This window comes from Zingiber officinale, chromosome 8A, assembly GCF_018446385.1.
Source record: "Zingiber officinale cultivar Zhangliang chromosome 8A, Zo_v1.1, whole genome shotgun sequence".
NCBI classification, from domain to species: Eukaryota; Viridiplantae; Streptophyta; class Magnoliopsida; order Zingiberales; family Zingiberaceae; genus Zingiber; species Zingiber officinale.
In genome coordinates this window covers 93,446,160-93,590,338 of record NC_056000.1, presented here as the reverse complement: position 1 = coordinate 93,590,338, position 144,179 = coordinate 93,446,160, and the positions used below count along the sequence as shown (strand labels likewise).

At 38.6% G+C, this 144,179-nt stretch overlaps 2 protein-coding genes, 1 long non-coding RNA gene and 2 pseudogenes across 3 annotated transcripts; 3 read left to right on the top strand and 2 right to left on the bottom strand.

The window, feature by feature from the left end:
* Window positions 1–6,748: 6,748 nt before the first annotated feature.
* LOC122011066 lies at window positions 6,749–7,663 on the bottom strand. The gene has a single exon (XM_042567506.1). It carries the CDS (start codon window positions 7,661–7,663, stop codon window positions 6,749–6,751), a length of 915 nt encoding a protein of 304 aa, XP_042423440.1.
* Window positions 7,664–8,273: 610 nt separating this feature from the next.
* On the top strand, window positions 8,274–8,345 carry LOC122013151 (annotated as a pseudogene).
* A 29,010-nt stretch (window positions 8,346–37,355) lies between these two features.
* On the bottom strand, window positions 37,356–37,467 carry LOC122013184 (annotated as a pseudogene).
* Window positions 37,468–40,704: 3,237 nt separating this feature from the next.
* On the top strand, window positions 40,705–91,382 carry LOC122009855 (polycomb group protein FIE1-like). The gene is made up of 14 exons (XM_042566166.1): window positions 40,705–40,987; window positions 41,191–41,256; window positions 41,655–41,777; window positions 42,115–42,195; window positions 42,271–42,363; window positions 42,476–42,551; window positions 42,637–42,716; window positions 42,819–42,890; window positions 90,087–90,146; window positions 90,296–90,392; window positions 90,552–90,615; window positions 90,733–90,792; window positions 90,932–91,015; window positions 91,132–91,382. The coding sequence occupies exons 1-13, from the start codon at window positions 40,811–40,813 to the stop codon at window positions 90,987–90,989; spliced, it is 1,107 nt and encodes a 368-aa protein (XP_042422100.1). The 5' UTR covers window positions 40,705–40,810; the 3' UTR covers window positions 90,990–91,015; window positions 91,132–91,382.
* Window positions 91,383–116,788: 25,406 nt separating this feature from the next.
* LOC122012251 lies at window positions 116,789–117,874 on the top strand. Its single transcript, XR_006120167.1, has 3 exons — window positions 116,789–117,497; window positions 117,574–117,677; window positions 117,814–117,874. It is a non-coding gene; the product is annotated as an uncharacterized LOC122012251 (long non-coding RNA).
* The last annotated feature ends 26,305 nt before the right edge of the window (window positions 117,875–144,179 follow it).

The window sequence follows — 144,179 nt, the reverse complement described above, 5'->3', positions numbered from 1 at the left end:
ATATGCATAAAGTACGTGACTGTGCGCTAAAACATGCGTAAATGATCATAATATTTGCGCACATCACACCCCCAAACTTGATCCTTTGCTTGTCCTCAAACGAAATGCTACAAACTATGTTTCCTGAGTCCATGCAGTGTTTCATAATCCCTAGTGCATTCGCCTAACTCTATTAGCTAGTTTCATTGATAAGCATGACTGTGGAGTAACCTAAGTATGACCTAAGCATAAGTCCTTTGTGCTCAGTGCAGTAAGTATCTCAAACTTTTCAAGTTTCAATTCTTTATTCTAATTAAGTCGTCATACAATTTGAGTTCCTAATGTTCCCGGTGATAGGCACTTACCTGCCACACACTTGATTCGTTTTCCTTAATCTACACAAGGTCTCAAAGGGTACTTCTCGGGATTAAAAGAAACATAACATTCATTTCCCCAGTAACCTAACTCGGTCTCAAAGGGGTGAATTGTTAGTTTCCACTCACGACAACTATTTTTTATCCCTTATTTCATTTTTTTTTCCTTTTAGGGGTGCTATAGATGTAGCACTTATTACATATGCAATGCATATATTGTCTTCAAGTTTGTGTCTAACTATTCAATGGTGATTACTATCAAAAGATAGCCTTCACCAAGGTTTTCCAAAAGCATTTTAAAATAATTTTCAAAACTAATATCCCGTCACATTCCTTGGGCTTAATGCACATGACTTGTACATTAGTTTTCCCAATGATGGGAAAACACATAACTATGTGTTTTGATAAACCTAAAACTCAAAAGAATGCACTAAATCAACATCTTGAGTTTTGTTCATCTTCCTAACATCTCACTTGTATCTAATGTGCACTAAAATGCATACAAGTCACCTTATAGTCCTTGTGAGCTGTGAGATTTTGGTTTTGCTCTATTCTAGGGATCATGTATATCTATCTAGGCATTTTAGAGATATTAGACATCCACCTAGGATGTCACTTGTTAATAAGTGTTGTTAAATGTCATTTATCCTTAATTACAAGGAATTAAACTTAATGCATAATTATGTTATGGCATACATCAAAAAGGAAATGATTTTCAAAAGAAAATATCCTATAACTACATGATGTATGAATGTCATGACATGGTATTTTTGGATTTTTCATAATAAAACATGAATGCAAAAATAGACATGATGTCATGGCATATGATGGGCAAACAATCATGGCAAGGTTTAGCATAAATAAAATATACCTAGATTACCTATCTAAGTATCCTTAACCACTTAGCTAACTCAAAATATACCACTTGTTTTAGCTTAAAACGTTAAACCTAGATTGCCCTAAATGCTTCAAAGAAATGTCAAAACCTAAATTGACATTTCTATTTCTCTTGATTTGTTTATGCCATTTAAAAATTAAGCATATCCTCAAATGTTGGCATATTCCATTTTTCCTCAAGAGTAATCACATAAATCAAGGCCCGGATTGCCTTAAATGTCTAAGAGAATACCAAAATCCCAACTTGGTATTTCTCTAGGTTTTCCAATTTATGCCATTTTAAGATAAAATCAATTTTTCTACCATTAGGCACATTTTACTCTTTCAAGGAGTAAATAATAATTCCATTTCATTTTCAAATGTTAACAAAAATCTTGAAAATACTCCTTGAGTGTCAATTTCCTCAAAGTTGGGTTAACTACCCTTCTAATCGGAGTTGACACTCTCTAACCCATCTATGGGGTAGAGAAGATGCTCCTAGGAACCCAACACCTATTGGTGCTCCTTGGATGCTCTAGGTACTCACTAGGGATAACTTCCCTAGATACCTTCCTAGTGACCTTGTTGGGCTTCTTAGAAGCCTTGGTCCCATTTTCTAGGTCAACTCTAGGGATAGCCTCCCTTGTGACCTTGTTGGTGACTTTCTTAGACTTCTTAGAAGTCTTAGTCAATTTGGTTGTAAAGATACTTCTAGGGATATCTTTCCTTGTATCCTTGACTTGACCTCTAGACTTAGGGCTTGTTCCATAACTATATGGCTGTGATAACTAGGCACATCCCTTTTAGCTTTGGGTTTGTATCCCAAACCTCTATGGTCATTGGATGACTTTTGTACCCCTAAACCTAGGTTATGCTCATTTTGCCCTAATAGGATATATTCCAATCTTTTTAGGGTCTTTTCTAATTTATCAAGTCTTGACCTCAAGACTTGATTTTCCCTCACTAAGTCCTTAGTATTTGATTTTTCATTTGATCCATGAGCATTTTTATTCTTGGGCTTGTATCTATTTTCCTTAGTGTTCTTGCTCAAATGTCTATCTACCTTCCTAACCTTAGGTTGGGTAGTCTTGGCATGTAGGGTCACATGCTTTTCCTTAATTCCCTCATGCTTTCTATTCTTATGGTAAATTGTATTAAAATGATAAAAATTAGAACTATCATGCTTTTTACCATAACGTAAAGGGGTAGTCTCAATAAATGTTACTTTCTTCTTTACCTTGGAGTCTCCCCCTTGACTAATGCCTCGTTGAGCCTTGACCATCTTCTTCCCCTTGGGGCATTGACTTCGGTAATGCCCTTTTTGTTGACACAAGAAGCACACAATGTGCTCCTTGCTCTTCTTTGTCCCGGGGGTGGTCTCCTTGGGCTTCTCTTTGCCCTTTTGTGTCACTTGACCCTTCTTCTTAGCCAAGTTGGGACACTTGCTCTTGTAGTGCCCACTTTCCCTACACTCAAAACATATTATATAATTTTTATTTTTAATTGAAACATTTATACCTTCTTGTGTAGGGATGGCACTTGCTCCTCCATTTGATATTTCTTGAATTTTGGAGGTGGCACCATCTTCTTTTTCTTCACTTGACCCGGATGTGGAGGCCTCTTCTTGCTCCGGGTTCATTGATCTACACTCCCCCTCAATCCTAGAGGTGGAGTCTTCATCATCTTGTACATGGAACAAGGAGTATGCTCCCTCCTTGTTCTCTTCATTGCACTCCCTTGAAGATGAAGCTTCTTCTTGGACTTCTTCTTTGGAGGTTGAGCATCTCTCAACCTCGGAGTCCTCCTCTTGGTCTTGCTCCAAAGAGTCACCCTCTCTGGATTCTTCTTGCTCTTGTATAGTGGAGGGGATCTCTTCATGAAGCTTGGCCAATTTACTCTATAATTCCTTTGCATCTTCAAATTCTTCAATTTTGCAAAGGATGGTGCTTGGCAATAAATTGACCAAAAGCTTGGTCACTTTGTCATTGGCCTCGCACCTTTGGACTTGCTCTTGGCTCCACTTGCTCCTCTTGAAAACTATGCCCTTTGAGTTTGTTGGAGTCTTGAAGCCTTCCATAAGAGCAAACCATTGCTCTATCTCCATCATAAGAAAGTTTTCGATTCTTGATTTCCAAGAATCGAAGCTCGTGGAAGTGTATGGTGGAGCCACCCTCGTGTCAAATCCGAGCCCATCTCGGAATTCCATTGTAGAAGTTGAGCTTTTGAATTTCTTTGACTTTGACAATTTTGCTTCAACTTCTTCACTCTCTAGCTCTTCTTGTTATGCTTGACCCTTCCGGCGATGATTCCGGTGAAGAGCGGCCTCGCTCTGATACCACTTGTTGGGACCGAAAAGTAGCTAGAGGGGGGTGAATAGCTCTTCGCGCTTCTCGTGTGCTTGGCGTTGCTTATTTCTTCAAGAGATGTGCAGCGGAATACAAAGAAACAAAAACAAACACGCTAACACTTGGGATTTTACTTGGTATCCACCTCACAAGAGGTGACTAGTCCAAGGATCCACACACACACACACACCTCCACTATGAAACACTCCTTTTCGGTAACTACCAAAGGCAGAGAAGCCCTACAAGACTCTCAATACAAGAAGAAAGGAAAGGGAAACAAAATACAAGCGCAAAACTTACAATGAGTACAGAAAACCCTAACCCTAGCTTCTCTTCTTGGCTTTGATCCACCTCTTGACTTGGAAAACCTCCAAGATCCTTCAAGAACTGGCGATCTAAGTTTTGAGAGCGCTGTGGAGGAGCTAGCGAGAGATCTGAGATGAAACAGTAGAGAGCTACCGAAGGAGACGCCCGCCTGCAGCTCAAATACGACGCAACGGTCGGATCCCGATCAATTCGAAAACTCCCAATCGATCGGGGAGGCTTTAGATCGATCCACAGATCGATCTAGAGCGCCTCTATGCTCTGGAAAAATGCCTGGATCGATCCACGGATCGATCCAGCGCTTATCGCGCGAACCAGCAGCGTCCCAATCAATCCACTGATCGATTGGGACCTCTGGATCGATCCACTGATCGATCCAGAGGCTCTTTGTTCGCTGGGAAAGGCCTGGATCGATCCACTGATCGATCCAGAGGCTTTCTATTCGCTGGGAAAAGCCTAGATCGATCCACTGATCGATCCAGCTTGTGGTTATTGCCCAAAACCAAGTCCCAAGCCTCTCAAACCAACATCCGGTCAACCTTGACCTGTTGGTACATCATGCCTAGAATCTGGTCATTCCCTTGACTTGCCAGAACTCCCCACCAAGTGTCTGGTCAATCCCTTTGACCCACTTGAACTTTTCTCTTCGTGCCAAGTATCCGGTCACTCCCTTGACCTACTTGGACTTCCACCAGATGTCTGGTCAACCTTGACCCATCTGGATTTCCTCGTGCCAAGTATCGAGTCAATCCTTAGACCTACTTGGACTTCCCAACACCAGATGTCCGATCATCCTTGATCCATCTGGATTTTCTCTTGCCTGGCTTCACTCACCAGGACTTTCACCTAGCTTCACTCACTAGGGTTTTCCATCTACCTAGCTTCACTCACTAGGACTTTCACCTGCCTTCACTCACCAGGATTTCCTTCTGCCTAGCTTCACTTACTAGGACTTTCCATCTGCCTAGCTTCACTCACTAGGACTTTCCATCTGCCTAACCTTCCAGTTAGAACTTCCCAGTCAGGTATCCGGTCACCCTTGACATACTTGACTCTTCTTCATCCACACTGATCAGTCCCTGATCAGAATCTCCCCACATGAACAACTGCGCCTGCATTGTCCATGTGTCTACATGTATTGTCAAACATCGAAACTATGACCAAGACTCAAACTTTGTCAACTCAGTCAACCTTGACCTAAGGGATATTGCTCCAACACTTTGTTCATCATTCTGAAAGTTATGACCCCTGCGTAGTCGTCCTCAGAAGGAAAGGAAATCTAACATCTAACGAGCTCAGAAATTCAAGAACTAGGCGGGGGTAAGTCGGTGCATGAGCGTACATTATATCATTCCAATCTAAAGCACTAATCATCCAATCTATGTCCTCCTTAATTCCTAGCACATCCATAGTAGTGGGATCTATATATTTAGTGCATAAGATTTTCCTGGTGACAAGAATATTGTATCTAGCTTTTTTCTCATGATTTCTAAAAATAATATTGAACTCGTTTTCGTTACTTTCGTCACGTGCCACCCGCTTTCCTTTGCCTTTTGAAGCAAGAGTCTTCCCTTTGCCTTTGTCGCCTCCCGGTGCGTCTCCTCCACTAGATCCACCGATTCCTCGACGAAACCTCTTCAAGGTCTACGACATGGTGCGAGGCTTTGAGGAGTTCCTTGTGGAAATGGATTTTGAGAATGGAAATAGTGAGGAGAAGGAAGGGAAAATGGGGAAGTTTCTTCTCTCTTTTCGGATTTGTGGCTTGAGGAGGTTTTAGATCTAAGTGTAGATCTAGGCAAAAATGAGCTTTAGAGGTGGGAAATCAGGGGTTGGTGAGGTATAGTGGAGAGGAGAGGATTTTTGGGAGAGGGGGAGATGGAAATAGGGTTTCTTGGAAGAGGGGACGGCGTGCACGGGTTGAGCCACGACCGTGTCTTATAGACACGGCTGAGTCAAACGGGGTGCTGCACAACCGTGCAAGGATGCACGGGTTCCTCTTCTTTCTCCCCTCGGCTGAAGTGGCGCGGCCCCTGTCTTCCTCTTCTCCGTATGAGCTGCACGGTCGTGCCAGTTGGCACGGCCAGGATCTTTCTCCTCTCTGGCAGGGCTGCACGGTCATGCCAATTGGCACGGCCCATGCCTCTCCCTTCTCTGCACAAGCCACACGGTCGTGCAGAGTTGCACAGCCCGTGGCTTTAGTCTCCACATTGGCTCCACACGGTCGTGTGAGGTCACACGGCCAGCTCCCTTAAGCTCGTAATGATTCGTTCTTTGTCATTTCGGCTCCTCCGTCGCCTCCACGTCCATGAGAAGTGCTCATGGCTAGATCGTGGAAGCTATACACATCCTAAAAATGAAGCACCCAAAATAAAACACTAGACTCAAACTCACTAGAGAAATAGAATGACAAAAAGGAATGATGACCTAAAATAAGAAAACCCTTGGGTTGCCTCCCAAGAAGCGCTTGTTTTAGGTCTTTAGCTCGACCCTGTTTCCGTTAATGCAGACTAAACCCATGGAAGGACGGCTCCCCACCTAGGGTTAATGCTCCAGCCTGCGCCTTCAGTTTCGCTAGTGCATGACAAATGTATTTCGTATTGTTTACTGGAGGAGAATTCTCATGGAAATTGCACTCCTCGACTTTGTGCATATTGATCTTGTGAGAATGTCCCTGAGGGGAGGAGTTGCATATGGAGGAATATGATAAATCGAACTCGATATTTTCTTTACCAATCTCCAAGGATAGTCTATGACTTTTTACGTCGATGAATCTGAATATGATAAATCGAACTCGATATTTTCTTTACCAATCTCCAAGGATAGCCTGTGACTTTTTACGTCGATGATGACTCAAACTGTGGCAAGGAATGGTCTTCCAAGGATAATCGGTATCTTAGGATCTTCCTCCATATCCAAAATAATAAAATCTGTGGGAACTATACACCCACCCACTTCAACTAGCACATCTTCCACTATTCCCATCGGGTATCTGCATGAGTGGTCCGCTAATTGCAGTGCCATGGTGGTTAATTTTATGTTCCGGAGGCTCAGCTTCTTGCATAAGGAGTACGGAAGTAGGCTGACGCTAGCCCCTAAGTCGCAGAAAGCTCTTGGTATGAGTTCAAGACCAATTCTGCACAGTATAGAGAAACTTACTGGATCCTGAAGCTTCTGTGGGGGATTCACCATAAGGAGGGCGCTGTAATTTTCTATTAATGCTACAGTCTCGAAGTCGCCCTTCTGCCTTCTATTAGATAATATTCCCTTTAGAAACTTTGCGAACTTCGGCGTTTGGCGCAGCGCATCTATCAATGGTACTTCTATACAGATTTCTTTGATCTTCTTTAGGAATTGGCTAAACTCTTCGTCTTTGTGGGATGCTATAAGCTTCTGAGGAAAAGGGATCGTTTGATTTTGTGGGGCAGCTTGAAGAGTTTCTTCAACCTTCTCAGTAGCCTCTTCTCCATCCCTGTTTTGAGTCTGATTAAACGGCAGGAGAGAGTGCTCTTTCTCTAAGTCAAGCTCCTTCTGAGTGGTGATTTGGGGATCTCCCATAGTACGTCTGCTCCTCAGTTCAATGCGGTTGCAATGTTCCACTGGATTTAAATATGGTTTCCCTGGGAATGTGCCCTGTGCTCTCGAGACGGACTGAGCTATCTGGTTGTCTTGCATTTTCTGGTGTTTTTCAGAGTTTTCCAGCCTCTGAGTCAATTGTTTGATCTCATTTCTCATCTCATTTTGCTCTGAGAGAGTTTCCTCAAGCATCTTCTCAATCCTGGACAGTTGTGAGGGCTGTTGTTTTTGATAGGTCTGTTGCCCAGATTGATGGCTTTGTTGCCCAGGCTGATAATTTTGATGTGTTGCTCCTTGATCCTGATTATTCCAGTATGAGAAATTGGGGTGATTCCTCCATCCAGGGTTGTATGTATTGGAGTATGAATTACTTTGCCTCTGATTTTAGCTGGTTATTGCATCACACTGCTCAAGTTGGTTCATCTGTGCCTGTATTGGTCCAAAAGGGTAAGTGTCTTGAGCGTGATCCGTACCTCCATAAGTGTCGCAAACACATGCTATTGCATTAGATGTGTTGCCTCCCATTGCATCAAATTTCTTGGTCAGAGCGTCCAGCTTCGCAAACATTAGTGTAACTGTATCTACGTCGAATTTTCCTAACGCTTTAATTGGATTCCCCGTAAAAGAGCCACTGGATCTTTTAGATGCCCATTGATGGTGGTTCTGCGCCACATTTTCTATGACCTCTTCGGCTTCATCGAGGCTTTTGTTCATCAGTGCTCCTCCTGCTGCAGAATCAAGAGATACCTTCGTGTGGTAATTTATCCCATCGTAGAAGGTGTGCAGGACCAACCATTTTTCAAGGCCATGATGGGGGCACTGTCTCAGCATATTCTTAAATCTGTCCCAAGCTTCAAATAATAATTCTGAGTCTATCTGTTTGAAGATGGCGATCAGGTTCCTCATGTGAGCGGTTTTGCTAGGTGGGTAGAACTTATCCAGAAACTTCTGCTCACACTGCTCCCAGGATGATATGCTATTTGCTGGAAGCGAGTTCAGCCACTGCTTGGCTCTGTCCTTCAAAGAAAATCCAAAGAGAAGTAGTCTGACTGATTCTGGAGGAACCCCATTTACCTTCATAGTGTCACATATCTCGTAGAACAACTCTAGGTGGTGGTTTGGGTCCTCATGTGGTTCTCCTCCGAATTGATTTTGTTGGACCATATGGATTACTGCGGGCTTGATTTTAAAGTTGTCGGCTTCAATGGGCGGTTGGGTGATGCTGGACTAAACCCCTCGTGCATACAGTGCCACGTAATCTTTCAGTAATTTGTCGACCATTTCTGAGGATTCTTTTGCTGCTTGGAATGCCTTCTGTAGATTTCTTCTCCTCCAAAAGGTCCTGTCAATCTCTGGATCAAAGGGTAGTAACTTTCCTGAAAGGTTAGCTCTACGCATACAATAATAAGATATGAAATATGATAGTGGAATAGAAAATAACAAAAGAGAAGAAATGAATGCAAAAACTAAGAAAGGAAGAGAAACCGAAAGCCTAGTCTAATCCAATATGATTTTGCTAATGTTATCGACACAGTCCCCGGCAACGGCGCCAAAAACTTGTTATGCAACCGCAAGTGCACGGTTTCGTCGTCAGAATAAAAATATCCATCCCATAAGGACTGGTTATAAGCACTAGTAATCATTCACTGAGGGTTAGCTAGACTACTAAGGGTTGTGAATAACTTAGGGAAGAAAGGTCGGGGAGAAAAATCGAGAGCGGGTTAGTCGAAGTGCCTTGGTTGTGAGGAGTTCTTGGAGGTCAGTTTTATTGTGGTGGTATTGATATGTCACGCTTTATCCTACACTCGTTGTCCTTTATCATGCAATTGTCGAAAGCTAAAGCGGCTATCCTTAAGTACCAGAGTAAAGAAGGACCCTGAGAAGTCCTGTCACGGTTTACCCCTGTCATTAGGGCACCTCGGTAAATCTTAAGGACACAACTCTAACTGGTAAGTTAAGGATAGCGGTTAAGGATTAGGTTTAGTCTCTTGCTTCCTTGAGGAGAATTTGCCTCTCCTTTCAAGGAAGTATCCTAGACGTCCATGAACGGGTTAGCCCAATCACTAGGGCCCCTCGGGTATACGATCTAGGAATAATCCCTCTACGAGATTAACAAGTTCTACGCAATCAAGCAACATGCAATTGAAACAAAGCATAAAAGATCATCCAACAAGTGTAAGTACAATATGAGTTTTACATCAAACCGAGCCACAACTACTCCCTAATCCTAGAACAAAGGATCTACTCCATAAGTATTGGAGAAATACCCAAAGGCATAACGTATATAAACATACAATCTTCAGATACGGAGAAAGAAGGAGAGAATATGCTTATCCTATGTCGACGAGTGGCCTTCGGGTCCAATCCTCTGCTTCTGAAGTCGATGCGGTGGTGGAAGATCGTTGGACGGAGATCCAAGATGACGTGGGATGGCTCCAAGATGTTTCTCCAACTGTCAGCTCGCTTCCCGACGCTCCCCTCCTGAGAAAAAGAGTTAAAACCCTTATATAGACTAGGGTTCGGTCGTGGCGGCACGGCCGTGCCAAGATGGCACGGCCGTGCCAAGATGGCACGGCCATGTTCATTTCCTCCTCTGATGGCGTTGCACTGTCATGCCAATTGCCACGGCCGTGTGGTGTCTGGCCTCGGTCCCTGCCGCACGGTCGTGCAAGGATGCACGGTCGGGCACTTCCTGGTTTCGATCTCGAGGTGGCACGGTCGTGCAGGGTTGCATTGCTGTGTGTTGAACTACCTCGGTCTCGGCCGCAGGCCGTGCAGGGATTGCACGGTTGTGCACTGTTCCCCCTCTGTCTGGTCACACGGTCGTGCCAAGAGTGCACGGCTGTGTTCTTCGGCTTGTTCCGGTGCGTTGATAATCGTTGTTTTCACTCCGAAAGTTGTCCCTGTCAACACAAAACCAAACAAAGAGCAGATATTCGAACAAAAGAGTATACATAATGAATACAAAATGAAAGAGGCAATCATGCAACGAATATATATGCATAAAGTACGTGAATGTGCGCTAAAATATGCGTAAATGATCATAATATTTGCTCACATCAATAAGGCATGTTCGGTCGGGCTCCGTAGACCGACCAAACACAAAGGCATTTAGTCTCACATGACCCTTAGTATACGGTCGCCAAGGGAAGGTCTACCAAATGATAACGTTTTTATACGCCCGATTGATTAATCTTGGCCGATAAGGTATAACCGGCCGAGTTCAATATACCAGCCTAGCATGGAAAGTAGGTTGAGCATAAAGGTCTTCAACCTTGCACGGTCCTTGGCATATTTATAATAGTAGAATCCTGGTCGGGTATAAACAACCGATCGAGTATAGAATACTGGTCGAGACAAATACAACAGAAGATATTTCTCATATATACAGAATGGGCTTATGTGACTAACCAAATGTATGTAACAAGTGAACCATGAGAATATGTGATCATATGATAGCTTGATTAATTTGGTGGTAAATAGCTTCTAGAAGTCTCCACAGGTATGCTAAACGATAAAGAAGGTACATCTGGGTAAGAAAAAAATTCCTTAAACTATTATTGCAGTTTCGGCTTACGTCATCTCTTAACAAACTTTAACAAATTGGGGTCCACCTCATGACTGTGGAGGTTAAATGAGGTGGAATAAAAGGGAGAATCCTCTCCACTGGCCAGGTACGCAAACATATGCATTACATCATAATCAAACCCTAATTTTCATCTTCTTCCAGACTGTTTTCCTTTCTTCTCGGAGGAGACTAACTTGAGTGTCGGAGGGCCTAGCCAGGGATTCCCACCCCAGTCTTAGGTCACTAACGCTTTGTTGGTTGGTCTCATTGTGCGTAGGAAGAGGACCATCCATTGGATTGCTGAGTCTTCACCGATCCACGGAGGCACTTCGTCGAAGTACATTTTTGTGAGGTATTCTTCATAGATCCGCTCTGGTTTTCTCGGGTCTATCTTTTTACATTTAGGCTCTTGTGAGGTTCGCTGTGGTTTTCTCGAATCCTCCCTTGTTCATCGACATCAGGGTCATTATTCGTCACCGCTCATCATCGCCCAGCGCTTCATCTCGTAAGCACTCAGACAGGATCAACTGATGAGAGCGAGGTTCCTTAGCCTGTGCAATAGCCCCATTGTTATCACAATAAGGGTCTATTGGGTTTGCTATACTAGAAACAACACCAATCTTTATAATGAACTTCCGGATCTAAACAGCCTCTTTGGCTGTAGCTGAAGCAACAATGTGTAAGTACCTCATAGTAGTTTTGATATGATCAACCAAGTTAAGTTAGGTCATGTTGGTATTTAACCCCTGTGTCTAAGTGTGCAGGAATGTAGGAGCACAAGAAGTCAAGCAAAAGACGCAACTAGAGAGAAGGAAGGCACGGGAGAGAGACACAGGATCGGCGTATCCGAGGGATGAGGTGCTATAGAAGAGTACATTGGCGGATGTAAAAGAGGCACACGGTGTTTCCGAGGGACGAGAAGCCGTAGTGGAGCACTACTCAAAGGTCGAAAAAGGAGTTTGGGTGTGCCCTATTTCGGATGGCCGAAATCACCCAAGCGAGCAGAGCTGGAGTGGAAGCCTGGACCAATACGAGCTAAATTGAAGCAGAAGATCGAGACCAAAAGTCAACAAAATGTTGACTTTCTTTGTCCAAGCGCCTGGACCTAGTCCGGGGCGCCCTTACTTGGTTCGAGCGCTGGAAACCCTTCTGGGCACCTGGACCAGGAATTTTATCCGAACTCAATGTGGCGCATCCCACTATGATGGGAATAAAAATTTATCCTCCTCCAGGAACCTAGAACCCTTCCAAGTGCCCCGACTAGGACTGTAAATATAACTCTGGTACCAGAAGATCAAAACAACACTTGTAATCACTTTCTTTGATTATTCTACTACTATTTGAGTGCTTTAACTGTTGTAAAAGGCTTCTCCACCCGAAGGAGATATTAGTGAGCTTTCAACTTCCTTAGATTAGAAATCCCCTTATTCCAAACCAAGTAATTTCTTTTGTGCCTCTTTTATTTCTTTAATTAATAAGTTTCTTTTTATGCAAGTATATGATTTAATTAAGTTGTAAAATTTGAGAAGGGATTTTATTTATTTTGATTGTGCAGGCTATTCACCCCCTCTAGCTAATCGTCAAGGGACCAACAAGTAGTATCAGAACTCAATAGCTTCAGTAGGACTAATCGCCAAATGAAGCACAAGAGATAGTCGGACCGAGCATCAATCCACTAAAGTTCGAGGGGGAATTTGCAAGCTGAAACAAAAAGATAGAGGTATTTTTTAAGATAGATTTCAATTTACTTTTAATTATGAAATTTTATTTTGTAGCACCTGAGGTTAAAGAAGAATACCAATGGATGAAGAAGAAGCAAGCTGATTTCATGGCAAATGGAAAAGTAGAGTTCTATCTGCTGAGCATCTTATCGCCATAAGAAGTCAATCGGATCAGAGCCTACGTATCTGCCAAGGAGCTTTGGGAGAAAATTCTGGATCTACATGAAAGAACCTCTGAGGCAAAACTCACGAGATGGGATCTTCTTAGGAACCATATCAGCAATATCAAATTAGAAGAAGGAGAAATCGTTGCACACCTTCACTCAAGAATAAAGGAACTCATTACCGGACTCACAAATCTTGGAGAAAATGTAAGCAACTGAGATTCGCTAAGGTACGCGCTTAACATATTTCCTAGGACTACTGAATGGGCATCATTAGTAGATGCTTATTATATATCTAAGGATCTATAATTAAGTACTTTAGAAGAATTATTTTCAATATTTGAAGTCCATGAAACAAGATATGTAGATCTAAAGAAGGAGACAAGGCACAACATTACCTTAAAGGCAAAAATGGACGAATGAGATTTTGAATCTTCTCTTGATGAAGAAGAAACGCCACTCATTATAAGAAAATTTAAAAAGTTATTTAAAACTAAAAAATTTAATCAAGTGTAGGGTACAAGAAGAAAAAGAAAAGTAAGATGTTACCACTACAATGAAGAAGGGCACGTGAAAAATAACTGTCCAAAATTGAAGAGCTTAGATAAGGACAAGGAAAAGAATAAGAGGCCAGCTCAAACTGACAAGTATAGAAATCTAAAGGTGACATGGGATGAAACATCGTTCGAATCAAAGATAGAATCCCTCGTGGACTTGGGCTAGTGGCAAGTCACCAAGAAGATGAAGACAAAATAAGCTCGTCCGAAATGAGCATTGAGATCATCAATGAAGGGGGAGTGACATCAGAAGAAAGCAACACTTCAGGGGGAGCTTTAGAGTACGGGATAGAGAAGGTAAGTCAGGTACGGTCTCTTCCTTTTGATAAGTTATTTTAGTTTATAAAAATATTATTAAAAAATTACTATAAGTTAGAAAAAGAAAATAAAGAGTTAAAATCAACCTTAGTTATACCTTATTAATTAGAAGATCACAACAAAATAAAAATTAAAAATAGAAATAGAATATTTGAAAATCGTGCAAGCTCACATATTCAAAAGGTTAGAAGATATAATGGCTTAAATTGACATTTTAAATACCATAAACGTCAAATTAGAAAAATATCACAGAAATATATTTCTAATAAATTTTTAATTAATCCTGTAGGAAGGAATCTATTTTTTGTTCCAAAATATGTCGCGCCCCAGGTAGTCCCTGCCAGAAAAAATTTCGACAGTATCTCCCCTGTACGGGTGACAATATGAAACTATACTACATGCCCTTAGGGCCACATATACCCCGGCCTGTTGGCGCTGGGAATTCAGTTTTGTGTAAATCGCTTGTACAAAAATTTGTACGAGCACAGAACCTTTCTTAGCAACTCACATGCTCGATCAGACATGTGTTTGATCAATCAAGTAAGTTCTTGATTGATCAAAGTGCACCTTGATCAAAGCACAAGATCGTTAGCCTCTTGTATTGGTGTTCAGAATCCATACAAAGAAAAATAAACTAATTGCGTTGCGGAATAAGAACTAGTTGTACCTTTCCTCATATGCTAAGACCTCTTGATCTTCTGCTGTATTCCTCTCCTCCTCTTGGATGTCGTATGGACGATGATCTACCAAGACAAAACACCCGAACCTCTTCTTCCTTTCCAAGCCACCTACCACCAAAGAATACAAAGCAAAAAGGGGTGCCTCCTCCTAAAAGGGAGGGTTGTTGAGTTGTAGAGAAAAACAAAACTTATCACTTATGTTTTTGTGGCACAACCTCCTCTCCTTTTATAACCTTTTGCGCCAGATAAAAAATGAGAAAAATTAACAGATTTTTTTAGAATTCTGTTGAGAAACAATCTCCCTTTTATAACTCCCCTTTTTTTCTTTTTCTTTTTTTTCTTTTATTGTGGCCGGCCCCTTGCTTGGGCACCAAGCAAGGCTTGGCCGGCCCCTTGCTTGGGTAGGAAGCAAAAACAAAACGGGTGAATGCGATGCTTTATAGAGGCTACAACAGAGATCGAGAGGAGGAATTGGTTTTGGACTCCTGATGGACTTGAGCTTCCTGTGTTCGACCCGAACACCCAACTCAAGTTCATCAATAATAACCCATGCTACTAAAGGATCATTATTGAACTACTGCACCAATCCCATATTACAATATGGACTCCTACTTATTATGAGTGTGTTAATCTCCCTGTGTTTAAGATATTGTATGTCTGTTAATTAAATGAGTTACTGACAACTCATTTAATTAACATACGACTTCAATAGTAGTACCACTCAACTTTATTATTATGTCGGACTAAATCCACCTACAGTGTTTATATGATAATCTTTATGAGCTCCTCAAGGGGACATCATCAACCTAAATAAATAGGACATAGTTTCCCTTTATAATCAACAATACATCATATAAATGGTATTTATCTCCCAACTTATTAGGCCTATTGATTTAACGAATATATCTCACCTATTGATAAGTTAAAAAAATAAATACTAAGTATATGTGTTTGTTATTATATCGAGATTAAGAGTACGCACATCCATAATAATAGAAGTTCTGTTCTTTTATATAGTCAGTATAAATCGAACAACCTCAAATGGTCTTGCTCAATACACATATAGTGTACTAGTGTAATTATATAGTCAAGATGAACTAATACCAAATTACACTACAATCGTTCCAATGGTTTGTCCCTATCCATCTTGGTTGTGAGCTACTATTTATAATTTATAAGAAACCGATAACATGATCTTCTGTGTGGCACCACACACCATGTTATCTACAATATAAATTAAATGGACAACTGCATCGACATATATATAAATATAAAATGCAGGCATTTGACTAAAGTGATTCTCATTTCAAAATATCTCAAAAATAGATGTTCATATAAAAGTTAGGCTTATAGTATACATCTCAACAATCTCCCACTTATACTAAAAGACTAAGCTGCCATATATGTTGTCATACATCTAATTCTCATCCCCTCAATATGCCCATCAAAAGCTCTCGTCGGAAGGGCCTTAGTGAAAGGATCTGCCAGGTTATCTGCTGATGAAATCTTAGAGATAACAACTTCTCCTCGCTTTACGATGTCTCGTATCAGGTGGTACTTGCACTCAATGTGTTTACTTGCCTTATGGGCTCGTGGTTCCTTCGAGTTTGCTACTGCACCACTATTATCATAATAAATTGTCATAATTTTGGGCAAACCAGGAATCACATCTAAGTCCATTAAGAAGTTTTTGAGTCATACAACTTCTTTGGCTGCCTCAGAGGCTGCCACATACTCAGCTTCTATGGTGAAGTCCAAAACATATTTCTGCTTAACACTTCTCCATGTTATGGCTCCACCTCCCAAAGTAAACACATACCCTGAGGTTAACTTACTATTGTCTCTATCTGATTGGAAGTCAGAATCCGTGTAACATACAGGGAGCAAATCATCTGCCTGGTAAACCAGCATATAATTTCTAGTCTTTTTAAGGTACTTTAATATATCCTTTACGACAGTCCAATATCCTTATCCTGGGTTACTTTGATATCTGCTAACCATACCCACGGTAAAACAGATATCCAGTCTCATACATAGCATCGCATACATTAGGCTTCCTACAGCCGAAGCATAAGGAACTGCCTTCATCTCCTCTATCTCATTTGATGTTTTTAGACACAGTTCTTTATATAAAGGTACTCCATGCCAAAAAGGTAGAAACCTTTCTTGGAGTTTTGCATGCTAAAACGAGCTAGGATAGTATCGATGTATGAACCTTGGGATAAGCACAATATCCTTTTTTTACGATCCTTTATTATTTTGATCCCAAGAATATGCTTACATTCTCCCAAGTCATTCATATCAAACTTCTTGGGCAACCATACCCTTACGTCTGACAACACTTTGACATTGTTGCCAATGAGCAAAATGTCATCTACGTATAGTATAAGAAATACCACCACGTTTCCGTCATTTTTCTTGTATATACAAGACTTATCCAGACACTGAATGAATCCATAAGACTGGATTACTTCATTAAACCGGATGTTCAAAGATCTCGAAGCTTGCTTCAGTCCATAAATGGATCGATTGAGCTTGCATACAAGATGCTCTTTGCCCTTCGCAATGAATCCCTATGGTTACTTCATATGGATGTTTTCTTCAAGACTTCCATTAAGGAAAGCTGTCTTGACATCCATTTGTCAAACCTCATAATCCATATGAGCAGCAATAGATAAAAGAATCCGGATAGACTTGAGCATGGCTACCGGCAAAAATGTTTTCTCATAATCGATTCACTCTTTCTGAGTATACCCCTTCGCAACAAGCCTCACTTTAAAGGTTTCCACCTTCCCGTCTATCCCTCTTTTCCTTTTGTAGACTCATTTACATCCAATGGCTTTTACACCATTTGGTGGTTCTACAAGCTCCCAGACTTAATTAGAGTACATCAATTATATTTCAGAGTTCATTGCACTTTGCCAAGATGCTGCATCTTTATCTTGGAGTACTTCATCATATGTCTAGGGATCGGGTTCATATTCACCAGGGATCAAATCCGAAGACTCTCCCAAAAACATGAATCTATCAGGTTGTCGAACAACCCTCCTACTACGACGAGGCACTACCTGTAATTGTGCATCATTTGTGACACGTGTTGCAGTTTCTTGTGGTATCTCATCTTGTACCATTGGTACTAAATTAGACGTATCCTCTCTTATTTCCTCAAGAATAATTTTACTCATGGGCTTGTGGTTCATTACATAATCCTCTTCTAAAAATCGGGCATTGGTGCTAACAATGACCTTCTGCCTTTGGGACTATAAAACAAACCACCTTTCGTTCCTTTCGGATAACCCACAAACAAGCAAACTTCTGTACACGATTCCAACTTATCAGCATCTCCCTTCAGCACATGTGCTGGACTACCCCAAATTCGAATGTGTCTTAGACTAGGCTTACGCCCATTCCACAATTCTGTGGGAGTAGAGGGTACTGACTTAGAATGTACCAAGTTCAGAATGTACGCCGTCATTTCCAAAGCATATCCCCAAAACGAATTTGGTAATTCTGAATAACTCATCATTGATCTAACCATTTTCATAAGAGTCATATTCCTTCGTTTCGCCACACCATTCTATTAGGGTGTATCAAGTGCAGATAATTAGGATTGAATCTCGGCCTCTGATAAGTAATTCCTAAACTCTCCTAAGAGGTACTCTCCACCATGATCTGACCATAGTGTCTTGATACTTTTACCATGACGTTTCTCCACATTAGCCTTGTACTCTTTGAACTTATCAAAGCATTCAGACTTGCAATGCATCAAGTAAATGTACTCATATCTCGAATAGTCATCTATAAAAGAGATAAAATATTCGAAATCACCTCTTGCTTGGATAGGCATAGATCCACACAAATCAGAATGAACCAATTCCAATACTTCTTTGGCTCTATACCCCTTTTCCTTAAAAGGCCTTTGGGTCATTTTTCCTTCCAAGAAAGACTCACAGGTCGAAAAGTTTTCCACTACCAATGAACTCAATGGTCCATCGGCTATTAACCTTTGAATCCTACTCAAGTTAATATGACCCAACCTTAGATGCCAAAGATATGTTTGGTTCATTTATGAAGGTTACTTTGTCTTATTAGAATTAGAAGATGTATTATTAATTTCCATTTGCTGCATCTTAGGAGTTATTGGATTAAGAGTATACAAATTGCCAATTAATGTACCAGAACAGATAACCACCATATTTTTCTTAACAACCACTTTGTCATCAAAAGAAACAGAATATCCATCCATAAATAATTTAGAAACTGAAATCATGTTCTTTCTAAAACATGGTACGTAAAGATAATTTTTCAAAATTAAAGTTTTATTCCTATCAAAAGATAAATAAACATCTCCCACTGTAATAGCCACCATTCTCGTAGCATTGCCCATGTAGACGGTGATTTCCCCTTCATGTAGTCGTCGGGTTTCCTAGAACCCCTACAATGAATTGCAGACATGATCAGTGACTCCTGTATCTACACACCAGGTATTGGTAGATAACATCGCTAAACATGTTTTAACAACTAATGAATAAGATACACCTTTATTGTTCTCTTGCCTGGCAACCTGATTCTGGTGTCCGAAGAGTTCCTTGAGATTGAGCATCATGTCATAGGCAGTGGGTAGGACCTAATGCTGATGTTGCAGCACATTTGACATAAAAGCCAAAATATAACATCGCGTCATCTCATCTGTCTTAACCCATTTCCTATGTTTGTCAATCTCCTCTTCACTAGAATCGCTATCAAGCACATTAGGATATACCTCAAAAAGTATGAACTTATATCCTTCAACAGTTAAGACAATGTCCAAGTTTTGTTTCCAATCAATATAATTGGAACTAGTAAGTTTGTTTTCTTTTAAAATAACAGCAAGAGGATTGAAAGCCATTTTGAAATCTTGAGAATCACAAAATAAAATATTTGGTCAAAACTTTATAATTTAAAATAATATTGATTCCTCGAACAATATAATTTAAATTCACCAATATCTCAAAACATCGTGAATTTCGTATGTCATAATAGTGTGGACGTATACTAATTCAAATATTTGTAAGAGAAGGTTTTACCCATTAATTTTATTATCTTGTCAACCTAACTTTATGACAAATAAAATTAATAGTTGGTTTGTCTTCGGTCACACAAATAATAGCAGTGACTCCGATGGGGAGGATACTATTAAATGCGTCTAAGTGTATACCATTACTTGATTCTTAGTCCATTAATTAGAATTGTGTCCCTTCAGATGGAGAAGATCACACAAACCTAAATAATTTCCTATAATCATCCATAGAGGAAGTTTGATCTAGTGATCCGTAAACAAGTTCATCCGATGTAGAGGAAGGCACTCAAAGCCAACGCGCAAGTTTGAATGCATCACTTACAAATCAGTAATGGAGACCGTGGAATTTATTTAAATAATTCCTCTCCCACTTAGTTATTTAAAATCAAGGAATTTTAACATGCACACACATCACACATGCACACAAGCACACAAACATAGCATATAAAAGCAATAAATATGAAAATAAATTTCCAACTATTATGACCTCATCCATCGCTGTCATCCGTATGCCACCAACCCTAGCTATTGTCAACCCTAGCCAGGTGAGGAGGAGAAAACCTAGCCTCCAGCCCTAGGGTTTATGTCGTCGTGTCTATCTTGCTTCCTTCTTCGCCACGCCTCTGGTCCTCAAGGTAGCACCACGCATAGCAAGACACAACAATAAGAAATAAAAAAAATTACATTTATCGATCCTATATTCCACGAAGGAATGTACATGTAATCTAGATCGAACAAAATGTAAAATAAACTAATACAGCTCTGACTGTATTTAATAATTACAATCATGCACACACAAAATATCATCGACATGCCAGAGGGTTTAAATCACATACAAACACAATAGGTCATAATAGTTGGAACTAGGATGCCTGTAACCACAGAGTTAATCTATTTTGCATATCCTACTATTATCCTGCCTAAATTATATATGAACTGTGCATAATTTAACCGAAAACTAAACACTCAGAGGCAAAAAACTTACTCTGATACTAATTGTTGGCACTGGGAATTCAGTTCTATGTAAATCACTTATACAAAAATTTATACGAGCACAGAACCTTTCCTAGGAATCCACATGCTTGATCAAACATGTGTTTGATCAATCAAGCAAGTTCTTGATTGATCAAAGCACACCTTGATTGAAGCATAAGATCGTTGGCCTCTTGTGTTGGTGTTCAGAATCCATATAAAGAAAAATAAACTAATTGCGCAGCGGAATAAGAACTAGTTGTACCTTTCCTCGTATGCTAGGACCTCTTGATCTTCTGCTATATTCCTCTCCTCCTCTTGGACGTCGTGTGGGCGACGATCTACCAAGACAAAACACTCGAACCTCTTCTTCCTTTCCAAGCCGCCTACCACCAAAGAATACAAAGCAAAAAAGGGGTGACTCCTCCTAAAAGGGAGGGTTGTTGAGTTGTAGAGAAAAACAAAACTTATCACTTATGTTTTTGTGGCACAACCTCCTCTCCTTTTATAACCCTTTGCACTAGATAAAAAAGGAGAAAAATTAACAGATTTTTTTAGAATTCTGTTGAGAAAAAATCTCCCTTTTATAACTCTCATTTTTTTCTTTTTCTTTTTTTTTCTTTTATTGTGGTCGGCCCCTTGCTTGGGTACCAAGCAAGGCTTGGCCCCTTGCTTGGGTACCAAGCAAGGCTTGGCTGGCCCCTTGCTTGGGTAGGAAGCAAAAACAAATTGGTGAATGCAAGGCTTTATAGAGACTACAACGGGGACTGAGAGGAGGAATTGGTTTTGACCTCCTGATGGACTTGAGCTTCTTGTGCTCGACCCGAACACCCAACTCAAGTTCATCAATAATAGCCCATACTACTAAAGGGTCATTATTGAACTACCGCACCAATCCCATATTACAATATGGGCTCCTACTTATTATGAGTGCATTAATTTCCCTGTGTTTAAGATATTGTATGTTCGTTAATTAAATGAGTTACTGACAACTCATTTAATTAACATATGACTCCAAGAGTAGTACCACTCAACTTTATTATCATGTCGGACTAAATCCACCTACAGGGTTTATATGATAATCTTTATGAGCTCCTCAAGGGGACATCATCAACCTAAATAAATAGGACACAATTTTCCTTTATAATCAACAACACACCATATAAATGGTACTATCTCTCAACTTATCGGGCATATTGATTTAACAAATAAATCTCACCCATTGATAAGTTAAAGAAATAAATACTAAGTATATGTGTTTGTTATTATATCGGGATTAAGAGTATGCACATCCATAATAATAGAGGTTCTGCTCTTTTATATAGTCAATATAAATCGAACAACCTCAAATGGTCCTGCTCAATACACACATAGTGTACTAGTGTAATTATATAGTTAAGACGAACTAATACCAAATTACACTACAACCGTTCCAATGGTTTGTCCCTATCTATCTTGGTTTTGAGCTGCCATTTATAATTTATAAAGAACCGATAACATGATTTTCTGTGTGGCACCACATGCCATGTTATCTACAATATAAATTAAATGGACAACTGCATCGACATATATATGAATATAAAATGCAGGCATTTAATCAAAATGATTCTCATTTCAAAATATCTCAAAAACAGATGTTCATACAAAAGCTAGTCTTATAGTATACATCCCAACACGGTCGGAATAATAACAATAAAAGTAAACAAGCAAACCACGCAGTTTATATATTTTAGCCTCTGGCTGACACAACCACACAGTTTATATTAACTAAAACCTACTCCACTACAACGACGAAAAACTTAAAACCACAACAGAGAGACCAATGCAACGGAAAAATAAGTGTAGTAGACCAAAATTCGATAAAAATCCTCGAGTACAATCACACATCACAAGTATATAGAAAAATACATAACAAGTAAATCAACACAAAACAAGGAACTAAGTCCATAAGCAGAAAATCATCGCGACATGAAGTGGGGATTAGCGACTGGAACCTCTTGACAGCCTCAACCTGAAATAGATATAATCAACGGGGTGAGTTCAACAGCTCAACGGGTATCGGGCTGACAAGCATAATACGAAATAATTAATAGTAATAAATATGGGTGCAGTCTCCTGGAGTAATAGAAAATGCAAAACCATAAGAAAAGGAGAAGTTGTACTCACCAGAACCTCCAATCAAAATAATAAGGTCATCAGACCAAAGGTAATATGTCCTTGTATGCATGTCAAACGTATGCATCCATCCAATATGCAACAAATAAAATGCAGCAAATAAAATACAGCAAACACAAGCAATAAATGCAATCATGCATATAATGCCAATGGCATGTCCTGGTCACCCCTGAGCAATCAGCCATCTCACACACGATGGTGAGACCGAGTGGGTAGGGCTATGACAACTGTGCACTCTGCCATCACTGCTCCTGATGAGTGACCGAGTAGACAGGATGCTGTTGGAGTACATCTATCCTCCTACCCCAAATCATAAGTGGGGGAGTTCAATGCTCTCATCTCCCTGAGATAATCCAAAAGAGGGATCCCTGACGTGCTACCATGCTACGTCACGCTACCCATGAGTGGACCAGCGGAGCACTACAGAGCAAACTGCCACACACCCTAGCTGATATACCACTAACCTATGAATGGTTGTGTGTGTAGATCCATGTAATTGGCGATGAACTCAACAATAATGGGGCTACCAATCGCACAGCATGCAATCATACAAGATGGTGCATGACACTAAGCATGCAAATCCTGACCATATCTACCGCCATAAAATATGTACAAAAACTAAATAGATCAAATAAACAGGTCTAGGTACACGAGTCAGATATGGTAAATGTCTAGTCCGGTGTATCATAAGGCATGGTATGTCACTGCCTCTATGAGCATAAATAATCATGGCAACAACAAGAGGGTATAAAACATAAATGCAGAACAGATAAAAGCATGTAACAAGTATCATGTAGTGACATACCAAAGCAAAGATAAACATAATTATTACTAGAGGCTATAACCTACTACGCATATCAACATGACATTATCAATAGAGATAAGTCAAGGTACTTGCCTCAAAAGTGGAGATCGTCTCCGAAATAGACCCCACGTCGAGATGCTCGTCTCGAATCAAAGCCCTGTAAATCAAACGTATAATTAATTAAGCCATGCTCACAGATATTCAATAGCTTAATCAAAATTCCTATTAACCAGGAAACCCTAATTTTATTCGTTGATCTCGGTTAATTAAATAAATCGGATCTAACTCGAAGCTTAGATTAGATCCAACCTTTTAACCCAAATTAACCATAACACAATGGTCAACTAGGGTTAGTTTCCTTAACCCTAATTATTCCATCATTCAGTTTAAACCTAAACCAATTCTACACATGAACAACTGACCTTATCAACCTCCTCCTTTTAACTGTAGATCGCATTGAACAATCTAACGTCGAGACACTCGTCTCGAATCGAAGTCCTGCAAATCAAAATCAACACATCTGATTATTAATCCTAATTGATCATCTGAATCATCAATTAGCCTCAATTAATCCATTCTAATAATTAGATTAATTATAGCCAAAACCCATCCCTATTACTCACCAAATACAATGGTAGTAGAAGAGATGGTCTACTACTGGATATTGTAGCTGAAGCCAACGGGTGTGGCTCTCCTCCAACCTAAAACACCTCAGATCTGTACAGCAAAGATCTAGCACAAGGAAAGAGAATTATTGTACAACATGAGGGAATTTTGGTTGTCACCAGTGAAGGAGATGAAGGAAAGTTGTGGGTGGTAGACCTAGGGCACCATAGTGTGTCTCATACATGAGGTTCACCGACTCGAAGTGGACTGACGGCAACCGTCTGGTAGTAAGGAAAGATGTCGAGGCAGTGAATCCGGTAGCCAGAAAAAAAATGAAGAGGAGGAGGTAGTGGCGCGCGTTAGCAGATTAGGCTCGGCTGGCGACCACGCGATGGAGAAGAACAAGGGTCGACGACGATCAGCGCTAGGGCAGAGAGAAGGCGGCGCCTGGTGACAAGGGTGGCGATCGGGGAGACACGAGAGGCGATCAAGTGGAGATCATGAAAGAGAGGAGAAGGGATCAGCTAGGGCATCGGTTGTGGGGGAGACGCAATGAAGAGGAAGGGTAGAGAGGAAGGGGCGCTGCGACACCAGTGACAGATCGGGAGAGGAGGAGGGGCGTCACCGGCGGGTGTGGGGAAACCGAAGGGATCAGGGAAGAGGAGAAGAGAGGAGAAGGGGAAGAGTTGGGTTCGGCGCGAAGAGAAATAGGGCATGGCGACTAAGGAAGAGGAAAATAAAAAGAAGGATTTAAAGAAATCAAACTTTTCCTCGTTTAAATGGGGTAGCTTAAACAGGCTTTCCCGTAGCCTAATATTTATCCCCTTAACCTACACCATACAGCCTTCGAAAAATTCCCAAAATTTTTTAAAAAATTCTGAAAATTTTCATTAAGGTTATTCCTCTATTTTGGTATTTTACAAAATCATATTTAGATTAATTTCTTTTTGGACTTTCAAAGAGAAAATTAAATATTTACTTTCATTAAAAGACTTTGTCTAGAAGTGGTTGTTGTTCCAATAACCAAGAAGGTCCAGTGTCTTGCCACAACCTGGAAATCAATTATTGAAATAAATATTTAATTGACTAGCTGCTAAGTATTTTGTTGCTATAAAAATACTTTCAAATAAATTATTTTGCATAAATGCTGTTAGAAATTAATTAAAAGTTAATAAAATAATCTGTAAGAAATTTTTTAATGATTAACAAAAACTATTTTTTTCCAATGTGGAAAAAATTTTATTTCTGCTAAAAATAATATCAACTTTATAAAAAAATTTATTTGCCTTATATATGTTAAATGTTTTAATTTCATTTATAAATCCAGTTTTTTTTTCAAAGTTTAATCTTTCATAATTTTCTAAATAAGAATATTTTCAGTTAGACTTTAGTTTAGATTTATTTTCAAAAACACTTTAAAGTATCTTATTTTTAATGTGATCAAAGAGAGAGAATTCGAGATTAAGTCTAGGGGAGAGTAATTAGTATAATTTTTAAATTCTTGTACTTGTAAAAAAAATTATACTAGAAAAAATTATAAATGTTATTTGTTTATAGTTTACCCTAACTTAACTTGGGTTTGCTCACATCAAAAAGGGAGAGATTGTAAGTACCCCGTGGTAATTTTGATGTGATCAACCAAGTCAAGTTAGGTCCTATTGATATTTAAGCCCTATGTCTAAGTGTGCAGGAGCTTAGGAGCACAGGAAATCGAGTGAAAGACGTAGGTAGCATGAAGAACATCACGAGAGAGAGTTGACGGGCTCGATGCAACCAAGGGGCGAGGTGCTGCGGAAGAGTGCGATGGCAGATGAGAAGGAGGCACGCGGTATTTCCGAGGGACGAGAAACTGGAGCGGAAGACTGCTCGAAGGTTAGAAAAGGGATTCAAGTGAGCCTTATTTTGGATGGCTGAAATCACCCAAGCGAGCGAAGCTAGAGCGGAAGACCCAGACCAATACAAACGGAACTGGAGTAGAAGACCGAGATCAAAAGTCAACAAAATGTTGACTTTTTTAGTTCGGGTGCCCGAACCTAGTTCGGGGAGCCAGACCTAGTCCAGGCTCCCAAATTTGGTCTGGGCGCCTAGACTCCGGGCACTCAGAACCCTTCCAAGTGCTCGGACTAGGAATTTTATCCAAACTCGGTGTGGCGCATCACATTGCGACAGAGATAAAAGTTTATCCCCTTCCAGGTGCTTAGAACCCTTCTAGGTGCCCCATCTAGGGTTATAAATACAACACTAGTCCCATAAGGTCAAAACAACACTTGTAATCGCTTTCTTTGATTGTTTTGCTACTGTTAGAGTGCTTTGACTGCTATAAGAGGCTTCTTCATCCAAAGGATATATTAGTGAGCTTTCAACTTCCTTGGATTAGAAATCCCTTGATTGCAAACCAAGTAATTTCTTTTGTGCCTCTTTTATTTCTTTAATTAATTAGTTTCTTTTTTGTAAGTGTATGATTTAATTAAGTTGTAAAGTTCAAGAAGGAATTTTGTTTGCTTTGATTTACCTAACATCAAGCCGGTCACTAAGGGACTAACATAATGTACTCGACCTCTATTGTAAAATCAGCGACTATATCTTGATTTGAAATCTTCCAACTCACAGCACTACCATTTAAGCAAAATACATACCCTTACTGTGATCTATAATCATCCTTGTCAGTTTGGAAGCTAGCATCGGTGTAACCCTTTACAGCAAGCTCTTCATCGTCTCCAAAGATCAAGAAATAATCTTGAGTTCTTTTCAAGTACTTAAGAATATTCTTGACTACTATCCAGTGACCTTCACCTGGATCTGACTGGTATCTGCTCGTCATGCTTAATGCATACGAGACATCTCGACGAGTATAAAGCATGACGTACATGATAAACCCTATAGCAGATGCATAAGGAATCTGATCCATGCGATCCCTTCTTCCTTAGAAGAGGGACACTGAGTCTTTGAAAGACTCACACCATGTGACATTGGCAAGACACCCTTCCTAGAATTCTGCATGGCAAAATGATTAAGCACCATGTCAATGTATATACTCTGACTTAGGCCAAGCAATCGTTTAGATCTATCTCTATAGATCTTAAGGCCTAAAATGTAGGCTGCTTCACCTAAGTCTTTCATTGAAAAATGATTCCCAAGTCAAGTCTTCATTGATTGAAGAGTAGGGATATCATTTCCAATGAGAAGTATATCATCTACATACAATATGAGAAAGATGGTTGTGCTCCCACTAACCCTTTTGTAGACACAGGGTTCATATTCATTCTTAATGAAATAAACTCTTTGATTGCATCATCAAATCAAAGATTCCAAGTTCTAGAAGCTTGCTTCAATCTATAAATGGATTGTTGTAACTTACACACCTTTCCAACATGCTTTGGATTGACAAAATCCTTAGGTTATATCATGTATATATTCTCGAGTAGATTTCTATTAAGAAATGTAGTTTAGGCATCCATCTACCAGATCTCATAATCATATTAAGCTGCAATAGCAAGCATGATCCGAATGGAATTCAGCATCGCAATTGGTGAAAATGTTTCATCATAGTCTATACCATAAATTTGCTTGAATCCTTTAGCCACCAATCTACGTTTATAGGTATGCATATAACCATCCATATTAGTCTTCACTTTGAAGACTCACTTACACCTAATGGGTTTGATTCCTTCAGGTGGATCAACCAAGGCCCATACTTGGTTAGTGTACATGGATTCCATCTCGAATCTCATCAGGGTCGTCTCAACCATTCTTGAGGCCCTAGGCGGAAAAAAGAATTTAATATTTTTTAAAATAAATATTAGAAACATTTACTCAACCATTCTTGGTTATAGTAAAAGGTGAAATTTGTCACCCTAACAACCCAACATGACCGACCCTACGACCATCTATGAGGAGGTAAATCGGGAAGCTATAGTTGGCCATTACAGGAAGAGCATTTTTCTTGACTTTGCCAAAATTCGACACCTTGCCCATTGTAACAATATCTACCCCGTATTAGCAACTCAACCATATCCCGAGGGCAACATTTAATTTTGTTAGTAAAATTTAAAATGTCAGTTTCATATATTACCAATGATTATTTATACAATTAGAAGCAATAACCAATTAGGCCACATACTAATAACTTTATCTTATGTCAAACCTCACTGTTTTATTATTAGTAAAATTTAAAAAATAAAAAATATTTTATGTTATCTAATTTAGAAATAGTAATAAATTATTGTAATACTATTAATATATATTTTAATTATAATTTTTTTAAAAAAAATATCAATCATTTTTAACTTTAAGGAAGGAAAGCCTCGACACAACAGTAAAATTATTATGTGACCTAGAGGAAATAGGTTCGAGTACTAGATATAGTCACTACGTATAATAGACTTTGCCTCGAAATCCCTCATTGACGAAAGCTTCGTGAATTAAACTATCTTTTTTATCAATTTTAACTTTGATAAATTATTAATAAAATTTATCTATTCAAAAATATTTAGCTAGAAAATATTGATGGTGAATTATTAAAAAAAATTGAAAGAAAAATAAAATTTAAGAAAGAAATAATACAACATTATTGAATATGTTTTTACTTTCAAAAGTATTTTTTATCAAAATATATATATATATATATATATCAATTAAGTGTAACCAATAAATTTTTTTTAGTTTATTAACCAAATTTAATTTTGATTAATAAATTAAATTTTTATCATTAACAATTTTAAAATTACTAATTAAATTTTAATAAAAAAATAAAAATAAATTACCAACTAAATCTAATTTTAGTAGTAAAAAATTAAAATTACCAATTAAATCTAACACGAGTAAAAAAATAAAAATGATCCAAATTTAATCTATAGAAAATTTTAAATTTTTTGACTAAATATAGTTTAGCTAGTAAAAAATTAAAATTACTGATAAAAATAAATCTCAACTAAAATTTATTTTAACCATAATTTTAAATATTTAATATCCATACTCATATGTTTTAAATTAATATTCATATTTAATTTATATAGGTATATATATGTAAAATTTGTGGGCCCCAATATAATAGGGGCCCTAGGCATAGGTCTTAATGGCCTATGCCTTGAGCCGACCCTGGATCTCATGGTCTCTAGCCATTTCTTAGAATCTGAGCCCTGTATAACTTCCTAATAAGAAATAGGCTCATTGAGACCAACTAGCACTATATCATCATTGTCAGACAAGAGAAAATAATATCTCTCAGGTTTACAACAAGTCCTATCAAATCTACGTAGATCTTGTTCTACTTGAACAGGTTGGTTACTACACAACTTCTTGTGGTGTAACAAAATCATGATCCACAATATCTTGTGGTACCTGTTCATTTTCTATCAAGGCATCGATGCTAGTTTGTGTATCTTGAATTTCTTCAAGATTAACTTTACTCTCACAATTTCTTCTAGGAATAAATTCCCTTTCTAGAAAGACACCAGTTCTAACAATAAACACCTTGCCTTGTGTGGGATTATAGAAGTAGTATCTCTTTATTTCCTTGGGATATCCGATAAAGTAGTACTTGTTTGATTTCGGTCCTGATTTAGCTAAGACTTGTCATCAAACATAAGCCTCACATCCCCAAATATTTATGAAAAATATCTTGGGATTCTTCCTAGTCCATATCGTATATGGTGTCTTTATGACAGCCTTAGATGGAATGCAGTTCAGTGTGAAAGTGGCTGTCTCTAGAGAATGTCCCTAAAAGGATGTAGGAAGTTCTGTTTGACTCATCATTGATTGTACCATATCTGATAAAGTATAATTTCTTCTTTCTGATTCATTATTTCATTGTGGTGTTCCAGGTGGAGTGAGTTGAGATATGATCCCACACTCAATGAGATGATCATGAAATTCTTAACTAAGGTATTCCCCACCTCGATCTGATCGAAGTATCTTAATACACTTACCAAGTTGATTTTGTACTTCATTTTTGAATTCTTTGAACTTTTCAAAAGATTCTGACTTGTGTCTCATCAGATACACATAGCTGTATCTACTGATATCATCAGTGAAAGTAATGAAGCAATCATAGCCTCCTCTAGTTGCTATTCTGAAAGGGCTGCATGCATTAGTATGTATGAGTCCTAATAATTCATTAGCTCTTTCACTATGTCTACTAAAAGGAGTCTTAGTCATCTTGCCTTGAAGACAAGATTCATATGTCTCATATGATTCAAAATTAAATTAGTCCAAGAATCCATCCTTATGGAGTTGTGATATGCGACTCTCATTTATGTGACCCAAGCAACAATGCCAGAGATATGTTTAGTTCAAATCGTTAGACTTGAACCGTTTGGTATTTATATTATAGATTGGATTTTCAAAGTCTAGAACATAGAGTTCATTCACAAAACAACATTTGTCCTTTATTATAAATAGGAATTCTCTCTTGTCTAAACAAGAAATAGAGATAATATTCTTTATTAAGGCGGACACATAACAACACTCTTCTAGTTTTTAAACAAGTCTGGTGGCCAAAAATAAGGAATATGTTCCTATAGCGACAGCAGCAACTCTTGCACTATTACCTACACGTAGGTCCACTTCGCCCTTTGTCAATGTTCTACTATTTCTCATCCCCTACACATTAGTACAAATGTGAGATGCACACCCAGTTTCTAATACCCATGAAGAAGAAATAGATAGATTGACTTCTATAATATTTATACTTGAGGTAGAAGTCTCACTTCTCTTTCTTTTCACTTCATATATCTACAACTTGTAGTTCCTCTTCCAATGTCCGGTCTCACCACAGTGGAAGCAGGTTCCTTTCTTATCAACCCCACCTTTGGGTTTCAATGCATGAGTCTTGCTCTTTCCTTTGGGTTGGGGTCTGACCCTTACCTTTGGGCTTCCATTTGCCTTCGCCCTTTAGTACCAACAAAATGGTGCTAGGCTTTACCTTCTTAAGGTTGAGTTCAACAGTTCTCAACATGCTTAACATCTCAGGTAATAGCTTGTCAATTTCATTCATGTAGTTCATGACCAATTGACTATAGCTTTCAGGCAATGACTGTAGAATAAGGTCAGCGGTCAATTCTTAGCCTAGTGAAAATTCTAATCTTTATAGGTCTCTAAATACCCGATCATTTTGAGCACATAAGGCCCTATGGGACTTCCTTCTTTCATTTTGCATTGAAATAGAGCCTTAAAGATCTCAAATCTCTCATGCCTTGCTTATCCTTGATATAGTTGTCTAAGGTGTTCAACCATATCATAAGCATCCATGTTCTTATGTTGCTTCTGAAGCTCAGAGATCATGATGTATAAGACATGATACATCTAATGTATCATCTTGGTGCTTTTTATAACCATCCTTATTAGCTCTAGTGGTAGTGGCGGGGGTGTTTCAGGATGGTCTTCTTTACGTCGTGCAATTTTCTTTCTTGCTTGAGAACTATTCTCAGGTTTCTGTATCAGTCTAGGAAATTAGTTTCATTGAGCTTGTCCTTATCAAGAATAGATCGCAGGGAGAGAGTATTCGACATATTTGATGACATGGTGATCTACTATAATAAAATATAAAAATAAGTATCATATTTAGATCATTTAATTAGGTGTTTAATTAAATGATTTTCCCATTGAATTTGTAAAGCTTTGGTAGGAGTAAGTCATGGATGTGGTTTTATCCACACTACTAGCTCCAAGTCTAATCATGATGACATTCATGGGGGATAAGATCCATATTATGCCTCATCTTGAGTTAGCTTTGGCTAATCGCCCAAGACTTAGTATAATATAGTTAGGGAGCATTCACCAATTACATCATATGTGATAGATCGAATGGGTGCGATAGAGGGGGGGTGAATATCGCTTTCTTTAAAACTTTTCTTTTTCTTTTAAATCAGGATCATGCAGCGGAAAGTAAAAAGGGAGACGGGTTTATTTCCTTCATTCGGAGCCTAGCTCGACTCCTACTCGAAGGCCCGCGGTCCTTGACCGCACCGATGGACAATCACTATAACCCTTCTTTCCAAAACCTTCGGAAAGAAGCAGATCGTACAGATATAAGAAGTATAAGATAGTAACAACCCTACTATCTTATTTAATTTTAAGTGCAATACAAAAAATTATACCGACAATAGTATGCATAGGCTGTAGCTTGGTCGGTACTTCCGGACGGAGTGACTTGCTGAGCTGATGAAGATGTGTAACACAATCTGTACACGAAGAAGAGCTTTTGAGATAACCAAAAGTCTTATCTGGCCGTAGACTTTGAGCCTCCTTTTATAGGTGTACTGGACGTTCGGTCGACCGATCCCACTGTTCGGTCGACTGAACTCGCTCCCTTCCTTCCCGGTTAGAGTCTGACGTTGACTCGATCTTTTGCATTTACTGATCATAAAGGGTTCGGTCGACCGATCCAACTTTTCGATCAACTGAACAGCTTCCTTCCCTGTTCGTCGTGATTTGCCGAGATCAACAGTTAATGCACCATTAATGCTGATTGGTTCGGTCGACTGATCCCTATGTTCAATCGACCGATCCGCTTCTTTTACTGTGCTGCTGATCGGTGCTGATGAACTGGTGCTGAGTCATCATGGTCCGGTCGACCGATCATATTGTTCGGTCAACCGATAATGTTTGATCGGACTCTGATCTCTTTTGACCTGATCTGAATACTGTATTGATTTTACCTTGTTCGGTCGACCGATCCAGCGGTTCGGTCGACCAATCTAGTCAGACCTACAAAACAGTGTTAGGCAATAAACCTGCAAAACAGATGTTAACATAACAATAATAATAATGCATGAGTAATATAAAAGACAATAGAACTGTCTCGATCTCAACTTGGAAACCTTCCCGGTTTCTTCAGTTGGATCAACGACCTAAGGTTGTTCCCTATAGGAATCGGACCTTACTGTCGCTCCTCCAGTTGTTTACCTCAACCTACCTGCCAAACTTAGATCTCCAAATCTAATTTGGACTTTTCACTTAGCTTTGATCGGCCCGCCAGGACTTTCTCCTTGATTTTCGGTCCTCTAGACCTCTCGATCGTACCGCCAAGCTTTGGGTCCCCTCGACCCACTTGGACTTGCACTTAGGTTCCACGATCTGCTAAGATTTCTCCTGTTTAGCCTCCAACTAGGTCTTTCTGGTTGAGTAAACAGTCTGCACACTTAGTCAACTTGTTAGATCACAACAAGACTTAACTTGAACCTTTGACAAAATCAAAACTTAGGTTTGATTCTGGTGCAACTTGCACCAACAATATATAACTCTTGTATTATTGGGTGAACAAGACTATTTGTTCATTTGCCCATATTTATGAAATCCACATTATAACTCATCTTGAGTTAGCTTTGACTAATCGTCCAAGACTAGTATAATTTGAATTTCATCATATGAGATATGCCTCTAAATTCTCAATCTAATTGAGATAACTTAGTTAAGTCACATCCAAAGTTTAGTAATCGGGCATCACAATTATCCTATCATACTTTACCAAGATAAATCTAGTCACTTTACTTTGGCAAAACCTGACTATAATTGATTGAGGTACAAGTGAGTACCAAACTTTTGTTGGCATATTTAAAAGAGACCTAATTATGATTAAACTACACATGCATCACATACAATCATAGCATATCATGGCATGCATCACCATATATGCTAAATTAAATGTGACATGGCTATGGCCCATCAACTATGATCTTCTCAAGCTAATGAGAAGAGAGAAAGGTCAACTTAGGTCAAAGCAGTTTCTCCAAGTGCTTCCTTGGTTGTCATGTGTTGTTGTCCTTCTCCCTTTTTCACCATCGTTCAGTAGACTAGTTCTTCTCCAATTTGTACATTACAAAATCTAAAGAAACTTGAGTTACATTTGAGAGTAGTCTAAATTTATAATAAGAATGAAAAAGTAGAGGCACGACACGCAGGCCGTATTATTAATTACAACATACACATCCAATTACATCGAGGTTAAGGGTCATAATCATGCACCATATCATATAATATTCACAATATATTATGACATAAAATTTACTATGATTTAAACAACTAATTAAGAGTCACAACGCCACAGTGGTCCCGCTAGCCTATTAGCGAGCAGGGGTCAAGGGGGCAGTGCCCCCGAAGCAAAATTCTTTTGCATACTCATTGTATGAATTGCTGCCATGCTCGAGACCCTGCTTCCCATAAAACCTTAGGCCAAGAGCTTGGCCTAAATCTTACTCATAATTATGTAAATCATAGTAAACATATCATGCAATTTCTATATCACATATAAAATCTAACTACAAGTTAGTATATGCTTTCGCAAGAGGAACTATAGCACTAAATATGTAGAAAGCGTAGCATAAAAATAAGTTCCTTTCTTAAAGATTCATGCGAAAAAAAACCATATACTAAGCATTTGTTAAAGGGAGTTATACCTTTGGTGCATGAACACGAACTCCCGACAGCTAGGATCTCAACGTGATTAAACGTCTGCGCCTCTTTCGGTATCCACACAAACAAGCCTTTTGTCCATCTCATAAACTCAAGAAGTGGAGAAGAAAACCCACCTAAGGTTGTGCTAGCAACCACATTAGAAGGTTCCGACCAAGAGAGAGAAGAGAGGAAGAAGAAGAGCAAGAATAAAATTCTCATCATGAAAACGAATCTAAAAACCCCTTTTGTACTCATTCATGAAATTACCTTAATGTCAATTGTCTTAATTGACATTAATATTTGTCTTCATCCAATGAATCCAATACATGAGCAATTTAAAATTGACTACTCTTCATCCTATTCATGATCAATTCTAAATTGAACACTCTTCATCCTTCATGAATTCAAATGCATCAAATCAATCGATGAGTCTACATTATTAATCATCAATCCAAATTGACTCAATAAGTCTAATTCAAATTGGACTCAATCTAATAGTTGGATCCAATTGAGTCTAACTCAATTAGTCCAATTTGAATTAGACTTAATCCAATGATCTATCATATAAACTGATGTGCGTAGATTGTATACGCTTGTTTAACATGTTTTGACGCACATTATTATATTTTACGCATGCTTTATCTATGCATTTCCATACTCCTTGCTTATTTTTAGCATATTTACTCTTCTTTGTTCGGAGATCTGTTCTTGTGTGTTTTTCTATCTACAGGAGTCAAATTTGGAGAAGAAATGAACAAACGAAGGAAAACGACACCAACTATGAGTGCCACACGACTATGCAAAAGGAAAATGGCCTTGGCCGTGTGGAGCTGATAGGGTCGTGTAGCTTCAGCAGAGGAGGAGAACGACATGGCCGTGTGAGAGCCACACGACCGTGTCACTTTTGAAGCCAACCAGAACACGACCGTGTAGATTTACATGGTCGTGCAACCTTTCCAGAGACAGAGACTGGCTAGGCCGTGTGGATCTACACAACCGTGCAAGCTAGCCAAGACAAGGCATGACACGACCGTGTGAGAGTCATACGGTCGTATTACCCTAGTTGAGAAGGAAGTAGGCAAGGTCGTGTGAGATTCACACGGCCATGCCACGGGCCGTGTGGCGCCCAAACATCCTCTTATATATAAAGGGTTTTCTCCTCTTTGAAAGGGGGAGGCTCTCCCTTTGGGGAGATCCAATTCTTGAGGCTTTCTTCCACATCTTGTCGGTGATCAAGAGACGTTTCCATCAGATTCGACTCTGGTAGCAAGGATTAGTTCCAAAATCACTCATCGTCTTTAGATAAGCATTTCTTTTCTATCATATTGAATTGGATCGAAATATTTACGATCTTCTTGTCTTCGGTTCTTTTCTTTTATATCATAGAGTAAATCTCCTTGTTCTAGGATGGAGGGAGTATTTATGATATAAATTGATGTAAGATTTCAAGGATTTGTCATCTTCTTGTTTCAATGACATTGTTATGTTTTGTATCAACTCAATCTTGAATGGATTGTTGTGTTTTGAATCTAATTACCATTCTTGATTGATTGTTTGTGTTTCTTGTGAAATCTTGTAGAATAATTCTCTAGATTGTATGACCGAGGGACGTCGTGACAGGGTTGCCCCGTTAACGGACATTTAGGGGATTATCTTAAAGGGTGAAGCAAGAATCTACAAAGAAGTGGGATAGATAGATGAATTGAATTCTATATCTTGATGTAAATTGATTAGTGATGTGTTTCTATGTTGTATGACTGAGGGGCGTCGTGACAGGGCTGCCCTGCTAACGAACTTCATAGGAGTCATAACTATTTGATTGCTTTAGGTGTAGATAAGAGTCCCTTGACTGGTGTTTTCTACAGGAAATAACCGGTGACTTCTTACAAATATATTGCAATTGAGGATAAGGATTGGTAGATCGTATTACATTGATGAGTATCACAAAGAAATCAAAACTCCTAGAACCTTCATTAAACCTAGTTTTCTGCATTTATCTTTTATTTCTGTTTTTTAATTGGTACTTAGGTCATATAATTCTTTGATCGATTGTTTAGCTAATTCGCTTTGACACATCTTTAGTGGTTATAACCAGTCCCTATGGATTCGATATTCTTTTATTACTGACGACGTAAACGTACACTTACGGTGTGTAACAAGTTTTTGGCGTCGTTGCCAGGGACTGCGTCTATAATATTGGAGATTATCATTTGAGTTAGACTAAACTTTTCTTTTCTATTCTTTTCTTACATCTAACTTGTAACTAGTTTTCTAATTCTGTTTTGAAATTTTTCTTTGCATTCTTTATTCTTTCTGTTTGTGAACCAAATTCTTTACATTTCTTTATTCTTTTCTTTGTGAATCAAATTCTTTAATCTTGTTCTTGTATATGAAGATCTAACATTGCAGGAGATTTACTTACTCTTGATCTTAAAATTGATAGAACCTTTCATAGAAGGAAAATCTCGCAAAGACAACAAGAAGAACAAGAAGATCCAAAAATGGCAAATAAACCACTTAAGGATTATGCAACACCTTATGCCAGAGGGTTCCATCAAGCATTATAAGACCCTCTATTAAAGCTAATAATTTTGAGATCAAGCCTGCGATAATAAATATGGTTCAACGAAATCAGTTTTATGGAGGGTCGCATGAAGATCCTAATCAACACTTAGAGGATTTCTATGAAATATGTGGTACCATGAAAATGAATGGTGTACCTTTTGAAGTAGTGAGACTATTATTGTTTGGGTTTTCTCTACGGGACGGAGTTAAACAATGGATGGATTCTTTACCTCCAAATAGCATTACCACTTAGAAGCAATGTGAATAGCAATTCTTAGACAAGTTCTATCCTCCAAGTAAGACAGCTCATATGAGAAATCTTATTGCAAACTTTAGACAATCTGACTTAGAATCTTTATTTGAAGCATGTGATAGATACAATAATATGCTCAAATAATGTCCACATCATGACCAAGAAGTCCTAGTGTCTCGCCACAGTTTGGAAGTCAATTATTAAAATATATATTTAATTGATTTTACTTTAAATTTTTGTTAGAATAATTTATTTAGGTCTGATCATTAAAATTTGTTTAAGTTATTTTTTAAAAACTTTAATCTAAATAATCTGTTGAAATTTTTTTCGTTAGAAAATTTTTATGAACTAATTATCAAAATGTAAACTTTTTGTTTTTGCCTAAAATGTAACTTTTTGTGAAATTTTGATTTAAACAATCTGTTGAAATTTTTTTTCTATTAGAAAATTTTTATGAACTAATTATGAAAATGTAAACTTTTTATTTTACCTAAAAGTCAATAATTAAAGGAGTTTTTTTTTTAAATCAAAGTTTTTAAAACTTAATCTTTCATATTTTTTTTTTATTTATCCCTTAGACTTTAAAGTTAGTTTTCTAAAGTAATTTTAAAAGTACCCCATTTTTAATGTGAATAAAAGGGGGAGTAGTAAAGATTAAGTATAAGAGGAGGGTAGTTAGTATAAATTTTTTTCTACCTGCAAAATTTGTTACTTACAAAAATTATAATTGTTATTTGTTTATGGTTTACCTTAACTTAACTTGGGTTTGCTCACATCAAAAAGGAGGAGATTGTAAGTACCCCAAGGTGGTTTTGATGTGATCAACCAAGTCAGGTTAGGTCATGTTGGTATTTAACTCCTGTGTCTAAGCGTGTAGGAACTTAGGAGCACAGGAAGTCGAGCGAAAGACGCAGCTAACGAGAATGATGACACAGAAGAGAGTTGACGGGCTCGGTGCGTTTGAGAGACGAGGTGCTACAAAAGAGTACACGGGTGGATGAGAACGAGGCGCACGGTGTTCTGAGGGACGAGAAGCGGGAGCGGAAGATTGCTCGAAGGTCGAAAGTTGGGTTCGGGCGAACCCTATTCCAGAGGGGCGAGATCACCCAAGTGAACGGAGTCGAAGCGGAAGATTCGAACCAATGCGAGCAGGATCGAAACGGAAGACTAGGACCTGGTTTAGGCACCACTTCGGTGCTAGGAACCAAAAATTATCCGGAACGTGATGTAGCGCGTCCCGCTGCGACGGGGATAAAAGTTTATCCCTTTCCAAGCACCTGGACCCCTTTTAGGCACCCCGACCAGGGCTATAAATACAACTCTGGTCCCAGAAGCTTGAACAAAACACTTGAGAACACTTGTAAACACTTTTAGTTTGTTCTACTATTTGTTTGTGAGTCATTAACGCTGTAAGAGGCTTCTCCTCCTGAAAGAGACTGTTTATTGAACTTTCAATTTCCTTAGATTAACAACCTCCCTGGTTGTAACCAAGTAACTCCTTCGTGTCTCTACTCTTAGTTTACTTCTTTTTTAGTCTTTAATTTTGATTTTGCAAGTGTTAGTTTAATTAAGCTACAAAAGTTCAAGGAATGTTCATTTTATTTTGCAGGGCTATTCACCCCCTTTAGCCGACCGGTCGTCAAGGGTCATACAATTTCAATTGTTTTCATTATTAAAACACAATGTATTTTTTTAATACAGGGCAAAGTTTGCATATACGAGATTGAAGTTACATTTAGGAGATACCATGTCATCCTTACAAATATCTTTTGAAAAAATACATAAGATGTTGAGAATTCAGTTTTGGGATATTAAGAAATCGTTTGAGAGATCTCAATATTTCATGCCATCAACATTTATCAAATAAGGTGTTGGATTTCATTAGAGGCAATGGAGTTGATTTCTGGTCAGTTAAAATACGTTGAGGAAGCATCTCACCAGCTAGCTGGCGGATGCAACTGTTTTATCAAAATTGTATACGGATTGCCATGCGAGCACGATCTTGCACATTACCATTACTTTCCATTCCAATTTTGCTATAGAGTATCAACACTCATTGGAGGAGATTGTCTATACACGTACATTGGTTTAATGAAAAGGGAACATGACCTAACAGGACATCTCACGTTATTGAGATATTAGATGGGATGAATCCACATATGCGAGAGCATATGATATATAAGTTTTTCGATATGATAGATTCATCTCAAAGTACAATTCAAGCCCCTTCGTACAACACATAACATAGAGGTCGACCTATAGGTAGAGATGAGCAAAGTAGATATCTCATACCTTCTTTTACAGATGCATCCACTTCAGAATCTAGAGTCTCTCAACCGACTACAATGTCTCGAGAGAGAGGAAGACGTGGAAGGGGGTTGAAGGTTCGCAATACTTAAACGACCCATGATCACTTTCCAATTCTACCCATCCATGATATTTATATTGAGAAATTACATGTGCCTCTGCAACGTTATATTTCTCATATTATTGACGTTCAACCTGACGGTCATTATGGATTCAGGGAAATAACTGCACTAGTTGGGTATGGTGAAGAAGGTTGGTTTCAAGTACGATTCGAGCTTTTAGAAGAGATTCAATAAAATAAAGATCTATATGATCAACTTTATCTAGATCGAAATTTGTTAGCCAATCCATTATTCTTATTGAATTGGTTCGAGCTGTGGGCACCATAAATGTATTGGATAGACTCTATGCCTTTGGAAATTGTAATCGTATCAAGGTACAATCTTGTAGTGTATACATTTGGTGAGAATGTTGAAGTTGTTTTACTCACTTGCCATTAAGAAATTCTCCAGTTCTATACCAAGAACGTCGAGAAATGGTTATTGCCCATGTTGGCAATCACTTCGTGCAAGTTTTTTTACACCCTCATTACCCTGTACCATCCATTCCAACGTGGTGGTAGCAACATTCATCGTACGAAGTTAAAGGATGGACCATTCGTTATAGGACACATGTTCATTTGTGATACGAAGTAATAGGTATACCACCAAACACATTGGGAGTAGAATTTGGAAACAATATTGATTAAAATTTCTATTTTTATATATTCTTATGTATTTTTTTTATATATTATTACATGTATTCTTTATTTTAAAAAAATATTTATTTGTAAGTTATAAATATGTTTGCTGTTAATTGTTAGTATTTTTATTTTGATCCATATTTTTTTATACTTTTTAAATTTTTTTTACAAATAATAACTTCTAAAATCTATCATAAAAAATATAAAAAATTATTTAAAAAGAATAAAACTGATTAAAAAATTGATAAAAAAACTGATATAAAACCAATAAAAAAAAGGAACAACACTTAAAATAAAAAAAAAACCGTGGTAAGGAATAAGGATATAAGGGTAAAAAACATGGATGGAGTCGGGAGGTAGGGGTGTCACGAGGGTGGAAAAGCAGGTCCCATGATTTGGGTTGGTTCAGGTTTAAGCTTCGACTGCTGTTTCTTCATCTTTCGGAGAGGGCAGCGATGCCGAAGACCGGATTGGGCTGCGAGCCGGTGGTGGGTTCGCTGACGGCGTCGAGGAAGAGGGAGTATAAGGTCAGCAATCGCGTCCACGAGGGGAAGCGCCCCCTCTACGCCATCGCCTTCAACTTCATCGACGCCCGCTACTACGACGTTTTCGCCACTGTCGGCGGCAATCGGGTTAGATTCCTCCGCCCTGCTCCGACCTAATATTTTCTAAGACAACATTGCTCGCAAACTTTTTCTCCTCTTTTTTTTATTCTGATTTTCTTTTGGTGTGGTTTGTATTATTAGAATGTTTGGCGACAATTTTTTAGTTAATAATCCCTGGAAGCTGGACAGTATCATATTAGCAATGACCAAATGTTGTCACTTTCTTGTAGGTAACTGTGTATCGTTGTCTTGAAGGAGGTATCGTTGCCATATTGCAGGCGTATGTTGATGAAGATGTACGTATCTCTCAATTTATGTTGAAGACAAACATGTTGATTTTATGTGTTGACCTAACTAAGCTAACATATTACAAAAATAATCAGGCGCTTTACTTAAATGAATTGCAGAGCTTTTCTTGTTAAGATATTGATAAGAGGAATACTTGATCTCTAAATATTGTTTTTTTGGCAAGGAAAGATGCTATACTAATTAACATACTAGGACCATCAATTACAGTCATAACAATGAAACAAATTATGCACGATGAATTTTAACTAGGAAATTGTGACCTATCTCTAAGCACATCAGCTGGTTATTTTGCAGAGGGATTTACATTGTATGTCCCTTGTTAATTGATTGCATGAGCCATGATATCTTGTTCTAACAATATGAATGATCTAAACTGGTTGCTCAGAAGGATGAGTCATTCTATACGTTGAGTTGGGCATGTGACACCGATGGCACCCCATTTTTGGTAGCTGGTGGAAGCAACGGAATCATCCGTGTCATCAATTCTGGCACCGAGAAGATACACAAGGTAGAAAAATGTCTTTTATCTTGACTATTGGACTAAAATAATGGAAATGCAAAAGACAGAGTGTTCACTTTCCATTTTGAAAGTTCCTTTCATTAATAAGACATTTGATGGAAGAACTTTTTCATGGTGAACCTATCTGTCATACCTACTAGCCCTCAGATTTATCTTTATAGTGTCTTCAGTAATAAACATCTCTGCCAATAGAAATTCTCAAAGCCCTCGTGATTTGTAGCTTTATATCTTGCACATTTTTATTTTCATGAATATGTAACTTGGAAGTACTTGAGTATATCTTTAGACTTGGTTTTGCTGATTGTGGAATGCAAACACTCTGCAGAGTTTTGTTGGTCATGGAGACTCTATTAATGAAATAAGGACCCAAGCATTGAGACCTTCTCTAGTGGTGTCTGCAAGCAAGGTACAGTGACTAAAATTGTCTGTTTTTGTTTCACTCTAGTTAAATCACAGTGATGGGACAGGCAACCATTAACAGGATGAGTCAGTCCGGTTATGGAATTTACATACAGGAATTTGTATACTGATATTTGCTGGAGCCGGTGGTCACAGAAATGAAGTGTTGAGTGTTGTAAGTGCAGCTAAATTATTATTTGTGTTTTGGCACTTTGCATCTAAGCTTGTAGTTGGCTGATATAATAATGAAGAAAAAAAAACCCAACTATTTTTTTTCCAATATGTAGGACTTCCATCCCTCTGACATATACCGAATAGCTAGTTGTGGTATGGATAATACTGTCAAGATCTGGTCAATGAAAGGTAACCAACATTTTTTTTTTCAATCTGATTTTGATTTCTTCTATTTAATTAGTTTCACTTCATCAATATATACTTTTCTTTACAGAGTTCTGGACATATGTTGAGAAATCATTCACTTGGACGGACTTACCATCAAAATTTCCTACCAAATATGTGCAATTTCCGGTAGGAACCAAGCCTCTCTACTACCACCTAAGAGGGTGGCTGGAGTAAGATTGATTTTATTTAGTTATTCATAGTGTTTTACTTGAACTGCTTCTGTCTCAGGTGTTTATTGCCTCAGTTCACTCCAACTATGTGGACTGCACTAGGTGGCTTGGTGATTTTGTCCTATCAAAGGTGAGTATTGACATATTGTAATACTGTTATTCTTCGAAACTAGTTGATTCTTTTTGTACTTAGCTTTTTCTTGATTCTCGATGTGCAAAACTTGCATATTTTTTCACATAGATAAGCCAATTGTTGCCTACCACTTCTTTGGTATATGTTTATCATTGAACTCCGTGCAAGGTATACTGGGTGTGTGTTATAAGCCAAATTTTCTCCAAACAGTGAAGCACAACTGTTATATTCTGAAAATGGCCATTATCATCATATGGAATATGCATAGACAGATGCTTGATTATGCATATTGTTTCATGACGTCCAATGGCCATTATTGTCAAGGCGTGTTTGTCCTAACTATTTTGGGTCAGCTATAAGCAATGTTATCCCTCTATTCATCTTTATGTTAGGGCACATCGAGTGTGTTTTACGAACTTCAACTGTAAGTTAGGGTTTAGGAGTTGGGGTTTGGGGTTTGGGGTATTGGGTTTAGGGCAAGGTTTAAAATTTTGACCCGTGCTGAGGTTCGGTCTTGGACCGGAACGATACGGTTTCGGTACCGTATCGTGCCGTGCCGATATAGTTTCGGTATTTTTAAATAAAAAATATATTAATTAAAACTAAAATATTTAACATAAATATTAAAAAAAACAATATAAAAAATAATCTTTAAAAAAAGAAAAGATATGAAAAATAGATAAATAAATAAATAAAAATTTTATTATAATTTTTAAATTAGAATAAATAAAATATAAAATTAATTAGATAATTTTATTAGGGTTTAATAAAGTCTTTTTAGATTATCTCCATCATAGCTAGGAGTTGATTAAAATAATTAATCTAAGTTTAATTAAAAAAAAAATCTGAAATCCAACACCACTCGTGAGCCTGCACGACTTCGGCGCTGTCGCAGGGTTGCGCGATCAGCCATGGCCACAGGAACCTAACTCCTTCGGCACGACCGCATTGGCCGTGCGACCCCTTTGCAACGACCGCAAGGTCTCATGATGCCTCCGTGGTGGTAGCGGAAGGGTTATGCGACCCCTCCGCTGCTGTTGCAGGGTTGAGCGACTCCTCTGCTATGCCCACAGGGTCACACAACACATCGCACTTGTCGCGGGTCTGGTGCCGGGGTCGGGCCGGTGCGTGTCGCCGAGCGGAACGAGATGTTTCGCCTGTTTTGACCGTCTCGGCACGACACTTTAAACCATGGTTTAGGGTTTAGGGGTACATCAAGTTGTGTTAGTGGTGCTTTATATAAAAATTGTCCCCTATTCAATCCTGTATGTTCAAAAGAGGGAGTTTTGAAGCCAAAGGGATCTTCATGTAAGGATGCTTGTCTGGATAGTTCAACTTATTCTATTTTTCTTTTTGTTTTCTAAAAAAAAAATATCACACATCTAACCTTCCTGATTGAAGTGAATGACTATTTTTCTACCAATGCGTTCTATCCTAAAACTATCACACCACTAGATGAATCTTATGATAATTGATTAAATTGAAAAAAAATGCTAATTCATATACCTGGAAAATGTCAAATAATAGTGAAAGAAAGGTTGGGATGGAAACTTGTTTGGTATCTAATTTCCTGAATACTGTGTTAGGTATTCAATAGGGTTGGTTTCACAGGGCCATGATTAAAAGAGTATAATAGGGTTAGATTTTACAAACATGGCAAACTATAAACTGAGATTTTTTCCTTTACATGCTGATACACTTTTATGATCAAATCAAGAAGAGATAAAATCAAGGAAAGAGTCATATAAGTCTATCTATGAATTTTACTTCATTCAAATTGGATATCCTACAATAAGTTATAACAAATTTTTACCATAAGGTCAAAATCTCTAGAAGAATATTCTAGGACTGCTTTAACAAACTTTGAAAAAACTAATAATTATGATTTTGTTCATAATTATTTAGGTCTTTGAGCTTAAATTTTAATTACTTGAAACATGTTACTGAAAATTGATGTTGATTTATTTCATAGTACATATAAGATTAGGATAGATGAATATAAGAAGATTAGAATCAGACAAACCCTCCACCATATAGAGGCATCTTTTGGAATATAACACATCATTTTCAGTGTTGACACCCGACCAATACTTCTACCTCATAGTTTCTAATATTTTGAGTTTAAATAAATAGGGAAGCAAGTAGCTTCTTAAAAAATTCTCCAAGATAAAGTTGAAAGGAAATAGGAAGAACGGATGAAGTGATCTTAGAGGACATTAAGCAAAATCTAGTTGGGTTTCATCTTTAGGATAAGTAATTTATCTTTTGCCCTTGACTTGTAAATAACTTCATGTTGAATTTAGATTTGTGTTATGTTCTGTCCTAATCTATTGGCTGATTATTTTTTTTTCTCATTCAAGCAAAGAAAACTTTTATGCCCATTCTAGATGAAAGAAAATAATCGGACTTTAATTCATATGATCACTAACATAAAAAGCTTCATTTATATTCCAACATTTGGAATAGATTATATCCATCTTGTATGAGCAGAAATCAAAAGAGTTATGCACTATGATGTGCACACAACTTAGGTGGACTTGGTAAGTCAAAATAATGTGAACAAGAGTGAAGAAATGGAATAAATGTAAAAATTAAAATTAAGAAATGAAAAATAACACAATGATGTATCTAAATTTGGTGAATTAGGAGACGGTATATAATCTAACATTGTTATTTACCAAAATTAAACATAAATTTTGGAAGATAAATTCATCAGAGAACTAATATGTGTAATTTGGCTTTCACTTTGTTTTGCTTAGTGTCTGTCTCTTGGTAAGGTTGGAAACACAACAAATAAAAATAGTTAACTAGATTTTATATTTTATTAATAATGAGGCTTGGACTATAATGTGGATTTGTAGCTAGAGGAATATAAGTAGAATGTGCTTCGAGGTTGTTGATTCTCAGTTGACTTTGATTTGGGTCATTGCGATTCTGTCCATACTTGAACCAATGTTTGGTAATGACTTAGGTCTTTAGGACTTTGCTTCTAGGGGTAATCGTTGCTTTGCTAACTTTGGAAGGGTAGAGCATCTAGCTCCTCCAATCATTTCTATGTTAGAGTTCATGATTCTCCTTTTTATATTCACTAGATAGTGGATATCTCTTTGTAGTGGTAGTGACTTTGAAAGGAATTGTCTGAGATGCCCTTCAGAGCTTGTATAGAATCTGAGAAAGAGTGTTTGCTAGTCTTAGGGTGCTACGTGATATTACTAGATATGAGCCAGCGTGGTGTCATAGGTCACTCAGTGTTCACATATATATATATTTTTAAAATGTAGATAGTATACCTAGGGGCCCTTTGATGGTTTTGTGGTCTTTAAAAGTTGAGATGAATTTTCTCTCGCATAATTTGTCAAAAATGTGAAGATACACAAGCTTTGAATACAATGACTTTTTCTTCCGGTTGATAAATTTACAGTGGTCAAGAGTTAAAAATTATAGATTTGCTAAAGCTAATAAGTTGCCTCCCATGCTTGGTGTGGTGGTAAGAGGCAAGGTGTATTCCTAAGCAACCACGGTTTAATTCTCACACAGGGCACACCTATGGTGATTGAACTACTAGTGAAGCTGGGGCGCCATGTCAGGAGCCACCGCGCTTCTTGGATTTACTTGGTGGGTGGAATGTGGGACCGGACCTTCTACTCCAGGATTAATCGGTTGTAAGATCGGAATACCTAGTATATATAAAAAAAGAAGTTAAAGCTAATAAATTAACATGATTTTAATTAATTTAAGAGTTACTTGTGATATAACTTTACATCGACCCTATCATATTTATGTAGGCAAATTTGAATAGTTCAAACTCCTTCTTGAAGTTGAATAAATTTACTTTTGCCTAGGATATCTAGTCATTGAGTATTATGTGAAAGTCTTTGTCAATTGATATAATACAATATTATCGTTTACAACTTAATATAGTAGCAAGTAAAATTTTCATTGACCACCATGAGGTCTGGGGTTCGAATTTCGGCAAAGCCGAGGTAAATGCCTCCCTTGTGTGATAGTCATTATTCCAAAGGCTAGTAGCCGCCCTTGATTTACCTCCTCCGTGTTGGTCCTGGGACGGGTTGGCCGCTGGGGACGATACCACCAAGTAAAATCTTTATTGACATTTCTTTCTTTTCCTAATCCCTTGAAGTGAGTTTGCTAGTTGACGAGATGGCACAACTTTGTCCCATGCTCACTTTATCATAAATTTTTATTCTCTTTCATTTCTTTCCCTATATGAATACCCTTTTCTAAAGTGCTTCCAATTTCTCCCATATCTCCTTCCTTCATCCATGGCATTGTTTTTATTATTCCTTACTGAGGTAACCTCCAACCTTGACTCCAATGTTGACATGGTTGGCAATAAAGCATGCAAATAGATGATGGAGGAAGAAAACCAAGTCTGACACTAGAAGCTTACTGTTTTACCCAACGACCAACATCGAGACAACTCCAACACTAGAAGCAAAATACTGAGAAGCAGCGAGCGTTGATTGGCTATGACGTGCAGGCAATTGTCGGGTTGACAATTTGTGGGCGACCGACGGGTAGAGGTGTGCGGGTGACTAGTGGGTGGCAATGTGTGTGGGATGGGGTGGTGGTAGGACAGCAACCAGCGGGTTGGATAGAGATGAAGAGAAAGAGTAGGGGGAGGGGGATCGCTGAAGAAGGGAGAAACAGGAAGAAAAAATGGAAAAAATAAAATAACGTAATAATCCCTAACTTTTAAAAATATCATTATTTAATTAATTTCGATCGAACCAAATTAAATACTATTAAACTAGACTCTTATATATATAAACTTGGTTCAATTTTAAATTAACTAAAATAAATTCAAATTGAACCTAATTTGAACACAGACTTTAATCACCATGTCTACTAAGAGACTTGATCCAATCTTAAAGCAACTTTTATTTGAATTCCAAAATTTAAAATATAAGTTGATTTCGTTGAATAGTTCATTAAAAAATTTTAAAAAATAATCTAAAATGTAAAATATTTTTAAAAATAATTATAGAATAACATTTAATATCTAACATGGGTGAAGATGATTTTGTGTTCTATGTTCATGATGGCCATAAAGATTGTTTTGTATTCTATTTTTACATTGAAAGGTTGTGTGAGTGAGCGATTAAAAAAATAAGATTCAACATTGCTTTAATTAAAAAAATTATTTAATTAAATTAATTTTTATTGAAAATACATGGTAAATTAAAGTATTTTTTTTTAAAACTCTAATCATTACAAATTAATATATATATATATATATTTTCAAATTTAAAATTGATTTTATCAAAGAATTGAATCTATAAATTTTAAATTTAATTAAGCTAAATTCAAATCAAAATTTTATTTATTAAAAATATTATACACTAAATAAATTTAATTAAAAAAATTAAAATCTGATTTAAATCTAAATATAATATTTTTAAATTTGATTTTTTGGTCTACTTTAATAATTATAATTATTTGAAATAAATAAAACTGGATTAAAATTTTGACGCTCAAATACATGAAAAAAACCTGAAATAATGATATTAATGCCTAAATTTTTTATTAAATGCTAATAAATAAAATTTAAATACAATTACATAAAGTGATAAAAATATACATTCATTTAAATAAGATTTTATCCTTAACAATAAAAGTTTCTTGGTCTTTAGATATAAAATTACTGCAATGCTATAAAATATGAATGCTACAAAATTTAAAAGTAAAAGCTGTCCTAGTTTATAGAGGACTAAGGTCTCATCTTTTCGTTGCACATTCAGCGTTTTGCAAATTATGTGTAAATTACTATGAAATGTAAGAAATATATAATTTACAAATGACAAATTAAAATCAAACCTTAAATTGGTTGCAAATATATTTAATTTGAAGAGTGAGGTTATTAAATTAATCAACATATAAAAACATAAATGTATTACTAATCTAATTAATTATTAAATAATTAATTATAAAAAGTCAATTGTTATTATTAATTATTCAATTAATAAATATTAAAATTGTATTAGCATGATACGGTGCGGTATTGAAACCATATTGTTTCAGTCAAAACCGAAACTTTTAAACCTTGCTTTAAACTCTTATGATTAGAGATTTTTTTTTTGGAATAATATAATTCCACCACTGTATTAATGCACAAATGATATCATATAACTCTTTATTGTTGGTTCTTGCCAAAAATGAACAACTTCTTATCAAAAAGCAATGAATCTAAATTCTTGGCTAAGTACATATTTAATACCAATGTTTAAGGCATCACACTTAAGTTCAAACAATTGGTTGAAGTCGGGTAGTGTAAGAATAAGTACCTAAATCATCTTTTTGATAAGTTCAAAGTTTTGTTAAGCTTCCATTGCCCGCTTTAAAGTTCTGTCCTTTAAGCATTTGGTGAGCGAAGAAATAATGTTCTTGATGAAATGCTGATGAAGCAACATTGAAGTTTTGAATCCCATGAACTATTCTTGGAGTAGGTTATAAGATTATAGTTTCTACCTTTGAAGAGTCTTTCTTGATGCCTTGAAAAGAGATAATTTAGTCAAAGAAGACATAAGACTATTTGTCTAGAATGAACATTTCTTAAAGTTTAAATAAAGGTTTTCCTCTTTCAAGACATTAAAGATAAATTATAGATGCACTTAGTGCCATCAGGCCAATTGTGGCGGGGTGGGCCGCCTCGCCATTTTGGTCAGTTGGGAAATCCAACCCAACTTAAGGCGAGTTACAGGTTAGGCGGGTAGCCCACGAGCCCTTCAAAAAAAATTAAAAAATATAGAAAAATAAAAAATTTGAAGTTTGGGTTGTAAATTTGGCGGGTCAAGCTCACAAGCCCATTGACTTTTCCACTTTAGTTTTAAATTTCAGATATTTTTTCCTAACCCGTGAGCCAATTCGAGCTTGCCACGGGCTAGCCCGCGACCTATGTGGGTCAGCCCGCCTGGATTCGTCTTAAAATGCGTTGATAAAATTTAAACCAACCCTGCTTAAATTGTTTGGTGGAGCGGGCCAATCCGGCGGGTCAAACTTAAATTGACGACTCTAGGTTATTATATGCTTGTCTTGAATATTATCAAAATAGATAATAAAAAATTTGTCAATCAAATATTTTAAAATATATTTTTTTAGTCTTATAAAAAGTTATAGGAGCTTTATAAAACTTGAAGTATATAATTGTCCGTTCATATAATTTTTATCTTATTTTGAAAATCATCTTCCATTCATCCATTTATCACAGGTCTTATGTAGATTTGATGATTACCCTCCAACGATTAATCTTAGAAAATATAGAAATGCCATAAAGTTGATCAAGTAAATCATCCGGCCTTGGAACAAGAAGTGATTTTTGATATTTATCTTGTTTATAGCTCTATTATCCATACACATTTGAAAAGAGTCATCTTCTTTGAAATAAGAAGTTGGGAACAACATAAGTACTCATCCTTTTTTGAATTAAGCCATTTAAAAATTCATCAATTAATGCAGGATAAGGTTGCATATAAAAGAGCCAATGTGGTCTGATCCTTCCCTAGCCATATTGATGGGAGCTTCGTGCACCGGTTACCCTTTTAATCGTTGCAATTCTTCACTCTCTTTGGAATTAATGTGTACTTTCTTTAGGATTAACTATTGCTTTATTTGGAAGTATAGAGCCCATAATAAAATCAATACCCTTAGTAAGAGGAAGGCCATAAGAAATTTCATCAAAAAAATATCATGAAAAGTTGAAGTGTAGGCTTAATTAAAGGATGATAGTCATCAATTTATTCAAATAAGAGCTCGAGGCGCCCTAGAACCTTTCAATTTCTAATCAAATTGAGATTTTGAAAAATAGCAACTTTAATTATCGGCTTTATGACCACTTATAAGTTTTGAAGGGGCTAAGAAGATCTTTACTCTTTCTTTAATAAAGGCATATGCCCATCATACTATGCCACATCATATTTTATCTTTACAAGGAATGTCAAAAAAAAATCAACCTGCCTTTAGCTAAATGATAGTTTCTCCATCGTGGTTTAGCTACAATGTTTTTATGACTTCCTCTAAACATCGCCATAGATGCTTTGCAAAGTCATCATTATCATCTTGAATTAGAAAAGCATTTAAAGCTCAATAAAAAGAGTTTTCACCATTATTATTATATGTGATATTGACCTCTTCAATTTTTTCATCATACATTGAAGATATGCCTTCCTCATAAGTTATTATTCAAGAGATTCTTCTACAATAGTGAAAACCTTTCTTTTAGGACAATCCAAAGCAATATGATCATGTCCTTTGCATTTGAATTATTGGATGAAATCTAAAGAAGGCCTCTTGATTGCAGTTGACTTATCATCATAGTAGAAGCGTTATTGTTCGAGAACTTTAAGCTTTGTAAAGCACTATCTTGGCTGGAACTAGTTCCACGAGCAAAAGTTTAAGTTCCACTAAGATTCGTGGATTCTTGAACCTTAACTTGTCTTTCCATCTTTATAGCCAACTTGTCTTTCCACTAACATTTGTGGTAAGGTCAAAAATTGGCGCATCATTTATTTCTTGTCTTAGCCCATAAAAAAAAAATGATAAACCCAGTTATCCTTGGGTGACTAGTCTGATCCCATGAAATTTTCACATCGGCCACCAGGTAAATCGGGAAGCGTTTGCGGCGGGTGGCCGAGAAGTCTAGCATTCTTTGGTTGTGTGCTCTATTTGGAGGAAAATTCCTGCAAATTCGCTAGGAATTGAACCGCGGGTGCCTGGGTGACAACTTGAATGCCCTATCACTGCACTATAGCCCCCGGGGGCTTGTCTTAGCCCATCAAGATATTGGGATGACTTGTTTTATTGGCTAGGAAATTTCACATCCATTATTAGGTGATTAATCTCCTCCTTGTATTCTCCAACGAAACACTTTTGGGCCAAATGATGGAACTTAAGGTAAGTGATGCATGATCGACTCATCATGACTCCTTGAACTTCAAACGGTCCTAACTTTTGACCAGGAACTCGGAATTAGGTTCTGTTTATCGTCATGCGTGTATAATTTGAAAATCTATATTTGTTATGGGTATCCATAACCATTAATTTTCGGGTCTAAATTCTACCATTTAAGCCCTCATCTGAGCCTCAAAAGATTTTATAACTATTTTTTTAATAATTTTTATTTTTATGGTATTTAATATATTTTTGGTATTCCTTGAAATTATGGGTTATAATTAGTTTAAAAATAGTGTCCTGTTTTTATTAATTTAATTTTTGCCAAGAGTTTTTTTTTCGGAAAGATCTCATTTCTTTTTCTACACGATTAGAATTGAGGCCAATATATTAGGATTTCTTTCCTTTCTTTGTCTTATGATCTAGAATTTATATAAACTCCTATCTAGTTGTATGAGGATTCATCCCTCAGTTAATAATAAAGTTTCCTTTTTTAGTAAACAATGGATTTTTCTCCTTGTTTTTCTTCCGGTTCTCTTCTTACCTTTTCCTCAATTTCTCCTTCTCGTTAGCTCACAGGATAATCGCGTGTCAGTAAGTGACTTGCAAATAATTCTCTAATAAGAATTTCTATGATATGAGAGATGAAGTTGAATGATTGGAACAACTTGATGTCACATGATTGGAAGTTGAGCAGTTGCAAACGGTAGCTCTTGCATCAACACTATCTTCCATCTTTGGGTGCTTAGTTAGCAAATCTTTTTTTTAATCTAGTATCCAATTATTTAAACCGACTAATCCGAGAGGTAATCAACTCGGCCACACGTAAGTTTCCTACTAGCCAACAAAGTAAATCAGGAAGCATGAATGATGTGTCGCTCTGCAGTTAGGATTCCAGGGTTGTCTTGAAATTAATTCGCAGTGCGGCGTAGCTAGGAATCGACTCATGGATGCCTAGTTAATTGCAGAAGTGCCTTGCCGTTGCACCTTAGCCTCGAGGGCCTTAGTTAGCAAACTCTTGATTTCACTAAAGTATAGTACATAATCATTACTAATATCTACTAACAAGCTACCCTTTGAGGCCATAAAGGGTCTTAAGGTAGCGACAACTAGCGATTGAAATATCGTTCCATGTCGAGCGGCATGGATGATTTTTACTAGAGCCGTCAATTTGGATTGGGCCCGTCTGGATGACCCGTCCTGCCAAACAATTTTAGCGAGTTGGGTTAGAATTTTATCAACTTAAACCCACCGCGGGCCAACCCACCTAGGCCTGTGACTCGCGAGGGTTGGCTTGTGACGGGCTTGGTTGACCTGCGGGTTGAGAAACATATGTAAACCAAATTTTATATCAATTTATTATTATTTTTTTTGATAAATTTAAAATAAAAATAGTACTTTTCATTAAACATCAGTACTTATTTGTGTTCATTAACATTTAAAATATTTATCTTTTTGATACATTTGATTGATAAAACCTTTCCGAAGTAAAACGTTGAAGATATGCAACTTTTTTTAAAAATCTTTGATGGACCCGTGGGTTGGCCCTCTTAACCAACAATCTGCCTTGGATTGAGTTGGGTTGTAGATTTTCAACCTGCCAAGATAATGGGTCGGCTTACCACGTCCTACCAAATGGTCGGCTGCCACGGGCCGCCCCGTCACGCCACGGGTTGCTCGTTTGACAGTTCTAGTTTTTATGCTTCTACTGGGGAAGCGAAACCAACACAGTATGTGCGGCTATTTTGAGCGTGTCATTGCATCATGCGCGAGCGTCGTGAGCAGTAGGTGAGTTTAGATGCATCGCCAGACGCTTTCGACGTCGCCAGACGCTGTGTTGTCGGACGTTGCGTCGCTAGATGCCTCGTCGCGGAGGCGTCGCCAAACTTGTATTCAAAATTAATATTACGATTTAAATAATTCAAACAATTCCCACTTACATATGATATTTTGAAAAGATTTTCATAAATCTTAATTAAATTATCTCAATAAAAAAAAATATTTTTTTTTTTAAAAAATAATAAATTTTAATTTTTAAAATATCGTAAAAAATTAAAAAAATAATAAAAAATTCTAATAAATCTATAATAAATTAAATTTATATTTTGATATATTTTAAAATATTTTGTAGTTTTTTACTATTTTAATATTTAATTGATATTCTAATATTTTTTACTATTTTAAATATATATTATTTAAATTAATAATTAATTAAATGAATAAATAGTTTATTTATATAATTATTATATATAAAATGGTATTTTTGTATTAATTTATATAATTATGATTATTTAATCTGGGCATTGGATAATTATAGAGTTGATCTAAATAAAATGTTACAACAACCAATGCTTCTATCTGACTCACGTCACTCGTTTTAGTATTAGTAACGTAACATCTTATGATATATCGATTTTAATTCGAGTTATTGATAGATTATTTTTTTTTAAAAAATTATATTTAATTATTTTTCTAACAATATTAAGTTGTTTAATAATGGAGCACTTATATAAAATCAATGTACAACTTATTTTCAAATTATACACAATAAATATATTTATCTAATAATTATTATATATAAATAAAAAAAAATATTGAAATCGTATCAGTACAACACGATACGATACCGAAATCGTATTGTTCCAGTCTGGGTTCGAAACCTCAGCATGGGTCGAGATTTTAAATCTTGGAGACAACATTGACATAAAAGGCATGTAAATTGGTTATGTTGGTGCGGGAAGCATCCGACGATCGACCGTTGTTTTGATAATGACAAAGGAATTCAAAGTTAAGTTGTTTTGTGATCTAACGTACTTAATTGAGTGTTTCAGGAAAGTCCTAGCTGCGGGTAGGCAGGTAGAAAACCCTAGGGGGGTGGTAACCCTAGGTCATAGGGGGTGGTAACCCTATGCGGAAAGTCTTGGCAGGTCGAGAGCTTCAGGCAAAAGTCCTAGGGGGGGTAACCCTAGGTGGAAAGTCCTGGTGTCGCGAACTAGGTGAAAGACTGGACGAGTCGGGAAGCGGAAGTCCAGCAGAAAGTCCGGAAGCTTCGAACGCTGAGCAAAAGTCCAGTCGATCTAGAGGATCGCACTGGCAACAGGTAAATCTCTTGAGTGGAGTAGGTGAGGACGCGTTCCCCGTAGAGGGAACAGTAGGCGTCGGGTCGACCTAGGGTTTCCGATTGGAAATCCGAAGTCAGACCTGGACAGTCCGACGACTGTCAATTATATGTATCATATCGTTTCTGTGCTAACTTTGTTTTGCAGGGTTTGTGTTTGGGACTAACACATTTTGCAGGAACAAAGAAGCAACTTAGACCTCGGATGAACAGTGTCCGAGGCGCCTCCATGGGGCTTGGAGGCGCCTCGGGTGCTAGTCGAAGCCACCTGTCTAGAGACGCTGGAGGCGCCTCGGAGGTCACTGGAGGCGCCTTGGACCAGGCGTTGGAGGTGCCTTGGAGCAGCTTAGAGGCGCCTTCAATGGGATAAGGCACGACCAGATCACAGCTGATCCACGCGTGCGACTCGGTGGCTTGGAGGCGCCTCCAACACTGTTTATATGGAGGGTTCGAGCAGCAGCTTTGAACAACAATTTTCAAGCGACCTTTCTCCTGTGTGCTACTAACAAGACAACCCAGAAGTGCTACGACAAGTTACCGACGACCCGGTGCTGCGATTCTTCAATCTGTTGTTGTCGGTATTATATTTCAGTTTATTTTGTTGTAATCCTTATTGTACTTCAGTTGTAATATTTTTCGAGCTTATAGTTGTTATCCATCGGAAGCGATCAACGATCGCGGGCCTTGGAGTAGGAGTCGTCATAGGCTCCGAACCAAGTAACTCCTCGTGTCCTTGTGTATTGTTTTTGTTCCATTTTCTTTATTCCGCTTCTTAAACTCGTACGATTTACGAATTCGAAAAGAGTGAAAGCCACGAGCGCTATTCACCCCCCCTCCTCTAACGCTTTCGATCCAACAATTGGTATTAGAGCGGGGTCGCGTTGATCTGGTGCAACCACCAATCACGTAATTTTTCGTGGTATTTTCAGTTTTACGGAGTCAATTAGAATTTGCTTAACAACTATATTCTTATTATTTTTTTCGAATCGGTTTTTGCTCGAGGTCGGTGCAACACCACTCGAGATCGTGATTTCTTAACTTTATTTCCCGCACTGCTAATCCAAGACAGTATTGGGACATTTCTGCTATTTTTGTTTTGCATATTTAACAAATGGCCCAACAAGAGGGTTTCAGCACCGTTCGTCTCCTGCTCTTCTCCGAAGAAGACTTTGGGTACTGGAAGGGACGAATGGAAACTTACCTGAAGATCCAGTTTGATACCTGGATGATTATCAAGACTGGAATACAACTGCCAACCGACGAAGACGGTAAGCCGACACCCTGCGAAAAATGGGAACCGACCCTAATCAAGAAGGTGGAAGCTGATGCCAGAGCAACCTGCACCCTCCAGTGCGGACTGACCAAGGAGGAGCTCAACAGAGTTGGATCGTTCTCCAGCGCAAAAGAACTTTGGGAGAAGCTGATCGAACTCCACGAGGGCACCTCCGACACTAAGGTTAGTAAAAGAGATCTTCTATTTAATAAACTATATAATCTAAAAATGCAGGAAGGAGAGACGGCAAGTCAACTCCACGTGCGCATACAAGACGTTCTCAACGCCCTCCATGCAATCGGGAAGAAAGTCGAGAATCAAGACATCATAAGGTACACACTAAACTTGTTTCCAAGGAGTACATTGTGGGCATCAATGGTAGATGTCTACAAAGTTTCCAAGGATCTATCTTCTATAAAATTAGATGAGTTATTTTGTGAGTTTGAATTGCATGAACAGACTAATACATAGCCAACCGAGAAGGGGGTTGCTTTGGTTGCAGGTACCAGTCGAACACGAGAACCAAAATCACGGCAAAGAACTGAACCGGAATCGGAAGTCGAACCCGATTCAGACGATGAAGACGATGAATTGACAGCCGAACTAGTAAATCTTGTAAAGAAATTCTACAAGAAGAAGAAGAGCTTTAACAAGAGAGACCTAAAGAAAGCAGTACAATCCAAGGAGGGTTAACCCAGCTCAAGAGTCAAGTTCGAGGTGATCTGCTACGGATGCAACTAGAAAGGGCACATCAAGGCCAACTGCCCAAATCAGAAGGATGCAAAGAGGCAGAGGAAAAGGAAGGTGCTGAAAGCGACTTGGGAAGAATCCTCAGAAAAAGACACCGACGATGAACTCGATTAGACGAGTCTACTTGCGTTGATGGCGCGGGACCAGATTGAACTGTTCGAGAGCGAGAGTGAGTCAGAAGCCGAGTCCTAGCGAAGCCACGGATCCGTATTTGTTTCCGAAGGGCCTGACCCCGCTGTAAGTGTTCCTCGACTTAATAATTTAGTTAATTACTTACTACGCAAACTAGCTAAGTCAAACCTAAAGGTCAAGTCACTTTTAAAGGAAGTAGCAGTCCTTAAAGAAGTGACTAACCCCAAGACCTTACCTGACCCAATTCAGATTGGAAGTTCAACTCGAGTTCAAAAACTTAAGGAAGAAAATTCTAGTCTGAAAACTCAGGTCAAAGATTTGAAAAACACATTAGAACGGTTCTCTTTGGGCTCCAAGAAGCTTGACCTAATTCTTCGGACACAAAGAGCCATTTACAACAAAACTGGACTAGGTTATAAAACTAAAAGAAAATATAGATCTTACCTGTCCTTAGTAAATAGACAAAATAATAAATCAGTCTAAGCATGGGTACCCAAATCCAACCTGGTTAATCAAGTTGGACTTGGTCAATATTGGGTCACTAAGGATCAAATACATTACATCGATAGACCATATCGAGGCTATGATCCAGGGGAGCTAGAAGAAAAACAATAAAAATAAATTAAAAATAAACTTAAATTAAATTTAAATAAAATTAAATTAAAATTCAAATTAACTAAAATTAAATTAAATTAAGACTCAAGTTAAATAAAATTAAAATTAAATTTAGAAATTAAATTCTTACAAAATCTTAAAAATCCAAGAGAAGGCTCCAGAATAGCTGACACCTCCAAATTTAATCCACCCGATAAGGGTAATCAAGAATAGACTACCCAGCAGGGTAATTAAGGTTAGATTAAACTGGGCTAGGTTTAACTTGACCCACGGTACTGGTGAAGTATTGGATGATAGTACGTTGGGGAAGCTTAGTCATCGCATGTCTATGAAGATATGACTTCGACCTGGTGCATTTGGCTAAGTGGAACTGATCGAAGCTACCCTTTATGGTAGGACTATTTGGAAAACTTCGAAGGCATGGTTACTTTAATGATGTCCTTGTGACTCACCATAGCCCAGAAATTTATCCAAAAAACGCCTACTTGTTGAATCCAAAGTTAAACCTGAATCTAACACAAAGTTAAATCAAACCCTAAAATTGAACCTAATTCATCTCACAAAAATTGTAGGATTACCTGATTGAAAATTTAGATCGGGTGAGATGACTAAAGAATAGAAATGAAAAGAAAATCAAATTCAAATTAAAACTCGAAAATCAAAATTAAAATTCGTAATTATAATTAAATTAATTCTAACTCAAAGATTCAAATTCGAAATTCAAATTAAAATTCGAAATTAAAATTCGTAATTTAATTAACTTAAAATATTTTTCAAAATTCAATTAACTTAAAATGTTTTTCAAAATTCAATTAACTTAAAATATTTTTCAAAAATTTAATTAATTTAAAATATTTTTTCAAAATTTAATTAACTTAAATATTTTTCAAAATTTAATTAACTTAAAATATTTAGTCAAAATTAATAAACTTAAATATTCTTTCAAAATTAATTAACTTAATTCAATTAAGTTGATATTCCTTAAGAACTTAATAACTTTTTTTTAATCTTTTTCATAAACCTCTTCAAAATTAAAAAGCATAACCAATTAATAATTTTTCTTAATTAAAAAAAAAGGACACGTGGCGCCCGTTAAAGGCGCCTCCCACACATTGGAGGCGCCTTAAACAACGACGGGAAAACTCCCGCCGACTTACCTAAGGCGTCTTAAGAAGCCTTTAAGGCGCCTTCAATCCGGAATATCGCCATGAACAGAAGGCTTTCTATCCGTTTTCTGCCGAAGCTGAGCACGAGATTCTCCCCAACCAAGGCGCCTTCAACCCACCTCTTCCTCCTTTACTTCTAGCAATGCCTCCTAGGTATACTCTAAACCTCCCTTAATAATCTATTACATAAATTTCGTACTAGTTTTGCTATTTTGCTTGTATACTGTCAAAAATAGGAAACGTCGCATTGTTGATCCTACACCGGCTAGGGCCCATTCTACGGACCCTAGATTCCCCTCGGAACAGCATAGGATAGATTTTGCTAGGTTTACCTTTGAGTCCATTAAACCTAGGTATATAGGTAGGGCATTTTTTGCCCAATTTTGTCTCCCCGCAGTCCAGATGATAGATTACTATCACCTAAGAAAACTGGTTGACTGCAACACCACAGAAAATCAAGACTTGTGTGCCCAGTTCTATCACAACCTTGAAAAGGTTGATGATAGCACCTATTCTACCAGAGTTGGTGGAACTGACATTCAGTTTACTCCCTCTCTGCTTCGCACTAGCTTAGAGCTAGGGAGTCTCCGTGTACATTCTTATGTTACCCGAGTAGGGATCTACCATTCGGTGATCCCTATTCCCATATTACCTTAGATGACATCTATATGCACTTTTTTGGGGAGGAGAGACCTCTTGGACTGACTGAGTTCAGGTCGACCCTTCTTAGAGTTCAGGACTATGTTATGTACAGAGTCCTGACAGCTTGCATTCTGTCCATCACATCTCGAGACGTCTCGAAGATGCGACCATCCCACTTATTCATTTTGTACGCTCGTAGTCAACGCCTAGATATAGACATTGCACTGCATATGTTTTATAACATCATTAATGCATCTAGTACAGTCACGTCTGGAGTGATCCATATGCCCTACTGCCATATCCTGACCCATATTTTCTCCACCTCTAGGATAGACACTACTAGAGGGGTACTCATCCCACTTACCATATATGATGAGTTAGGTCAGCGTAGTCTTAGATTAGCGGTGTAGGAGTCACTGCCGAGGGGATTTTGGCCTGGAAGGGCCGGCCACTACCAGTCGCTGCTCCTGGTGCTCCAGAGGCCGAGGACGTACCAGGCGAGGGTGAGGAGTGGCCAGACTTCTTAGCCGAAGAGTTTTTCACAGATTCTTCCACCTCTGCCGGACCCTCCACATCAGCCGGGCCTTCGACTTCGGCACCTCCTTCCGTCGAGGAAAGACTCGCTCGGCTCGAGATCCAGTCCATTCAGACGCGACGGGCTGTGCTAGATAGCCATCGCTTTCTCCGATCTCTCCGATCTGAGATAGCTGCAGGGTTCGCGTCTCTCCGAGGCGAGATACGGCGCTAGGGATAGCCTCAGCTTGCACCCGAGCAGCCTCTTGCACCACCTCCAGCTGACGACCCTCTAGCTGATGATCTTGCTTTCGATGATCCTGCCTTTTGACACTATCACTTCATGTATCTTGGACAGACACCTATTTGTCTTCTCTGATTGTACTAGTATTTGGTTGACCTCTACTTATTTATGTTTACTAGTTTTAGTTGTTTACAATCTGCACAAATGATAACATGTTGGGTAGAATAGGTCCTGATTTTCATATTAGTTTCCTACCTTTTTTATTTGTTTTCAAAATCATCTTATGTTTTAAAATTCTAGGAAAATATTGTTTTTAAAATTTCAATTTTATTAGATTTTCAAAATATGGAATTAGCTTAGGCTCTACCATAGAAATCCTGCTCCCCTAGAATTCAGTCAGAGTATCTCACAAACACCTAGGTGTATCTTGATTGTGCCTGAAAAAAACTTAGAATGGTGTGAGATGCATAGGGTACAGCCTAGACTCAAGAATACTTATGTCTGTGCATCAATATGAGTCTGGGCGTTAAACACCTAATTAACAGTAATCAAGTCAAGTCATCCAGGCCTAGTCAAATCTAACTGGATCTATTGACTTAATTTGACTAACCAAGTGAAAGCTGTTGCTCTCTAGGTAATCAGCAAGTAGCTAAATGGTTAGACATGTGGCCGCGAACCTAAGTGCTTGACTGTTAAATTTTTTAGTTCACTCAGGCTTGAACATTAGGGCTCTGATACCTTACGCAAAGAAATTAGCTAATTTACAATCAATCTAACTCAACTCATGTTTGGACATTAAGGATTTAAGCTCCTCCCTTGCCCTCAAAAGTTTTAAATTGATTATTCGTCTAAAAGAAAAATCCTTTCAAATTTAGCTAAGTTTTCAAAACTTTAACTTTCAAAAGTCATTTTTGTATTTTTTAGACTAAACTTTCAAAATCCTGGCAAAAAAAAAAATTTTTTTTTTTAGCGTTAGCCGTTCTTAAAAGTCTTTTTGAAATAATTTCAAATTTATCTAAGTCTTTCACTTAGCTAAGAATATTCATTATAAAAAGCTAAGTATTTTTTTCCTCTTTAAAAACCTAAGGTTTCAAAATTTGCTTTTGCTAAGTTGTTTAAAACTAAAATTGCTTTTGCTATGCTACAAAAGAAAAATCTTTCTCTATTGATAAAGTTTTAGAAAACTAACTTTGAGCTCAAACTATTTTACTTAGCGATTTGATTTACAAAGTGTCTTAAAGATTCCTTACTTAGTCTTTTTCCTCTTACCTTTGTCCTAAAATCTTTGTGAAAAATTAAGATTTTTTCAAATGTGTTCTTTCTTTTTGATAAATGGCAAAGGGGGAGAGTAGAGAAATTCAAAATTCAAAATTTATAAAGAATGCCTTTATTAAGAGGGAGCCTGACAAAGTTTAAGTTTTAGCTTAACTATGCGTGCATTCAAAATTTATTAAGCTTGCTTACTTAAACTTTATGCATCTATTTTACTTAGCTTTGAATTTCAGTTACCATAATAAAAAAGGAGGAGATTGTTGGTGCGGGAAGCATTCGACGACCGACCGTTGTTTTGATAATGACAAAGGAATTCAAAGTTAAGTTGTTTTGTGATCTAACGTACTTAATTGAGTGTTTCAGGAAAGTCCTAGCTGCGGTTAGGCAGGTAGAAAACCCTAGGGGGTGGTAACCCTAGGTCATAGGGGGTGGTAATCCTATGCGGAAAGTCTTGGCGGGTCGAGAACTTCAGGCAAAAGTCCTAGGGGGGTAACCCTAGGTGGAAAGTCCTAGTGTCGTGAACCAAGTGAAAGGACGGGAAGCGGAAGTCCGATAAAGTCCAAGCTTTGAGCGAGCAAAAGTCCGTCGATCGGAGGATCGACCGGTAAATCTCCGAGTGGAGTAGGTGAGGACGCGTTCCCGTAGAGGGAACAGTGGCGTCGAGTCGACCTAGGATTTTCGGTTGAAATCGGTTAGAATAGACGAAATCAAGAATGGTATCATATTGTTTACATGCTAACTTTGTTTTGCGGGGTCGAACTAACACATTTGCAGAACAAAGAAGCAACCTCGGATGAGCGAGGTCCGAGGCGCCCACGTGGGGTTTGGGCGCCTGGTGCTTAGCCGGCCACTGTCGACGCGCCTCAGAGGTCACTGTAGGCGCTTTAGACCAGGCGTTGGAGGCGCCTTGGAGCAGTTTGGAGGCACCTTCAATGGAATAAGGCGCGACCAGATCAGAGCTGATCCACGCGTGCGACTCCGTGGCCTGGAGGCGCCTTGGACAGGCTTGGAGGCGCCTCCAGCACTGTTTATAAGGAGGGTTCGAGCATCAACTTTGAACAACAATTCTCAAGCGACCTTTCTCTTGTGTGTTGCTAACAAGACAACCCAGAAGTGCTACGACAAGTTACCGATGACCCGGAGCTGCGATTCTTCAATCTGTTGTTGTCGGTATTATATTTCAGTTTATTTTGTTGTAATCCTTATTCTACTTCAGTTGTAATATTTTTCGAGCTTATAGTTGTTGCCCACCGGAAGCGATCAACGATCACGGACCTTGTAGTAGGAGTCGCCACATGCTCCGAACCAAGTAACTCCTCATGTCCTTGTGTATTGTTTTTGTTCCCTTTTTTTATTCCGCTGCTTAAACTCGTACAATTTACGAATTCGAAAAGAGTGAAAGCCACGAGTGCTATTCACCCCCTCCTCTAGCGCTTTCGATCCAACAGGTTATGCATCAAAATGTTTTTGTTGAGGAAGTTATTCATGACCACGTGACAAATGTTAAATTGTGTGCAACCTACTTGAGTGCGTTCTTGAAATTGAGTCGACAATCATCTTCTAGTGATTCTACGATTGATCTAAGGATGTGCTAAAGAGACTTAAATTCTTTGCTTTAAGCTCAATTAGGGTATAGGAAAATAGATATGGTAAAGCATAAAAATAGATGCTAGAATTCTTTTGGAAAAAGGAAAAATTGAATATGTAATATTTGAAAAGGAGATCGAAAAGAATAAAAAGGATCATAAGGACGAATACAAATATTAAAAATGATCGTTAAAAAAGTTACAATTTTTTGAATTCATTATTTTGTAGCAACATTACATATTATGCTCTACTTTTTATACATGTTAGGATTCAAACTCCGTCCATGACGAACGAATCATGATTGATCCCAAGCTCGGATAAAGGAGAAGGATTGTATTAGGTTGCTAGCCATCGTTAAATTATGACTAATATTTAATGAATAGATCCATTAAACTATTGTCCTAATGCTAGGTCCTTCCCTTAAAGGAATGCGTTGTAGACATCTCCACAATGACAACTACATCTCCAGAACTTAGGTATAGTGGTAAATATGCTAGAGGTAGGGTCTGACGGTAATGTATCGGTAATGTCTGCTATATCTCCATGAAAATTTAGGTGTAGTGTTAAATATATAAGATTTCTTACACTATAGGTTTGATAAAAATAAAAATTATAGAAAAACTAATAGTCTAAGATTTATAACATGAAACCCTCACTAATAAAGAAATGGAGGTAGTATATACGATAATTAGAAGAAAAATTAGTATTTTGTGTGTACAAGATACAAAATGAGTAGGCGAGAAGGTAGAGATGGTCAAGAACTAGGATTTTAAGTAATGGTAGGAAAGAGTAAAACTGGAAATGAAGTGAATATTTTTATAGATAGTTCGTTTAAAGATGAAGTTGTAAGAGTAGTTAAAAAGAGGATGGAATTATAGCTCTCAAGATAGTAGCGGTGAAAGAAACTATGAACGTAATTAACATATATGCACCTCAAGTAGGATCAGATGAAGGTATCGAATTAAGGTTTTGGGATTACCTAGATGAAATATTACAAAATATTCCGCCAAATGAAATGATTTTAATAGGAGACGATTTAAATGAGCATGTCAGATTGAAAAATCAGGAATATAAGAGGGTTCATGAGGGTTATGAATTTGGAACAAGAAATGAAGAAGAAAAAATTATATTGGATTTTGCAATAATTTATGACTTTATACTAACTAATATGTTTTTTTAAGAGAGAAGAACACTTAATTACATTCAAAAGTGGAAATAATAATCATAAATTGACTTTCTTATGGTTAGGAAGAGGGATATAAAGATTTGTAAAGATTGCAAGTAAGGAATCAAATGTCGTTCCGTGCCGCCCGGCACGAACGGTTTTTACCGTTTCACCGGGCTGCCGAAATCGACACAGGAGACGGGGACGTCTCGAGGAGTCGCGGACGCCTCCGGCGGCGCAGGAGGAGACGCGGGATGTCTCCGGCGGCGTTGGAGAAGTAGCGAGACGCCTCCGACGGTCTCGCGAAGCCTTCGGCATCGAAGGCAGGTGTCGAGCGAAGCCTTTTGCGATGTCGAAGGCTTCGCCGGACGACCCTTCCGGCGCCGCCGGACGCATCCGACGACCCTTCCGCCGTCGCCGGATGCGTTCGGCGACGCTTCCGGAGCTGCCGGACGCCACCCGCGACAATTGCGGTGAGCGATCGTTGGTTCGTTATCGCGATCGTGGGTTCGCGATCGGCTTTTTTTTCTTTTTGATAAATAATTATTTTATTTAATTAATTTAAATAATTCCTAAGGACCGGTGATATTTCGAACAAACTTTTATAAATCCTAATTAAAGTATCCTAATAAAATATATAAAAAATATATTTAAAATTAAAATAAATTCAATAAATTTTATTAATTAATATTATGATTTTTTAATGTTTTAAATTTCATTTAAAAATTTCTACTATATTTTTTAATATTTTGTATTATTTTAAATTTCATTTAAAATTTTTAAAATTCTAATTTTTTTTTTAAAAATCTAATAAATAATATTTATATTCTGATATTTTTTTATTATTTTATATTTTTTTTACTTGATATTTTTTACTATTTAAAATATATATTATTTAATAAATAAATAAATAATTAATTTATATAATTATTATTATATATAAAGTAATATCTTATATTAATTTTTATACTTATTACTATATATAGATCTATTTAATTCGAATTATTGATCTATCAATTTTATTTAAATAAAATTATTTTTTCTAACTATGTTAAATTGTTTAATAATTGAAAATTTATACAAAATCAATATACAACTTATTTTTATATATAGACCATAATTATATTTATCTTATAATTATTATATATAAATAAAAAAAATACCGAAACTATATCGGTACCGTACGATAAGATACCGAAATCGTATCGTTCCGGTCTGAAATTGAAACCTCGGCACAGGTCGAAATTTTAAACCTTGATTGCAAGATCATTCTTAAAGAAAGCTTAACTACCCAATATATGTTAGTAGTATTGGATATATTCCTCAATCATAATATCATACACGACTCCGATAATTAAGTGACAGAAGTTGAAGGATGAGAAATAAAATATATTTAAGGAGAAGGTAAGAGTACAAGCATTAGGTGAAATATACCATGACTCTAATACGACATGGGATAAGATGATTTCAAAGTTAAAAATAGTAGCTAAGAGTGTACTTAGTAAGTTAAAGGGACATGTACCACAAAGTAAGGAATCATGGTGGTAGAATGAGAAAGTATATTTAAAATTAAAATAAATTCAATAAATTTTATTAATTAATATTCTTATTTTTTAATGTTTTAAATTTCATTTAAAAATTTCTACTATATTTTTTTAATATTTTGTATTATTTTAAATTTCATTTAAATTTTTTAAAAAATTATTTAAAATTTTTTAAAAAAATTTAAAAATCTAATAAATAATATATATATTCTGATATTTTTTTATTATTTTATAGTTTTTTACTTGATATTTTTTACTAGTAAAAAAATATATTATTTAATAAATAAATAAATAATTAATTTATATAATTATTATTATATATAAAGTAATATCTTATATTAATTTTTATACTTATTACTATAGATAGATCCATTTAATTCGAATTATTGATCTATAAATTTTATTTAAATAAAACTATTTTTAATTATTTTTTCTAACAATGTTAAATTGTTCAATAATTGAAATTTATACAAAATCAATATACAACTTATTTTTATATATAGACCATAATTATATTTATCTTATAATTATTATATATAAATAAAAAAAATATCGAAACTATATCGGCATGGTACGATACGATACCGAAACCGTATCGTTCCGGTTTGAAACCGAAACCTCGGCACGGGTCGTATAATTATTAATCTTACCTTGATTGCAAGATCATTCTTAAAGAAAGCTTAACTACCCAATATAGGTTAGTAGTATTGGATATATTCCTCAATCATAGTATCATACACAACTTCGATAATTAAGTGGCAGAAGTTAAAGGATGAGAAATAAAATATATTTAAGGAGAAGGTAAGAGTATACCGTGACTCTAATACGACATGGGATAAGATGATTTCAAAGTTAAAAATAGTAGCTAAGAGTGTACTCAGTAAGTTAAAGGGACATGTACCACAAAGTAAGGAATCATGGTGGTAGAATGAGAAAGTATAGGAGAAAGTGAAGGAAAAATGAACAACCTATAAGGAATTATATATTTGTAAGAGAAAATTTTTAAAAAATATACAATAGTCAAGAAAGATGTTAAAAAAATAATAAATGAAGCAAACATTGAAACTTTTGAACAGTTATTTCGAAAATTGAATAAAAAAAAGGGAAAAAGATATTTATAAAATAGCTAAAGCGAGAGAGAGCAAGACAAGAGATCTTATCCAAATAAGATGTATTAAACATAAATGCAATAGAGTACTAGTAAATGATGAAAAAAATAAAAGAGCAGTGGAATTGGTATTTTCATTAACTTTATAATAAAGGTTTAAGTGATCAACTTAATTTAAGTAGATCAATGAGTATAGAAATTTAATTTTTTATCGTAGAATTCAAACTTTAGAAATACAACAAGCTTTAAATGGGATGCAAAATGAAAATGTTATTAGATTAGATGATATTCTGATATAGGTATGAAAATGTTTAGGGAAATAAAATATTAAATGACTTATAAAATTATTTAACATGACATTGAAAACGAAATAATTGCATATGATAAGGATAAATACTTTAGTTCCCTTATATAAAAATAAGGAACACGTATAAAATTATGCAAACTCTAGGGATATTAAACTAATGAATAATATCATGAAATTTTGAAAAAGAGTAATAGAAAAAAGATTAATGAAAGAGACCACAATGACAGAAAATTAATTTGGATTAATGTTTGGAAGGTCGACAATAGAAGCTATATATCTTCACACAACTAACTAATTGAAAAGTATCAGGATCTACACATGATATTTATTAAAAGAAATTATATGGAGAATTCTAAATAACAGAGGAGTTAGCATAACATATTAAACTAATTAAAAATATATATGAGGGTGTAACAACCAGAGTTCACTTCAGATGGATTAAAATAAAGATAGGGTGATAAGCTTTAAGCCTCTATCTTTTTATACTAATAATAGACGAACTTGTTGGTACAGTTTGCATTAATGGTCTAACTCAAGTTTTGATGAATGACAAATGAAATAAATTAGGTATATTTGTGATCCAAGTACTTTACCAAGTGTGCAGGAATTGACGGGTCTGAAGGATCTGACACCAGGCTGAAATCTAGCTAGGTCCGAGAGATCGGATAGTTGGTGCGAAGTCTAGATAGGTCAACGAGCCGACTTGATATCTGGCAGGAAGTCCAGTTGGGTCTACGGACCTGACAACTGGTATGAAGACCTGGTGGGTCAAGAGGCTATTCAAATCGACTACAAGTTGGTAAGTAAAGGTTAGTGACTGGAGGAGAGTGACTCGGTGAGGACGCGTCCCGATTATGGGACAGTAGGCATTGGTTTAGTTTAGGTCCATTACGAATCTCTAAATTGTGACCTTGACTAGATCCTGGTCTCAGGAGAGACAGGGTCTATTTACTACTTAGTATCTTTATGTTAACACTTGTCTTGCAGGTTTTTATTTAGTCTATAAGACTAGCATATTTTGCAGGGCAAAAAGACCAAAAAAAGCCTCGGGTAAATAGTACCCGAGGCGCGTTCCAGGATATGGAAGGCGCCTTCCAGGGGAAAGCGCCTTCATGGAAGACGCTTTTAAGCAGTGGAAGGCACCTTGACACTGTTCATAGAAGGCGCCTTCAATGTATAGAAGTCGCCTTCCACAGGATAAGAATTAGACCTCGTTACAGATAAGCGCCAATTTATTTGGGATCAAATTTGTTGGGTTGGAGGCGCCTTCAAGGCCTTTGAAGGCGCCTTCCACAGCCTTTATAAGGGCTTCTCGACCTAAGCTTCTACACGCCCATTTGAGGTTCTGACTACTCCGACTTCTTGCTGTGACTCTGTTACGCTCTAAATTGGTGCAACCACCAATCAAGCCAGGAGGAAATCATTTCAGTTTTGGATTAAAGTCTTTCACATTTTATTTGAATTGGTAAAAGTTTATCTCTTCAAATAATTCTTTCTCGTTCGGTTTTTACTCGAAGTTGGTGCAATACTAATCAAGTTCCTCAATATCTTTTTCTTAACTCTACTAATCCAAGATTATGTCTTGGTACCCTCTTCTAGTTTTCTATTTCAGTTCTAAATGGCCCAAAACGAAGGATACAATACCGTTCGTCCACTACTTTTTAACGGAGACGATTTTTCATATTGGAAGAAGCGGATGAAGGTGTACCTGAAGACTGATATCGACCAATGGTTTAGCGTCACCAAAGGATACAAGGCGCTCGTCAACAACGTTAGAATTTCAATGGACTAGGAAAATTGGAATCTGAAAATAAAGAAGAAGGCCCAGATTGACTTCAAGGCCCTCAATATAATCCAGTGCGGATTAACAAAGGAGGAGCTGAACTGCATTGGCCCAGACAAAAATGCAAAGAAGCTATGGGGCAAACTCATAGAAATACATGAAGGAACCACCGACGCAAAGGTAAAAAAAAAAAAGACTTATTTTTAAATAAATTATTTAACATTAAAATGTAGGAAGGAGAATCTGCCAGTCAATTGCACACGAGGATAAAAGATATCCTCAACGGGCTGCACACAATTGAACATCAGATGGAGAATCGAGATCTGATCAGGTATGCTCTAAATGCATTTCCTCGAAATGCAATATGGACATTCATCGTGGATGCTTATAAAATTCTAGGATCTTATCTAAATTAAAATTAGATGAACTTTTATGTGAATTGGAACTGCACGAATAGATTAACGCCAAACCCAAAACAAGTGTTGCTCTTGTTGCAGGATCGTTAAAAGATAAATCCAGATCTAAACCATAATTAGAAGATGAGTCTGACCTAGACTTAGACGATGAAGAACACCTAGTGAATGTGGTAAGGAAGATGTTCACTAGGAGAAAGGACTTCACTAAATGGGATTTGCAGAAGATCAAATCTAGTCCCAACAACAAGACACATGTTACATGCTTTGGATGCAATAAGAAGGGGCATTACAAGTCGCGATTGCCCAAATCTCAAGAAAGTCCTCAAGGCGACTTGGGACAAATCATCCGTGGAGGAATCAGATGGCGATGAACCGAAGCACACCTACTACCTCGCACTGATGGCTTACGGACTAGAATCAGAAAATGAATCGGAAGACGGGCCCGAACCTGAATCAAGCCACGAGTCCGCACTCGTTTCCGAAGGTTTCGATGAGGTACAGTCTACTCTTAGCAAGAATTTTTTTAAAATCATTACATGTTTAGATAAAAAATTAATTATGTATGAAAATAAAATAAACAAACTAAATATGAAAAATAAATTACTTAACGATCAACTAAAATCTATCTCAATGACCGAGCTGATTCAACCTGAAATTTTGACTAAGCTGCAAAACTTGAGGACAATTCCAGATTGAAAAACGAAATACTTGAACTAAAAGAACTACTAAAAAAATTTACAATTAGATCTAAGTACCTTGATATGATACTTGGATCACAAAGAGCTGTGTATAATAAGTCCGGACTCGGATACAAGTCTAACTCAACTAACAAAACCTTTATAACTCTAGTCAATCAAAATAAAACTCAAACCAAGACTTGAGTTCCGAATGTGTGCCTAATCACGTAAATAGGAATCAATCAATATTGCGTACCTAAAAATAAAATCCTATATCCAAAACCAAATAAAACATGTAACTCAACCTAAATCTTAAAAGTTGAACCCACTAAACTAAATTCAATAAAATCAAACAAATCAATAACCAAACCTAAATTATATAAAAACAAAATTAATCAAAACCCAAGCTATAAACAAGTCTATTATAATTATAAAACAAATCGACACAAACCTAAAATTTAAACCCAAAGTCCAACAATTAAGAGGGAGGCTCCAAACTAACTGACACCTCTAAAATCAATAACTTACCGGGGTGGGTAATTAGGACTAGTCTAAATAGGGACAAAAGTTTAACTTGATAAATGGTACGGGTGAAATTTTGGATGATAGTATGTTAGGAAAATTCTGCCTATGCATGTCTAGGAAGATATGACTTCGACCTGGTGCATTTAGTTTAGTGGAACTAATTGAAACTACCCCTTACGAAGCTTAATTGGTTAGACCAGAGTTTTGTATTATGTTTAGTGGATAGGATTATTTAGAAAATTTCGAAGCGTGGTTACTCTAATAATGTCCAGGTGACTAGAATGCCTATTTGTTGAACCCAAAACTAAATTTGAATCTAACACAAAATTAAATCAAATCCTGAAATCCAATTTAACTCATCTCATAAAATTATAGGATTCCCTAATTGAAAATATAGATTGGGTGAGATGATTAAGGATCTTAAATTTAAATTAAATTAAATTAACATCAAATTTAAATTACAAGCAAATTTAAATTAAATTAAAATAACATCAAATTTAAATTAAATTAATCTCAAATTTAAAGTAAAATCAAATTTAAATTTAAATTAACGTCAAATTTAAATTTGATTAAATTAAATTAAAATTAAAATTAAAATTAATAAACGTATCATAACTCTAATTCCTAACTTTATCAATCTCAACTAATTTCCTTCCTCTTGGCTTGCGTTAATATTTAAACAACTCAATTAAAATTATAATGAAATTAACAATAACTCCCACCTTTTGTAGGAAACCAAGTGGATATTGGACAGTTGTTGCTCCAGACATATGACTGAGATTATACTAAGTTCACTCAACTAACTTACAAAAGCCTAGGAACGATTGTCTTGGAAATAACGACAAACTAAAGGTAATTGGGATAGATAATATCTAACTTAAAATTGACTTTGTTGTTAAAAAGGTGTTGCTTGTTGATAGCTTTAAATACAATCTACTTAGCATTAGTCAGCTATGTGATTCTGGATATAAGGTTAGATTTTTTTCATCTAAATGCTTAATTAAGCACATAGATAACCCTAATATAAATCTTAAAGGGTTTAGGAAAGACAATATCTATGCAATTAACTTAATTTCACTTAAATGTCACTCGACATAGAAAGAAGAAACTTGGTTATGGCATAGAAGAATGTCACACATAAACTTTAGAAATCTAACAAAATTAAATGACTTAGTTAGAGACTTATCCAAACTATCTAATTTAAAGTCAACAATCTGTAATGCTTGTCAACAAGGGAAGTAAACCAAATCAATTCTCAAATCAACAAATCAAACTTCAACAAATTCAATTCTAGAATTGTTGCACCTAGACCTATTTGACTCGTATGGAATTAAATTAATAAGTGGAAGTCTTTACTGTCTAGTAAAAATAGATGATTATTTAAAATTTACTCGGGTAAAATTCTTAAAAAATAAAATGAGACATTTGAAGCTTTCAGTAACTTTTGCAAACAAACTGAAAATGAAAATGATCAAAAAATAGAATCTTACTTGAGGTCTCAGGACAATGCTAAATGAATATCAACTTCCTAAATATTTTTGGACAGAAGCTGTTAGTACAACATGCTATGTACAAAATAGAATTACGATAAATAAAAATTATAATAATATTTTATTTGAACTTTACTATAATAAAATACCAAATATCAGTTACTTTAATGTGTTTGAATGGCCAGTCTACATGCTAAATAGAAGAGAATACTTAGGAAAATTTATCTCAAAAGTAGAAAATGGAATTTTTGTAGGGTATTCATTAAATAGTAGAGGTTACAGAGTATATAATAAAAATATACTAAGAATTGAAGAAACCACAAATGTAAAGTTCAAAGAATTTAACCCTAACATAGAACAAACCCAGATTCAACCAATTGACTTTATTAGAGGTAGCATTGGTCAAGGGGGAGTAAGTGAAAACCTAAGTCTAGACCATGAAAAAGAATATCAACCACAAGAAAATGAATAATTTAGAACCATAAGGGTTAACCTAAGGCATCCACTCAAACAAATAATTGGTGACCCAGATCTAGGAGTTCAAACTAGATTAACTTTTAGAAACCTAAGCCAAATAGCCTTAATTTCTAACATTGAACCCAAAATAATAGAAGAATCATTAAGTGACCCAGATTGGACCCTAGCCATGCAAGAGGAACTGGCCCAATTTAAAAGAAATAAAGTGTGAGATCTAGTTCCATTACCAGAACATAAAAAGATAATTGAAATGAAATGGATTTTTAGAAATAAACTAAATGAAAAGGGGGAAGTTGTTAGAAACAAGGTCAGATTAGTAGCAAAAGGATTCAACTAAATTGAGGGACTTAACTAGGATGAAACCTATACCTCCGTTGCCAGACTCGAATCAATTAGAATGTTATTAAGCTATGCAACACATAAGGGTTTTAAATTATATCAAATGGATGTAAAGTCGGTCTTTCTAAATGGATTAATTAAAAAAGAGGTATATGTAGGTCAACCTCCAGGGTTTGAGAACTTAGAACATCCTAATTATGTGTTCAAATTAAAGAAAGTCCTGTATGGTTTGAAACATGCTCTAGAGGTTGGTATGAAAGATTGACCATATACTTAATCTCAAAAGGTTTTAAACAAAGTCAAGTAGACCCAGCTATCTTAGTAAAAACAATTAATCAAGATTTTTTTATAGCTCAAGTTTATGTAGACGATATAATATTTGCATCAACTAACTCAAAACTTCTACAAGAATTCATAACATTACTGGAGCAAGAATTTGAAATGAGTCTAGTAGGACAACTAATATTCTTCCTAGGTCTATAAATCAAATAAACAAATAAAAGAAACTATGTTTATCAGCAAAAATATACACTTGAATTACTTAAGAAGTTTGGAATGGAAAATTCCAAAGACATTAAGACTCCAATGGTGTCCAATGTAAACGTAGACAGTGACCCAAATGGTAAACCTATAGACCTCAAATATTACAGAAGTGCTATAGGAAGCCTACTGTATCTAACTACTAGTCGACCGAGTATTTTATTTGTAGTCAGTATGTGTGCTAGGTACCAAACTTGCACCAAAGAATCACATTTGGCCAATGTTAAAAGAATCTTTAGATACTTAAAAGATACGCCCAACGTAGGAATGTGATACCCTAGAATGACCAATTTTGAACTTATAGGGTACTCTGACTCAGATTATGCCGGCTGTAAACTCGATAGAAAAAGTACAAGTGGTGGTTGTCAACTACTTGGATTATCACTTGTCAGTTGATTTAGTAGAAAACAACACTGTGTTGCTTTATCTAAGGCCGAATATATAGGAATAGGAGAATGCGTTGCACAACTACTATGGATGATGCACATCCTAAAAGACTTCAATCTAAACTTTAAAAACACTAAATTTCCTAGGCACTTAAGTAGTATTCCTTGTTGTTAATAAGGGTAACAAGATTATGTCAGGTTAAGGGGGAGGAAGGGTTGAAAATTCTTTCAAATAATTTAAAAGCAAACAAATATTTTTGGAAAATCTTTGGTCTTTGAAAACCCTCATAAATATTTTGAAAATACTCTTCGAAATTTTTTTTTACTAATAGAAAATAAAGTATGAAAAATATATTTTGAAATATACCTTGAAAATAATTTTAAACTACTAGTTTGGATCTACCCCATAGACATTTAAGAATAATTTTTAAATGAATATTTTAAAGCTAATTGAAACATAATTTCAAAAATATATTCTGAAGCATCCTAAAATTCTATTTTTGGAATTGAAAATTGTGTTTGAAAATTTTTTAAATAATTTAATGCTTTTGAAAATATTTCTAATTTACAAATTCTTATTTAAAATTACTTTGAAAATATTTCTAAATTAAAAATTCTTGTTTCAAAAATATTTTGCAATTATTTTATATTTCAGATTTGTGCTTAAAATTCATATTTTAAGGTTATTTTGAATCATCTATCTACATATATTTTTTGAAGAATGCAAGGGGGGAAGGTTAGGGTTTAAGTTGGAAAATCAAGAAAACTTAATCCTAAAAATGATCAAGAGAACGAAACTAATTATCTTAATTTAAACTTCTTTTAAAACATTTTATATGTTGCTGTATATTTTTCCTAATTTTAACCCAGGTTGTCATTTCATCAAAAAGGAGATTGTTGGTGCAGTTTGCACTAACAGTCTAACTCAGGTTTTGATAAATGACAAATGAGTTAAGTTAGTGTATTTATGATCTAAGTACTTTACCAAGTGTGCAGGAATTGACAGGTCTGAAAGATCTGATACTAGGCTGAAATTCAACTAGATCCGAGAGACCGGATAGTTGGTGCGAAATCCAGATAGGTCAACGGGCCGACTTGATATCTGGCGAGAAGTTCGGTTGGGTCCGGGGGACTGACAACTAGCATAAGTCTAGTTGGGTTTGCGGATCTGACAACTGACATGAAGACCTGGTTGGTCAAGAGTCTAATTAAACTGGCTGCAAGTTGGTAAGTAAAGGCAAGTCATTGGAGGAGAGTGACTCGGTGAGGATGCGTCCCGGTTACGAGACAATAGACGTCGGTCTAGTTTAGGTCCATTATGGATCCCTAAACTGAGACATTGACTAGCAGGAGAGAAGGGTCTAATTACTACTCAGTATCTTTTTGCTAACACTTATCTTACAGGTTATTATTTAGTCTATGAGATTAATATGTTTTGTAGGGCAAAAAGACCACAAAAAGTCTCGGGTGCGCCTTCATGCAGTGGAAGGCGCCTTGACACTCTTCATAGAAGACGCCTTCAATGTATGGAAGACACCTTCAATGTATGGAAGGCACCTTCTATGGAAGATGCCTTCTTAAGATAAGAATAAGATGTCCTCGCGGATAAGAGCCAGTTTGTTTGGGATCAAATTTGTCAGGTTAGAGGCGCCTTCAAGGCCTTTGAAGGCGCCTTCCGTAGCCTTTACAAGGGCTTCTCGACCTAAGCTTCTACAACAGCTTTTATACAAGCTTTTACGCACCCATTTGAGGTTCTGATTGCTCTTAACTGCTCCGACTTCCTGCTTTGACTCTGCTACGACGCTGTTGCGCCTGACTACTGCCGAGGAGTCGACCGACACCGAGCCTAAGCTGATACTCTTCGAAGGTGTTGAGTAACAAACTTGTAATTTGTGTACTTAATTATTTGTAGAAGGACAAGTGCAGTGTGTTGTACTTATTCCGTCTTTCTGTGTACCCGAGGCATCGTTGGAAGATTGTCAAATATATAGATTGCCTTTTGCCTGGTTATGCCTTACTTCTTCAAGACTCTGTAAGTTCTACGTTCCTAAGTTTTATTAATCGAGTCTGTATAGTTCTTTGCTAATTCTATATACTTATCTCGGTTTGAAACTTAGAAGCACGCTTTATTTCCACGCTTTATTTTTCTATGCAACACCTTCAGTTTGTCGGTATGGAAGGATGGCTGCTTTGTTTAGTCTCTCAACCTTTAATACAGGGTGCTCTTCAACAAGGACTAATATTTGTTCTGACCTTTTTTCTTCCTAATCACTTTGTACTTCCTCATCCTTATTGTTGTTGCTGGATGTCCTGGATGTTGAAGCTGCTTTGTAATTATCAAAATGTATAGAAATCCGGCCACCAAGAAGATTCCGGGTGGTAACAGACGTTGGTTGTATAGGGATTTGTACTGATGTTTGTTGTATCATCCAATTTTGTCCCAATACATCTCTTGTGCTGTATGCTTTTCCTGGTAATGCCCAGACTCCATGGCTTGCTAAATAATCCACAACATTCTGGACCTCGTAGGCAAATCCTACATTTGGTGTATTTGACAATCTTCCAACGATGCCTTGGGTAATGAGTAAATTTGCTTCCTCATTTTGCCAATTCTCGTACCTAAGGTTTAGCACAGAAATTTGAATATTTCTATAAAAATAAAAAATTGTTAACATAGTGTTGGGGATTACATACACTAGTTGGCTGCCATTTGTTAAGTCTACTTCCATTGTGGCAAATATTGCTTGATCCCCTTGCCATCTGTTGTCACGGAAGACAATTAGGGCTAAAGTGCCTTCTTCTCTTCTATGAAGTATTTGTACCTGAACTTGTATGATTCCCATATGCATGAACTGCATCCCACTCCTTCGTAGTTGTTCAAAACTTTCAGGTTGAATGAAGGCCCTATTAATTTGATTATTTGTAACAAGAATTGCTTCTTCTGCCCTGTGTACATACACTCTATGGTGTATGTCATCTCGTCTTGAGTGATATAGTACTTCAGCTGGTACTATGGCTGCTCTTTCCTGCATAGAGAGTTGAAGTTGTACCTGAGGGTTTATCTGTTGTTCCAGGGTTTGATTGTAGGATCCTCCACTAATTCTTCGTTGGATGGGTTTGTTTTAGCAAGGTCAAGGTACTCAAGGTTAAAAGTGTGTGACTTGGTATACCATTCTTGTATAGCCTCTTCCCAACGTCGTGACATCTATAGAATTGTGTGAGGTAGACTTTTGGCTATCCACCTATCTCACCAAGCTAAGACTTCTGACTATCCACCTAAGCCTGATAACTGGGCCTTTCTTAGGGCGAATCCAAGTTATCCTTTTGTCAATCTTTAGCTGTCTCAACACTCCTAGGGTTTGTTTAGACAAAGGCTTCTATATTTTTAGCTGACATAATTGGGGCATACAAAGTTCTCCAATCTCTAAGGGTAAACACCTAGGAGGACATAAAGCATTTATAGAGTTATCCTCAAGATAAATACTCTCTAAAATTAGTGGTTAAACTAAGATATATGCCTTTCATAAAAATAGAATTCGCAACTAAGATGATTAACCACAAAACCGGATTCAACTATCAGGATGGTGCACATAAAAAATCGAATTAAAACTCAAGGTTCACAAGCTAAATAAGGGGTTTTAAAACCGCTACTTACAATATCCGAAACTCAACATCTATCCAAGCAAATTGGAGCATAAGAAAAGAACCAAACTAGAGCATCACACTCACAAAGAAAACAACCAAGACCGCACAAACTATAGGGTCCGAAACTACACCAAAACATAGAACTAACAAAAACATAACTCAAATAGAGAACATGCCTTCCAATCCTTGCTACCAATCTCCTCCTCCTCTTCCCTTTAGAGCTTAAGACCGGTGGCTTTTAGGTGGAGTTGGGAGGCTTTAGTACTTGCAGAATTTGGAGAAGGTGGAGGCTAGGAGCTTGGAGGGGTTGGGCTACCGAACAAAGCCAAAAATCGGAGCAAGGGTTTTTCCTTTCTAAGTTATATATATGGGTTGTCCAAATCCCCCTTATCCTTTGAATGGTTTTATGAAATTTTTATATAAATTTTATCCACCTTGCTCCTTCCACGAATGGTTACAAACAAATCTATCCACTTTACTCTTTCCAAATTTGGATTCTATCCTCTAGTACTAAACTTTTGACTAAGTTCCCTTTCTTCTTTCTTTTTTTATTATACATATTTAAGTCGCGAAATTTTATATAAATTCGGAATTAATTAAATTCAAGTAAAACTACCCATTTAAATCAATTTCAATTAAATTTGAATTAATAAATAAAAATAAAAATAAAATAAAAAATCTTCTTAATTAAAACAAGTGGGTCCCGGACACTACACATACATAATTTATGATGATGCCATCTCTTCCCACCAAAATTTCATAAAGAAGATACAAGTGATATATGGTCAACCTACTGCACAGCGTATAAATAGTAGAACAGCTGTAAACAACCAAAGTGAAATATATTAAGCAACACATTTTATTCACATTTCAACATAGAAAAATTATATCATCATCTAACTGTTGACTGTTCGCAAGTACATGGAAGAGTCGTTAAGTAATAAAATTATCGATTCTTAGGGACTGGTGGTAAGCGCTAGGGATGTTGCAAAACGAATTGTATAGATTAATGAAAGGTTAATGATTCGTAAACTAGAAGAAGAGTAGAAGCTAGAAAGAGAGATCTAGAGGAAGACTTGTTTGGGGAAATCTATCTTCGGAAGGAAGTTATAGGATGCCAGTTTTGTTTTCGTTATGATTCTCTTTAATGTAATATGGATTGCCAATTCCTTTTCCTCCAAGTTTATGCTTTGTAGGGAACCTAAATATTTACCAATGCTACTTCCCATGGCAGTCTCATCGGAGTGCTTTCCCATTGATATCCAATACTAATAAGTAAAAAGGGTAATATAGAAAGTCTAGTTTAATGGTTACCTTATTGTCACCTAGGGACTCTGGTTATATAATCTAAAGCACTCCCATCACCTATTAGCATGAATTTAGGAAAACCCTTTAAGCACAAATTAAATTCCTTGCATGGATTTAGCCTCCGCTTCAAGAGAATCCACAAGATGTCCGGTTTGAGGGTTACCCTTTGTCACATTGGGACCACCGGACATACAATCTTGAGTATTTGCCTTTTGCCACCTTGAGTATTCATACTATGCGACAACTAAGCCATGCACCCATTCAATTAGACAGTAATAAAGATTCACACATGGATTTAATCAAATAAGAACCAAACATAAACATGTCATTGAAACAAAAAAGGGCATATATCCAAAGTTTTACATCAAGCCACATCACAACTACTCCCTTTATCCTAGAACTATGGAAATCTACTTCATAACCAAAGGAATAAGGCTCGAAAACATTAATAAAAACATTCTACAACCAAATCAAGGAGAAAGGAAGAGAAACGCTTCGCCAAGATGAGAGCTGAGTCTTCAAGATCCAATCCTTTGCTTGTAGAGGAGAGCGGATGGTAGAAATGACTCCGGATCGTCCAAATCTCCCAGTAATTATGACGGCTGCTCCCCGACGGGTCTCCCCTTTTAGAGAGAAAACTTCCTCTCCTTATATAAGCACGGGGCCGTGTCGCCCTTGCCCTAGGCGCATATGATTATGTCAAATGACACGACTACCCCGTGTAGATGGTGAAACAGAAGGCACGATCGTGCAAATTTTTTCAGTGACACGGCCATGCCATTTGGCACGGTCTGCCCATGTGAACTTCTTGGATGCAAGGCACAACCGTGCCATTTGATACGACCTACCCGTGTGAGCGTCTGGATTGAATGACATGGCTGTGCCTCAAGACACGACTTGCGCCGAGTCCTAGAAGCCCTCCATAAAGCGTTCTTTGTCCAATTTCTCTCCTTATCACACCCTATCAATAAAACACAAAGAGGAGCATATCTCCGAACAAAACAAGTAGCACGCTGATAAAATGAGGAAAAGGGGTGTGATAACATAATTCAAATATGTGAAATGCAAGTGAATGTGCGTTAATAATGGTATAAATGCTTATATAACCCATGCACATCACACCCCTAGACTTAAACCTTTAATTGTCCTCAAGCAAAAATTTACAATCTAAATCCATATATCAATGTAGTGCATCATAATCCCTAGTAACGTAATCTAACTCTATCAAATAGTACTGTGAGCATGATACCAAAGTAATTTAGTGTGACCTAAGTAATTCTCTATGCTCGGTGCGATGAGTGGCCAAAGCTTTTCAATTTTCAAACTCTATGCCATGTCAAGTCGTCATCTAATTGATTTTCTTGTAATCCTGAAGATAAGCACTTACCTGCTACACGCTTGGTTCATCACTCTCAAACTACCTAAGGTCTCAAAGGCGTGCTCAGAATTAATAGAATCTTAGCATTTATTTCCCTATTAACCTAATTCGGTCTCAAAGGGGTAAATTGCTAGATTCTACTCACGACAACTATGTTTAATCCCTTATTCAATTCAATTTTTTTGGTGCTTTTAAGAGTAAAGCACTAACACAAATGTAAGTGTATATACATGCTAATGTAGGGATATGATTTTTCCAAATGAGTTTAATTGATTCGAGCTTCATCAGTAACCAAAATATAGTTTGAGAGATCACCTTAGAACACAAGTACTAACAAGTTCTATGAATTATGACTATTTGCAAAGTTGCCTACTATCCAAACTTGCAAAGTGGAGAGAGAACCTAAAACTAGGCCAACACTCGAATATTTCAATAACCGCAATGCTCACTTCCTGTTACTAAAGATAGAGAACAATTATTCACTAATCATACTAGCGCTACGTATTAAACACATGAATGAAGAATAAACGTGCTAGAATTTTTGCATTAAGAACTAGTAATGTAAAATGATGCACTCTACAATGAAATTAGGCTAGAAACAAACTGAATCAAATTGCAAAGAAAACTAAAAAGAACTAATGAAGTCAAAATACAATAAAACTGAAATGAACTAAAAACTGTAGCAAGTATATACAGTGGTACAATTTACCCTTAGACTTGGATATTTCATTGTCCCAATGAAATTAATAAGAAGGTGAGGTGGGTCATGTCTTGGTCGATGAAAAGGGGGAGGAGGGTAAGGCGCGGGGCTGATCTATGGGATATGGTGAGCGACACCTAGGAGGAAATCGAGGGACTTGTAGTAGGTTGCCTATTTGTTCATGATAGTGATAGAGCATGACAACCTGCTCTCTAGTGATATTTATGTCGTCCCTAAATTCCTGCATTCTATCACGCTCATTATAGTAATTTATAACAAATTTGGATACTTGCCCCTGAAAGTTTCTCGTCACTTGGAAGTGATCTCGCACCTCTTGAAACTAGTCCACAGTCATTATACAATGACCCTCCAGTAGGTGTTGGGTGGTTATTTACCTTTCATGAAGAGTTTTCAAAGAAGTACGAAAATATGAAAAATTAAATCTAGAATAGCCGGGGTCGCCATAGGGAAAAGAGTGTCTTGCTGGATCGGGCTGACCAACTGGCTCTGGGTATCCTGAGGACGAGGGATGATGGTGCTCCTCGGGGGTTGAGGCATGTTCAGGTTCTAAGTCTTTAATCACCCAATTGGCGGGGTCGCGAACAGAGGTTTGGTCGAGGCAAGATAGGGGGAGTGGAAATCCATTCTCCTAGGGAAAGTAAAACCATTCTCGTCCCAAATTATCATTTTCATGGCCAAACATGTATCAATATCAAAATCATTGCAATGAACAACCTCCAACCCAAATAGTTCTCATTCTAAGGGTAAGGTAATTTGAGTTATCAATTCGCCAAAGACTATAGTGCCCGAAGATGCCTTCTCGGATTTTACAAGCGTTTGTAAAAAAAAATGGAATCTTGAAGCAAAATCCATTTTATTCAACATGACCCAAAACGAGTAAAGCTCGACTTTTTTTACCACCCATCACTCACAGCCCTACCGAAACTACTTTGCTCTTAATTCGATGAAGGTATCGAAAGATGGGGTTTTGAATGTGTGAAGTTTTCCATCGTGAAGGGTCATAGGATTCACCTAAGTCTGTGAGTTGGTTCCAAAAAGAATTGCTGTTAAAACGACAGTTAAACATGCGAGAAACCCTGGCAAGTTAAAACAATTGTTAAAATCCAAAAGAGTCCGTAGATGGTCTTGGTTCATTAGTCTAAAGCTAATTTTGCCATCATGATCATCGTCAGAAGTAAAATAAGTCTCTATCGAACTTAAGAATTCTAGAACAAGGCGAGAGTAGGTAGGATGGCTTGTGTACATGATATCCTCCCAACCTAAAGCACTAAGTAGCCAACCTATATCTTCCCTAATCCCTACAACCAAGGTTTAAAATTTCGACCCGTGCCGAAGTTTCGGTCTCAGACCGGAACGATACGGTTTCGGTATCGTATCGTGCCGTGCCGATACAGTTTCAGTATTTTTTATTTATCTATAGTAATTATAAGATAAATATGTTTATTGTGTATATAAAAATAAGTTGTATATTGATTTATTATAAGTTCTCAATTATTGAATAATTTAATATTATTAGAAAAATAATTAAAAATAATTTTATTTAAATAGAATTGATATATTAATAATTCAAATTAAAATGGTAATAATAATAATAATAATAATAATAAGTATATAAATTAATACAAGATATTACTTTATATTAATAATAATTATATAAATTAACTATTTATTCATTTAATTAATTATTAATTAAATAATATATATTTTAAATAATAAAAACTATCATGTAAAAAATTTAAAAAAATTAAAAAAAATCAGAATATAAATATAATTTATTAGATTTTTAATTTTTTTTTTAGAATTTTAATTTTTTTTTAAATTTAAATGGAATTTAAAATAATAAAAAATATATTAGAATATAAATAAGAATTATTATATATTTTTTAAAATTTTTAAATGAAATTTAAAATATTATTTTTTCAAAATATTAATTAATAAAATTTATTTAATTTATTTTAATTTTAAATATATTTTTTATTTATTTTATTAGGATAATTTAATTAGGGTTTATAAAAGTTTCTTCGAAATATCACACATCTGCCACACATCCTCCTTGGGAATTCTTTAAATTAATTAAATAAAATAAATAGTTATTAAAAACAGAAAAAAAATGCGCAGTATGCGAGATCGCGCCGCGATGGTCGCGGGCGATCCCGCGAGGGGCGTCCTGCGGCGCCGGAAGCGTCTGACGACCCTGCCGGACGCTTCCGGCGCCGCAGACGCCGTCGTACGCGACGCCTTCTGTGTCGAAGGCGTCGCGGGACGCCGCCGAAGGCATCCCACGTCTCTTCCGGCGCCAACGGAGGCATCCCGCGTCTCCTCCAGCGCCGCCGAGAAGGGGACGCCTCCTGTCCCGGTTTTGGTCGTCCGACGGAACGGTAAAAACCATCCGTGTCGGGCAGCACGAAACGACATTTGTAAACATGCCTAAAACGTCCATGGTAGTAATATCAAGGTAGCGAGTGTAGACAAGTTTACGAGACATGAGATTACCAAATATAGATTTTTACATGTCATTTTTAAAATAATACCACTCATTTTTGTTACCTTCGGTGCGTGCCTCTTGCTTCCCCTTGTTTTTGGATATGACCTTCCCCTTGCCTTTGTTAGATCTCTTTTCCTTGCCTTTGTCGCGATCGTCGTTTCCGTCTCCGGATCCACCTCCCTTCTTCAATCTTTTCAGGATTCTAGACATGATGTCTTGAGTCTAGAAGGGAAAGTTGTTCTTGGAGGAGTGTGTGGAGATCTAGATCTAGATCTAAAATAAGTCTTAGGCGGAGAAGAGGAGGGGCTGTAGAAAGCGTGAGAATTGGAAGAGAAAGAAGAGAAGATCTCTTGATCTGGAGTATAAGAGGATTAAGGAAGGAGGTGGTGGAGAGAATATTTGGGAGGAGAAGAAGAGAGATTGGTGTCACACGACCGTGTCCTAGGGCGGGTGGTCGTGTGAGGGGTAAATATTCCCCAACCTTGAACTAGCACGACCATGTCAAATGACACGGCACGTCCGTGGCAGACACGGTCGTGTCGAATGACACGACCATGTCGTGTGTTTTTTTGTGAAGGCCGACACGGGCATGTCGAATGGCATAGCACGCCCGTGTGTTCTTCTATGAAGGCCGACATGACCGTGTCCAATGATAGCACGCCTGTGTGTTCTTCTGTGAAGGACAACACGACCGTGTCGAATGACATGACCATGCCATTTTTTTAGAAACTCCATGCCCACGGAAAAGCTTGTGGCCAGCTCATAAAGAGAAAGAATCTTGAAAATGTAGAAGAATAACATGAATTAAACTCCCACATAATGACAGCAAATAAAATGAGAAAAACAGGATTAAAAGAACTTTTGGGTTGCCTCCCAAGAATCGCTCGTTTAAGGTCATGAGCTCGACCCCAACTGGCTCAACCGATAGCCATTGCCTTGAAGGGATAATTCCCTCCTTTATCAAGGCAAGATGTGCCTGACTCCTTCATTCGGGCACGCGCCGAAATAATATTTTTTTCATTTTGGGAGTCGGGTCGTTTTCCTTTTCCCATCAGATCTTGTGCTTCATCCAGCGGTCTCTTTGATGGGTGATGATGAATTTCCTCATTGTGACTTGCTTTACTGAATCTACTGAAAGAACTCTCAACTGCAGAAACTTCAACGGCTCTCTTAGATAGAACAAATTTCAATTTGTCCTGACCGATGCTTAAGGATCATTTATGATTCTTTACATTGATCACTGCCTCTGCTGTGGCAAGGAAAGGTCTTCTAAGAATGAGTGGAAACTTTGGGTCCTCCTCTATGTCCAAGACCACGAAGTCTGTAGGGAAAATGAGATTCCCACTTCCACTAGCACATCTTCTATTATTCACATAGGATATCTACAGGAACTATCAGCTAATTGTAGTGCCATAGTAGTCAATCTGAGATCATTGAAACTTAACTTTTTGCATATGGAATAGGAAATGAGACTCATGCTTGATCCTAAGTTGTATAAAGCTTTATCAACTATTGTGGTGCCAATTTTACACGGTATGGAGTAGCTGGTCTTGAAGTTCTGGAGGTAGTTTGTCCAGGAGTAAAGCGTTACACTCTTTTGTTAAGGAAATAGTCTCAAATCCCTCTTTCTTTCTTTTGGTAAATATGATCTTCTTCATGAACTTTGCAAATTTTGACTTTTGCTGCAAGACATCCAAGAGAGGGATGTCAATGCATCTCCCCTTGATCTTCTCTAGAAAATTATCAAATCCAACATCCTTCATTGCCTTGAAAATCCTATCGAGAAAGGGATGAGTTATACAATTCTTTTCGATGGATGCCCTTCGTCTGGTGTAGTACAATCCCATCAAAAGAGGTAGAAAGAGATGACTTCCCATTATACTTCGTCCTTCTATCTTTAGCAATCACTTGACGATCTCCCCAGGTCCGTCCGCTCCTCAGTTCAATTCTGTTGCAATGTTCCACTGGGTTTGGTTCTAGCTTTCGTGGAAAGTTTCTTGGTGTTCTTAAAGGATAACTCGCCACTTGTGCCATTTGTGTATTAAGCATCTTCAAGTGCTTTTCAGTGTTACCCATCCTCGTGTTTAGCTGCTTGATATCACTCTTCATTTCTCCTTGATTTGCAAGTATCTTCTCATGGAGTTTCTTTATTCTTGACGGTTGATTACTTTGTTGATATCCCGCTGGTTGCCCTTGTTCTTGATTGTTTCTATATAAGAAGTTTGGGTAATTCCTCCATTCAGGGTTGTAGGTGTTAGAATAAGGATTGTTTTTCTTTGTTGAAAATTACCTATGACATTGACTTGTTCAATCTGGGCCAATTACACAGTAATGGCTCCAAGTGGGCAACTTTCTTTATTATGTTTAGTACTTTCGCATCATTCACAAGTAGTAGAAATAACGTTCACTGGATTGATTTTCATGGTATGAAACTTCTTTGTGAGGGCATCAAGCTTTGCAAAGATTAGACTCATTGCATCATCCTCATACTTTCCAGCCACTTTAACTGTCCCCACTTCTCTCAGAAGCCCATTGATGATGGTTTAGTACTGCACTTTCAATAATCTCTAGCTTCGTCCAATCCCTTGTTCATCAATGCTCCTTCTGTTGTGGAGTCCAAAGAAACCTTAGTTTGGTAGTTGATATCGTTATAAAAAGTATGTATCACCGACCATTTCTCTAAACCATGATGGCGACATAGCCTAAGCATCCCTTTAAACCTATCCCAAGCTTCATACAAAGATTTAATCTCATATGTCGGAAGCTGGCAATCAAATTCCTCATGTGCGTTGTTATGCTTGAAGGGAAGAATTTCTCTAAAAATATCTACTTGCATTGCTCCCATGAGGCTATGCTGTTTGCTGGTAGGGAATTCAGCCATGCTTTTGCTCTGTCTATGAGGGAAAATCCAAATAACAAAAGTCTATTAGTCTCAGGAGGGACTCCATTCATTTTCATAGTGATGTATATCTCATAAAAAATTTCTAAGTGCTAATTTGGGTCCTTGTCCTCCCTAAACTGGTTCTACTATACCATGGATATGAATGCCAGTGTAATTTCAAAATTGTTGGTTTCAACTATTGGTCTGGTAATGTTAGATATGATAACATATGGTGCAACATAATCCTTCAAAGGTTTGTTCGCCATGGCTCTCTGAACTTGTTCTTTTTGTGCTTGTCTCTGTAGATTTCTCCTCCTTCTGTAAGTCTGATCAATTTCAAGATCAATAGGTAACAAATTCCTTGCAGTTGTCGATCTTCGCATAAAAGTTCGCATGAGAAATCAATGTACGTTATATAAAAAAAATAAAATACAGAAATAAAGAAAAGAAAATGTTGAAAATATTCACTAAAAGAAAAGGCAAAGGGTGTCTAGAACAACCTAAAAGCTAATCTCCTAATACTACTTAATACCAGTCATCGACAACATGCCAAAAACTTGTTGACCGTCCGCAGGTGCACGGAATAGTCGTTAAATAATAAAACTATCGATCCTTAAGGACTGGTAGTAAGTACTAGAGATGTTGCTAAGCTGATTGTCTCGACTAACTAAAGGTTAATGGTTCATAAACTAGAAGAAGAGTAGAAACTAGAAAAAGAGATCTAGAGGAAGAATTGTTTCGGAAATCTATCTTGGGAAGGAAGTTCTAGGATGTCGGTTTCGTTATGATGCTCCTTAATATAATATGGATTGCCAATTCCTTTTCCTCCAAGTTTATGCTTCATGGGAACCTAAATATTTACCAATGCTACCCTCATGACGGTCTCATCGAAGTGCTTTCCTATTGATATCCAATGCTAAAAGTAAAAAGTGTAACATAGAAAGTCCAGTTTAATGGTTACCCTATTGTTATCTAGGGATCCCCGATCATACAATCTAAAGCACTCCCATCACAATTTGAGAAAACCCTTTAAGCACAAATTAAATTTCACCTCGCATGGATTTAGTCTTTGTTTCGAGAGAATCCACAAGATGCCCGGTTTGAGGGTTACCCTTTGTCACATAGGGACCACCGGGCATACAATCTTGAGTATTCCCGCTATGCGGCAACTGATCCATGCATCCATTCAATTAAACAACACATATTAGTAATAAAGATTCACACATGCGTTTAATCAAATAAGAACCAAACATAAACATGTCATTGAAACAAAGAAATGACATCCATAGAATTTTACATCAAGTCACATCACAACTACTCCCTTTGTCCTAGAACTAGGGGAATCTACTTCATAACCAAAGGAATAAGGCTCGAAAACATTAATAAAAGCATTCTATAACTAAATCAAGGAGAAAATAAGAGAAACGCTTAGCCAAAGATGAGAGCAGAGTCTTCAAGATCCAATCCTTCGCTTGTAGAGAAGAGCGGATGGTAGAAACGACATCGGATCGTCCAAAATCTCCCACGAATTATGACGGCTACTCCTCGACGGGCCTCCCCTTTTGGAGAGAAAACTTCCTCTCCTTGTATAGGCATGGGGTTGTGTCGCACCTGCCCTAGGTGTGAAATAGAAGGCACAACCGTGCTTGGTTGGCAGGGTTAGACCATGCAGATTTCTGCACTCGGTCACATGGCTGTGCCATTTGGTATGACCTGTCTGTGTGACTTTCTGGGGAAGGGGGTACGACCGTGCCATTTCGCACAGCTTGCCCTTGTGAACTTCTAGATGCAAGGCACATCTGTGCCATTTGGCACGACCTGTCCTTGTGAGCCTTTGGATGGAATGGCATGACCATGCCTCATGGCACGACCTGCCCATTGTCGAGTCTTCCGTCAAGCATTCTTTGTCTAATTTCGATCTTTATCGTGCTCTGTCAATAAAAATACAAAGAAGAGCAGATCTCTGAAAAAAAACAAATAGCATGCTGATAAAATAAGGAAAAGTAGTGTTATAACATAATTTAAATACGAGAAATACAAGTGAATGTGCGTTAATAATTGTCTAAATGCCTATATAACCCATGCACATCACTAACATAAAGTAGTTGAAATATAAAAATCAATATTGATGTAATTTGGAGAATGGATGATATAGCTATTTTTTTTCATTTGCAAAATAAGTGTTTTAAGTAAGCACTTATAAATTCTATCTACCAAATAGAATAGTTTAGGGTTTCGATTGATTCAATTTGAAACCATTGAAATTAGCCAAATATATATTTTTTTAATTGCAAATGTGGGCTGCATATGTCAACTTTTCTCTCCTTTTAGAGTCATTGTTAGACCTTTTTACTTTATTTCTTGTGCCATTTTCATGCTCTTTTTGAGGAAATGACTAGAAACTCAATCTTCTCTGTTCTCTAAGTAGATATTAGAACTTTATTCTCATTTTTCTACAAGGCTTTTACCAATTAGTCTATTAATTCCTACTTCAAAAGGTAGGTTTGCCAGTATCAATCTTTCAGTATCTTCTTAATCTCAAGTACCTATAAGAAGTTTATGTGGTTTCTTTATGAGCTCTGCCAGTAATATTATCAAATTATACTCAAATCTCTTGATATTAACTCGATTCATACTAATTTCTTTCTTTTTCTTTTCAATTCTTCACAATTTGTTACTTCATCTCTGCTCAGAAACTTCTGAATCTTGTGATATCTTTAGTTTGAGGTGGAGTTAACTATTATTATATTGACTCTTTGATGATAAAATCAACTCAGTAAAAGTTTGTTGAAAGCATTGCATCAAGTCTATAAGTTGTTGTGACCGAAGGATGTTCACATATCTCCACAATGATTTGATATTGCTCACTTTGGGCATAGACCTTCATGGCTTTGCTCTTGGACTCTATCCAAAAGGCTCCATCCAATGAAGATATTTTACATCCTTTTAAACTCATGATCTTTCCTAAATCTTTCTAATGCGGGACTTTAATTGAATCCCAACAATCCTGCTCTCAAACGAAGGACCATCATTACTCTCATTGTTCAGGCCCCTTGCGAGCATCCGGTCATCCTGACATGTTCCGAGTCTCCCCGTAAGCATCCGTATCCGGTCACTCTTGACTTGTTTCGGCCTCCCCGCAAACATCCAGTCACCTTGACCTGCTCCGGGTCTCCCCGCGAATATTCGCAAGCACTCGGTTAACCCGACTTGCTCCGGGCTTACTCTCAACTTCGTTCAAGGCCACCCCATATGACATTTGATCTGGACCATGGCTCTGATACCATTTCTTGGGACCGAAGGATGTTCACATATCTCCACAATGACATGATATTGTCAACTTTGGACCAAGACCCTCATGACTTTGTTCTTGGGCTCTACCCAAAAGGTCTTATGTCAATGAAGATATCTTACATCCTTTTAAATTCATGATTTCTCTCAAATCTTTCCTGAGACTTTGATTGAATCCCAACATAAGTTGCTGCCCTAGTATGCATTTACATCATCTTCATGGAGGTCTCATCCATTTCATTTGTAGGGCTTGTTCTATTTTGCGTAACAAACTGAACATCAATCAGCACCTATGCTTCATCTTGAATGCGTCACAATAAATAAGTTTAGTATCACATTCCATAGCATCATGCTAGGTTTAGTATTATGTCAGTCTTGTATATGGGTATAATAATTATCATTTAATTGATCTGATACAATATTATCTCTTTCAATTCAAGCTATACTGATAATTGACGAAAGCAAAGCAGCTTTGATGCCTTGTGTTATTGCTTGTTATTTGCTGCAGAGTGTTGACAATGAAATTGTTCTGTGGGAGCCAAAAACCAAGGAACAAAGTCCTGGAGAGGTAAGATTTTGTACTTACGCTTTTTGGTATGTAGGCAATTGACATTGTAAGTGTATTATACTTATTTCCCTGAAGTAATAAGTGTTCTTATTTACTGGCTACATTTACTGTAATTGTACATAGTTATTTTATTCTGATGTACTGGTCAGGGTGCTGTTGACATTCTTCAGAAATATCCAGTTCCTGAATGTGATATCTGGTTTATCAAGTTTTCGTGTGATTTTCACTATAATGCTGCTGCAATTGGTACACTATCTCTGCTTTGTATGATGCAAATACTAGCTTGATTCATATTTTAAGACTAAACTTTTTATAATCTCAGTAATAGGACAGCATCAGGATATTGCTGTTATTTACCCTGGTGCATTTAAAATGTTGATCTACTTCCATCTCTTGCTGTGGTAGGGAACAGGGAAGGAAAAATTTTTGTTTGGGAGCTTCAGTCAAGCCCACCTGTCCTAATTTCAAGGTCTCTGCTCATACTTGATTTTATGTTGTCATAAATATTGGTATTTTATTTTATTTTTAAATTATATATATGCATGATAGTCTCTTCCCTCACTTTGACACTAATGATCTATTGTAGGTTATCTCACGCACAATGCAAGTCTCCAATAAGGCAGACAGCAATGTCATTTGATGGAAGGTGCCTTCTGAATTAGATCTCATTGCTTTGTTTTTCAATAAACTCTACTCTCATAAGACCCTCATCCAATTTTAGATTCATGATTGTTTCTCTTGAATTGCTAAGATGATGAAGAAACTGTCTTATTTTGCTGCTGCAGCACTATACTTAGCTGTTGCGAGGATGGTTCCATATGGCGTTGGGATATGGTGTCATGAAGATGACGTTTTGCTTGATCTTTTAGGTATGCACGTTGTCTATACCAAACTCTAAATCTACCATGTTCAATCATTCTTCAATTTTGTAATATTCGTCAGTATATCATTTTTCTTTCTCTACCTTGACTGCATGGATGGGCAGCATGGCCTTGGATCACGGGGCTTCTCTCCATGGTCCATTATCTACTTCGCATGTATCAAAGAGGACCTAGTTCTATAGTTTCTAGGATAAAATGTATCATCGCTGGAAGCCATGTCTTCTTGCGCCTAATTTTCGGTCGTCTTGTTGACATTGTTGCGTGTTATTTTAATTTAAATGCACATTATAAATTCTATTTGTTTTTTTTCCATGATGTTAAACGGGTTTGTCTGCAAGAAAAGTGTGTTTGCCAACGCATATTTCACATTTTATGTCAACGCTTTAAATACCTGCAAAAAGAATTACTGATGCTAATCTAAATGCTAAGCAAGCATTCACTAAATGAGTTGTTGGCTGGTTCGGCTTAGAAAATGTTGGCAATGAAAGCAAAAAATTGTAAACGATATACTGTGATTTAACAGTTCATAAACAAAAGTATAAAAGCTATGGGTACAAATTGAAAGAGCATTATTTATTATCATATTTGTCGGGTGTTTTAATTTTTAAATATCACTGTAGCATTTTAGCCTATTTTTAATTTTAAAATGCCCTTATTCTTATTATAGCAATTTTATTCAAAATTATTATAATGTGTATTTATTTTATTCCAAACTGTTACAACGTATAGTAATTTGACAAAAATTATAAAGTTGTACCCACTATTATACGTTGTAATAGTTTCAAAATAAAATTATTATAATAATAGTAAAGTAAATTTGATCAATTTAAAGTAATTTAGATCAAATTTAAAAATAATATTTTGATATAATTAATAATATTTTATGGGTAATAATTTTGATTTAATAGAAGCAATTTTATTTTATGTTGTAGTAATTTTGATTAAAACTATTTGAGGGTGTCCTTTTTCATCCGTTAGGGCTCCTCTTTCTCTTCCTTCTCTACGATCTTGGTAGCAAGGGATCCTCTGACGGTCAAGTTAATGAAGGGATTGAAAGGAGCGTAAGGAGCTCGAAAGAGAAAGACGACAAGAAGTAGTCTTTACGAGTGTCCAAAAAAATCATACCATCACTTACCTTTGCAAGGGCTTGTAAAGTCACGGTGAAAAGGATCCACGTTGGTTGCCACATAAGCCCTAGATGAGCTATGACGATGACTACAAGAGCAAAATTTCATCCCTTGACTGACCACACTAGTGAACCTTCACATCGATAGCGACAACTGTTGGTTTGTACCATCAATTTTGTTTGGTTGTCAGCCTAATATCAATTTCTCAAGGGGGTCGATTGGCCGGTACTGATTCAACATTAGAGGTGGCTAGAGGTAGACATCCGAGAGAGCTACCTCAGATAGGCTCCTCTATAGCAAGCTCCTACCATGGCCATTCGACCCAAAGCTTCCTAGGCTGACAGGGCTTTGATCAAGCGTCTCAAGTCCTAATAGGTCAGTGGCTCAACCGAATTAACTTTGTGACATCAAATGCCCCCCTCCTGAGTTGGAGTGAAGAGCAAAATCAAATGAAATATGATAAGTTCTAAAATGAGGGCAGAGACCAATTTTTAGTAGGCTATGCATAGTTTAATCCGACCGTCCGGTAGGTCCAAGGAGTATTTGGGAATATATGAGATCTATACTATCCATGACCCTTCATAAGATTGTGAGTATTCCTCGAATGCCATTCTGTCCCATATCAATCATAAGGGGTTAAGAATGCCGTAGGGGAGAAAAGCTTAACCACTCAGTTATGAGGACCAAGATGAGAAAACTCGGAGCTTCAAGACCGAGAGTGTAGGCATATCCATTTTATTTGGGCAAGAGGGGAGAAGCTCATTCTAGCATTCAAAAATAAGAATGACCTTTGCCTCTGGATTGAGGAGAGGAGTTTGATCTCGTGACCAGGAATAAGAATGACCTTTGTGCTAGGTTGCAAGATTGCAAACAAAGTTTCACATTGAAAACACATAGGAAAAATCATGGGTTTATAAGAGAAAGATATTTCTATTAGTATGAGGCCTTTTGATAGAGCTCAAAAATAAAACCATATGTTAGTTAGAGCCCTAGAGCCAATCATTTGATGATTGTATGGACTCATGTATATCATATTCTTAATAAAGGCATTTGTTTGGTTATTATACTTATTTGTATTAGTGCCAAATAGACTAAGTATAATAGCGTCCTTGAGTAGAAGGTTCATACCTATATCAATCGATTAGTTGAATCGATAGTGAGATGATATAGGGAACACTACTCTAAATCATTCCTAGTCGAGTATTAACATTCAGGGACAATGTTAATGCAATAAGACTAGCATGTAGGTTAGCTCGATGACTTGATCTCACAAGTCATGGATATAGAGATATCATGCTGACACATGGGTATACATTGGAGAATGTATACTGAATGACCCGCCATGAGAAAGTATCATGGATCGTTATATGAGTGTCATATACTTTCTCATGTGGCTATTAGTATGACTATTAGTCCTTAGACCTGAAGTCACCATGGATCCCTACATAAGGAGTTATGTACTTTAGTTTCGTCAAACGTCACCCGTAACTGGGTGGACTATAAAGGCGATTACTGGGTATGTAACGAATTATGCAGAGGGATGTGAGTGATGTAGATGGGATCTATCCCTCCCATATGACGGGAGCGACATCGCTATTCTTGATAGAGTGAGACCACGAAGTGCATGGCCATGCCCAAATGAGTCAACATTAGATGTTGAGCTCATTTGATCGAGTGAGTCTACTTGGAGTTCAAGATTTAGATTGATTAGAGGATGACACGGTCTATGCCTCACATTAATCAATCTAGATGTCTAGGATAGAAGGACACTTGTCACATATTGTGAGGAGTCACAATTAGTAGTCACAAGGTGATGTTGGATCTCAACATTCTTGTAACTTGGGTAGCAATGATGTATTGCTAGATGCCGCTCATTGCTTATGTTATAAAGGAGTTTAGAAATATTGCCAACGTTACAAGAACCTATTGGGTCACACACAAAGAACAAGTGGATGGAGATTAGGTTCATATGATGAACCAATTGGATTAGGTTCATGTGATGAACCAATTGGATTAGGTTCATGTGATGAACCAAATTGGATTAAGAGTAATCCAAATTGGGCTAATTGAGTTAGACTCAAGTTGATTCATGTGTTCAATGAGTCTAATTTGGATTATGACTCATTGAATCAATTTAATTAAATGAATTAGATTCATTATATTAAGTTGGCTTGAATCAAATGGTTAGATTAGATCAACCATGAGAGAGATTTGGTCAAGTTTGACTTAATTTGAGAAGGAAGATCAAAGGTCAATTTTGAATTGACCTTTTGCCACCTCATTTGTGAGTTGGCATAAGGTGGACCATTGATGATGCTCCACATCATCATGGTTGCACATGTGTGTGACACCTCATGGAGGTTACAAATCCCCTCTTTAATGGCCACATTAAATGGGAAGGGGGTTACACACACATGAAGGAGAGTGAATGCAATTCATTCTCATTCATTCCATCTTCTTCCTCCTTAGCTCTCTCTTGCTTTCTCCTCTCTTTTGGTCGTGGGTTCCATGAAGGGAGAGAAGGTGGTTGAGTTGTATTCCAAGAGAAGAAAGAAAGGGTGAAGGTCACAAAAGAGGAGACTACTTCTTGAGTGTAAGAGTTTCCTTTCTTCTTTCTTTTTCCCTCCATTTAAATCCTATCCGAGAGCTCTAGAAAGTGCTAGCACACTTGGGGCTCTCTTCTCCATCCTTTGAGTGTGAGAGACACTCCTTGTTCGTGTGGATATCACTAGAGAAGTATCTACCTTGATACTTTGGAGATCCGACAAGTACCTTGGACGAGCGGGATTTTGCAAGGGCACGCATCGAAGGTAAAATGGTTTTTCCTTTGTAGATCTACTGTAGATCGTAGTATAAAACTCGTATTTGTGTTTTCGAAATTTTTCCTTGCACGGATCTACGGCTTTGGGTGATTCGGGGTTTCCGCGACGCGAAAAGCGGTTTTCGCGGCCCGAAAAACCCAACACCATAAGGGCTTAGACCCAAAGTGGATAATATCATGCCATTATCGAGATATCTAAATTTCTTTTAGTTCCAACAATTGGTATCAGAGCCCGGACTGCTAGAAGGATTAATTGTTGACTATGCATAAGAGCCATGGTCTAATCGAACCATGTGAGTGAAATATTGACTTTGAATGAAAGAAGTGGGGGTTCTTGTTAGTATTAGCCTTAGTACCAATTATGAGATAATTGTAAAGAGCTCCTTTTGTATCATATTTCATTATTAATAAAAGACAAAGTTGGTTATTATATTTATTTCAATTCTGTGTCGAATGAATAAGTATAATAATGTCCTAGAGTAGGAGGTTCTAATTTACAACATATCAATTGGTTGAATTGATAGTGAGATATTGTAGATATACATAGAACACTACACTTAACTATTCCTAGTCAAGCATTAATATGCAAGGACAATATTAATGCGTTGAGACTAGCATGTAGGTCAACGAATGACTTAATCTCACAAGTCATGGACATGAGATATCAGGTTGACACGAGTATATATTAGAGAATATATACTGAATGACCCACCATGAGAATGTTTCATGGATCGTTAAATGAGTGTCATAAAAATTCTCATGCGACTATTGGTATGAATAGTCCTTAGACCTGAAGTCACTACAGTTCCCTACATAAGGAGTTGTGTACTTTGGTATCGGCAAACATTGCCTGTAACAAGGTGGACTATAAAGTCGATTACTAGGTATGCAATAAGTTATGCGAAGGGATGTGAGTGATGTAAATGAGATCTATCCCTTCCATATAACAGAAGTGATATCTGTGCGCCCCTTGATTAATAGGACACAAGAAGGCATGCCCATGTTCAAATGAGTCAATATGCGATATTAAGCTTATTTGATTGAGTGTGTCTACTTAGAGATCAAGAAACACAAAGATTGATAAAAGGATGATACGTTCTATGTCTTATTAATCAATCTAGATATCAAGGATAGAAGGATTGAGTCATACAAGATAATAGACATGGAAAGGTTAGGTCGGATCTCGACATTCTCGTCACTTGGGTAGCAATGACACATTGCTAGATGCCACTCATTGCTTATGTATCTAAAATGATTTTAGATATATTGCCAACGTTACGAGAGCCTATTGGGTCACACACAAAGAACATGTTAATTTGGAGATGGATTATGAGGTTAAGTTTAATTCGAATTATACACATTGAGTTAGACTTGAATGAATTCAGATTAGACTTATTGAGTAATGGGTTAGACTCATTGGTTTATTGGGTTAATGGTTAATCCAATATTCTAAACCCAACCCATTAAGATTAATGAGTATTAATAGAGATTAATATATTATCATTAATCAAAAGGAAGATCAAGAGACAAAAACGTTTTTGTATTCATTGGATGAATACAAAAGACATTTGTAAAAGTAACCTTTAGGTGAAGTAACCTTTTTGGTAAAGTAACCTTTTGGTGAAGTAACCTATTTGGTAAAGTAACCCTTTTGTGAAGTCACCTTATATAGATGAAATGACCTTTTGGGTGATGTGGTCTTCTTAGTTTTTTGCTCTTCTTCCTTCTTCCACTCTTGGCCGAAACTTCCATAAGAAGTTGCTAGCACAACCTTTGGTTGTTTTTTTCTCCATTTCGTGAGTTCATGAGACAGACGGAGAACGTGTTCGTGTGAATATCATAGAGGCACGAATGTGTTGATCGCGTTGAGATCTGCATCCTAAAGAAACGTTGCTATTGGGATTGCGAAGGGCACACAACAAAGGTATATATCTTTTAACAAAACTTAGTATATGGTTTCCTTTGCATGGATCTTCTGGATAGGAACTTATTTTTCGTTGCGCTTTTCAGCGTGTTTAGCACTATAGTTCCTTACAGTTCTCGTGTCCAGATTAAGAGGACTAGACAACAGATAAGAAGTCCTAGTTATGGTTAGGTAAGAAAGTCCTAGTAGGTCGGGAGGATTGAGGGGCAGGAAGACCTGGTGGGTTGAGGATCGAACGTCAGAGAGTTTGTGGTCCTTCGTTTGGGGGGGGGGGGTTGTTGGATTTCAAGGTTGTAAACAAAGTCCTACATTGAAAACACATGGAAAAAATCCTGAGTTTATAAGGGAAAGATATCTCCGTTGGTATGATGCTTTTTGGATAGAGTCCAAAAATAAACCATAAGAGTTTGGGTCTAAAGTAGACAATAACATACTATTGTGGAGATATCTAAATTTCTTTTGGTCCCAACACTTTGCATTTGGACTGAGGAGAGGAGCTCAATCATGTAGCTAGAAATAAGAATGACCTTTGCATCTAGGTCAGTGAGAGAAGCTCGATTTTGTGATCAGGAACAAGAATGACCTTTGCACCTAGACCGGAGAGAGGAGCTTGATCCCGTGGCCAAAAATAAGAATGACCTTTGCATTTGGACCAGGGAGAGGAGGTCAATCCCATGTCTAGGAATAAGAATGACCTTTACATCTAGACCGGGGGTGTTGACCTAGGGTCATAATGAACATATATAACAATAACAACCAAACCTTTGTTAGTTACAGCCCTAGAGCCAATCATTTGATGATTGTATTATGGACTCATTGTATCATATTCTATATAAATAAAGACATTTGGTTTTTGGTTATTATACTTACTTGTATTGGTGCCAAATAAACTAAGTATAATAACGTCCTTGATTAGAAGGTTCTTACCTATATCAATCAGTTAGCTAAACCGATAGTGAGATGATATAGGGAACACTACTCTTAATCATTCCTAGTCGAGTATTAACATTCAGGGACAATGTTAATGCAATAAGACTAGCATGTAGGTCAACTCGATGACTTGATCTCACAAGTCATGGATATAGAGATATCAAGTTGACACATGGGTATGCATTAGAGAATGTATACTGAATGATCCGCCATGAGAAAGTATCATGGATCGTTATATGAGTATCATATACTTTCTCATGTGGCTATTAGTATGACTACTAGTCCTTGGACCTGAAGTCACCATGGATCCCTACATAAGGAGTTATGTACTTTGGTTTCGTTTAACGTCACCCGTAACTGGGTTGACTATAAAGGCGACATCGGGTATGTAACGAATTATGTAGAGGGATGAGTGATGTAGATGGGATCTATCCTCCTATATGGAGAGACATCGGTATTCTTGATAGAGTGAGACCACGGAGTGTGGCCATGCCCAAATGAGTCAATGTGAGATATTGGGCTCATTTGTTTTAGTGAGTCTACTTGGAGTTCAAGATTTAGATTGATCAGAGGATGACACGGTCTATGCCTCACATTGATCAATCTAGATGTCTAGGATAGAAGGACACTTGTAATATATTGTGAGGAGTCACAATTAGTAGTCACAAGGTGATGTTGGATCTCAACATTCTTGTAACTTGGGTAGTAATGATGTATTGCTAGATACCGCTCATTACTTATGGTCCTAAATGGGTTTAGGGGCATTGCCAACGTTACAAGAACCTATTGGGTCACACACAAAGAACAAGTGGATGAAGATTAGGTTCATATGATGAACCAAGAGGATTAGATTCATGTGATGAATCAAATTGGATTAAAAGTAATCCTAATTGGGCTAATTAAGTTGGACTCAAGTTGATTCATGTGTTCAATGAGTCTAATTTAGATTATGACTCATTGAATCAATTTAATTAAATGAATTAGATTCATTATATTAAATTGGCTTGAATTAAATGGTTGGATTAGATCAACCATGAGAGAGATTAAGTCAAGTTTGACTTGACTTGAGAGGAAGAGGAAGAGTCAAGTTTGACTTGACTATTTGCCACATCATTAGTGATTTGGCATTAGGAGGACTAATGATGATGTGCCACATCATCAAAGTGTGCCACCTCATGGGGGTTACAAATCTATTCTCTTTAATTGCCACATTTAATAAGAATGGGGGTTACCTTATGGTTTTGAATGAGAATGAATTTTTTCATTCACTCACATTCACATCATCTTCTTTCTCAAGCTCTCTTTTTGCTCCTTCTCTTCTCTTGGTCGTGGGTTTCAAGCAAGGGAGAAGAAAGGAGAGTGAATCTAATCCAAGAAGAAAGGTTAGTGAAAGTCACATAGAGATTTTAGAGGAGTGTGTTCTCTTCTTTTCCTTTCTTCTTCTTCTAATCCCATCCGAGAGCATCAAGAAGTGCTAGCACACTTGTTGTGTTCTCTTCTCCATCCTTGTGTGTTAGAGAACACATCTTGTTCATGAGGATACTTCTAGAGAGTTGTCTACTTTGACAACTAGAGATCCGGCATCTCCTTGGACAAGCGGGACTTGCGAAGGGCACGCATCGAAGGTATAAGATTTTCTCCATGTAGATCTAAGTGTAGATCTAGGTAAACTCGTACTCGTAGTTTTTCAAAAAAATTTTCTTTGCACGGATCCGTTGGCTAGGGAGTTTCGGGATTTCCGCGATGCGAAAAAGCGATTTTCGTGGCCCGAAAAACCCAACAGTGGTATCAGAGCCACGTGCGAAGACGAATACGAGTTTATTTTGGTTTTTATGAAAAATAAACATTCTGTGAATTTCTGTAATTTTAAGTTTTTAATGGTTTTTATGGGTATTTTTCTCGTAGAAGCGAAGCACAAGTATTTCGGTACTTGTATGCTTCGACTACCGAGAAGAATTTTCCAAAACGGTAAAGTTTCGCCCCAAAATTTTTTGGGACAGCGGGCTTAGGCACTGTTAGATCGCAAAGGAACCCTCGCGATGGTTAGATCGCGGGTAGGGGCGCTGCCCCTGGCCCCGCAAGAGGATTCGTTCCGCGATTGCGCCCGAAAACCGCTAAACAGAACCGCCAAGAAATTGTACTCGTAAAAAAATTATAAAAATTATAGGAAAAATTACAAAAAATCATAGAAATATATAATTTCGAATTATATATTATTTTTGTGATAGTCATGGCCCAAAGACCCAATTCGATTGGATAATTTGTGTTGCAATTTATAATATGGCCTGTGTACCGTCATGTATTTGTGTGTTGTATTTGATACGCGACATGCGCGTCGTGCCTCCCTATTTATATTCTGGTTGTAAATTAGATTTAGACTCGAATGTAACTCGGTTTTCAAAATGTAATGTAAATTTTGAAGCAGTGGAAGGTCCACTCAAGACGGAGTTACGAGGAAGGCGCGAGCAACGCAAGGTGGTCAAAAGGAAGGCGCTTGAGAAGCTGTTGACCTTAGGTTGACCATCCGATCTTCTCATTGGCTTGAGAAGATCGTACTAGGGCCATGACATAATCACAAAATTATTTAATTAATTGTTTTTGTGTGTATGTGATGCATGCTAGTTAATTAAGTAATTAATTAGTGCATAACGATTAGATTAGATCTAAGTCGTGCACATGATGCACCCTTCGATTAGATTAGATCTATCGAGTATATGATACGCATCATCGTTTAGATTAGATCTAAATCGCGACAACTCGTAATGCCTACCATGCCGTGATACCTACCACTACCTCGATCGCATGTTGTTGTTGAATCTGCCAAAGCAGAGCAACACATACTATCTTGGTAGGGTACAGAGGGACAATCTTGGTCCCGCCTATCAACGCATGGGTGAGTATAACTCAATTAGATTGAGTAACTAGTTAACTCAATTGGATCGAGTTTAACTATAGACATTATCCAATGGTTGGTAGATAGGTCAAAATCACGTTTATATTAACTCTTGGGCGTATTAGCCAAAGCTAGCACGAGTTTTAATATAAATGTGATTTTTTGATCCTATAAACAAGAGTTGCATAGAGATGTAATTGGTAATCGTTACCTACCGATCATACTAAGTCTTGGGCGTATTAGCTAAAACTAACTCAAGGGTTAGTATGATGTGGATCTTGTCCCACATGAATTATAGAATTCAGTGGGAGCATCATTTAGTTGAAGGGCTAATTAAATGATTTAAAAGAATATGATATTTATTTATGCATTTATTTCTGTTGTAGAATTTCCATGGCGTCAAACACGAACAACTTCTCTCTGCGTTCTGTCCTTAAGAATGACAAGCTCAACGGAGCAAATTTCCTGGACTGGTACAAGAACCTGAGAATAGTTCTCACCCAAGAACGTAAACTGTACGTTCTGGAGCAGCCCATTCCGGAGGCTCCTCCTGCCACTGCCACGCGAGCAGACCGAGATGCTTACAAGAAGCATCAAGATGATGCATTAGATGTGTCCTGTCTTATGCTCACGACCATGAACTCTGAGCTTCAGAAGCAACATGAGTTGATGGGCGCTTACGATATGGTTGAACATCTTTGTCACCTATATCAAGGACAAGCAAGGCACTGGAAGAGGAACTCCAAAGAATACCTGGAAGATCTTAAGAAGAAGAAAAATAAGATTTCTACTTCAGGTATACATGTTATAGAAGTCAACCTCTCTATTTCTTCATCGTGGGTATTAGTTACCGGATGTGCTTCGCACATTTGTACTAATGTACAAGCGCTGAGAAATAGCAGGGCATTGACGAAGGGTGAGGTAGATCTACGAGTAGGCAATGGACCACGAGTTGCTGCTATTACTGTATGAACTTACTATCTATCTCTACCCTCTGACTTGTACTAGAATTAGATGATTGTTGTTATGTGCCTGCCTTGACTAAGAACATAATTTCAGTTTCTTGTTTGGACAAGAAAGGATTTTCGTTTACAATAAAGAACAAATATTGTTCCGTCTATTTAAACGATATGTTCTATTGTAGTGCACCTCTGATGAACGGACTCTATATTCTAGACCTTGAGAGCCCTATCTATAACATAAATACCAAGAGGTTCAAGTCAAATGATATGAACCAAACCTACCTCTGGCACTGTCGCTTAGGTCATATAAATGACAAGCGCTTATCCCAGCTCCATAAGGATGGTTTGCTGGACTCATTTGATTTTGAATCATATGAGATATGCGAGTCATGCCTACGAGGCAAGATGACCAAGACTCCCTTTAGTGGGCACAGCGAGAGAGCGACTGATTTGTTAGGACTTATACATAGTGATGTATGTGACCCTTTCAATGTCGCTGCTAGAGGCGGTTATAGGTACTTCATCACATTTACTGATGACTTCAGTAGATATGGTTATGTGTACTTGATGACACATAAGTCAGAATCCTTTGAAAAGTTCAAAGAATTCAAGAATGAAGTACAGAACCAGCTTGGCAAGAGTATTAAGATACTTTGATCAGATCGAGGTGGTGAATACCTTAGCCATGAGTTTCATGACTACCTAGATGAGTGTGGGATCCTATCCCAACTCACTCCTCCTGGAACACCACAGTGGAATGGTGTATCCGAAAGGAGGAATCGTACCTTATTAGATATGGTACGGTCTATGATGAGTCACACAGATCTTCCGACATACCTTTGGGGCTATGCTCTAGACACGGCAGCTTTCATTCTCAACCGAGTTCCATCCAAGGCCGTGATAAAGACACAATATAGGATATGGACTGGGAGAGATGCCCAAGTGTCTTTCATGAGGATTTGGGGTTATGAGGCTTACATTAGACGTCAAGTCTCAGATAAATTAGGACCCAAATCTGACAAGTGCTACTTTATAGGATATCCCAAGGAAACTAAGGGATATTACTTCTACATTCCCAGTCAGCACAAGATAGTTGTGGCAAAGACTGGAGTCTTTCTAGAAAGGGACTTTGTTTCTAGAAAGACTAGTGGGAGTACATTCGATCTTGAAGAAGTTCAAGATGTGGATCCTGCACTAAAGCCTCGATGGAAGTTGAACTGGAACCACAAAGTGTTGTGGATGATGTTGTTCCACAAAGAGTTGAGGAACAACAACCAGTTCAAGTAGACATACCTCTTCGCAGGTCTGATAGGGTACGTCGTCAGCCTGAGAGATACTCATTTCTCTTGTCTGACCATGATGACATTGTGCTCATAGAGGATGAGCCTACCACCTATCAGGAAGCTGTGATGAGACTAGATTCCGAGAAATGGCTAGAGGCCATGAGATCCGAGATGGAATCCATGTACACCAACCAAGTATGGACTTTGGTTGATCCACCTAAAGGTGTAAAACCCATTGGGTGTAAGTGGGTCTTTAAGAGAAAGACTGACATGGATGGACTTATCTATAAGGGTCGCTTGGTAGCTAAAGGTTTCAAGCATATTCATGGTATTGACTATGATGAAACCTTTTCTCCAGTAGGGATGTTTAAGTCCATTCGGATCATGCTTGCTATTGCAGCATACCATGACTATGAGATATGACAGATGGATGCCAAAATCGCGTTTCTGAATGGAAACCTGCTCGAGGATGTGTGCATGACACAACCTGAGGGTTTTGTAGATCCACAACATACTAGCAGAGTATGTAAGCTACATAGGTCCATTTATGGACTAAAGCAAAGCCTCTCTATGCTGGAATCTTCGATTCGAAGATGCAATCAAACAGTTTGGTTTCATCAAGAACGAAGATGAGCTTTGTGTCTACAAGAAGGTTGTAGGGGATATATTTGTCTTCCTCATATTGTATGTGGATGACATACTACTCATTGGGAAGGACATCCCTATGTTTCAGTCTGTCAAGACCTGGCTAGGGAGTTGCTTCTCAATGAAGGACTTAGGTGAGGCATCCCGCATTCTAGGGATACAGATCTATAGAGATAGATCTAAGAGATTGCTTGGCCTAAGTCAGAGTACATATATTGACAAGGTACTCCTTCGGTTTGCCATGCAGATCTCCAATAAGGGATTTCTGCCGATGTCACATGGCGTGAGTCTTTCGAAGACTCAAGGTCCCTCTTCTAGAGAGGAGAGGGACCACATGGATCAGATCCCTTATGCCTCAGCCATTGGATCTATCATGTACGCCATGCTATGTACTCGACCTGATGTCTTGTATGCTTTGAGCATGACGAGCAGATACCAGTCAGATCCAGGTGATCGGACAAGAATATTCTTAAGTACTTAAGAAGGACTAAAGAATATTTCTTGATATATGGAGGCGATGATGAGCTAGCCGTAAAGGGTTACGTGATGCTAGCTTCCAGACCGACCGTGATGATTATCGATCGCAATGTGGTTCATGTTTATCATAAATGGTGGTGCCAGTCGGAAGAGTTCGGCGCAGACACAGAGTCGATTCTACGACAGAGGCTGAGTATATTGCTGCATCAAAGGCAGCAAAGGAGGCAGTTTGGATTCGCAAGTTCATCATTGAACTTGGGGTGGTTCTTAGCATTGCTGACCCTATTGAGCTCTATTGTGACAACAATGGAGCTATAGCACAGGCGAAGGAACCTCGCTCACACCAGCGGACCAAACACATATTACGGCGCTTCCATCTCATTCGAGAGATTATCGAGAGAGGAGATGTGAAGATCTGCAGAGTACCTACAGAAGCTAACATCGCAGATCCCTTGACCAAGGCTTTGGCACAGAGGAAGCATGATGGTCACACTAGGTCTTTGGGGCTTAGAGCCTACACTGATTGACACTAGTGCTAGTGGGAGATTGTTAGTTAGAGCCCTAGAGCCAATCATTTGATGATTGTATTATGGACTCATTGTATCATATTCTATATAAATAAAGACATTTGATTTTTGGTTATTATACTTACTTGTATTGATGCCAAATAAACTAAGTATAATAACGTCCTTGAGTAGAAGGTTCTTACCTATATCAATCGGTTAGCTAAACCGATAGTGAGATGATATAGGGAACACTACTCTTAATCATTCCTAGTCGAGTATTAACATTTAGGGACAATGTTAATGCAATAAGATTAGCATGTAGGTCAACTCGATGACTTGATCTCACAAGTCATGGATATAGAGATATCAAGTTGACACATGGGTATGCATTAAAGAATGTATACTGAATGACCCGCCATGAGAAAGTATCATGGATCGTTATATGAGTGTCATATACTTTCTCATGTGGCTATTAGTATGACTACTAGTCCTTGGACCTGAAGTCACCATGGATCCCTACATAAGGAGTTATGTACTTTGGTTTCGTTTAACGTCACCCGTAACTGGGTTGACTATAAAGGCGATTACTGGGTATGTAACGAATTATGTAGAGGGATGTGAGTGATGTAGATGGGATCTATCCCTCCTATATGACGGGAGAGACATCGGTATTCTTGATAGAGTGAGACCACGAAGTGCATGGCCATGCCCAAATGAGTCAATGTGAGATATTGAGCTCATTTGTTTTAGTGAGTCTACTTGGAGTTCAAGATTTAGATTGATCAGAGGATGACACGGTCTATGCCTCACATTGATCAATCTAGATGTCTAGGATAGAAGGACACTTGTAATATATTGTGAGGAGTCACAATTAGTAGTCACAAGGTGATGTTGGATCTCAACATTCTTGTAACTTGGGTAGTAATGATGTATTGCTAGATACCGCTCATTACTTATGGTCCTAAATGGGTTTAGGGGCATTGCCAACGTTACAAGAACCTATTGGGTCACACACAAAGAACAAGTGGATGGAGATTAGGTTCATATGATGAACCAAGAGGATTAGATTCATGTGATGAATCAAATTGGATTAAAAGTAATCCTAATTGGGCTAATTAAGTTGGACTCAAGTTGATTCATGTGTTCAATGAGTCTAATTTAGATTATGACTCATTGAATCAATTTAATTAAATGAATTAGATTCATTATATTAAATTGGCTTGAATTAAATGGTTGGATTAGATCAACCATGAGAGAGATTAAGTCAAGTTTGACTTGACTTGAGAGGAAGAGGAAGAGTCAAGTTTGACTTGACTATTTGCCACATCATTAGTGATTTGGCATTAGGAGGACTAATGATGATGTGCGACATCATCGAAGTGTGCCACCTCATGGGGGTTACAAATCTATTCTCTTTAATGGCCACATTTAATGAGAATGAGGGTTACCTTATGGTTTTGAATGAGAATGAATTTTTCATTCACTCACATTCACATCATCTTCTTTCTCAAGCTCTCTTTTTGCTCCTCTTGGTCGTGGGTTTCAAGCAAGGGAGAAGAAAGGAGAGTGAATCTAATCCAAGAAGAAAGGTTAGTGAAAGTCACATAGAGATTTTAGAGGAGTGTGTTCTCTTCTTTTCCTTTCTTCTTCTTCCAATCCCATCCGAGAGCATCAAGAAGTGCTAGCACACTTGTGGTGTTCTCTTCTCCATCCTTGTGTGTTAGAGAACACATCTTGTTTGTGTGGATACTTCTAGAGAGTTGTCTACTTTGACAACTAGAGATCCGGCATCTCCTTGGACAAGCGGGACTTGCGAAGGGCACGCATCGAAGGTATAAGATTTTCTCCATGTAGATCTAAGTGTAGATCTAGGTAAACTCGTACTCGTAGTTTTTCAAAAAAATTTTCTTTGCACGGATCCGTTGGCTAGGGAGTTTCGGGGTTTCCGTTACGCGAAAAGTGGTTTTCGCGGCCCAAAAAACCCAACAACCTTATCCCACTAGGTAGAGTTGGTTATATGGATCCTTTTATGCCATTGAGCTCTATTTCTTACTATATCATTATTCATTTAAAAATAAATTTTAGCTTATTTTATTTTTGATAACTAAGTATTTTTTGTCTTCCTCTTTTTCGTTTGATGTACATATTTATCATAATTTCACATTACCTAACCGGAGCATTTATCGGCCATCTAAGTATATATTTGTACCATCTTAAACGTATCTTTCAAAGTTTTTTCTCAATAGATGTAACTTTGACTTTTTCTCTAATGTCTCATTTCTTATTCTGTAAATCCTCATATGTCCTCACATCCACCTTAACATTCTCATTTCTACAACTCTTATCTTCTGCTCATGTGCTCGAGTTATAGCCTAACATTCAACATCATATAACATAGCAGGTACAATCGTCATTTTATAGATCTTTTCTTTAAATTTTAGAGGTATTTTATGATCACATAAAATACTTAATGCGCTCCTCCATTTCAACTATCTTGCTTGTATTCTATGTAAGACATCTCTTTCAATCCCTCTATTTTATAAAAATGATTCTAAATACTTAAAGCTCTTAGTTCCAAACAACTCATCTCCTATCTTAACAATTGTTTCATTATGTCTAATATTGCTAAACTTAAATTTTATATATATATATATATATATAAGCCTAAAATTTTTCACTTCAAGTATTTCTTTCCAAACTTTTAGTTTAACATTTACTCTTTCATGTGTGTCATCTATCAAAATAATATCATCTGCAAACAACATGCATCACAGAGTTAGTCCATGATTAATGTAAAAGATAGAGACTTAGAGCTTATCCTTGATGTAACACTATCTTTATTAGAAATACTTCAATTAATTCGTATGAAATATTCATTCTAGTCATTATATCTCGTATATATCCTTAATTAAATTAATATATGCTAAGCTAATATATCTCTTTTATAGAATTCTCCATATAATTTTTCTCGGGACTCTATTATAAGTTTTTTTAAGTCAATGAATCTCATCTAGATCTTACTTTTGCTCCCGATACTTTTCAATTAGTTGCATGAGAAGATATATAACTACTATTGTCGACCTTCTAGGCATGAATTCAAGATTTTCTATCACCGTGGTTTTCTTCCTTAGTCTTTTTCTATTACTCTTTTCCAAAGTTCCATGGTATGACTTATCAGGTTCATATACTTATAGTTTGCATAATTTTGTATGTCTCCATTGTTCTTATATAAGGGAACTAGGATACTTACCCTCCATAGATCAAACACTATTTTCATTTTTAATATCATACTAAATAATTTTGTAAGCTATTCAATATCTTGTTTTCCTAGCACTTCCACATCTTTATTGGAGTATCATGTTGTCCAACGGATTTTTCATTTTTTCATCCCATTTAAAAGTTTTAATACTTGTGAAATTTGAAATCAATGGTAAAAAAATAAATTTCTATACTTATCTTAAAAAATACTGGCCTGTAATTTAAAAACAATCTTTTCTCTTGCTAACGATTTGGCAAGGACACACATATTAATAATAAACATAATACATAAATAAAAGAGGACACAAGAAATTACTTGGTTACAACCCTCGGGTTGTTAGTCCAAGAATGATGAAAGTTCCATTATTTTCTCCTTCTTCAGAAATGATTTAGAGGTGGAGAAGGCTCTTACAACAGTTAAACATGTAAAATAGCGAAAAGGGCGAATAACCATAAGGTAATTTTTTAGAATTTTTAGAATTTTTCTGAAAATTTTTCGGAGCTCATATGACGAGTTTAAGGGGATCAAATATTGGGCCCCGGGAAAGCCTGTTTAGGCTATCCCATTTTAACGAGGAAAAGTTTGATTTTTGTTTTTCTTTTCCCCTCACCCGTCGTTGTCCCATGCCCTAATTCTCCCCTCGACCGAACCCCTCATCTTCTCTTTTCCTCTTCTTCTTCTTCTTCCCCAAATCAATCATCTTCATCTCCCCTAAACCGATCGACTTCCTCACTCTCTCACGACGCCGTCCTTTCCTTTCCCCTGACCTCTTCCTCACGTCGCCCACTGTCGACACCCTCTCCGCAGTCCTTCTCTTCCATCCCTGCCCAAGCACCAGCTACGCTTGAGCCATTGTCGGTCGAGCCCTTCTTCTGATCGTCTTTAGCCGTGCCCTAGATCTATCTCTCATCACTACACCTCTGCACGGGACGATCTCCGACCAAGGGCAGAGAGCAGTGCCCTAGTCGTCTCCCGCTCGCCACTGGCTACTGCCGCCGCCGATCGGCTAGCACCTCCTGGTGCAGCCGACTCGTCTCCTCTCTTCACTGTGCCAATTTCCTCCAGAGAGGGAAACTACCAGAAAGGGGCTTGCTGCACTAATCTTCGCCAGGGCAGGCCGGGACCAGCGCCACTGTGACCACCGACCACGAGTTGCCACCATCGACTCACGACCAATCGTCGCAGCCACGTCTGAGTCCTAGTTGGTTGGAGTTGATCGTGAGCGGTTTTTCCAGACAGTTGCTTTCTTCTTCAGTTCTTTGGTATCGATCAACTCCCGACAATCTATTCCTTGCCGATCTCAACAACCACTAGGCCTAGCCGTCGGATAGGGAACAGTCGATTGGGGGTAAGTAGTTGGTTTAGTGGTTATGCATTAGTAATTGGATCTAATGCTTAGCTGTGGATGTATTGATGTTCTTTAGGGTAAATTGTTTTGGAAATCCACAGCTCCAACCTCGCTCTAGTCAGGTCTACTGGCAGCAAGTTGTCTCCGACTGTGGATCACCGACAGATCATCCGGATTTGGGTGAGTCTTGATGTTATTGCATTTCTATAAAGGATGATGATAGTGTGATGTGGATTAGGGTTCTTGATTTAATAGGAATTTGTTTAGCTACTTATACATATCAGAATTAGCTAAAATTATATGTTTGTTATTACAGGATTTTGATTCAAGACGGTGTCTCGATGAGGGATCTATTTCAGATACGATCCTCTTATTGGAGGCGGGTACCTTGACTTATCTATTTTGATATGTCATATTGATATGCTTAGTAATATTTAACAAGTAGTAATATTTATGTTCATTTTTGTATTGGTATGTCATTATCTATTACCTGAGCATGCTGTATTTATTTCCTGCTATTGCATTCATGCTCCTTTGATTATATATGACCTTAAGGAAATGACATACCATGCCTTATTATGTTCAGGACATTGATTTATTTTACCATACCTGACCGGTGTACCTAGATCATATTATTTGATCCATATATCTTTTGGTACACATTTTAGTAGAGATGGATAGGATCAAGATATTTCCATCCTTAGTGTCTTGCATCATCTCACATGATTGTATGTTGTGTGATTGTTGGCTCCATTATTATTGAACACATCGCCGGTTACATGGATCTGTACACACAACCACTCATGAGTTAGTGGTTTTTATTAGACAGAGTGTGTTGCAGCAGGTTGCTTTGTCAAGGGCTCCGTTGGTCCACTCATGGGTAGTGTGACACAGCGTTATAGTAGAACAAGGATCCCTCCTCTAGATTGGCTCAGGGAGATGAGAGCATTGAGCTACCCCACTTATGATTTTGGGTAAGGAGGATAGGTGTACTCCGATAGCATCCCGTCCACTCGGTCACTCATCAGGAGCAGTGATGGCAGAGTGCACGGTTATCACAGCCCTACCCACTCGGTCTCACCATCATGTGTGAGACGGCTGACTGGCATTAGGGGTGACCAGGACATGTCATTGGCATCATACGCATTGATGCATTTATTGCTTGTGTTTGCTGCACTTATATGCTGCATATTTGGTGGATGCATATGTTTGATATGCATTACAGAATTTATGATACTCTCGGTCTGACGACCTTGTTATCCTTATACCAGGTCCTGGTTAGTACAGATACTCTTGTTCCTTACAGTTTGACATTTTTCATATGATATGTATATCCAGGAGACTGTATGCATATTTATTATTAGTTGTTATTTCTTACTATGCATGTCAGTAGTTACCCGCTGAGGAGTTGACTCACCCCATTGATATTACTATTTCAGGTTGAGGCTGCCCGGAGATCTCCAGTCGTTAGTCCCCCCTACAGATTGCAAGGATGTTATTTGGTCTTTGGTTTTCTTATTATACTATCTAGACTATGTTTTAGACTTGTTCTGGTTTTGCTCGATGGATATTGTATGATTTTTCCTTTATTTGTCGATGGAGTTTTATTTGGATATGTTCTGCTACATGCTTGCCTGGACGGCAAAAGGGGTGTGTTGATTTTATTTGCGTCGTTGTGATTTGAGTTTTATGGGTGTAGTTGAGTAGGAATAAGATTTGAGTTTTATGGGTGTAGTTGAGTAGGATATTTGAGATGATTTCCTTATCATTGCTTATGTTTGGTTTTTACAATTATACTGCGTGGGTGCGTGCTTAATATATATTGTTATTATTCGGGTCGTGTTGGCCGAGGTATATGTGGCCCTGAGGCCATTGTAGGAAGTTTCATATTGTCACCCGTACAGGGGAGATGTTGCCAAAATTTCTTCTGGCAGGGACTACCTGGGGCTTGACAATTTATTTAGTATTAGAGCTAGGTTTACGAGTCAAACTGGGTATTTTCAGATTTGTACGGATTTCCGTTATATTCATGTTTCGAAATTCCGTTTTAGATTTTGTATGGATTTCCGTTGATTTTCTCGTACGAAATTCCAAGGTCATAAATGGGGACTGGACAGCGATGGAACATCTCCAGACGACAAATAGGTAAAAGGTTAATTTTTATAATTTTAATACTATGTAGTTATTGTTGGAACCCCAAGGTTGTTTTGGTGTGATCAACAAGTTAAGTTAGGTCCTGCGTTGTTTCTAACCTTGTGTCTAAGTGTGCAGGAGCTTAGGAGCACAGGTACTCGAGCGGAAGACACAGCTAGCGAGAAGGACGGCACGTTGTGCGTCCGAGGGACGAGGTGCTGCGGAAGAGTACACCGGCGGACGAGAAGGAAGTGCGTGCGGTGGTTCCGAGGTACGAAAGCCGGAGCGGAAGATTGCTCGGGGAGCAAGAGACGCAGCTAGCGCGAAGGTTGGCACGGGGTGCGACCGAGGGACGAAGTCTGCGGATGAGTACACTGGTGGACGAGAAGGGACACGCGGTAATTCCGAGGGACGAGAAGCCGGAGGGAAGCACGCTCGAGAAGACCGGAAGATGGGTTCGGGTGAGCCCTATTCCGGATGTCAGAGATCACCCAAGCAAGCGGAGCCGGAGCAGAAAGACCCGGACCGAGATGGACAACGGAGAAGAGAGCACGGATCAAAAGTCAACTGGTTGGCTTTTTGCTCCGGGGCGCCCTATCCGGCGCCGGAGTTGTCCGGCGCTAACCATCCGGCGCCTGAAGGGACTTTTTCAGGATCGAGCTTTGACTGATCCAACCGCTGGGGATAAATTTATCCTGTGCCGGAACCCATCCAGGCGCCCCGACCAAGGCTATAAATATAGCCTTGGTCCAGAAGCTTTTCAACAATCACGATCATTCTATTTCCAAACACTTGTGTGCTTTAGTTGTAGTTAAGCTTCTATTTTCTGTGCCTAAACGCTGTAAGAGGCTTCTCCGCCTGAAGGAGTTTTTGAGCTTAATCTTCCTTGGATTAACAACCACATCGGTTGTAACCAAGTAAACATCTGGTGCCTCGTCTTTTTCTTTTATGCTTTTATTTATCTGCTTAATTCATTTTACAAGTGTTAGCTTAATCGTTCGAGGAAGGGTTGTCTGTTTTTAATTGGCAGGTTATTTACCAACCCTTCTAACCGGCCCAACGGTCCTACAGTTATAAAGATTTTCAGTAGTTAGACATTTGAATTTGGTGGGGTTCTAGAGGTTGTTGTATGATAGCTAAGTTCCATTGTGAACAAATTGATTTAGATAAATTTGATGGCTGTTGCATTCAAACCATGCACGCTGGTCATTTATACATGTGTTTTGATACTAGATGCTATAGACTAGAATAGTATGTGCATAAATGTATGTTATAGATGACCTCACGGGTCTGATGCATCAATTGTCTACCTTTCCTAGAGTGTTAACAAGCCTCTGCACTACATATTCTCATCAATGTATTAACTACTTCATCAAATCTTGACATGTAGATTGTAGAGATTCTAGTCAACCTAGGCACTCCGAGCTTAAATCCAAGCATGTAATTGACCATCATGAGATATTGAAGCTTGAATGCCTATCATAAAGTTTATCTGATTTATTAGCTTTCCTAAATATACATGGTTATTTTGCATGAATGAAAGACGCAACATGTAGAACCCAACTTGATATCTAACCAACTGAGCAACTTAAAGCCTCATCCAAGTTGTGTGAATTTGATTTGATATGCACATAAGAGAGGACCTTGTTTTGACATATCTGACGTGGTTGATCTTAAACCTGATAATTTCACTCCTTTGATTCCCTATCCTTGTCTGATCTTACAACCTGATAATTTCATTCCTTTACTTCCCTATCCTTATCTACCTCCAAAAATGTGGAACTAGTTTTCAAAACTTGTTTAGAACGTCGTGCATTTATGAGGGAGATTGGTAGAGTACCTACTCTTAGACCGTAGTGACTGACCGTCTCTCTACCGTCCAGTGATACTTTGGATGTCACCCAGGAGGTCAGAGGTTGCTCGTTATATTTTGGCAACATGATACATACGGTAGATCTTTTAGTACTGGAAATGGTCGAGTTTGATATTATTCTTGGCATGAATTGGCTGTTAGCATATCATACCACTGTTGATTGCCAGACGAGGGTGGTCACATTTCGGCCTCCGAACCAACCCTCGTGGGAATTCACTGACATCAAAGACGACGATATATCGACTATTTCGGCGGTTCAGGCTCAGAAGCTGCTGTCACATGGCTGTTAGGGTTTTCTGTTATCTTTAATTAATACTGAAGACGCCAGTAGTTCTCAACTCTCCGACGTTGTAGTAGTCCGAGAGTATCCGAATGTATTTCCAGAGGAGCTACCAGGTTTGCCTCCCAGAAGGCAAGTGGAGTTTGCTATTGAGTTGATTTCGGGAACCGTGCTGACATCGAAAGCTCCTTATCGTATGACACCAAAAGAGTTGAACGAACTGAAGGTTCAACTCCAGGAGCTTTTAGACAGGGGATTTATACGCCCTAGTACTTCTCTGTAGGGTTCTCCGGTATTATTTGTCAAGAAAAAGAATGGTATTCTGAGGTTGTGTATAGATTATAGACAGCTGAATGCAGTTACCGTCAGAAATAAGTACCCCTTATCTCGGATCGAGGATTTATTTGATCAGTTCATAGGTACATCAGTGTATTCTAAGATTGATCTGCGGTCTGGATATCATCAGTTGAGAGTCAAAAAATCTGATATTCAGAAGACAACATTCCGCACCAGATACGACCATTATGAGTTTTTGGTAATGCCATTTGGACTTACTAATGCTCCATCGATATTTATGGATTTGATGAACCGCGTCTTCCTGGAATATCTTTATCAGTTTGTTATTGTCTTCATCGATGACATATTGGTCTATTCGCGTTCCGAGGAGGAACATGCGCAGCATCTTCGCACAGTCTTGGAGACTCTTCGACGACATCAGCTATATGCGAAGTTCAACAAGTGTGCCTTCTGCCTATCTTCAGTTGGTTTTCTGGGTCATGTGGTCTCTAGACGAGGTATTTTAGTATACCCTCAGAAGATCGAGGCTGTCACCAGTTGGGAGCAGCCGAAATCAGTACAGGAGATTCATAGTTTTCTGGGATTAGCAGGATATTACAGACATTTTGTCGAGGGTTTCTCCCGCATAGCTATGCCACTGACACGCCTGACCAGGAAAGGCGTGAAGTTCACGTGGTCCGAGGCCTGTGAGACTAGCTTCCAGGAGCTGAAGCGGAGATTAGTGTCGGCTCCAGTTTTGGTTTTGCCCGCTGGAGAGGATGGATTTGTACTTTACACTGATGCATCTCTTCAGGGTTTGGGTGATGTTCTGATGCAGCATGACAGAGTAGTCTCCTATGCTTCTCGTCAGTTGAAGGAGCATGAGAAGAACTACCCTGTACATGATCTAGAGCTAGCCGCCATCATCTTTACTTTGAAGATTTGGCGGCATCATCTGTACGACATTACCTTTGAGATTCTTACTGATCATAAGAGTCTCAAATATATTTTCACCCAGAAGGAACTTAATCTCCGACAGAGGAGATGGATGGAGTTCCTAAAGGATTATGATTATACCATTCGCTACCACCCGGGGAAAGCTAATGTGGTTGCTGATACACTCAGCAGGAAGTCCAGAGGGACTTTGGCTTGCCACCGAGCTTCAGTCACGGACTTGATTCAGGGTTTCTCCGAGTTGGGCCTTGAGGAGCAGGGACAGACAGAGCGAGGTGTTTTGGTTACTATGGTTGCTCAGTCATCGATCAGGATGAGGATCCGAGAGGCCTAGGCCGGTGATCAGTATTTTCAATTTATTGGCAGCCAGATAGCTTCCGGGCAACAGACAGGGTTCACCCGAGATGATACAGGTATTATATATTTTCGAGGTCGATTATGCGTACCTCCATCTCACCTGGTCAGGGAGAAGTTACTTTAGGAGGCTCATTGCTCCCGATTTACTATCCACTCAGGCGGGACCCGCATGTATCGAGATTTGAGGCGCTCCTACTGGTGGAACAACATGAAGAAAGACATCGCAGAATTCATAGCTAGATGTCTTGTCTGTCAGCAGGTGAAGGCTGAGCACCAGAGACCTGTCGAATTACTTCAGCGGATTCCTATTCCTGAGTGGAAATGGGAACACATTACCATGGATTTTGAGGTGGGTTTGCCTAGGACACAGCGAGGCCATGATACGATTTGGGTAATCGTTGATCGATTAACTAAATCGGCACACTTCTTAGCGATCCGGAAGACTGATTCCTTGGATCGATTGGCAGATCTGTATTGCCGGGAGATCATCAGATTACATGGTGTTCCTTTGAGTATTATTTCGGATAGGGACCCTCGGTTCATGTCCTGATTCTGGCAGAGTCTGTAGCAGGCCTTGGGCACTCAGCTCCGTTTCAGTATAGCTTTCCATCTGCAGACAGATGGACAGTCAGAGCGGACCATTCAGACTCTAGAGGACTTGCTGAGATCTTGTGTATTGGATTTCGGAGGTAGTTGGGAGGACCATTTTCCATTGGTAGAATTTGCCTACAATAGCAGCTTTCATTCGACTATCCAGATGGCACCGTTTGAGGCGTTGTATGGTAGGGCTTGCCGGACATCCATCCTTTGGGATGAGGTTGGGGAGGCCCAGTTGCTAGGGCCTCATAGAGCTTAGCAGGAGGCAGAGTTGGTCCGTACTAACAGAAGGAGGATGTCAGAGGCGCAAGACCGCCAGAAGAGTTATGCTGATCGGAGACGGAGACCCCTGGAGTTCTCTATTGGCGATCATGTTTTTCTGCGAGTTTCACCCACGAAAGGGGTGAAGAGATTTGGCCTCAGAGGTAAGCTAGCTCCGCGATACATTAGACCTTTCTAAATCTTGGAGAGGATGGGAGCGGTAGCTTATCGTCTGACACTACCACCATCCCTGGCAGGCATCCACGACGTATTCTATGTGGCTATGCTGAGGAGATATATATCCTACCTGGCACATGTGCTGACAGATATCTTAGTTCCTATTCAGCCTGGCGTTCCCTACGAGGAGGTTCTGGTACGGATTCTGGACCGGAAAGAGCGCCAGTTGCAAACAAGACTATCCGTTTGGTTAAAGTCGGATGGCAGCATCATTCGGATGAGGAGGCTACCTGGGAACTCGAGGATACGATCCGAGCTCGATACTCCCATCTTTTCACTTGAGGTATGTGAGTTAATTTTCGTTCAGCATTTATACTATCTATTTATTGTTAGTACTTGCTGATGGTAATAACGAAAATTTGGGGACCAAATTTTTATTAGCGGGGGAGAATGTAAAATACCAAAAAGGGTGAATAACCATAAGGGAATTTTTCAAAATTTTTAGAATTTTTCTGAAAATTTTTTGGAGTTCGTATGATGAGTTTAAGGGGATCAAATATAGGGCCCTGGGAAAGCCTGTTTAGGCTATCCCATTTTAACGAGGAAAAGTTTGATTTTTTTTTCTTTTCCTTTTTCTTTTCCCCTCACCCGTCACCGTCCCGTGCCCTACTTCTCCCCCCGGCCGAACCCCTCATCTTCTCTTTTCCTCTTCTTCTTCTTCCCCAAATCGATCATCTTCATCTCCCCTAAACCGATCAACTTCCTCCCTCACTCTCTCACGACGTCGTCCTTTCCTTTCTCCTGACCTCTTCCTTGCATCACCCACTGCCGATGCCCTCTCCGCAGTCCTTCTCTTCCGTCCCTGCCCAAGCGCCGGTTACGCTCGAGTCATCGCCGGTCGAGCCCTTCTTCCGATCGCCTTCAGCCGTGCCCTAGATCTATCTCTCATCGCCACACCTCTGCACGGGGCAATCTCCGACCAAGGGCAGAGAGCCATGCCCTAGTTGTCTCCAGCTCGCCACTGGCTACTGCCGCCGCCGATCGGCCAGCACTTCCTAGTGCAGCCGACGCCTCTCCTCTCTTCACTGTGTCGATTTCCTCCAGAGAGGGAAACTACCAGAAAGGGGCTTGCTGCATTGATCTTCGCCAGGGCAGGCCGCGACCAGTGCCACCGTGACCAGTGACCATGAGTTGCCACCATCGACTCACGACCAATCATCGCAGCCACACCCGAGTCCTAGTTGGTTAGAGTTGATCGTGAGCGGTTTTTCCAGACAGTTGCTTTCTTCTTCAGTGCTTTGGTATCGATCTACTGCCGACAATCTATTCCTTGCTGATCTCAACAACCACTAGGCCTAGCCGTCGGATAGGGAACAATCAATTGGGGGTAAGTAGTTGGTTTATTGGTTATGCATTAGTAATTGGATATAATGCTTAGCTGTGGATGTATTGATGTTCTTTAGGGTAAATTGTTTTTGAAATCCACAACTCCAACCTCGCTCTAATTAGGTCTACTGGTAGCAAGTTGTCTCCGACTGTGGATCACCGGCAGATCATCCGGATTTGGGTGAGTCTTGATGTTATTGCATTTCTTTAAAGGATGATAATAGTGTGATGTGGATTAGGGTTCTTGGTTTAATAGAAATTTGTTTAGCTACTTATACATATCAGAATTAGCTAAAATTATATGTTTGATATTACAGGATTTTGATTCGAGATGATGTTTCGATGAGGGATCTATTTCGGATACGATCCTCTTATTGGAGGCGGGTATTTTGACTTATCTATTTTGATATGTCATATTGATATGCTTAGTAATATTTAACAAGTAGTAATATTTATGTTCACTTTTGTATTGGTATGTCATTATCTATTACCTGAGCATGATGTATTTATTTCCTGCTGTTGCATTCATGCTCCTTTGATTATATATGACCTTAAGGTAATGACATACCATGTCTTATTATGTTCAAGACATTGATTTATTTTACCATACCTGACCGGTGTACCTAGATCATATTATTTGATCCATATATCTTTTGGTACACATTTTAGTAGAGATGGATAGGATCAAGATATTTCCAACCTTAGTGTCATGCATCATCTCGCATGATTGTATGTTGTGCGATTGTTGGCTCCATTATTGTTGAACACATCGCCGGTTACATGGATCTGCACACACAACCACTCATGAGTTAATGGTTTTTATCAGACAGAGTGTGTTGCAGCAGGTTGCTTTGTCAAGGGCTCCGTTGGTCCACTCATGGGTAGTGTTACGCAGCGTTATAGCAGAACAGGGATCCCTCCTCTAGACTAGCTCAGGGAGATGAGAGCATTGAGCTACCCCACTTATGATTTTGGGTAAGGAGGATAGGTGTACTCCGACAGCATCCCGCCCACTTGGTTACTCATCAGGAGCAGTGATGGCAGAGTGCACGGTTATCACAACCCTACCCACTCGGTCTCACCATCATGTGTGAGATGGCTGACTGACATTAGGGGTGACCAGGAGATGTCATTGGCATCATACACATTGATGCATTTATTGCTTGTGTTTGCTGCACTTATATGCTACATATTTGGTGGATGCATATGTTTGACATGCATACAGAATTTATAATACTCTCGGTCTGACGACCTTGTTATCCTTATAACGGGTCTTGGTTAGTACAGATACTCTTGTTCCTTACAGTTTGGCATTTTTCATATGATATGTATATCCAGGAGACTGTACACATATTTATTATTAGTTGTTATTTCTTACTATGCATGTCAGTAGTTACCCGCTGAGGAGTTGACTCACCCCATTGATATTACTATTTCTGGTTGAGGCTGCCCGGAGATCTCCAGTCGTTAGTCCCCCCTGCAGATTGCAAGGATGTTGTTTGGTCTTTTGGTTTTCTTTTTATACTATCTAGACTATGTTTTAGACTTGTTCTGGTTTTGCTCGATGGATATTGTATGATTTTTTCCTTTATTTGTCGATGGAGTTTTATTTGGATATGTTCTGCTACATGCCTGCCTGGACGGCAGAAGAGGTGAGTTGATTTTATTTGCGTCGTTGTGATTTTAGTTTTATGGGTGTAGTTGAGTAGGAATAAGATTTGAGTTTTATGGGTGTAGTTGAGTAGGATATTTGAGATGATTTCCTTATCGTTGCTTATGTTTGGTTTTTACAATTAAACTACGTGGATGCATGCTTAATTATATTGTTATTATTCGGGTCATATTGACCGAGGTATATGTGGCCCTGAGGCCATTGTAGGAAGTTTCATATTGTCACCCGTACAGGGGAGATGTTGCCGAAATTTCTTCTTGCAGGGACTACCTGGGGCGTGACAAAACACAAGGCAAATAAAAGAACAGAAACATAATTAATTCGTGATTGTGTTGTGTTTTTTTATTCAAGCTTCAATCCTATTTATAACCTTCATCTTGATCTAAATGTTGTGCTGACATGGCATCTTTGGTCAACTTGACCCTCTTCGATCGCCTGTACAATGCTAACATGTCCTTGGTTTCATCCACTTTGACAATGACTCTAGATAACTCAGCCCTATTCGGGTGCTTGGAAGCGCTCTAGGTGCCTGGATTCTGCTGATGTGGACGTTGTCCTAATCCATTTCGGTAATAGCTACTGCTGATGTCGCAAGAACATCTAAGCACTTGGAGAGGTTTTGGGCGCTTGGAAGTGATCCCGACGCTTGGAATGGTCAACTTTTAGACTTAACCATTTTGTTGTCTCCTGGTCGCCTATATGTCTACTCTATTGCCTAGACAGACTTTGTCTTGATTGTCACCTTACATGGTCTTCCTTTTGGCTTCTCATCCCTCGAATGCACCAAGCCATTCCGTTCGCTCTCATGCATCCTTCTCCCTCCACTGGAGTACTCTTCTATAAGTCTTTGTACCTTAGATGCACCGAGTCCGCCGACTCCTTTCTCATGCCATCCTTCTTGCTTGCTTGCGTCTTTTGCCATGGTTAGGTGTCTCCAATGCTCCTTAGCCATTGAGTACATGCATGCTCTCTTAAGTCCTTGTACATTTAGACACACATATTAAAATACTACAAGGACCTAACTTTAACTTATTTGACAATACTTCAAAATACTAGTAAGGGTACTAACATTCCCCCATTTTTTATGTTCATCAAATTAAGTTTAAATTAGGGTAAATTACAATAAGATAAGAATAATTAGAATAATTCAAATAATTCTAACATTGTAAAATTTTTTAACTCCCTTGGCATTTATGGCTAATTTCTATTTCTCCCGTTTGACAACAATAATAATGGTGTTAAAAAAAACTCAAAATTGCTCCTCTTATTTGGAAATTCAGTAAAAATATGTTAGAGTTAGAGAAAATTCTGATATATTTATCAAATTTAAAACTCAATATTTTCTAACATATAAAATTAATTTTAAATGAAAATTATTTTTCTTTAATTTTCTAATTTCAATATACAAATTTTTCTAAAAATAATTTTAGAAAATTTTTAAGTGTCCAAAAATCATGAAATTTTAGATTCTGATAAAAAAACATGCTTTATATTTACATAAAAATATTTTTCATAAAATTTTGAATAATAATATTTAGGAAATGAAATTTTGATTTCGTGTATGCATCTCGAGTCAAACAATTCTTTTTTGGTTGACCATTCTAAAATCTTTCTAAGTGGTTAGAATAGATTTAGACCAAAATAAATTCATGCCTATTAGATTTATCAAATAATTTTGCGGAATAAAATATTTTGACATTTTTCTGATTTGTCCCCTAGGGTATTTAAAATTACATTTTGGTCATCCATATCTTAATCCTTATTGGCTAAATTTTATTCTTTTTGTTCTTTAACATCATATTCATATTATTTGAACCAATGAAATTTTTTTCTAATGCTTTAATTTTTCATTTTCATTTTTATTTATTTATTTATTTATTTTTCAAATTCTTCCTTAGAGCATGATTTTCTAATCTATTGTCTATTTATTATTTTTTTTTTTTATCTTTTTCAATTCTATATGCATAGTCCTCAGTTTGCATAATGAATTAGAAAGTATTTTAATAGGTATAATTAATTTGACAGTAGATTACGTACCTCACTTACCATGTCAGATTTGTATATCGAGGCTCCCCCTACACTATTGTTTTCTTCATGTTAGCTTTTTTACTCTTCTTCTTGATGAGTTGCCATTAGTACAAGACCACCTATATACTTAGTCTCTAAATCTTCTAAAGATGAGGTTTCACTTTAAGTTACTTTTAGCATTCTTTCCTTGGGTTTTGCTTTATCTTTTCCTTTTCTTTGGCCTTTTTCTTGAGCTTGGGATAGTTGTCTTTTATGTGACCATCTTCATCATAGTTGAAGCACCTTACCTTTCGTTTTTGCCTTTTCTTTAGTAGTTATGATGCTTGTCTCCTATAGAAATTGTTAGTTCTAAAAAATTTACCCATTTTCCTTACAAAGTATGATTATTTATCTCCATCCATTAAAGACTATGAATCTGTCTTGCTTTTCTTTGCTTTTAGAGCTATATTATAGTTTATCTTCTCTGTTTCTTTTAATTCTACACATTTAAATTCGTGTAATTCCTATTGGGGTTTTTGGTATGCATAACATATGTTTTCGATAAAACATACAGCGGAAGTGAAACAATTTGATGTGCTCGCTACTCCAAAGACAAGTCCACGAAGCCGTAACGCTGCTCTGATGACAGAAAGCTCGCATCTCCAACTCACCAAAGTTGTCAATATAATTGTTCATAGTTTTTTTAATTACATTATCATTGTACTTCATCTATGTACTTGAATTTTTGAAACGATAGTAATTGCCCAATGAAAGCACATTCATGTGCGGGCCTTGGATTAGGAGTCACCATAAGCTTCAAACCAAGTAAATTTTGGTGTGTTTGTGATTGTTTATTTCTTTATTTCTGCTGTGTATTTTGTGTTTTTTGAAAAATAAATAAGAAATAGCCACGCATGCTATTCACCCTTCTCTAGCACATCTCAATCCTATAATTGGTATCAGAGTAAGACCGCTCGGAATTAGTGAAACCATAAATTGAATAGGGGTTCCTTTTTTAAAAAAATAAAATTATATATTGTTTTTGTTTAAAAAAGTATTCTTACGCCTTTAATTTTTTCCCTCCATTTGTTTTGAAAAATTTATTTTCATTTTTCACCATTAGCCAGAGTTGGTGAAATATCGAATTTAACAAAATTTATCATAATATTTTATTATTATTTTTTTTCAAAATTTGTGAAACACCCTTATTTTATTTTTCTCTTGTAAAATACTGAAAAATGACGAATAATGATAAGGGAATTTTCTGGATTTTTTAGATATTTTTTCTGGATTTTTTTCGGAGACCGTATGGATGAGTTTACGGGGATAAAAACGGGGCCCGAGAAAGCCTGTTTAGGCTACCCAATTTAAGCGAGGAAAAGTTTCATTTTTCCTTTTTATTTTCTTTTTCTCCTCGTCTCCCGTCGTCGTGCCCCAACCACCCCCCCCCCCCTTCACTTCTCCTCCCGTGCCCTAACCGACGTCGGACGATTTCCCTCTCCTTCTCCTCGCGATTAAAGCAGTGCCTGACTCTTTCTCTCCTCTGCTTACCGTCTCTGCCAGCTTCTCCACTCGATCTCCCTCTGCCCTTTTCAGCGCCACCGACCACTGCAGTGTCGCTAGCCTCCCTTGTGCCCTAGCATCGCGTCGTCGCCGCACGCGCCTTTCTCCTCCACACCGTGGACAAGCGGTAGCCATGCCCTTCATCCGTCGCCTGTGCCCTAGCACCCTCTGCTGATCTCCCTTCTTTTCCGACGACACCACACGAGCGCGCCGACCACCTTGCTCCTCACGCGCGCCACCATCGTCCCGGCGCCACTTCCTCTTCCTCTGCGCTAGCCCTAGTTTCCACTGCCACCAGTTGCCGGCCGAAGCTTCCTTCCTCCGCGTGCCACTGATATGGAGTGATGGCTGCCTTGCTTCTGCCCTGTGCGCCGCCGCCCCTGGTGACGCAGTGCCCTAGATCGCCAGAAGTCAAGAGCTTGAGCAGGTGACAGAGGGTAGCAGTAATCGGGACGTGGCATTGAAGGTGAGGGCTGAGGGTTTGGTTTTCAATTTTGTGCTCTGATTTTTGTCTTGGCGTGAGCAGCATTTGGGATGGGTGTCTAGAGCCCTAGAGCCAATCATTTGATGATTGTATTTTGGACTTGTTGTATCATATTCTATATAAATAAAGACATTTGGTTTTTGGTTATTATACTTACTTGTATTGGTGCCAAATAAACTAAGTATAATAACACCCTTGAGTAGAAGGTTCTTACCTATATCAATCGATTGGTTGAATCGATAGTGAGATGATATAGGGAACACTACTCTAAATCATTCCTAGTCGAGTATTAACATTCAGGGACAATGTTAATGCAATAAGACTAGCATGTAGGTCAACTCGATGACTTGATCTCACAAGTCATGGATATGGAGATATCAAGTTGACACATGGGTATGCATTGGAGAATGTATACTGAATGACCCACCATGAGAAAGTATCATGGATCGTTATATGAGTGTCATATACTTTCTCATGTGACTATTAGTATGACTATTGGTCCTTAGACCTGAAGTCACCATGGTTCCCTACATAAGGAGTTATGTACTTTGGTTTCGTCAAACGTCATCCGTAACTGGGTGGACTATAAAGGCGATTACTGGGTATATAACGAATTATGCAGAGGGATGTGAGTGATGTAGATGAGATCTATCCCTCCCATATGACGGGAGCGACATCGGTATTCTTGATAGAGTTAGATCACGAAGTGCATGGCCATGCCCAAATGAGTCAACATGAGATGTTGAGCTCATTTGATCGAGTGAGTCTACTTGGAGTTCAAGATTTAGATTGATTAGAGGATGACACGGTCTATGCCTCACATTGATCAATCTAGATGTGATAGAAGGACAATGTCATATATTGTGAGGAGTCACAATTAGTAGTCACAAGGTGATGTTGGATCTCAACATTATTGTAACTTGGGTAGTAATGATGTATTGCTAGATGCCGCTCATTGCTTATGTTTCTAAAGGAGTTTAGAAACATTGCCAACGTTACAAGAACCTATTGGGTCACACACAAAGAACAAGTGGATGGAGATTAGGTTCATATGATGAACCAATTGGATTAGGTTCATATGATGCACCAAGGATTGGATTCGGATTAATTCAAATTAGACTTATTGAGTTAGACTCAATTAGATTCAATTGTTGAATAAGTCTAATTTAAATTTGATTCATTGAGTCAATTTAAATTAATGAATTGAGATTCATTAAATTAAAATTGACTTGAACCAAAGGTTGGTTTTAACTCAACAAGGAAGAGAATTGGTCAATTTTGACTTGACCAAATGGAAGTTGAAACATCAAGTTTGACTTGATGTATTGCCACATCATGAAGGTTAACTCATCCTACATGGCATGACTAACCTTGCCACATCATCTCCACATCATCAAGGGAGATCAAGAGGTTACAATCCTCCATTTAATGTGGTCGGCCACATTAAATGGGGAGTTACCCATGTGTGGCCGACCACATAATGAAATGGGTTTCATTTTTTTTGTGGCATTGATTTTGTGTTGAATGCTTCTTCCTCCTTAGCTCTCTTCCTCCTCCTTCCTTGCTGTGGTGGCCGAGAGTTTCAAGCAAGGTGAAGAGGAATGTGTTGAGTTTCAAGAGAAAGGGTGAAGTGAAGGTCACAAAGGAGGGTACCTAGAGGAGTATGTGAGATTCTTTTTCTTTCTCTCCTTTCTCCCCTTTTAAATCCTACCCGAGAGCCCTAGAAAGTGCTAGCACACTTGTGGTGCTCTTCTTCTCCATCTTTGAGTGTTAGAGAGCACTTCTTGTTCGTATGGATATCACTATAGAGTTGTCTACGTTGACAACTTCGAGATCCGGCGTACCGTTGGACGAGCGGGATTTGCGAGGGCACGCTTCAAAGGTATAAAATGTCTTTCCTTTGTAGATCTACTGTAGATCATAGTTTGAAACTCGTACTCATATTTTCAAAAGTTTTCTTCGCACAGATCCAATGGCTAGGGGTTTCGGGGTTTCCGCGACGCAAAAAAGCGGTTTTCACGACGCGAAAAAGCGGTTTTTGCGGCCCGAAAAACCCAACAGTGGTATCATAGCCACGTGCGAAGCTTGTACGAGTTTAGTTTTTGTTTTTATGACAAAAATTTAGTTCTGTGATATTCTGTAATTTTATGATTTTTAGAGTTTTTATGGGTATTTTTCTCGTAGAAGCGAAGCACAAGTATTTCGGCACTTGTAGGCTTCGACCACCGAGAAGAATTTTCCAAAACGGCAAAGTTTCGCCCCAAAATTTTTTGGGACAGCGGGCTTAGGCACTGTTAGATCGCAAAGGAACCCTCGCGATGGTTAGATCGCGGGTAGGGGCGCTGCCCCTGGCCCCGCAAGGGGATTCGTTCAGCGATTGCGCTCGAAAACGCTAAACGGGACCGTCGGGAAAAATTTACTTATAAAATTGTAAAAATTATAAAAAAATTACAGAAAATTATGAAAATATATAATTTTGAATTATATATTAATTTTGTGATAGTCATGGCCCAAAAAGACCCAATGTGATTGGATTTGTGTTATAATTCATAATACGGTCTGTGTGCCGTCATGTGATGTGTGTGCTGTATTTTGATTTGCGACCTGCGCGTCGTGCCTTCTATTTTATTCTTGTTGTAAATTAGATTTAGACTCGAATGTAACTCGAGTTTCTAAAATTGTAATGTACAAAAATTGGAGCGGTGGAAGATCCACTCGAGACGGAGTTACGAGGAAGGTGCGAGCAACACAAGGTGGTCAAAAGGAAGGAGCTTGAGAAGCTATTGACCTTAGGTTGACCATCCGATCTTCTCATTGGCTTGAGAAGATCGTAGTAGGGCCATGACATAATCACAAAATTATTTGATTAATTATTTAATTAATTGTTTTGTGTGTATGTGATGCATGCTAGTTAATTAAGTAATTAATTAGTGCCTTACGATTAGATTAGATCTAAGTCGTGCACATGATGCACCCTTCGATTAGATTAGATCTATTGAGTATATGATACGCATCATCGTTTAGATTAGATCTAAATAACGTCAACTCGTAATGCCTACCATGCCGTGATACCTACCACTACCTTGATCGCATGTTGTTGTTGAATCTGCTAAAGCAGAGCAACACATACTATCTTGGTAGGGTACGGAGGGACAATCTTGGTCCCGCCTATCAACGCATGGGTGAGTACAACTCAATTAGATTGAGTATTCCTAGTTAACTCGGTTGGATCGAGTATAACTATAGACATTCTTCCAACGGTTGGAAAGATAGGTCAAAATCACATATATATTAACTCTCGGGCATATTAGCCAAAGCTAACTCGAGTTTTAATATAAATGCAGATATTGATCCTATAAACAAGAGTTGCATAGAGATGTAATTGGTAATCGTTACCTACCGATCATACTAAGTCTTGGGCGTATTAGCCAAAGCTAACTCAAGAGTTAGTATGATGTGGATCTTGTCCCACATGAATTATAGAATTCAGTGGGAGCATCATTTAGTTAAAGGCCTAATTAAATGATTAAGAATATGATATTTATTTCTGCATTTATTTCTGTTATAGATTACCATGACGTCGAATACGAACACCTTCTCTCTGCGATCTGTCCTTAAGAAGGACAAGCTCAACGGAGCAAATTTCCTGGACTGGTACAGGAACCTGAGAATAGTTCTCACCCAAGAACGTAAATTGTACGTTCTGGAGCCCATTTCGGAGGCTCCTCCTACCACTGCCACGCGAGCAGACCGAGATGCTTACAAGAAGCATCAAGATGACGCATTAGATGTGTCCTGTCTTATGCTCGCGACCATGAACTCTGAGCTTCAGAAGCAACATGAGTTGATGGGCGCTTACGATATGGTTGAACATCTTTGTCACTTATATCAAGGACAAGCAAGGCACTGGAAGAGGAACTCCAAAGAATACATGGAAGATCTTACGAAGAAGAGAAATAAGATTTCTACTTCAGGTATACATGTTATAGAAGTCAACCTCTCTATTTCTTCATCGTGGGTATTAGATACCGGATGTGCTTCGCACATTTGTACTAATGTACAAGCGCTGAGAAATAGTAGGGCATTGACGAAGGGTGAGATAGACCTACGAGTAGGCAATGGAGCACGGGTTGCTGCTATTGCTGTAGGAACTTACCATCTATCTTTGCCCTCTGGGCTTGTACTAGAATTAGATGATTGTTGTTATGTGTCTGCTTTAACAAAGAACATTATATCATTTTCTTGTTTAGACAAGAAAGGTTTTTCGTTTATAATAAAGAACAAATGTTGTTCCGTCTATTTAAACGATATGTTCTATTGTAGTGCACCTTGTTGGGTTCTTCGAGCCGCGAAAACCGTTTTTTCGCGTCGCGGAAACCCCGAAGGACCCAAAGCCGTAGATCCGTGCAAAGATTTGTATAAAAATTCGAAAAACTATTTCTTGTACGAGTTCAAAAACCGATCTACTACTTAGATCTATGAGGAAAAATGTTTACCCTTGATGCGATGCCCTTCGCATTCCCGCTCGTCCAAATGATGCCGGATCTCAAGACCGTCAAGCGCCGGTCCTCTAGAAGTATCCACACGGACACACTAGATGGAGATGACCAAAAACCAAGGTGTGCTAGCACCTATGTGGTTCGGCCAAGGGAGGAGAGGGAGAGCTTGAGAGGGAGAAGGAGGAAGATGCACACAAGTGAATGAAAAATGAATTTTTTCACCCAAAAACCAAGTGGCCGGCCACATTTCAAAATTCACATTAATTGTATTAATTGCAATTAATATAAAACCATAAAATCACATTAATTGCATTAATTGCAATTAATATGAAACCATTAAGAGAGTGGCTTTGTTACTTCCATGAGGTGGCACCCATGATGATGTGGAACATCATTATTGGTCCACCTAATGCCAACTCACCAATGAGGTGGCAAAAAGGTCAAGTCAAAATTGACCTTTGGTCTTCCTTCTCAAGTCAAGTCAAACTTGACTCCATCTCTACCATGGTGGATCTAATCCAACCATTTGATTCGAGCCAACTTAATATAATGAATCTAATTCATTAAATTAAATTGATTCAATGAGTCAAAATCTAAATTAGACTCATTTAACACATGAATCAACTTGAGTCGAACTCAAGTTAGCCCAATTAGGATTACTCTTAATCCAATTTGATTCATCAAATGAATCTAATCCTCTTGGTTCATCATATGAACCTAATCTCCACCTAATTGTCCTAAGTGTGTGACCCTATAGGTTCTTGTAACGTTGGCAATGCCCTAAACCCATTTAGGAGCATAAGTAATGAGCGGTATCTAGCAACACATCATTACTACCCAAGTTACAAGAATGTCGAGATCCGACATCACCTTGTGACTACCAATTGTGACTACTCACAAAATAATGACAAGTGTCCTTGTCACGCCCCAGAGGAGTCTCTGTCCGAAGAAATTTCGGCAGCATCTCCCCTATACGGCGGACAATATGAAACTTTCTACATATCACATATACATCAGCCACAGGCGGCTGGAATGATAACAATAAATAAAAACAAATACCACGCAGTTTATAAAGATATTCAGCCTCTGGCTGTCACAACCACGCAGTTAATAATAGTAATCAATAACAATAGGACTCTGACTCGAAATCCACCCTACTCCACTACACTCGTAAAGCTCAAATCCAACGAACTCACCTCTTCTGCCGTCCAGGCAGGCACGTAGTAAAAATAAAATCCAATATCATATCAAAATCCATCAAAAGGTGTCACTCCATACAATATTCATAGGAAAAATCCAAAGATAATACTAAAACAAAGTCTGATATAGAAAAAGGCCAAAATAAAACCAATAACGAACTAGTAGAGAACTAGCTCTACGTGCATATGGGGGGCCAGCGACTGGAACTGCTCCGGACAGCCTCAACCTGAAAATATCAACAATGGAGGCGGGGTGAGTCCAACACTCAGCAGGTACAACTGATATGCATAATAAAACAAATAACAGACAACACTAATCATGCGTACAGTCTCCTGAAATACGAGAAGGAATAAATGCAACTGGAACGAAATCAGGAGATAACTGTACTAACCGGGATCAAGGTACAAAGGTAACAGGTCGTCAGACCGAAGAAATCATAATCCTGTATGCATGTCAATCAAATGCATCCATACAAATGCAGCATATAAGTGCAGCAATCACAACAATAAAATGCAATAAATGCATATGGTGACCGTGCACTCGGACATCACTGCTCCTGATGGGATGATGTCGGAGTACTCCTGTCCTCCGGCCCCAAATCATAAATGGGAGCTCAATGCTCTCATCTCCGGTACACAATGACGGGAGGATATCTCTCGCGGCTACCACCGAGTCTCGACCAACGGAGCCAAAGAGTCCACCATCTGCCACCACTGCTACACTAAATGCCAACGGAGCCAAACAAAGCGGAACTGGCGGCCACTCACCAGTCCAACGGAGCCAAACAGCAGAACCGCCACACTCCAGCCAGATATACAACTAATCCATGGGTGGTGTGTGCAGTACATGTAACTGGCGATGGGCTCAACCAAAGTGGAGCCGACAATCGCACAGCATGCAATCATGATGCATGACACTAAAAACATGGCATAGTCCATATAACTAGATACAAGTGTGTACCACTGGAAGAAGTATCAAATAGAAGGTACACCAATCAAATAGGGTATCAAATAAACCCTAGATCCAGAACATATCATAGCATGTGGTTGGTTCACTACCTAAAGCATATGTGATCAGGTAGATATCATGCAGTGCAGCATAAATAAACAAACAAACATGTAACTAATCATGTAGCGACCAACCGAAACAAACAGATAACACAATTATTGTTATATGTTAAACATATTATCATGCATATCAAAAGACATAAGTCAAAGTACCCGCCTCCGAAAAGAAGGTCCGAATCCGACTCCGAGATACTCGTCTCGCGTCAAAGTCCTGTGTCACATATAAATAAATATATTTTATTTAGCTACAATTTACATAAATAGCTAAACAAAATTCCTAAAACTATTTAGGGCAAAACCCTAAACCAAAAACACATAAACATAATCAATATACACATGATCGTCTAATTAAACCCTCCAATTCAGAACAAGATCTACCACAGAACTCAAATACACCTAATCCTCACCCTAATTCACAATCCAAAAGATTACGGTGAAGGTTGCTTGCTGCTAAAACATTGAACAAGCAATTGTTTGTTGATCCACAGCACACAGAAACTCACGGTAATTCTTCCTTCAACTCACAACCCTCATTTCTGTGTACTAAGTCTACTGTTGCTGATCAACAAACACCACAGCCCCACTTCCTCTCCAATTCCGTGACCTAAATTGGTAGCAAAGAGAAATTCGAACTAGCTTACCTCCTTTGATCAATTAGGGCACGTGAATTGAACACACAGTGCTGGCTCGATCAAACTGACAGAGAGATCAGTGAAGGAGGTGCTCTGCCGAGGTGCGTCCGTGCAGAGATGGCCGAAGAAGTGAGGAGACACGAGCGGTCAGAAATCGGGCGGCGCCGGCAGTGAAGTCGGCAGTGTACAACAGATGTGAGACTCGGCGATGTGGCGGAGATACTAGGGCACACTGAAGAGGAAATCAGGAGTCGGGGCAGAGGCTAGGGCACCGGCGATTGGGTCGGCGTCGGCTTCTGTGGTCGACGTCGGCGCTTGGGCAGGGCCGGAGAAGAAGAGAAGAGGCTCGGGAGAAGTAACCGCCGCCGGCGGTTAGGGCAAGGAGGAAGAAGGGAGACGGCGTCGGGCTCGGGTGTGAGGAGGGGGAAGAAACGAAGGTTTTAAAGAAATTAAAAAGAAAAAGAAAAAGGAAAAAGGAAAAGAAAAAATAAAACTTTTCCTTATTAAAACTGGGTAGCCTAAACAGGCTTTTCCGGACCCCGTTCTTATCCCCGTCAACTCGTCCGTACGAGCTCCGAAAAATTCCCGAAAAATGTCCAAAAATTCCTGAAAATCCCCTTATTAAAAATCGTCATTTTTCCGGTATTTTACATTCTCCCCCACTAATAAAAATTTGGTCCCCAAATTTCAGTATCTACCATCAGCAAGTACTAATAACAGATAATAATAATAAATGCTGAACGGTAAATAAACTCACATACCTCAAGTGAAAAGATGGGGATATCAAGCTCGGATAGTATCCTCGAGCTCCCAAGTAGCCTCCTCATCCGAATGATGCTGCCATCTGACTTTAACCAGTCGGATAGTCTTGTTCCGCAACTGACGCTCCTTCCGGTCGAGAATTCGTACCGAAATCTCCTCATAAGAAATGTCAGGCTGAACTGGAACTGGAATATCTGCCAGCACATGCGTCGGGTCGGGCACGTATCTCCGCAGCATAGATACGTGGAATACATCGTGAACGCCTGACAAGGACGGTGGTAGTGTCAGTCGGTAAGCTACCGCTCCGATCCTCTCCAAGATCTCGAAAGGGCCAATATACCGCGGAGCTAACTTACCTCTGAGGCCAAATCTCTTCACCCCTCTCAGAAATACATGGTCACCAACAGAAAACTCTAGTGGTCTGCGTCTCCGATCAGCATAACTCTTCTGGTGGTCCTGCGCCTCTGACATCCTCCGTCTGATAGTACGGACCAACTCCGCATCCTGCTGAACTCTATGAGGTCCCAACAACTGAGCCTCTCCAACCTCATCCCAGAGGACGGGTGTCCGACAAGGTCTACCATACAACGCCTCAAACGGTGCCATCTGGATAGCCGAATGAAAGCTGTTGTTGTAAGCAAACTCTACTAACGGCAGATGGTCCTCCCAACTGCCTCCAAAATCCATAACACATGATCTCAGCAAGTCCTCAAGAGTCTGAATAGTCCGCTCTGACTGTCCATCTGTCTGTGGATGGAAAGCTATACTAAGTCGGAGCTGTGTGCCGCAGACTCTGCCAGAAACGAGACGTAAACCGTGGGTCTCTATCCGAAATAATACTCAACGGAACACCATGTAGTCTGATAATCTCCCGACAATACAAATCTGCTAATCGATCCAGGGGATCAGTCCTCCGAATCGCTAAAAAGTGCGCGGATTTGGTTAATCGGTCAACGATTACCCAAATCGCGTCATGGCCTCGTCGTGTCCTCGGCAATCCTACCACAAAGTCCATGGTAATGTGATCCCACTTCCACTCGGGAATAGGAATCCGCAGAAGTAATCTCTGGTGTTCAGCCTTCACCTGCTGACAGACAAGACATCTAGCTACGAAATCGCGATGTCTTTCTTCATACCGCTCCACCAGTAGGAACGCCTCAAATCTCGATACATACGTTCCACTGGATGGATCGCAAATCGAGAACGGTGAGCCTCACAAGTAGCTCTGTAAGACCGGATGAGCGAGGCATAATCGCCTAAGTATATAACACCTCCTCGTCTCGTAAACTCGGTTTCTTTGGGAAGCTATCCGATGCCAATGAACCGACAATCGATCACCGGCTGAGCCTCTCGGATCTTCGTCACGATCGACGATGAGCAACCATGGTAACGTACCTGCTCAGATCCCCTCGCCTCAAGGTCTAACTCGGAAAAACCCTGAACCAAGTCTGTGACTGAAGTCCGGTGGCAAGCCAAAGTCCCTCTGGACTTCCTGCTGAGTGCATCGGCAACCACATTAGCTTTCCCCGGGTGGTAGCTAATGGTACAATCGTAGTCCTTCAGGAACTCCATCCATCTCCTCTGTCGGAGATTAAGCTCCTTCTGAGTGAAAATGTATTTGAGACTCTTATGATCAGTAAGAATCTCAAATGTAATACCGTACAAATGATGTCGCCATAGCTTTAGAGCAAAAATGATGGCAGCTAACTCTAGGTCATGAACTGGGTAGTTCTTCTCATGCTCCTTCAACTGACGAGAAGCATAAGAGACTACTCTGCCGTGCTGCATCAGAACAGCACCCAAACCCTGAAGAGACGCGTCGGTGTAAAGTACAAACCCATCCTCTCCAGAAGGTAAAACCAAAACTGGAGCCGACACTAATCTCCGCTTCAGCTCCTGAAAGCTGGTCTCGCAATCCTCAGTCCACGTAAACTTCACGCCTTTCCTGGTAAGGCGTGTCAGCGACATAGCAATACGCGAGAAACCCTCGACAAATCATCGGTAATATCCAGCCAATCCCAGAAAACTGCGGATCTCCTGCACTGACTTCGGCTGCTCCCAACTGGTGACAGCCTCGATCTTCTGAGGATCAACTGAAATACCTCTACTAGAAACCACGTGTCCCAGAAAACCGACTGAGGATAGCCAAAACGCACACTTGCTGAACTTCGCGTACAGCTGATGTCGTCGAAGAATCTCCAAAACTATGCGAAGATGCTGTACGTGCTCCTCCTCGGAACGAGAGTAGACCAATATGTCATCAATGAAAACAATAACAAACTGATCCAGATACTCCAGAAAGATGCGGTTCATCAAGTCCATAAACACCGCTGGAGCATTGGTAAGCCCAAATGGCATTACCAAAAACTCATAATGGCCATATCGAGTACGGAAAGCTGTCTTCTGAATATCTGAGTCTCTGACTCTCAGCTGATGATATCCGGATCGCAGATCAATCTTAGAATACACTGATGTACCTATGAGCTGATCAAACAAATCCTCGATCCGTGGTAAGGGATATTTATTTCTAATGGTCACTGCATTCAGCTGTCTGTAGTCAATACATAACCTCATGGTGCCGTCTTTTTTCTTGACAAATAATACCGGAGAACCCCATGGGGAAACACTAGGGCGAATAAATCCCCGGTCTAAAAGCTCCTGGAGTTGAACCTTCAGCTCGTTCAACTCTTTTGGTGCCATGCGATAAGGAGCTTTAGATGTCGGTGCGGTTCCCGGAATTAACTCAATAGCGAACTCCACTGGCCTTCTGGGAGGCAAACCTGGCAGCTCCTCTAGAAATACATCTGGGTACTCCCGGACTACAGGAACGTCGGAGAGCTGCGAACTGCTGTTGTCCTCAGTACTGATCAAAGATAACAGAAAACCCTGACAGCCATGTGACAGCAACTTCTGAGCCTGTATCACTGAAATGATCGATAAGCCGTCGTCTCTGATGTCAGTGAAATCCCACGAGGGTTGGTTCGGAGGTCGAAATGTGACCACCCTCGTCTAGCAATCAACTGTGGCATGATATGCTGACAAACAGTCCATGCCAAGAATAATATCAAAATCGACCATTTCTAATACTAAAAGATCCACTGTAAGTATTAGGTTGCCAAAATCTAACGGCCAACCTCTGACCTCCTGGGTGACGTCCAATGAATCACCAGACGGTAGGGAGACAGTCAATCGCTGGGGTCTGAAAGTGGGTAATCTACCAACCTCCCGCATAAAAGTGCGAGATATAAATGAATGCGAGCTATCAGTATCTATCAGTGTATCTGCAGATAAGGCATAAATAGAAATCATACCGCGGAAAACGGATCCATCGGCTCGCTGCGCATCCTCTCTGGTCATCGCATGAACACGTCCAGTCTCTGGCGGAGGAGGAGGAGGTAACACCGGGGAGCGAGAGGCGAGGAGGTGCAGGATCTGCGCCCAGGAGGATGGTGATCGATTGCGCCTATAGGCTAAGGTCCGCATCGTCGCCGCATCGGATAATAAAGTCCCGAGCAGAACTACGAGATGCTACTGGAAGCACCGGAATACTCTGTCCAAACATACCAAATGTCGCGCCGCAGTGAAGCACTTGGCGGGGCAAAGGTTGGGCTCTTCGCCCTCCTCGATAAGTTCAGAGGTCGTTGGTTGTCCCTCCATGATCGATCCTCCAAGTCATATCGAGTCTTCGGACAATCTCGACTCGGTGTCCGGTTTGCAATGAAAGAAAACCGATCGTCCTAGAGCAAGTGAGATGATATGATCTCGGACCCACATCTCAAAACAACGAATGTCATTTGGGTTGTTTTCGGTTTCTTTGGGAAGACCGGAACGCCGTAAGAAGATTTCGTTTATGTGATCCCCGGATATACCGACCGTGCTGTAGCTCGAGGTCTTGGATCATCCGGATGTCGACTCGGTGCTTCCTTTTCCTATCCGGAAAAACTCTCTGCTGAGATGACTCAATAATGAGGGTTCTGCCCAACATCTCCGCATAAGATGTGATACCAAGACCGACAAGTCTTAGTTGCAAATGTCCATCCAGCCCCCGAATGAAGCGATACTGCATCTGTGCTCCTCAAGAACTAGCTCGACAAAATCGCCAATCTCAAACTCGCATTATACTCAATCACCGTCCGATTATTCGTAGCAAACTCGGAAATCTGCGTGAGCCATCCGATAAGCTCGGGAAAGAAACGGCTCTCAAAAGCCTCTCTAAATCATGATGTTCTGCTCACCGATGATGGAACGATGGGTGAGCCACCATGTATCAGCAGCCAGCTCCGCTTTCTCCCACTCGGAGCAAGCCATATAGAAAAAGGTCGCTCCATAGTCTCAATCCAAGACAAGGCCACACTCGGATCTCGGTCTCCTCGGAAGAGTGTGAATCGACTCTTCATCGACTCGCCAACACTGGAATCCGTGCTCGTGCTGTAACTATGTCAGTGTGCATCGCTGCAGCACTGGGCAAAACCACTGGGACTGCTCCTATAGGTAGTACTGATGGCGGAACTACTGAGTAGAGCATATGTAGGGGCGACTGGAGGTACGGTGGGTGGTACCGGATAAGGAGTAACCGGTACTGCTGGTGCGGGTGCCGGGTATGCAGTAGCAGGCGCATACACCGTAGGCTGAGCTGGAGCTGGTGTCGGATATGCTAATGGTATCCCTGGTGGTACCGGAAATACAGGAGCAGTGGATACTGTCGGTGCAGCTGAGGTAGGCACCTCTAAGGGAGCCATCGGAGTCTGAAGGCCCGCCGCACTCGTAGTATGCTGAGTCTGTCCCTGACCGACAGGCTCAGCCTCGGTAGGCATCTCTGGTATATCCAAAGATCCTGCAGTCCTCGCACGTGCTCGTCCAGCACCACGTCTCGCAGCAATACGCGTAGATCGCCTCATATCTGTTAAATTATATTACAGATATTACTACAGGTATAAACAATTACCAAAATGACACCATACCTAATTGCTGTCTGGAGATGTTCTGTCGCTGTCCAGCCCCCAAATTGACCTCAGAATTCCATACGAGAAAAACAACACTGGAAATCCATATAAATCAATAACGGAAATCCATAACAAAATCGAAACGGAAAAATCCGTGCAATCGAAAATAACTGCCCACACCAATATGTCTCGCAACTAGGGCTAGTATAAAAATATCCCAAAATACCAAACGCAGGTATCGCACCCTGCTCTGATACCAATGAATTGGTATCAGATAAATCCGAAAATCCAACACACGGAAATCAAATAAATATCGCCAAACTTTGGCGCGCTGATACCCAATAAACTGATATCAGATTATTCAAAATATCCATAATACGAAAACAAAGATCATATAAATCTAGAACACACAGCAAGTATCGTATACCTGCTCTGATACCACTAAATTGTCACGTCCGAAGAAATTTCGGCAGCATCTCCCCTGTACGGCGGACAATATGAAACTTTCTACATATCACATATACATCAGCCACAGGCGGCTGGAATGATAACAATAAATAAAAAACAAACACCACGCAGTTTATAAAGATATTCAGCCTCTGGCTGTCACAATTACGCAGTTAATAATAGTAATCAATAATAATAGGACTCTGACTCGAAATCCACCCTACTCCACTACACTCGTAAAGCTCAAATCCAACGAACTCACCTCTTCTGCCGTCCAGGCAGGCACGTAGTAAAAATGAAATCCAATATCATATCAAAAATCCATCAAAAGGTGTCACTCCATACAATATTCATAGGAAAAATCCAAAGACAATACTAAAACAAAGTCTGATATAGAAAAAGGCCAGAATAAAACCAATAACGAACTAATAGAGAACTAGCTCTACGTGCATATGGGGGGCCAGCGACTGGAACTGCTCCGGACAGCCTCACCCTGAAAATATCAACAATGGAGGCGGGGTGAGTCCAACACTCAGCAGGTACAACTGATATGCATACAACACTAATCATGCGTACAGTCTCCTGAATACGAGAAGGAATAAATGCAACTGAAACGAAATCAGGAGATAACTGTACTAACCGGGATCAAGGTACAAAGGTAACAGGTCGTCAGACCGAAGAAATCATAATCCTGTATGCATGTCAATCAAATGCATCCATACAAATGCAGCATATAAGTGCAGCAATCACAACAATAAAATGCAATAAATGCATATGGTGACCGTGCACTCGGACATCACTGCTCCTGATGAACGGTATCTTGTCGAGTACTCCCTCCTCCGCCCCAAATCATAAATGGGGAGCTCAATGCTCTCATCTCCAGATACTGACGGGGAGGATATCTCTGCCGGCTACCACGCTAGTCTCCGACCAACGGAGCCAAACAGAGTCCACCATCTGCGCCTACTCCGCTACACTAAATGCCAACGAGCCAAGCAGAACGGGGCTACCACCGAGTCCTCGAGACCAACGGAGCCAAAGCAGAACCGCCACACTCCGGATATACAACTAATCCATGGGTGGTGTGTGCAGTACATGTAACTGGCGATGGGCTCAACCAAAGTGGAGCCGACAATCGCACAGCATGCAATCATGATGCATGACACTAAAAACATGGCATAGTCCATATAACTAGACACAAGTGTGTACCACTGGAAGAAGTATCAAATAGAAGGTACACCAATCAAATAGGGTATCAAATAAACCCTAGATCCAGAACATATCATAGCATGTGGTTGGTTCACTACCTAAAGCATATGTGATAAGGTAGATATCATGCAGTGCAGCATAAATAAACAAACATGTAACTAATCATGTAGCGACCAACCGAAACAAACAGATAACACAATTATTGTTATATGTTAAACATATTATCATGCATATCAAAAGACATAAGTCAAAGTACCCGCTTCCGAAAATAGAAAGGTCCGATCTGACTCCGAGATACTCGTCTCGCGTCAAAGTCCTGTGTCACATATAAATAAATATATTTTATTTAGCTACAATTTACATAAATAGCTAAACAAAATTCCTAAAACTATTTAGGGCAAAACCCTAAACTAAAAACACATAAACATAATCAATATACACATGATCGTCTAATTAAACCCTCCAATTCAGAACAAGATCTACCACAGAACTCAAATACACCTAATCCTCACCCTAATTCACAATCCAAAAGATTACGGTGAAGGTTGCTTGCTGCTAAAACATTGAACAAGCAATTGTTTGTTGATCCACAGCACACAGAAACTCACGGTAATTCTTCCTTCAACTCACAACCCTCATTTCTGTGTACTAAGTCTACTGTTGCTGATCAACAAACACCACAGTCCCACTTCCTCTCCAATTCCGTGACCTAAATTGGTAGCAAAGAGAAATTCAAACTAGCTTACCTCCTTTGATCAATTAGGGCACGTGAATTGAACACACAGTGCTGGCTCGATCAAACTGACAGAGAGATCAGTGAAGGAGGTGCTCTGCCGAGGTGCGTCCGTGCAGAGATGGCCGAAGAAGTGAGGAGACACGAGCGGTCAGAAATCGGGCGGCGCCGGCAGTGAAGTCGGCAGTGTACAACAGATGTGAGACTCGGCGATGTGGCGGAGATACTAGGGCACACTGAAGAGGAAATCAGGAGTCGGGGCAGAGGCTAGGGCACCGGCGATTGGGTCGGCGTCGGCTTCTGTGGTCGACGTCGGGTGGCTAGGGCAGGCGGTCGGGCGGCGGTGATTTGCGGCGAGCTTGCGCTCGCCGACGCTTGGGCAGGGCTGGAGAAGAAGAGAAGAGGCTCGGGAGAAGTAACCGCCGCCGGCGGTTAGGGCAAGGAGGAAGAAGGGAGACGGCGTCGGGCTCGGGTGTGAGGAGGGGGAAGAAACGAAGGTTTTAAAGAAATTAAAAAGAAAAAGAAAAAGGAAAAAGGAAAAGAAAAAAAATAAAACTTTTCCTTATTAAAACTGGGTAGCCTAAACAGGCTTTTCCGGACCCCGTTCTTATCCCCGTCAACTCGTCCGTACGAGCTCCGAAAAATTCCCGAAAAATGTCCAAAAATTTCGGAAAATCCCCTTATTAAAAATCGTCATTTTTCCGGTATTTTACAGTCCTTCTATCCTTGACATCTAGATTGATCAATATGAGACATAGACTGTGTCATCCTCTAATCAATCTAAATCTTGAACTCCAACTTAGACTCACTCGATCAAATGAGCTCAACATCAAATGTTGACTCATTTGGGCAAGACCATGCGCTTAGTGGTCTCACTCTATCAAGAATAGCGATGTCGCTCCCGTCATATGGGAGGGATAGATCCCATCTACATCACTCACATCCCTCTGCATAATTCGTTACATACCCAGTAATCGCCTTTATAGTCCACCCAGTTACGGGTGACGTTTGACGAAACTAAAGTACATAACTCCTTATGTAGGGATCCATGGTGACTTCAGGTCTAAGGACTAGTAGTCATACTAATAGCCACATGAGAAAGTATATGACACTCATATAATGATCCATGATACTTTCTCATGGCGGGTCATTCAATATACATTCTCTAATGCATACCCATGTGTCAGCTTGATATCTCTATATCCATGACTTGTGAGATCAAGTCATCGAGCTGACCTACATGCTAGTCTTATTGTTTTAACATTGTCCCTGAATACTAATACTCGACTAGGAATGATTTAGAGTAGTGTTCCCTATATCATCTCACTATCGATTCAACTAATCGATTGATATAGGTATGAACCTTCTACTCAAGGACGCTATTATACTTAGTCTATTTGGCACTAATATAAATAAGTATAATAACCAAACAAATGCCTTTATTAATATACAAGAATATGATATACATGAGTCCATACAATCATCAAATGATTGGCTCTAGGCTCTAACTAACAATCTCCCACTAGCACTAGTGCCAATCAAGATAGGCTCTAAGGCCTAAAGACCTAGTGTGACCATCGTGCTTCCTCTGTGCCAAAGCCTTGGTCAAGGGATCTGCGATGTTAGCCTCTGAAGGTACTGCAAATCTTCACATCTCCTCTATCGATAATCTCTAATGAGATGGAAGCGCCGTAGTGTGAGCGAGGTTCCTTCGTCTGGCTATAGCTCCATTGTTGTCACAATAGAGCTCAACTGGGTCAGCGATGCTAGGAACCACCCCAAGTTCAGTGATGAACTTGCGGATCCAGCTGTAGAATCAGCTACTGTATCCTGCTTCGAACTCTTCCAGCTGACAGCACCACCATTAATACAAAATACGAACCCCGATTGCGATCGGTAATCATCCTGAAAGCTGGCATCACCGTAACCCTTTACGGTTAGCTCATCATTGCCTCCATATATCAAGAAATTTTCTTTAGTCCTTCGTAAGTACTTAAGAATATTCTTGACCGCTATCCAGTGACTTTCACCGATCTGGTATCTGCTTGTCATGCTCAAAGCATACGAGACATCGGGTCGACATAGCCTGGCGTACATGATCGATCCTATGGCAGGCATAATGGATCTGATCCATGCGGTCTCTCTCCTCTCTAGAAGAGGGACCTTGAGTCTTCGAAGACTCACGCCATGTGACATCGGCAGAAATCCCTTCTTGGAGTACCTTGTCAATATATGTACTCGACTTAGGCCAAGCAATCTCTTAGATCTATCTCTATAGATATGTATCCCAAGAATACGAGATGCCTCACCTAAGTCCTTCATTGAGAAGCAACTCCCTAGCCATGTCTTGACAGATGAAGCATAGGGATGTCCTTCCCAATGAGTAGTATGTCATCCACATACAATATGAGGAAGACAACTATGTCCCTACAACCTTCTTGTAGACACAAGGCTCATCTTCATTCTTGATGAAACCAAACTGTTTGATCGCATCATCGAATCGAAGATTCCAGCTCCGAGAAGCTTGCTTTAGTCCATAAATGGACCTATGCATCTTGCATACTCTACTAGTATGCTGTGGATCTACAAAACCCTCGGGTTGTGTCATGTACACATCCTCGAGTAGGTTTCCATTCGTAAACGCGGTTTTGACATCCATCCATATCTCATAGTCATGGTAGGTCGCAATAGCAAGCATGATCCGAATGGACTTAAACATCGCCATCGGAGAAAAGTTTCATCATAGTCAATACCATGAATCGCTGAAACCTTTAGCTACCAAGCGACCCTTGAGATAAGTCCATCCATGCGGTCTTTCTCTTAAAGACCCACTTGCACCCAATGGGTTTTACCCTTGTTGGATCAACCAAAGTCCATACTTGGTTGGTGTACATGGATTCTATCTCGGATCTCATGGCTTCTAGCCATTTCTCGAATCTGGTTCATCACGCCTTCTTGATGGTGGTAGGCTCATCCTCTATGAGCACAATGTCATCATGGTCGGACAAGAATGATGTCAAGCCGGCGACGCCCTACTAACACTGCGAAGAGGTATGTCTACTTGAACCGGTTGTTGTTTCCTCAACTCCTTGTGGAACAACATCATCCACAACACTTTGTGGTTCCAATTCAATTTCCATCGAGGCATCGGTGCTATTGTTCGCATCTTGAACTTCTTCAAGATCGAACGTGAGTCTTTCTAGAAACAAAATCCCTTTCTAGAAAGACCCCGTCTTGCCACAACTACCTTGTGACTGGGAATGTAGAAGTAATATCCCTTAGTTTCCTTGGGATATCCGATGAAATAGCACTTGTCGGATTTGAGTCCTAACTTGTTGACGTCTAACGTAAGCCTCACAACCCCAAATCCTCATGAAAGACACCGGGCATCTCTCCGGTCCATATCCTATATGGTGTCTTTATCACGGCCTTGATGGAACTCGGTTGAGTATGAAAGGTCGTGTCTAGAGCATATCCCATAGATATGTCGGAATCTATGTGACTCATCATAGATCGTACCATATCTAATAAGGTACGATTCCTCCTTTCGGATACACCATTCCACTGTGTTCCAGGAGGAGTGAGTTGAGATAAAATTCTCACACTCAGCTAAGTAGTCACGAAACTCATGGCTTAAGTATTCACCACCTCGATCTGATCAAGTACCTTAATACTCTTGCCAAGTTTCTGTACTTCATTCTTGAATTCTTTGAACTTTTCAAAGGATTCAGACTTATGTGTCATCAAGTACACATAACCGTATCTACTAAAATCATCAATAAATGTGATGAAGTATCTATAACCGCCTCTAATGGCAACATTGAATGTGTCACATACTTCATTATGTATTTGTCCTTACAAATCAGTTGCTCTCTCGCTATGCCCACTAAAGGGGTCTTGGTCATCTTGCCTCGTAGGCATGACTCGCATATCTCATATGATTCTAAATCAAATGAGTCCAGCAAACCATCCTTATGGAGCTGGGATAAGCGCTTGTCATTTATATGACCTAAGCGACAGTGCCAGAGGTATGTTTGGTTCATGTCATTTGACTTGAACCTCTTGGTACTAATGTTATAGATAGGGCTCTCAAGGTCTAGAATATAAAGTCCGTTTATTAGTAGTGCACTACAATAGAACATATCTTTCAAATAAACAGAACAACATTTGTCTTTTATTATAAAAGAGTATCCTTTCTTGTCTAAACAAGAAACTGAAACTATGTTCTTAGTAAGAGCAGGCACATAACAACAATCATCTAAATCTAGTACAAGCCCAGAGGGCAGAGATAGCTGATAAGTTCCTACAGCAACAGCAGCAACCCGTGCTCCATTGCCTACTCGTAGGTCTATCTCACCCTTCGTCAATGCCCTGCTATTCCTCAGCGCTTGTACATTAGTACAAATGTGCGAAGCACATCCGGTATCTAATACCCACGATGAAGAAATAGAGAGGTTGACTTCTATAACATTTATACCTGAAGTAGAAATCTTATTTCTCTTCTTCTTAAGATCTTCCAGGTATTCTTTGGAGTTCCTCTTCCAGTGCCTTGCTTGTCCTTGATATAGGTGACAAAGATGTTCAACCATATCGTAAGCTCTCATCAACTCATGTTGCTTCTGAAGCTCAGAGTTCATGGTTGCGAGCATAAGACAAGACACATCTAATGCGTCATCTTGATGCTTCTTGTAAGCTTCTCGGTCTGCTCGCGTGGCAGTGGCAGGAGGAGCCTCCGGAATGGGCTGCTCCAGAACGTACAGTTTACGTTCTTGGGTGAGAACTATTCTCAAGTTCCTGTACCAGTCCAGGAAATTTGCTCCGTTGAGCTTATCCTTCTTAAGGACAGAACGCAGAGAGAAAAAGTTCGTATTCGACGTCATGGTTATCTACAACAGAAAATTTGCAGAAATAAATATCATATTCTTTTAAATCATCTAATTAGGCCTTTAATTAAATGATGCTCCCACTGAATTCTATAATTCTTGTGGGACAAGATCCACATCATACTAACCCTTGAGTTAGCTTTGGCTAATACGCCCAAGGCTTAGTATGATCGGTAGGTAACGATTACCAATTACATCTCTATGCAACTCTTGTTTATAGAATCAATACCCGCATTTATATTAAAACTCGAGTTAGCTTTGGCTAATACGCCCGAGAGTTAATATAGATGTGATTTTGACCTATTATTTTCCAACCGTTGGAATAATGCCTATAGTTGACTCGATCCAACCGAGTAACTAGGAATACTCAATCTAATTGAGTTTGTATTCATCCATGCGTTGATAGGCGGGACCAAGATTGTCCCCTACCATCTACCAAGATAATATGTATTGCTCTGCTTTGGCAGATTCAACAAAACATGTGATCGAGGTAGTGATAGGTATCACGGCACGGTTAGGCATTTTGAGTTGGTTCGATCTAGATCTAATCTAATCGAGAAGGATGCATCTTGTGCATGACTA

What these genes read in the sequence shown, in the direction of transcription:
- LOC122011066 (XM_042567506.1), bottom strand. Translation starts at nt 7,663, where the DNA reads ATGCTTGAGGAAACTCTCTCAGAGCAAAATGAGATGAGAAATGAGATC.
- LOC122009855 (XM_042566166.1), top strand. Translation starts at nt 40,811, where the DNA reads ATGCCGAAGACCGGATTGGGCTGCGAGCCGGTGGTGGGTTCGCTGACG. An exon ending in CCACTGTCGGCGGCAATCGG is followed by an intron (nt 40,988 to 41,190) that starts GTTAGATTCCTC and finishes ACTTTCTTGTAG; the next exon opens with GTAACTGTGTATCGTTGTCT. An exon ending in GTGATTTTGTCCTATCAAAG is followed by an intron (nt 42,891 to 90,086) that starts GTGAGTATTGAC and finishes TATTTGCTGCAG; the next exon opens with AGTGTTGACAATGAAATTGT.